Source organism: Pelobates fuscus, chromosome 6, assembly GCF_036172605.1.
Source record: "Pelobates fuscus isolate aPelFus1 chromosome 6, aPelFus1.pri, whole genome shotgun sequence".
In the NCBI taxonomy this organism is placed as follows: Eukaryota; Metazoa; Chordata; class Amphibia; order Anura; family Pelobatidae; genus Pelobates; species Pelobates fuscus.
This window is the reverse complement of record NC_086322.1, coordinates 71744048-71888226: the sequence shown is the minus strand read 5'-3', so window position 1 is coordinate 71888226 and position 144179 is coordinate 71744048. Positions and strand designations below refer to the sequence as shown.

Below are 144179 nucleotides of genomic sequence, written 5' to 3'. Positions count from 1 at the left end.
CCGAAGTGGCGAAATGACCGAATTTCCGAAGTGTAGTAGTGCCGAAGTGCCGAAGTGCCGAAGTTCCGAAGTTGCCGAAGTTCCGAGGTGTCAAAGTGCCAAAGTTCCGAAGTTCTGAAGCACAGTATTGCCTGAGTACGAATATACTTACCCAGTGAAAGAAGAAGAATGTTACACTGTATACAATTTCAAATAAAAAGTATACAAACATAGACAGGATTCAGCTGTAAGCATTTGCAACATTTACAACAATCAAGTAACACACATGTAAGTTACTAAGCCAGTCAGTGTAATGACAGGAATTAATAAGTAGATAACTCCCTAATTCCCACGGTATTAGGGAGCTATCAACTAAAAGGCTGACAGACCTAAATTGGTCTTTCAGCCAAATTTACTAATACTAAGTAAAAATTACTTAGTATTAGTAAATTATGCCCCTACTCGCTATACCGCGAGTAGGGGCAGGTCTATTAAACAGTGAGCAGTCTGTGGCTGCTCACTGTTAAAAAAAAAGAATAAAAAAAAGGGTCCCCCCTCACTGAGCAGGTGGGTGCCCTAAAGTAAAAAAAGGGGGGAAGACCTATTGTCCTCCCCACCGGCCCCCACCCCTGAGCGGCGGGTGGGGGCCCTAAAGTAAAAAAAGGGGGGAGGACCTATTGTCCTTCCCACTGGTCCCCACCCCTGAGTGGTAGGTGGGGGCCCTAAACAAGAATAAGGGGGGGACCTAATGTCCTCCCCCCTGGCCCCCACCCCTGAGCAGTGGGTGGGGGTCCTAAATACAAATTGGGGGGGACCTAATGTCCTCCCCCCTGGCCCCCACCCCTGAGCGGTGGGTGGTGGCCCAAAATACAAATACAAATTGGGGGGGGACCTAATGTCCTTCCCCATGGCCCCCACCCCTGAGCGGTGGGTGGGGGCCCTAAACAAAAGTAAGGGGGGGAGGACCTAATGTCCTCCCCCTGGCCCCCACCCCTGAGCGGTGGGTTGGGGTCCTAAACACAAATTTGGGGGGGGACCTAATGTCCTCCCCCCTGACCCCACCCCTGAGCGGTGGGTGGGGGCCCTAAACAAAAGTAAGGGGGGGGACCTAATGTCCTCCCCCCTGGCCCCTATCCCTGAGCGGTGGGTGGGGGTCCTAAAAACAAATTGGGGGGGACCTAATGTCCTCCCCCCTGGCCCCCACCCCTGAGCGGTGGGTGGGGGCCCTAAACAAAAGTAAGGGGGGAGGACCTAATGTCCTCCCCCCTGGCCCCTACCCCTGAGCGGTGGGTGGGGGTCCTAAAAACAAATTGGGGGGGACCTAATGTCCTCCCCCCTGGCCTCCACCCCTGAGAGGAGGGTGGAGGCCCTAAATACATATTTAACCCCCCTCACCCCAGGTGACTAGGGGTCCCCAAACCCCTAGTCACCCCCTCCCCCCAAAAAAATAAACTCCTACCTACCCCCCTCACCCTAAAAATAATGAGAGGGGACCATTTAACTAAGTACCTTTAAAAATAAAAATACACTTACCATTCGATGTTTTCTTTCTTCTAAAATCTTCTTTTTTCAGCTCCAAAAAAGGGCAAATAAAAATCCATAATAACCGACGCAATAAAAAAAAATAAAAAAATAAGCGCAAAAAAAAATAATCCATCTTCATCCGGCGAGGGCTCCGCGCAGGCTGAGCTCTGCAGGGCGGGGGGAGGCTTATATAGCCTTGCCCCGCCCTGCAATTAGGCTCAGAGCACTCTGATTGGTGGGTTTAAGCCATCCAATCAGAATGCTTTGACAGGTAAATGAAGAGACTGACAGGTAAGTCTCTACATTTACCTGTCACAGCACTCTGATTGGTTGGTTTGAAATCCACCAATCAGAGTGCTCTGTGTCATTTTACACAGCGTGGGAAAGTTCTGTGGAATTTTCCCACGCTGTGTAATTTGACTCATAACACTCTGATTGGTGGATTAAGTAACCAATCAGAGAGTTATGAATCAAATGACACAGCGTGGGAAAATTCCAAAGAACTTTCCCACGCTGTGTAAAATGACACAGAGCACTCTGATTGGTGGATTTCAAACCTACCAATCAGAGTGCTGTGACAGGTAAATGTAGAGACTTACCTTTCAGTCTCTTCATTTACCTGTCAGAGCATTCTGATTGGATGGCTTAAACCCACAAATCAGAGTGCTCTGAGCCTAATTGCAGGGCAGGGCAAGGCTTTATAAGCCTTCCCCCACCCTGCAGAGCTCAGTCTGCGCGGAGCCCTCGCCAGGTGAAGATGGATTATTTTTTATTGCGCTCGGGGTGGGGGCCAGGGGGGAGGACATTAGGTGTCCCCCCCATTTGTATTTGTTTAGGCCCCCACCCACCGCTCAGGGGTAGGGGCCAGGGGGAGGACATTAGGTCCCCCCTTATTCTTGTTCGGGGCCCCCACCCACCGCTCAGGGGTGGGGGCCAGGGGGGAGGACATTAGGTCCCCCCTTATTCTTGTTCGGGGCCCCCACCCACCGCTCAGGGGTGGGGGCCAGGGGGGAGGACATTAGGTCCCCCCCATTTGTATTTAGGGCCCCCACCCGTCGCTCAGGTTGGGGGCCAGGGGGGAGGACATTAGGTGTGTCCCCCCCTTTATTCTTGTTAAGGGCCCCCACCCACCGCTCAGGGGTGGGGCCAGGGGGAGGACATTAGGTCCCCCCTTATTCTTGTTCGGGGCCCCCACCCACCGCTCAGGGGTGGGGGCCAGGGGGGAGGACATTAGGTCCCCCCCATTTGTATTTAGGGCCCCCACCCGTCGCTCAGGTTGGGGGCCAGGGGGGAGGACATTAGGTGTGTCCCCCCCTTTATTCTTGTTAAGGGCCCCCACCCACCGCTCATTAGGTCCCCCCCCCAATTTTTATATAGGGCCCCCATTGACGCTCAGGGGTGGGGGACGGTGGGGAGGACAATAGGTCCTCCCCCTTTTTTTACTTTAGGGCCCCACCCGCTCAGGGAGGGGGGACCCTTTTTTATTTAATTTAATTTATTTTAACAGTGAGCAGCCACAGGCTGCTCACTGTTTAATAGACATGCCCCTACTCGCGGTATTGCGAGTAGGGGCACAATTTACTAATACTAAGTAATTTTTACTTAGTATTAGTAAATTTGGCTGAAAGACCAATTTAGGTCTTTCAGCCTTTTGGTAGATAACTCCGTAATACCATGGGAATTAGGGAGTTATCTACCAAGCGGCTGCAACAAAAGTGCCGAAAAGTCCGGAAATGCGGGAGGGATAATGTATAATAAGCACAGGTTACTGGCTATGGGAGGATAATGTATAATAAACACGGATTACTGGCTATGGGGGGGAGGATAATGTATAATAAGCACAGGTTACTGGCTATGGGAGGATAATGTATAATAAACACAGGTTACTGGCGATGGGAGGGATAATGTATAATAAACACAGGTTACTGGCTATGGGGGGATAATGTATAATAAACACATGTTACTGGCTATGGAGGGATAATGTATAATAAACACAGGTTACTGGCTATGGGAGGATAATGTATAATAAACACAGGTTACTGGCTATGGGAGGATAATGTATAATAAACACAGGTTACTGGCTATGGGGAGGATTATGTATAAAAAACACAAGTTACTGGCTATGGGGGGATAATGTATAATAAACACAGGTTACTGGTTGTGGGGGGATAATGTATAATAAACACAGGTTACTGGCTATGGGAGAGATAATGTATAATAAGCACAAGTTACTGGCTATGGGGGGGATAATGTATAATAAACACAGGTTACTGGCTTTGGGAGGATAATGTATAATAAACACAGGTTACTGGCTATGGGGGGATAATGTATAATAAACACATGTTACTGGCTATGGGGGGCTAATGTATAATAAACACAGGTTACTGGCTATGGAGGATAATGTATAATAAACACACAAAAAAAATACAAAAAAAAAAAATGAATGCAGCTTCAGAATTAATCTAAATTGTATGCTGTCTAGGTGGGAGGGTCTGGGAGGGAGGGTCTGCTGCTGATTGGCTGGAATGTGTCTGCTGACTGTGAGGTACCGGGTCAAAGTTTACTCAATGATGACGAATAGGGGGCAGACCGAACATCGCATATGTTCGCCATCCGTGGCGAACGCGAACACGCTATGTTCGCCAGGAACTATTCGCCAGTGAACCGTTCGGGACATCACTAGTTAATTATTATACAGTCCACAGTCTTTGAATAACTATTAAAGTCTAAGTACCAAAATCTAATCACAAAAATTTTATTTAATTCAAGCTATCTTGTAGCAAAACAATATTTTGCAGAAGTTACAAGCTTTGATGCGCTCAACATCAAGAAATCTAGGAATAAAATATTTTATTGAACTGTGTGCACTATAAAACATGATAAATGCAAAAAAACTATTTGGAGGAAGATTAGATAACTTATTTATCATTAATAGAATTGTGTAGCTAACCTTGACCAGAAATAACATCAATCTTACTTGGTTCTTTTTCTTACGATATCAGTTCATATTTTATGAGTGTCTGTCTATCTAAGAAGCATGATAAATTCCTGAAATAGTTAAAAAAATAAATTCTTAGTAAGAAATTGGTTTATTTCTGCACAGAGGTATCGTACAAAGAATTCAAAGGGTTACACCAATCAAAAAGAGTGTTTTATTAATACTATTTTTAATTACAGTAAATCTTACTGGCATCTCTCACCCCCCTCCCAAAAAAAAAATGATGAAATCCCAGGCCAAATTCTCCATGCAGCCAGTCCAAGGCGAAGTTCTCCTAGGAGATTGATTCTGTTCTGGTGACAACACGTACGGAGGATGGACTGAGTTGATGACTTGGGACAGCACACCCGTACCCCTCTTTGACTATCTGCATAGGCGTGCGCAGCCTATTGCAAGCACAAACACACGCCGCATGTATATGTATGTGTATATATATATATATATATATATATATATATATATATACACATATACATACATACACACACACATACATACACTGCTGTGTGTGTGTGTGTGTGTGTGTGCTGTTAGTGTGCTGTGTGAGGGTGGTGTGTGTAAGGGTGCTGCTGTGTGCGTGTATGTGTGAGGGTGCTGGTAGTGTGCTATGTGGGTGAGGGTGTTTGTGAGGGTGCTGTTTGTGTGTGAGGGTGTTTGTGTGTGTGTTTGTTAGGGTCCTGTTAGTGTGCTGTGTGTGTGAGGGTGCTGTTTGTGTGATGTGTGTGGGTGTCGTGTATTTCTGAGGGTGTTGTTAGTGTGCTGTGTGTGAGGGTGCTGTGTGTTTGTAAAGGTGCTGTGTGTGTTTGTGAGGGTGCGGTTAGTGTACTGTGTGTGTGAGGGTGCTGTATGTGTACTGTATGTGTGTGGGTGCTGTTTTGGTGCTGTGTGTGTGAGGGTGCTGTGTTTGTGCTTTTTGTGTGAGAGTGCTGTATGTCTGTAGGTGCTTTTTGTGTGTGGGTGCTGTATGTGTGTGTGTGTGCTGTATGTTTGGACAGATTGTGGAGGTGGGGGCAGAGTAGTAAATACCCCCCCTCCCTTCTTACCTTATGTAGGGAGGGGGGATCCTTGCTGCCATGTGCCATCCCTGGTGGTCCAGTGGAGAGTGAACTCTAGCATGCGGGGCTAGACTTAACTCTCGTGAGATCTGAGCGTTGCCGCGGCAATGCTCAGATCTCGCGAGAGGAACCTGGCGGAGCTGCTGTCTAGAGCTCCCCGGGTCCTCTCCTGCCTCACTTCATGCTGCTGTGGGCCGGTGAGGTAGATCTTTGATCTCCCCGCCAGCCCATGGAGGCTTAGAGCAGAGCCGACACTCAGCGCCGGTTCTGCGTGAGCCGACAGGGGAGAATAAAGTCCTGGGGAATAAAGTGTGGGAACCAAGATTCCCACCCCCCAAAAAAAAGAATATACACTCCAGTGTGTGTATGTATATGTGTGTGTGTGTGTGTGTATATATATATATATATATATACACACACACACACACACACACACACTGACATGCATACTCAAACACACACACACACACTCAGACACACGCACACTCATACATTCATAGACACACACACATTCACAGACACACATATTCACATACACTGACACACATACACATTCACACATACACAGATACACTCACACACACACAGTCACAGACACATTCACAGATACACACACACATTCACAGACACACACACACATTCACAGACACACATATTCACATACACTGACACACATACACTCACACACACACAGTCACAGACACATTCACAGATACACACACACATTCACAGACACACACACACACATTCACAGACACACATATTCACATACACTGACACACATACACTCACACACACACAGTCACAGACACATTCACAGATACACACACACATTCACAGACACACACACACATTCACAGACACACATTCACATACACAAACACAGTCACAGACACACACACGTTCACAGACACACACACACAGACACACATTCACAAACACAGTCACAGACACACACGCATACACATTCACACACACACACACACATTATTATTATTTTTAATTAAGAAATGTCCACCCAGCCTCCCTACCTGGAGTGCTGGCGTGGACTTGTCCCTGGGGTCCAGTGGGTCGGGCGGCTCTCTCCATACAGCAAGCGGCGAGGGAGCTGTGTGCTCTCTGCTTCCTCTCGCCGCGCGGGCTGTCTGCTGTAGCTGGGAGCCGGAATATGACGTCATATTCCGGCTCCGGCATCAGCGAGCGGCGAGAGGAAGCAGAGAGCACACAGCTCCCTCGCCGCGGCTGATATGGAGAGAGCCGCCCGACCGGGGGGTTGTTGGGGTCCATCACCTCTTGCCCCCCCTCCCCTCCATGACAGGGGGAGGAAGGGGGGCATTTGGGGCGCTGAGTGCCTGCAGGAACGGCGTTCCTGCTCAAAAAAAGTGCAGGAACTCCGTTCCTGCAGGACTCAATCTATAGGCGTGCCACGGGGATTAGGGTGTGCCCAGGCACACCCGGCACACCCCGTGCGCACGCCTATGACTATCTGTCACCAGCATGCTATGTGTACTGATGACAGACACACAATATGCACAGAATTAACTGTCCCACTGCCTAATAACACTAACAGAGGTGGAGTTACACCTCTCTTACCCAACCATATCAGATTGACTCAAAAATTGACAACCTCTACAGAAAAGAGGCCATCTGTATGTCTGTAGGTGCTTTTTGTGTGTGGGTGCTGTATGTGTGTGTGTGTGCTGTATGTTTGGACAGATTGTGGAGGTGGGGGCAGAGTAGTAAATACCCCCCCTCCCTTCTTACCTTATGTAGGGAGGGGGGATCCTTGCTGCCATGTGCCATCCCTGGTGGTCCAGTGGAGAGTGAACTCTAGCATGCGGGGCTAGACTTAACTCTCGTGAGATCTGAGCGTTGCCGCGGCAATGCTCAGATCTCGCGAGAGGAACCTGGCGGAGCTGCTGTCTAGAGCTCCCCGGGTCCTCTCCTGCCTCACTTCATGCTGCTGTGGGCCGGTGAGGTAGATCTTTGATCTCCCCGCCAGCCCATGGAGGCTTAGAGCAGAGCCGACACTCAGCGCCGGTTCTGCGTGAGCCGACAGGGGAGAATAAAGTCCTGGGGAATAAAGTGTGGGAACCAAGATTCCCACCCCCCAAAAAAAAAGAATATACACTCCAGTGTGTGTATGTATATGTGTGTGTGTGTGTGTGTATATATATATATATATATATACACACACACACACACACACACACACACACACACACTGACATGCATACTCAAACACACACACACACACTCAGACACACGCACACTCATACATTCATAGACACACACACATTCACAGACACACATATTCACATACACTGACACACATACACATTCACACATACACAGATACACTCACACACACACAGTCACAGACACATTCACAGATACACACACACATTCACAGACACACACACACATTCACAGACACACATATTCACATACACTGACACACATACACTCACACACACACAGTCACAGACACATTCACAGATACACACACACATTCACAGACACACACACACACATTCACAGACACACATATTCACATACACTGACACACATACACTCACACACACACAGTCACAGACACATTCACAGATACACACACACATTCACAGACACACACACACATTCACAGACACACATTCACATACACAAACACAGTCACAGACACACACACGTTCACAGACACACACACACAGACACACATTCACAAACACAGTCACAGACACACACGCATACACATTCACACACACACACACATTATTATTATTTTTAATTAAGAAATGTCCACCCAGCCTCCCTACCTGGAGTGCTGGCGTGGACTTGTCCCTGGGGTCCAGTGGGTCGGGCGGCTCTCTCCATACAGCAAGCGGCGAGGGAGCTGTGTGCTCTCTGCTTCCTCTCGCCGCGCGGGCTGTCTGCTGTAGCTGGGAGCCGGAATATGACGTCATATTCCGGCTCCGGCATCAGCGAGCGGCGAGAGGAAGCAGAGAGCACACAGCTCCCTCGCCGCGGCTGATATGGAGAGAGCCGCCCGACCGGGGGGGTGTTGGGGTCCATCACCTCTTGCCCCCCCTCCCCTCCATGACAGGGGGAGGAAGGGGGGCATTTGGGGCGCTGAGTGCCTGCAGGAACGGCGTTCCTGCTCAAAAAAAGTGGAGGAACTCCGTTCCTGCAGGACTCAATCCATAGGCGTGCCACGGGGATTAGGGTGTGCCCAGGCACACCCGGCACACCCCGTGCGCACGCCTATGACTATCTGTCACCAGCATGCTATGTGTACTGATGACAGACACACAATATGCACAGAATTAACTGTCCCACTGCCTAATAACACTAACAGAGGTGGAGTTACACCTCTCTTACCCAACCATATCAGATTGACTCAAAAATTGACAACCTCTACAGAAAAGAGGCCATCTAGATGACAATAGTTTCTTCAGCAACAATTTTTTTAATGAAGAAGAAGAATTTTTATCCAGTCATCAATCTTTGCCATATCAATGTTTTTGTAGTGTATTGCTATTTCGAGACAGAAGGTGTTAGGCTTCAATTCTCAACCCAGGGAGATTGTTTCCATCTTTTAAGACACCTTTTACAACCTGGCAATTGGTGCACATGTCTAGACCTCAAGGACACATTATCTGCCAGTCCCAGTGCATCCTGACAGTCATTAGTTTCTCTGTTTTCTAGGGAAAGAGTTTTCTTGGCAATTTACTTTGATTTGGACTCAGCTCAGTTCCTTGGTGTTTCCCCATGCTCCTCAAGCCAAAGATGGCTTATTTATGACCCTGTTGTATTAGCTGCTTTATTTATGTCAACTATATCCTTATTTTTATGCATGGAAGCATCAAGACTGCATTGTCAGAATCTTTCTAAAATCGTTGCTGTGAACGAGGTCAAACATGCCCTTTCTCCAACCCACTCAATTCAGTTACTTTGCTTGGAGATCGATGCTACAGCATGTGTTTTGAGGCTTCCAAATGCGTACATTTCATTGATCCTGAAAAAAATCCTTTACAACAAGAAACAGGGTCAAGATAAATCAAGGACAGGAATAACAGAAATACTCAGAGTCAAGACAAAGCCGGGGTTAGGATACAAGAAATCATGAGTCAAATACAAAGCTGTGGTCAGGATACCAGAAATCAGAAGTCAAATACGAAGCTGGGGTCAGAATACCAGAAATCAGAAGTCAAATACGAAGCCGTGGTCAAACACAGGAAATCACAAGGGAATTACCACTAGCACTAAACGAAGATCCAAACAGAAACCACGATAGGGCAAAGAATGGAGGCTAAAACAAGCCTTAAATAGGGTCAAAAGAGTTCCCATTGGTTCACGTCATCTCTGCGAGCCCAAACAGCATTGGGTCGCCTAGATGAAGTGGTCCCTTTAAGATAATGACATCATGGCTATTTCTTTTATTTTTAGGGGTTGAAGTTCGTTTTGCGAACCAGCAGAGGGAGACGTTTGCGGGACATTCAGGCCTGAGGCAATGCAGCCACGCAATGCGTTCTGCCCGTGTGGCAGGAGGAGAGGAGCGGCGCGGACGCCGGATAAAGGTAAGTTTGTGACAGATGATCACTTATCTTCAACTGGTGGCTTGGACGTGTTCCGGGGTTCGTGGGACGTCGATGGAATATAGCAAATGGCTAATTAAGGATCTTGTACGCGATTCTTGAGCCATGGGAACCAGAAAATGTTGCCGATCTGCATGGAATACCTGGAATCTCTGGTGTGTGAAAAGGAATCTTTATCCCTTTACAGATCCTACACAATCCTTATAAAATTTTCTATCTCAACTTTTCTCTGATGGGCATTCTTATCTTTCCATTAATGCTATGCTTTCTGCGATATAAGCAGATTTTGTGCCGATTTTAGATGTCTCTTTTGGTAAGGATCCCCTTATTTGTTAGTTTCTTGGTTGTCTTTGTTTGTCCTGTCCTTCGGTCCTCGTTCTATATTTTTCTCCAGTTTTATGTTTGTCTAGTTTAGGACATGACTTGGATGTTATGTTTATCTGGACTGTTTATGTTATTTACTCACATCTAAGAAAGAGGAGGTGTTTCAGGTTGCAGTTCATTATATCTCTGCGTCTTCTTTTGGATTGGTGTGCTCGTTGCTGAGTAATATTTTGCTGCTACAGGAGTTGAGTACAGAAAGATTAGAAAAATATTCACCCCCTGTCATTATTAAATTTTAGATTATTAGTAAACTAAAGTTAGCATAATCTACAATTAAACACACTGCGCAATAGGGAAAGTTAACAAATGTATAATCTTTTTCAGGAAATGTGTAGGGCAGCTGTGTGAGTCACAGCCAGGGGAGGTGTGGCAAGGCCTGCATAAACGAAGTGATTTAACTTCTTAATGAGGGAGAATTGAACAATGAGACATGATCTATACACCAAACATACATCATTAAAGGACCACTCTAGTGCCAGGAAAACATACTCGTTTTCCTGGCACTAGAGTGCCCTGAGGGTGCCCCCACCCTCAGGGACCCCCCCCCTGCCCGGCTCTGGAAAGGGGTAAAACTTACCTTTTTCCAGCGGTGGGCGGAGAGCTCTCCTCCTCCGATCCTCCTCTTCTCCTCCCCGTCGGCTGAATGCGCACGCGCGGCAAGAGCTGCGCGCGCATTCAGCCGGTCACATAGGAAAGCATTCATAATGCTTTCCTATGGACGCTTGCGTGCTCTCACTGTGATTTTCACAGTGAGAATCACGCAAGCACCTCTAGCGGCTGTCAGTGAGACAGCCACTAGAGGAAATAGGGGAAGGCTTAACCCATTCACAAACATAGCAGTTTCTCTGAAACTGCTATGTTTCTGAAAAAATGGGTTAACCCTAGAAGGACCTGGCACCCAGACCACTTCATTAAGCTGAAGTGGTCTGGGTGCCTAGAGTGGTCCTTTAAGCTAAAGCTATGTAGGTACTTTTGAGTGTGTGACAGAAGCACAACCATCCACAGTGACATTGTGTGGCACAGCGCCATCTATTGGTTGAACACTGTAATGTAATGGAACCACAATCATCCGCAGGGACATTGACAGGATTATTCACTTGAGTCCAAATAGCTCTGTACCAAATGGGGCACAACCATCTGGCTGCATATGAGGTTATTCAGACAGCAAAATCCGGAGCATACGGGGCAATTTGGACTGTTATATTGTGACATTGTTCACACTATTTAACAACATCCTGATGGCTGAAATTCAGATCTGGATTGTTAAAATCTGGGCCTGGATGCTTCTAATCAGTGCCTAGTTTTTAACAATCCAAATTATTTGTCCAGGCAAATAATTAAAAATCTATCAGCAATGCTGGCAAGTTATAGTGAGGGAGGTTTGTAACCTTTCTTGTGCCCAATTGGGCATATCTATTCAAAGCAGGTTTGTCACTTCCTGTGGAGTTTGCATACTCATTTTGCAGGGGGGAATGGGAGGGAGGGGGGGTGACGACAGTGCCGCTTTAATGTTAAAAACTACTGACTTGGAAGACATTGCTGTGCATTCACTAGACATGGGGGACACCTATTTTTCTCTCCCAGTCCCCACCCATTTGCATCAGGTGGGGCCTATTAATGCATAACGAAGAGGCCAAATGTCCCCAACCTAGCGCACATCCACAGACATTGCTTAGTTCAGTGGTCCATGGTAAGGGAGAAAAAGGAAGTAGGACAAGTCTGGATCGAGGACCAGTCAACCCCTGTTACCATTACAGAGTCTCAATTTAATTAATTATCCTTCCTTCTTCTTCTTCTTGTAGCTCACCTTTTGTAGGGAGTAAGAAATGCAATGTGCTGTGCCTGGTGTGAAGTGCCAAGAAGCAGAAGAGCCAATCAGCAGCTGTTCGTACCCCCCACCCTTCCTTCTCCCACCACCCACAGTACCTCCTTTCTCTAAATAAAAAGATTGGGACTAAACATGCTGTTACTACTTATAAAGAAAACATTTTTTAAAACTTTATTTCTATTTTGTTCTCTATGATTGGAACACTTGCTTTCACACTTCTATGATTGTGGTTGTGGGTGCCAATAAAGCAAAGCTTAAATCTAGATGGCTACACTTAGCAATCATAATGCATAAGACTATTTAATTTTGAAATATATACTATTAATTACAAAATGTACACCTGCCAGCTATCATGGTCTATTAGAAGCATCTGATTAGCAGAATGCTGCAACTGACACACGTGTTTTATAGGTCCCCAATGCTTCATACAAGAAACATTGGATTGGACCGAGATCAAACGTCAAGCTGATCTTATAAGAAGTGGGAGACTGCCTGGTGGAGTCTCTCTGGGCGCTGGATTAAAGGTTAGTTTAAAAACTTTTTTTTTTTTTTTTTTTTAAAAGGGGGAGAGGATAAATCTAAACTATCAAATACAATAAAGTAAAAAAGAATTAAAGGACCACTCTAGTGCCAGGAAAACATACTCGTTTTCCTGGCACTAGAGTGCCCTGAGGGTGCGCCCACCCTCAGGGTCCCCCTCCCGCCCGGCTCTGGAAAGGGGAAAGGGGTAAAAACTTACCTTTTTCCAGCGGTGGGCGGAGAGCTCTCCTCCTCCGATCCTCCTCTTCTCCTCCCCGTCGGCTGAATGCGCACGCGCGGCAAGAGCTGCGTGCGCATTCAGCCGGTCACATAGGAAAGCATTCATAATGCTTTCCTATGGACGCTTGCGTGCTCTCACTGTGATTTTCACAGTGAGAATCACGCAAGCGCCTCTAGCGGCTGTCAATGAGACAGCCACTAGAGGAAATAGGGGAAGGCTTAACCCATTCACAAACATAGCAGTTTCTCTGAAACTGCTATGTTTATGAAAAAATCGGTTAACCCTAGAAGGACCTGGCACCCAGACCACTTCATTAAGCTGAAGTGGTCTGGGTGCCTAGAGTGGTCCTTTAAATATATTTATTTTTTAAACATAAAGTTGTATATGTTTTTAAATCACTTTTACAAGTTTTTACAAGAAATATTGGTTCCTTGGGGTAAATAATAAGAAGGGGGACTAGAAAATGCAAGCACAATGTTACATAGTGTGGAAGATCCCTATTACATGAACACTGCTAATTGTGTCATAAATAAATGCTCCCACTTTTACACCCCCCCTATAACACCCAACCTTGAACCCTGCCCCACAAGAGAGGGCACCCCTTAGTAATAACAATATTGAAAAATACAAACGTGTAAAAACATGGAAAGAAAAAAAAAGTGGGGGTAGGGAAGTTGAACATGGTGCTAATGACAGCTTGATATTAAGTCGAGGGTGATAACCCGAGCAATGTCATTGTAAACCTGCCACATGAAACTCATTCCATGTTAACATGACGTCATATTCCGGCTCCCAGCTACTGTAGACAGCCCGCGCGGCGAGAGGGAGCAGAGAGCACACAGCTCACAGCACACAGCTCCCTCGCTGCGGCTGATATGGAGAGAGGCGCCCGCCCCACTGGACCCCAGGGACAAGTCCACGCCAGCACTCCAGGTAAGGAGGCTGGGTGGACAATTTTATTTTTTTTTATTAAAAAAATAATAATTTGTGAATGTGTGTGTGTCTGTGAGTGTGTGTGTGTGTGTCTGTCTGTGAATGTATATGTGTGTGTCTGTGAGTGTATGTGTGAATGTGTGTCTGGAAGTGTGTGTGTCTGTGAATGTATGTGTGTGTGTCTGTGAATGTATGTGTGTGTGTGTCTGTGAGTGTATGTGTGTGTGTCTGTTAATGTATGTGTCTGTGAATGTATGTGTGTGTGAGTGTATGTAAGTGTGTGTATGTGTCTGTGAATATATGTGTGTGTGAGTGTATGTGTGTACGCGTATATATATATATATAAAAAAATATGTACAGTACCTTGCACTCGAGCTGCCTATGTTTCAAAAAACCGGGTGCAATACCAGGGCCAGATATCCAAAAATACAAAATGATGTGGCTGCACTCACGGAAAGTACTTTAAAATTTAACTTTTATTCCATTCCATAAAATCGATCAACGTTTCAGTCCAGCATGTGGACTTTCATCAGGATCATATGTACAATGCAAAACTTATCATTTATATACGAATGCAATAATTACAATAAAGTGTTTAACTCACCCCAGGTGCTGTGCTTGTGGACACCGGCGTCCTTCCCGGCGGAGTGCGCATGATCACGTCACACTAATGGGCGGAGAGACCGCGGCACATGCGCACTCCGCCGGGAAGGACGCCGGTGTCCACAAGCACAGCACCTGGGGTGAGTTAAACACTTTATTGTAATTATTGCATTCGTATATAAATGATAAGTTTTGCATTGTACATATGATCCTGATGAAAGTCCACATGCTGGACTGAAACGTTGATCGATTTTATGGAATGGAATAAAAGTTAAATGTTAAAGTACTTTCCGTGAGTGCAGCCACATCATTTTGTATTTTTATATATATATTTTTGGGGGTGGGAATCTTGGGAGAGATCCCACACATTATTCACCAGGACTTGACCCCTGCCAGCAGGGGAGATCTCCAGATCTCCCCTGTCGGCTCATGCAGAGCTGGCGCTATCTGAGTGCCGGCTCTGCTCTTAGCCTCCATGGGCCGGCGGGGAGATCAATGATGTACCTCACCAGCCACAGCAGCATGGAGGGAGGAAGGAGAGGACCCGGGGAGCTCTAGACAGAAGCTCCGCCAGGTTCCTCTCGCGAGATCTGAGCGTTGCCGCGGCAATGCTCAGATCTCGCGAGAGTGAACTCCAGCCCCGCAGGCTAGAGTTCACTCTCCCTTGGACAGCAAGGATCCCCCCTCCCTACATAAGGTAAGAAGGGAGGGGGGTTATTTACTAATCTGCCCCCACCTTCACAATCCCTCCAAACATACAGCACACACACACATACAGCACCCACACAGCACCCTCACACACAGAGCATCTTCACACACACACACAGCACACTAAGAGCACCCTCACAAACACACACACACACACAGCACCCTTACAAACACACAACACCCTCACACACAGCACACTAACAGCACCCTCACAAACACAAACAGCACCCTCACACACACAGCACACAAACAGCACCCACACACACATCACCCACACACACAGCACACATACAGCACCCTCACACACAGAGCATTTTCACACACACAGCACACTAAGAGCTCCCTCACAAACACACACACACACACACACACACACAGCACCCTTACAAACACACAACACCCTCACACACAGCACACTAACAGCACCCTCACAAACACATACAGCACCCTCACACAAACAGCACACTCACACACAGCACACTAACAGCGCCCTCACAAATACACGACACAAACAGCACCCTCACACTCACATATCACACACACACAGCACACTAACAGGACCCTAACACACATGCACAAACACCCTCACACACAGCACACTACCAGCACCCTCACACACAGCACACAAATAGCACCCTCACACACAAACCGCACCTTCACCCACATAGCACACTACCAGCACCCTCACCCACATAGCACACTACGAACACCCTCACACACACACACACACACAAACAGCAGTATGTGTGTATATATATATATATATACATGCGGCGTGTGTTTGTGCTTTAGGGTGCACACCCTAATGCAAAAGGCTGCGCACGCCTATGCCTGCAAGCACGGACAAATGGTGGGTCCCCAGCCGGCACAGCATCGTGGGAGCTGTACAACAGACGGGGGTTTACCTTTTGGCCCCCTCTACATTAGTTTATTAATTAGTTCACTAAAGGACCACTATAGTGCCAGGAAAATCATGTTTTCCTGGCACTATAGTGCCCTGAGGGTGCCCCCACCCTCAGGGTCCCCCTCCCGCCTGGCTGGATAGAGAGGAAGGGGTTAAACTTACCTCTTTCTCCAGCGCCGGGCGGGGAGCTCTCCTCCTCCTCTCCACCTCCGATCCTCCCTTTCGGCTGAATGCGCATGCGCGGCAAGAGCTGCGCGCGCATTCAGCCGGTCTCATAGGAAAGCATTTACAATGCTTTCCTATGGACGCTTGCGTGCTCTCACTGTGATTTTCACAGTGAGAATCACGCAAGCGCCTCTAGCAGCTGTCAATGAGACAGCCACTAGAGGATTTGGAGTCTGGATTAACCCTATTATAAACATAGCGTTTATAATAAAAAGGGTTAATCCTAGAGGGACCTGGCACCCAAACCACTTCATTAAGCTGAAGTGGTCTGGGTGCCTAGAGTGGTCCTTTAATTGGATGATTAAATTTAATGTTTTTTTATCCTTTTTTTTTTTTTTGCACATAAAGCCTTTATTCAAAGACAATGTTCCAATTCACAATCTTCTTTTTTTCAAACCTACACTTCGCAATTCTCCAGGGTTCCCTGAAGGCTCAACACGCATATTAAAGTTCAAAGACATGAACACTGCGCTCTGTTACCCTCTATATTATTATTATTATTATTATTATTATACAGCCCGGTGTTCTCGCAGGCCACACTGCCTGAGCGTCTGTTGCCATGGTGACCGGATAAGCTTCCGCTCTATCCAGTTCTCGCCGTCTGATTGGCTGAGCTTTGGCGCCGGGATTTGACGTCAGTAAGATGGCGCCTGGCTGCTGCTGCCTGTTCCTGCAGATGTGCTGGATGTGATCTCCAGCCCCGGGCTCGGTCTCTCCATTAGCTGTCAGACACCAGGTACCCGGATTATAATGGTACTCGGTGTTATATAGTGTGTATGAATTAATTAATTCACCATTCTGTGTTCTTGAATGTATATTAATTAATCATTCTGTGTTCTAGAATGTATATTAATTAATCATTCTGTGTTCTAGAATGTATATTAATTAATCATTCTGTGTTCTAGAATGTATATTAATTAATAAATCATTCTGTGTTATATCATACTCTATGGTCATTCACTGATCATTTAATATTTACTGTAAATAAATATTCTCTCTGCTTTTAATATAATGTAATATGATGTAACATGCTCATGTACACATGTTGTAAGGTGCACATACAAGATGCTGTAACATGTAAATCCAGGATTATGTATGATGTTACCATGTTCTCTCTTCCCCTATTGCCATGGGGGCTTTTTATATTCTCATCTTAATGTTATTAAACTGGTGCAGAGTGAAGTAGTAAATTCATTATTATACCAAATAATAAACTACACACACGCATCTAGCTAAATATATACTCTAAAATACAATGTACTTAAGTTAGAGGGTCTAGCAAATAACCAAATATTGCCTAATGTTGGCTGTTTTGCAACGACTCTATATTCTGTGTGTACTAATTATTATGCGGTCATACTACAGTGAAACAGTACTTAACATTACATTTACCATTTGCATGAAAACTAGCAGGAGATTTGTTCAGGGTGTAGGGTAAAAACACAATTATCGCATCCCTATTGACTGGTGTTACGAAATGTACAACCATATTACAGTCACTGTGTTTATATTTCATGAGGTTTCTAAAAGCAGTTTTCATAGAAATTTGTGTTCTGTGTTTTTTATTTTATTTTATTTTTTTATGAATCTGTATACAATGTTTTTATTATTACACGTTAAATTCCTGACACGTTTATATACTGACCGTAAAAATGTTAAATAATTTACTTGTCAATTTAAAAGAAAACCAATTGTGCCACTACCCCCAAAACATAGTCTGCAATATAACATACTTTACTCATTCCTTGTCAGCTGTTTGACTCAGTGCCATGGTGCTCTTTGTAACACAATTTACTATCAATACATTAAGAGATTAATTAAATTGTTTAGTTGGAGGATGTGCTTTTTGTATTTTCTTTTCTTTTTTTTACTATTTTGTCTTTCTGTTGTTTACAGGCTGCAGTAGTGAACATTGGTTTCACTTTCTGTACATTGACATTAATGTAAGAATTGCACAATGCCACCGTTTCGTCAAGTTGGAGAGAAGCAGCTGCCCCAGGAGATCATCTTTATGTCCTGGTCACCAAAAAGAGATCTTATTGCATTAGTAAACAAAGCTGGAGAGGTAAAATATGCATTGATTAACATGCTTGTAGTTAAATGACCTTCACACTCCTTTACTTGATTTTCGTTTCCCCTTGCCTTCTTCAAATGCTGATCTTGAATTATTATAAAGGGAAGGCTTCTTTACATGTACATTAGGTTCAAAACCAGGAAATGTGCTTGCTTTTAACCCCTTAAGGACACATGTCGTGTGACATGTCATGATTCCCTTTTATTCCAGAAGTTTGGTCCTTAAGGGGTTAAATACAGTTGTTCTTCACATTTCAGTGGTGGTGTTTCTTCTGCCTGTAGGTCTTGCTTCATCGGCTCGCAAATATTCAGAGAGTGTGGAGTTTGCCTCCAAGTGAAAATACCGGAAAAGAAGTGACATCACTCGCATGGAGACCAGATGGCAAAAGTAAAATTTATTCTTTAAAGAAAATATAAAATCACCTGTACTGATGCATCTTTTTGTGCAATATTAATATTCTTCAGATACATTTTTTTTTTCACTCTTTCTAAAACTGTCTGAATATAGAAAACAAATCCTTAATTGCATATCACTAACGAGAATCACTAGGTGTAGCATAAGCACTGTATGTTGGTGGAGGCAAATTTACTGTTTCAGCTGACATTTACATGTATCCCCTTTTATTGACTTTACTTTTTGTCAGTTTTGGCTTTTGGGCTTGCTGATACCAAGCGGGTTGTATTATGTGATGTGGAAAAGCCAGAGAGCCTACATTGTTTTTCTGTGGAAACACCAGTATCCTGCATGCATTGGATGGAGGTGACAGAGGAGAACAGGCAAGTCTACATATCATCATTTTGTTCCAAACCCAGTTACGGTATTTATTTTCTTCAGTGTTTAATATCACTCTGATGTGAAATAAAAAGTACTTCAGTTTATTGAGACTGTTAGGTTAGTTTACATTACTTCTTTTGAGTATATATATTTTTTTCCATGTGGAATAGGAATTTGTTATATTTAATTTATTTTTAATGTTTATATATATATATATATATATATATATATATATATATATATATATATATATATATATATATATATATATATATATAGTGTTGAAGTAGTTATTCATACCCAATTCATATGTGATACAAATATCCATAGAAATGAGGGGGGGGGGAGCTTGGCATCAACTCTGTTGCAGAATTTGCATTTAATGGACATGAAGACTTACTTGCAATTGTTTTATTCCTCTTTCTGGTTTTAAGTATTTTGACATCTTTTTATAATGCTGAGGGTGAAGTGAACATTCTGCTGCCAAATCTGCCTCCACTGCCTAAAAAGTGAGTCCCATTTTTTTTTTTGTCTTATATATGTATACAATTACTCCACTATTACATTAATAGTGAAGCACTTGGTGATAAAGGTATAACTTACTATAAACTTGTGGGGGAAAAAAATTACCAATTTGAGACCATAAAGTGCTAGATGTAAAATAGTGTATGTGCAAAATATCTTACTTTCGCAATTAAAGTGCAATCTAATAAAATGCACAAAGTTATAGGCAGACAGTTACACACACAGTCAGTTACAGGTAGTCACACACAGTCCTAGCCAGACAGTCACGCACACAGTCCTAGCCAGACAGTCACGCACACAGTCCTAGCCAGACAGTCACGCACACAGTCCTAGCCAGACAGTCACGCACACAGTCCTAGCCAGACAGTCACGCACACAGTCCTAGCCAGACAGTCACGCACACAGTCCTAGCCAGACAGTCACGCACACAGTCCTAGCCAGACAGTCACGCACACAGTCCTAGCCAGACAGTCACGCACACAGTCCTAGCCAGACAGTCACGCACACAGTCCTAGCCAGACAGTCACGCACACAGTCCTAGCCAGACAGTCACGCACACAGTCCTAGCCAGACAGTCACGCACACAGTCCTAGCCAGACAGTCACGCACACAGTCCTAGCCAGACAGTCACGCACACAGTCCTAGCCAGACAGTCACGCACACAGTCCTAGCCAGACAGTCACGCACACAGTCCTAGCCAGACAGTCACGCACACAGTCCTAGCCAGACAGTCACGCACACAGTCCTAGCCAGACAGTCACGCACACAGTCCTAGCCAGACAGTCACGCACACAGTCCTAGCCAGACAGTCACGCACACAGTCCTAGCCAGACAGTCACGCACACAGTCCTAGCCAGACAGTCACGCACACAGTCCTAGCCAGACAGTCACGCACACAGTCCTAGCCAGACAGTCACATATACAGTCACTCACACATACAGTCACAGGCAGAGAGTTACACACAGTTACAGGCAGACATACAGTCACACACACATACACACAGTTACAGGAAGACAGTTACATACACACACACACACACACACACAAACACAAAGTTACAGGCAGACCGTTTTACACCCAGACACTCTGTCAGACACACACTCTTACTTACAGACAGTGGGCTGGAGGAGGAGTGGATTCCCTGAAGTCCTTCCCTGGAGCCTGTTAGGTGGATAGGCAGGGATTCCATCTTGCTGCACCTCCATGTGCAGCAGTAACAGCAGCGGGTAAGTGCCGCAGTAAGCTCTGCCCCCGCTGCTGGTTTGGTTTAATTAGCTCCGCCCCCACTTTACCTCCGTGCGGCCAGTTCAGCTGCTCTCTGCGTGTGTGAGCTGTTCTGGCCGCCCGGCACCCTAACTACCATGGGGCACTGTGCGGGCGTACAGCTCACACAGCCCCCAGACCAGGGTCATGGCACCCCCCCACCCTGGTGGCACCTGGGGCGGACTGCCCCCCCCCCCCCCCCTCCCCCTTAGTACGCCACTGCTTGGATACAGGATCAATCTTTTTTAAATATTTGTAATACCTAAAAAATTAGATAAAACAAAACACATAATGAAAGCAATCTAAAGCAAGAAAACCCTTTTATAGCACCCACAGCAATGCTATCTTGCATAGATAGAGCCAATGTTTTGGCTCTAACTTGCATATAGGGGACTCCTTTACTCCAATAAAAATCCTCTTCCTTATATGGTGGCAGTATATGCAAGAAATAGAAAACATATTGTGGTATAACCAAGAAAATAAATATGAGAAGGTAACCACTTGGTTACACTCACATGTACTGGAGCCTTTTCATGCAGGCTTCGCAATATAAGCAAGCGTCTCTCTTAGGGCGACGCTACCCTTTGATGGTTATGTATAAGAGATGTCCTCAATAAGATTCTAGTTGCAAATTTTATTATAAGGGACAATTGTGTAAAAGCAAGTATTTTAAAACAGAATATAAAGCAATAAATATTGATTTATAAAATATTTTACCAGGAAGGATACGTTGAGATTTCTCTCATTTTCAAGTATGTCCTGGGTCCACAAATCATTGCATTCTTACAGTAGGGTACAATAAAATACAAAAAACATATTAATACACAATATATAGAAAATGTAACATAGAACAGGTTTGAAATATATGATCAACCATGACAGGTGCATTCTGTTTTGAGATATGTAGAGAGGGATCTCTTAAAGGACTTTAGGCTTGATGAGGATTTTAAAGTGTGCGGGAGGTCGTTCCATAGTTGTGGTGCTCTCTAGGAAAAGGAGGATCAAGCCGCTTTCTTTTTGTATTGAGTAGTAAGTAACCGTGTCTCTTCTCTCTCTCTGAAACGTGTTTCACCAAATCAGCTTCTTTAGTCCGTATTATTGCCCTGTAGATTGTCAGTATTGTTAACGTACCCCTCGGAATCAGTCTTTCATTACTCATTATTCATCCGTATTGTAAATATACCCCTTGGAATCAATCTTTCATTATTTCCACCTGGTTTCGGCGTATGTTACACGCCTCACGTTGGCCTGGATTTCCTTGCACATACATTATTTTGCGTCTAGCGTTTTAGTCTCATATTGGTGGGGTGTTTTTTTTTCCACAAGTTGTTTGTAAGCTATACCTTGATTAGTTTTCACTAAGCATTTGACTATTAAAAAAGTTATATTTTTTAACGGATATACCTCTAGTGTTTGAGCAGCTAACTCAACTAACATGTAACAAGAGTAAATTCAATCGATTTTTATTTATTTATTTTAAATCGCCTTCACACATATAACCCCATATTAGCTTTGTTACTGCTTACCTAACTCCCTTGTTTAGTGCTACAGATAACTGGACCTGTAAGTGTAGTTTAAATCTATGCAATATAATAATAGCAACTCTCACCTAAAACGATTCCATGTATAGTTGTAGTTGTGTTTTATCGACTTTATGTAACTTTCCTTTCCATGTGTGTTATTCCAGTTACAATGCAACAGCAAAAATCTTCAGGTAAGCTATTTTGTAAATATACATTGTCCCTGTACATGGTATTGAAATATCTCACTGCAGCAAAACTTTTTCTATTTCAGTGAAGAGAAATCAGATGAAATCCTGAAGCTCCTAGGTGACGTTAGGTAAATAATGTTTTGTTAATCTTCAAAGATATATAGTTTTTTTTTTTTAAAAGAAGCAAATAGGGCTTTCTTTTGATACCCTACTATGTATGCATAACATAAGATTAAATAGGAATAAAATATTTTTACAAAGGGGGGGATCAACATTTTTATTTCTCAGTTTAAAATTTTAATAACCACACACCAAGTGCAAATAATGAAAACAAGCTCAAACTAGAATCACTATTTAGTCCTGATTGTTAAAATTCCCAATGTGACTAGAGTTTCAATAAAAGTTTAAAAGTTATTAAGCAAATATTGCAAGGAGTAGATTACGGTTTTGAAGCAAAAAACTTGTAACATTTTGCATGCTTTGACATGAGACAGCTCACTCTCGTGCTGCAGCACACATTGATTGGTGCTGGGCAGCTGGCAGAACCTAGCACTGATCCTTCTGCAGTGGGCTAGCAGGGAGACCTCCCCAGGGTCTGAAAAACACCCTGGAGATCTCCCTTTTAATATGGGGGGACTGGAAGGGGACATTATTATTTTTACATTTCTCACGGTAGCGCAATTGCACTTACACAGCATTTAAAAACATTTACAGGGGATATGAGCAGCTGCTCATAACTCATCACCTGACAGAAGGGATCCCAAGGTATCAAAAGATACTTGCAGGCCCTTTGTACCAGCAGTGATTTTACCTCTGCTGGAACCTTTTCCCGCATGACTGTCTGTGCCGTCACTTGGCATTAAAACTCTGCACTGCATGATGGCATAGACTGTCATGTGATCCTTAAATTGTTAAGGTTTATTGTGATATTGTACTACTAGCTTATTTCTATGCTTGTTGTTCAAATGCAGCTGTTAAATAATATTAGTACTAGCAGCTAGTAAATGATTGCAGCTAACGAAATACAAAGAGGCTTCAATGGTTCACTACCTTTTAAAATCTGCATGGAACTTGTTCCTGTTTCCATAGATACTGACCCCCACTTAGCATTTACCATTTTGAAGATTGGACAGGAAGATGCATTTTCCAATTGACTGCTGTAACCCATGGGTCCTTAAACTCCGGCCCCCCAGATGTTGCTGAACTACAATTCCCATGATTCTCTGGCTATCAATGTAATTCAAAGAATCATGGGAGTTGTAGTTCAGCAACATTTGGGGGGCCGGAGTTTGAGGACCCATGCTGTAACCATTCCATCAGGTGTGCACTTCACCTGTGATCATAAACGTTGTCCTTACTGTTTGCATACACCCGGCTTGCCAAACTTCACAAGTATTTCTTGATTACTACATATACCATACTTCTATTTGGCTTCAGTGGTTAAATGTACATACATATATTTTATTGATTTAGTATATATTGAGAGTTTGCTGTCTCTCATTTGTCTTTTCCCTCTTGAGACCTAGATTAGATACATGAATTTTTTACGATTTTGCACAGAGGTAGGCAACCTTTTACTAGTACTGTGACAAAACAAGATCTTGAAATCCCTTGGCGTGCCGGTCGTAATTTTTTTAATTGAGGTGTGTGTATATTGCCATATTCTAAAAATATGTAAGTAAAGTGTAGGAATAAAGTGCTATAATTGTAATAGGTGTAGCTACTGTCACCAGTGTTAAGTCACTCTAAATTAACACATTGAAACATTAGAACAAATCATAAAATAGGTGAGAGCACAACACAACAGATACTAAAACTTTAAATCATTTTAAGTAATAGATATTTTCACTTGGTCTGTAACAGAGACATAAAACATAGACCATAGTGTAGTTTGTACAGTTACAAATGATTATGGATAAGACCAAATTGGTCAAACTCAGATTGTAGAACTCTTTACAGGTAATCAACCTCTGGATCTCTGCTCCCAACACAGGTTCTCCTTTTCATTGATCAGCCAAATAAATTCGGTACATCCAAGGTCAAAGTATAACAATTTATTGGGGAAAAGATATTCAAAACAAGGTTAAAAAAAAAAGCCACACAAGATGAGGCAACAGGGCTACAATAGTCAGGCCTCCTAATCGGTTACAGAGGAACTCAAGAGCATCACCCAAAGTAAATTTGAACAGAAACTACTAAATGAAGTCAGGATAACTCCTCACACATATGTGGGGGGGGTCCCTCCTCCATAAACGAGAACCTCTAAACGAATTAAGTATCCATAAATATGGTATAAGCCTTTGGTATAAACGAAAAATAAAGTGGCATGGGAAGACCGCCCACTCAAAGTTTGCGGACTCCCACTCCACCAAAAAAAGTACCTTTTAAAAGTAAAAATTCATATAAGTGGGATTAAAAAAAGGTTAAAAAATATATGTGTATTAAAAACAGCAGCACTAAAGCGTTTAAACCTAACCAGGTCTTTCTTAAAGTGCATAACTTTTGTTTGTGCATTTCCGGTTTTATAAGATGATATGCGCAGCTTTTCTTTTAATTTTCGCACATTTTTTTTGCTCTTCTGGGATCGTAGTGTAGTTTTGTGTCATTTCCTATTAGTCTTTTGCTGACGCTCGGCATCACGCAATAGCGTCTGACGTCGTCGCGTGATGACGTGCATCAGTCAGCCGCAATTCCGGATGCCATCTTCTTTGAGGGAAAATCCATCGATTCTGCCCTCAACTCAATGCCTTATTACACAGTCCAAAAGATACCATTTTAAAAGCAGTTTTTAATATACAATACCTGTAAAAATAAGTGTTTGTCAAAGGCATAATTTCAAATGGGTATTATGCTTGGACCTAAAGTTAAAAAGGGAAATTAATCACTCCTATAAAAAAAAGTAAAAGGTAGGAGACAATTATTACACAAAAAATACAATTTTAAAACAAATATAGAAACATTTGTTTTGTACAGGCATAATAGTTAATAAAATATTGTGAATGGACCTAAAAATAAGAGAGGGGATTAATTCTATAAGAGAGATTAGAGAGTGGGAGATAATAGAAGGTAAAAAAAAAAGGAATCTTAATCTCTTTGAGGAACTTCCTAAAGGGGGAACATGCCGTTCTGGCAATAATAGAGAGAGAGAGAGAGAGAGAGAGAGAGAGTGTGTGTGTGTGTGTGTGTGTGTGTGTGTTTTAGAGAATAGGACTAAAATTCAATTTTACACAAAAATTTAAAACGCAATAGCCCCATTTTGCAACTTTGACATGATGATGTCAAATTCCACATTTAATCCGTTTGGGGCTAGGCTGTCAAGATGAAAAATCCATTCCATTTTTTTCCTATTGAGATTAAAACCTATGTCTCCCCCTCTCACCATATTCTGCTTGTTATTTATGGGTACTGCATGTGCTTTGTAGCAATGTATTTGTGCGTACGTGGGCTGTTATATTGTATATGGTCACGAGTAGTTTGTGGTATTGTGTATGATATATGAATGAGGGCTGCTTGTGTAATTCTGGCTGTGGATGATATGTCACATTGTGTCTTTGGTGGTGTGTGTACTGTATGTGTATTTGTGCTGTTAGTATTTGTATAAGGTGAAGGTTTCTTCTGCAGCTCTGTGTATATCTAGCAGTGAGAAGAGTGGCTTTCCTGGGGTCCAGTGGGGACTGTGCTGGTAAAGGTTAGCTGCTCTGGGCTGCTCTACTCAAATTCTATTCCTGTTCTCAAGTGCTAGAAATCCGTAAATTACCAGTTGTTATGTTTTATGGCATGGAGATAGCCGGTAATAACTAATGTGAGCAACAGCCATTTTAATGATTATAGAGTGGTTGGTAAATGATTGCGACAGATGAGCCCAGTGTTGGCATGTAAAGTGTTTCAAGCATTATTTTACAGTTTGCCGTGATATTATTATGTGCTAGTAGATTGACATTCCTCACAATGAATTGCCACAAGCTGAGCCTCTGTAATCTGGTCTGAAATGAAAGAATCCAGGGCAGTGGACAGAGAGTGCTGGCGAGGCCTTTATAAGTTCCATCAGATGTGAGGGAAATAATTTGTATGTGTGCTTGTCGTATTTCTAGTACTATGCATCGGTAAAGTTAATACCAAAAAATGCGATCATGGCATGCATAGTCTGCTGTATAAGACAGATTGTAAGGCTTCTTCTATAACCAGTTTAAATATAAATTGGGATTCCTCAGTAGACATAGTGACACTTATATGCTTGTCTTTTGTTTATTAAGGCTCAATGCTTTAGTCCTTGGAGGAGACTCCGGGCAGATTGAAATCTATGCATATGGAATGTACAAGATTGCAACCATCACAGAGGTAAAGTGCTTTTCCTTTTTAGGGCAATCAATTCCCCTTAAAAATGGGGCTTATTCACAACACACATAACTGTCCACCTTCCCCGCTCTAATTTTTTTTTATGCACAAATCACTTATGCTCATATGCACACTGCACCATGGGAAGAATTGCCCATGAGCTTGAGAATTATAGGATTGCTGTGGAGATGGGTCTTATATGTGCCTCCAATTGACACCATTCTGATAAACCGTGGATTTCAGTGAATTTTATGCGGTCTGAGGTTTTGTTTTGGTGTAACCTGAACATTGTCTTTTATTTCCCAGGTCTTTGGAGCCTGTCAAGGGTTATGTTTATCTAGTGATCTAAAATCCATGTCTGTTATTACCGAGCTGTCAACGAACGCCACCCCTGAGATTACTTACTTTCAGGTGAGATTCAATTTAGTGGTCGAAGGACCTGAAGTCATGCTAAGCTTGCAGTTTGATTTGTGCTTTGTTTTTTTCTTTTCTCAGTTAGATACCAGTTTGTTGTCTGACTACTTACCTGAAGTTACCCGGATGGCCAGGAAGTTTACCCACATTTCTACCCTTCTTCAAGTAATTACTATTTATTTACAGCAATACAAGCTGATATTTAATGTGAAAAGTTGGTTATGTAGTGGAGCTTTGCACCCGTGCGGTATCTTTCATCTTGCTCTGGTAACCCTGTGCAGATCTTCCACCTGATGGCATCAATGGAAGTTTGAACGATTTTTAGCCTTTGTTACTAACCTAGTAGAAGCAGAGAGAGTGAGCATGTGCTTGTTTGTCTCTCTCTCACTATTTCTCTTGTTCTATATGACTTAAAGGAATCCTCCAAAAAACATAATCACTACAGCCCGCTGTAGTGCTTATGGTGCCAGGAGAGACCTGAAACCATTCTCAAAGCATTTTATGGTGTTTGGCAACGTAACTTGGGTGCATCCTCTGTATCGTATATTTTCCAGCATAAGAAGCCAGGTGACTCTGTGGAATAAAGCACAATCTAATTGTTTGGGAAGTTCCTTTAAAAGCCCAGTGTATCAGATTTTGGAAAGATAGTTTTAGCAACGAACAGCATACCCTTATTGTTATGTAACTTGAATGCTAAATGCATCTAGACATATTCTACTTAAACCTGTTACCCCCACTCCCCCCCCCCCAAAAAAAAATGTGCAATTGCTCATAACCACTCTTCCTGTTCCCAGTACTTGAAATTAGCCCTCACGTGTATGTGTGAAGCTTGGGAAGAAATCCTTCTGCAAATGGATTCACGGCTGACAAAATTTGTGCAAGTATGAATCATTTCAATTTACTGGCTTATTTTATTAGGATTGTAGTTGAACCCGTTTTTGTATTTTGAAAAGCAGCAAAGATAAACATTGTTGAACATTGCTAAATTAAAAATATATTCACAGCTACTATAATGAAGAAAAAGATCGTTCATTTAAAACTTTAGGTAGCAGATTCAAAGCTTAAAGCGACTCTACAGAATATTGCTATTTATCAAATTTGGGTGTGCAGTATGTTTTCGTGAAATTATCCATGTAAGCTCTGGTACTGTATGTAAATATTATAATGTTTTTGCAATATTTTGCCAATTTTCAGCATTTTCTTCTTGCGCTATACAGCTATTTAAATTTGTCTAATTGTCAGAAGACTTTTGTCTAATGACCAAGTATTACTGTTGCATTGTCATCTGTTTTACTACATAAAGAATGCAATAAAATATTTAAACTCTTATCTGATTTTCGGCACTGGATCTCTTCAACTGATGTCGGCGTGCGCGTTAGGCTTTCCCCATAGGAAAGTATTGACGTAATGCTTTCCCATGGGGTTTTGCAAGACACCTGGCTTACTCATAAACAGCGTGAGGCTGTCCTGCGCCATTTCACTGAGTTGAACTCCATTATATTGCGAGAAGCGCCCTCTAGTGGCTGTTTGGGAGACGGACAATTTTTGTTTTTATGCCTAGCTTTTTAAGGCAAGCGCCACTATCAGAGGAATGCCTTAAGCACCACCCTCTGTCAAGATTGTCAAGCGTATGAAAAACATAAAACAAAGTAATCTTATAGCGATCTAGACCAGAAAAGAATAGATTCTGAAAATTTGAAGTTAGAGCAACTTTAAAGGTTGAACCTGATTGACTTGAGTTTTTGATTTTTTTTTTCACCCTAGATTACTATGTAACTATGATAAGTAACATAGCAGATTTGTTGTTAGATTATATTTTATTAATGATCATGTACACAGTCTCGTACAAGGGTGCCTTGTCCTGCCCTTCCAGCTGTTGTTTGGATACATTTCCAGTAGAGTTGCTGAATTATTAAAACACAGTTTGATACCTTTTATTTTTGGCATCTATATTTGAATGATTGCAGATCTAAATTGATTACTTCCTTGTTTTAGGAAAAAAATACTACCACTTCAGTACAAGATGAATTCATGCAGCTACTCTTGTGGGGTAAAGCAAGGTACTTTTTATATTCCAGTAACATGATTGCGTTTAAACTAGTTGGCATAAGAGAACCAGTTAAATAGTATATTTAAATGTAACCATTGTCGATCTTTATTCTGTTGATATTGTTAGAAATTTAGGTGATGTATGTGAACCACATACCCAAGCTAGAAGTCTTTCAGTTTGATGGTCTGAAAAACTTTCATCTTTGTGTTCCCTAGCTAGGTTTGACTGTAACTTTACATTAGGAGAAAAATACTACTTTACATATGTTTTTAAAAACTTCTGATTATCGTGATCTGTTGATGACTTTTTATTGGCCGCTGCTATGGTGTTGGAATAAAATAATATATTTTGTAAAGCATTTGCTGATGCAGCAGTACTGATATACCTCCTTCTTAGCGAGATGCAATAACATCCTCTTATGGATTCTGAAGGAAATATTATTATTTTAAGTATTTAATTCATTTGTTTTTTTTATTTTATTATATTTTAGTCCTGAGCTCCAAGCTTTATTGATGACCCAGCTAACTGTTAAAGTAAGTGGTGATCCCAAGTTACTGTCCTGTGTGCTTTGTGGGTGGAGGCCAATGCTTTATATATTAACAGAATGTTTTAAATTGTTAGGGATTGAAGAAACTTGGACAATCTGTTGAGTCATCATATTCCACTATACAGAGACTAGTTATATGTCACTTGCAAAGGTAAATTCACAGTGTGCCTGTTGGATGATTTGTATTCTAAACTAGAGTTGGGGATATGTTCTTATGTAAGGCAAAGTAGTTTTGAAATTTACTAAACACTGAACCTTGTTGAATTGAAAATCTTTTTTTTATTTTTAGATCTGGTCTAATATTTGAGTAACCCCAACAAGTCTCATTTTAGTAAATAACCTGGTCAATATAAAGCGATAGTTGATGAAGGTGATGAGTTAGTAACAGCTAGACCGTGTTGGCTACCTACAATATATTTAAGTAGATGTAATTAAAACTATTAAATTACTAAGAGAGGGGAACAAAAACCTCCCAAGCTGTGTCCAACAATGCTCGGTCAACATGCCAGGGGCACAGTGCTGGCCATTGTTCATTCTGCCTCCCACTAATATTGGCTAATAGCTTTCATTGCCTATTCATTACTAGCCATCTGTAATAGGTATACTTCTCTTGACCCTGTTAAATTCGTATCTTCTTACACTGCACGTCATATTATTAATATAGTGCTGACAGACTGCTTTTCTTCATACATAGTGGAGCTGAAGCTTTGCTGTACCATCTAAGTGAACTGAAAGGTATGGCTTTATGGAGACAGAAGTATGAGCCCCTTGGACTTGATGCCAAAGCAATTGAAGGTTTGTTCAACAGAATTGTAATGATCTGTTTCGGTGTTGTGTTTTTTTATGTATGCGTATGTCTATAAATATCAGTTTAGGAAATATGCAAGCCAAAAAAAATAAATAATAAACACATGTTAGTAGCAAACTTTTGGTTAGTTATTATATTGTACAAATAATAGATTAGTTGTCTGCAAACAGATTAAACAAAGATATATATATATATATATATATATATATATATATATATATAGATATTTTACTATTGTGTAAAGTACTTTGGTAGACTGAAGCTCTTGTCTTATAAATCTTGTTTGGAAATTCTCAGACCTTGTGATCTTTTGTGTGTATGTTTTGTTTGTCTGCTGATTTGTGTCTGTGTAAACTCCCTTTTTTTCCAGGTGCCATAACAGCTGTTGGATCCTTCATTTTGAAAGCAAATGAGCTTCTCCAGTAAGCATGTTTGTGTTGGCTATACATCTGGTAGAGTTTAAAAAACAATGTATTCTGTGAAAATCATGATATTGAGATGTTTATTGATAAGCATGTGCCCTGTTGCACTGCTTTTAGTGTTACGAATACTCAACATTCCAGGTACTTGTATGTAGTGAGTGTTCTTGCCCTGTCTGCTCAGCCTTGCAAGTCTCCCTTCTTCACCTAACAGCAGATTGCTGTGTGCCCACACGCCTAATACTGTACTTTGTCCTGTTCAGTGCACAACAGTCTAAGGTGTGAACAGTGCTCTGTGTGGGTGTGTGTTTTAGCAAAGCTTCAATGTGATGCAAGAGGGAAGGGGGTGGAATCTGAGCTCCACAGATTAAAGGAACAATCCAATCACTATAAAACCCCTGGTGCCATACGACAGTAAGATGTCAAACCATTTTTTATACAGTTTGAAATATTTCCTGGTTTCCATTGGGCACTCACATTTGTCTGCTACAAAGAAACCAGATGTCTCTATTGGAAAATCATAGGAACAGGTGCGCAATGACCCAGTTAAGTTATTAAACCAAATGAAAATGGATTAATCTTACCAGTAGGTAGCACTAGGGCTTTTCTGACATAATAACCACTAACGGGAGCTGTAATGGTTTTGGTGCTTGGGTAGTGTTCATTTAAGATAATGCAGTTACAACTTAATAGTAATATAACCACTGCAATATTCTGTAGTTGTTATGGTGCCAAATTAAACCACACTGAAGACTTTGAAGATCATCGATGGTGACATCACCGCTTGGTGTGCAGTAGCACAGGGGTGCAGTGCAGGAGAGTTATACTTGTCCCCACTATCTTCAATCAGTTGTTGATACTGACAGCTGGTGGAAGTGACAACTTAATTCTGCTAAATAGGCCTTTTGTTAAAAAAAATTCAGGCAAAACTTTTATCATAGGAAAACGTAGTCCATGTGTTGTCTTATGATAACTTTGGCTCAGTTGGAATTCTAGTACAATCTTCATGACCCTTTTTTTTATAAATGTTATATTTATGAAAACATTTTTGGGGGTGTGACAGAGTCCCTTTTAATAAGAAATCTAGGGCCTGTTCTATTAGATGCATTTACTCTATCTCTCCATCGATCATTTTTTCATTTAGTTTAATTTTTTTCATATAATTATTTTTTTCCTTTCATGTTTCCCCTTTATTCCTAAATCTTAAAGGGACACTCCACTGCCCAAATACAAAAAAAATAAAAAAACAACTTGCATGCATTTAATAATGTATTTTTTTTATTGGTGCATATCTAAACACCGCTTGCAAAAACTGTAGTGCTCTTTTTTTGCTGCTTTTCTAAGCCCTCCTCTTCTAACTCCTCCCAGACTTTCTGTGGCTGTCCAATGACAGACTTCCCAATGCAGCTCAGTGAGAAGTATTTGCAAGGCAGGTGCTCTGGGCAATTACTGCCTCTTGAGTTTAGTACAAATAAGTCAACCAAACCAGGAAGTAACATTACCTGTTGTCTGTTTGAAAAGCCAGGGGGGTGTAACCAGGTTAATTTAGAACCGTGTCAATTTCTATCGAAGTCTGCTCGATTTTCAAAAGAAATAAATAAATAGGACACACTTTGTACACATAAAGCTTTTCAGCACACAAAAGTGCTTTAGAGGTCTGGAGTGTCCCTTTAACCCAGTGATAACAAGCCACAGGCATTTTAACTATATTTCTCAAGATGCCCAGGCAACCTTCTATGTATGTGTGATGTAGATGTGTCTTCATTTTATACTTTACTTTTTATGCACAGAGGTGTGTGTTATGGTGTGTACCTTGTATGAATTAAAATAAGCATATATCATGTACACATTCTGTATATTATGTAAGTTCAACATTAGATCACTGACCAGGTGTCACTGTGTAATGTGTGCACTTCATATAAACATTTCTTACATCATTTTTTCACTTTTTGTTATGTTTTTCTTTTTGTTTAGAGTTATAGACAGTGGAATGAAAAACTTTAAGGCTTTCTTCCGATGGCTCTATGTCGGTATGTAAAGCTGTCTCTCCGCAATTAGGAGTATAAAATCAACGATATATAAAATCTAGTTATATGATATACAAAATACTCTCCTCCTCTATTTTAATTAGCATTGTAATTACAGGCCAGTATAGAAGTAGCATTCTATAATTGTGAATTATTTTCTGTTTGCTTTTTGAACTTGTACATCTCATTTGACTAATAAGATAGTCTCAGAAGGCGAATCACAACATCAGAAGGGCTGATTTTAATTGTTGAGCAATATTCAGGCAATGCCTGAAAGGAAAAGTACGAGTCTTGTGTAGCATTAGTGAGCAAGAGTTGATATTGTACGCCACATGTCTTGTATCTGCTCTTGAGGCAACATGTTATTTTATTTTTAAAAATTTTTTTGTTAATTAACGGGCATGGCTCAGAATTTCCACTTGGCCATGGAAAATGTAGCCCTGGTAAATATGCCACGGACTCTCCAGGCTTGCAGCGGCAAGTAACTTTTAAAGCTTGGCTAGCATCTTAGGAATTTAAATTTTAAGTCCTGTTAATGTGCGTTTGGAGTTCAGTGGCACAGTGAACATATAAGAACTGGTATTAAAAAATAAATAGTTTTGCATTGTTTTGTAGCACGTCTACTTGCTTGAAAAGACAATCGCTAGAAAATGTCTGAGGCTGCATGCATTTTATCACAAATGTGTTAAATATTATAATTTTTTTTCAGCTAGTGTATTTTTATTCATATTTTTCAACTCCATAACCTATAATTTTTTTTTAATTTTTTTTTTTAAGCTATGTTACGTATGTCAGAGGATCACGTGCTTCCTGAACTAAACAAGGTAGGTTAACCCATTTTAAGAACTCACTTCTCTAATTTATGTTTTTTTTAAACGTCACTCCAAAACATCAATTTTAATTCTTAGTGAACTATATGAAATAATTTCACTTTTCTTTGCGTCTTTTGTTTAGATGACTCAGAAAGACATTACTTTTGTGGCCGATTTTTTAACGGAGCACTTTAATGAGGTAGGTTTTACTACTTTAAGTATATTGAACTTTTATGTTATTTTCAATTGACTTTAATCTTTTTTAAATACCTTTTTTGCCTATGCCTATGTTACACATTTGCCAAGTTATTTGTGATATCAAGTTTTTTTTTGTTTTTTTTTTTATAAGGGTAAAACAATAATGAAAACCGTATAAAATCTTATACAGCAGTTTTAAAGAATGAAAAATAAAAAAATACAATATACAGAGGTACTGAATCACATTGACAGTGCATCAAGCATATCCATCGTCTAAATTTGAGACCAGGACAGAGAGGCCAGATATTATGAGCAGATAGCCAAGCTCTCAAATATTTGTCTCTGGTTTTCATTTTCCATGGTTCTAAAAGTTTGTGACTCCTTTTCAAGTATTCATATATAGGTAGTGGAACTGCACTAAAATCTTCTCAGGAATCCTTGGGTGCTGACCGGACCGGTCCCAGTACCAAGAAGGACCAAATGTAGAATTTAAATGTAGAAAGTAATCCAGACACTCCAAAAGTCTTCCAAAAATAGGCAAAGACCTGAGGGTCGAAACGTTGTACTTTGGTGCTTGGGTCCAATAAAATTGCCTATTTTTGGAAGACCTTTGGAGTGCCTGGATTACTTTCTACATTTTCATTTTCAAGTATTAACTTCTAGGTTGTGCTGTAAAGGAGAACCATCACAAACAATGATCATTGAAAATGTTGTGTATATGTCATGGTTCAACATTTCCACTAGGCATTGGTGAGTGAAATTTCACCCTTTGTCCAGATGAAACATTAATAGCAAAGTATTTAACCAGGAAAGGTACATTCAAATGATTCTGGATTCCAAGTACGTCCTAGGAATGTTACTTTTTCCTAACATCCAGGGGATATTGCTATTACTCAATTTGATTGTACTCCTACAACTATTTCAGTGGATCCCCAATTGTACGGAGTGCTGTAAGAAAGCAGAAGCTATTGTAACAGTGACCACATGGCTGATATCTGTTGCCGTCACAAGTGGGTTTACATCAAGAAATTGTTTCACTATTTTAGTTACTATAGTGTAATCTTACTTGTAGTGGGTGATACCTGGATCTCCTAGGTGCAGGGATTTTACTCTGGTCACACCTAAACTGAAGGATGTCCCATGCTGTCCCAAAGGAATCCAATATTTCTAGGATGGTATGGAAAGTCCTAATGGGCTTTAACCCCTTAAGGACACATGGCATGTGTGACATGTCATGATGCCCTTTTATTCCAGAAGTTTGGTCCTTAAGGGGTTAAGAAGTCAAACTAAATTGACATGGCCTGGCCATTTTCTTGTTGGTTTCCCTTTAAGCTTTGATTACTGTAAAGGTTTTTTCAGGTAACAGAACTGTCTCATTTGGACTGTCTCATTTGGACTTTGAGTTTTCCATTGTTGGTTTTATGTTTTGTTTTTTTTCATCTTTGTTTAATGTTTTGGTCCTCTGTCATTGGAATTTTCCTCTTGATAAAAGTATTGACGTCTTGCTGGCACACTGCTGAACAGACACCAGCTCTGACCTTCCAGAGACTATAAATGCCACAACATTTAAATGCCAGGACTAGATTACTTTATTCCACTGCAGCTATATCAATTAAAACATCAATTTACCTGCAGTTTAAAGAGATCTTTATCCTAGAATTGGCATACGGTTATGCATTATCAATAGAACTGTCATTATAACTCATTATAACTGTCAGCAAATTTATACATTAAAAAAATCTGTTTACCAAAGTAAGAATTGTCAGGAATTAAAAGTGAATTTCACATTTTAACCAAAAAGCCCAAATAGAAGCGTGGGGGACTTGGATAATTCTTCCAATTCGGCAATTTTGGACTTAAATTTGAAATTCTGATCCAAATAAGTACTCACACCCCCTCACCCCCCCCCCCCCCCCCCCACCCCCCCAGATGTGTTTGCTGTTTTCTGGTGTGGTGGAATTTGGCATATAAGGCTCCATAGTCAAATAACCTTCTACATTTACTAGTTGTCTGGCAAGCACAGTATATTGCACCACAAAAAGGGAATCTGACACTCTTGTCCTTTCAAAGTTCCTTTAAATGCTGCTGAGATTTGTTTATTGAGGGATCACTCTGATTTTCTATATCAAATGCCTTATTACTCACTCTTCAATCACTTCATTAATTTACTAACTTCAGTTTAAATACTTCTTAAAGACCAAGACTATTCATGTGTAATACTGTTTTTGTTGCAGGCACCCGACTTGTATAATCAGAAAGGCAAATACTTCAATGTAGAACGCGTTGGTCAGGTAAAGTATCAATGTTTCTAAACGTAGTCATATACTGTATTTCAGGGAATGTAAATAGTAACCTTAAGGTTATTTCCTTAATGCTCACTTTATTAGAAATCACACGTCTCTTTACTAGAAAGATCAAAATAACCAGACCCATATTAAACCTGAATATATATATATATGTGCCAACGCACATTGTTTAAGGTTTAATCTGCACTTGACTTAACGCGCCATATTCCTCACTTGAGACACAACTGTGGCAAGAGAGGTATGTAGCCTCTGTCTGCAAATAATGGTTGTGTGTAAAAAGTGTTTTATAGTATAATAATGTAATAATGTATAGGGTAGAAGCCACATGTTTCCTCTGCCACAGGACTGTTCTACACTAGCCACAATGGATCATCACTGAAACAGATCAGCATGATTCTTAGTTTTTACATTACTTTAGTTAATAACGCTATTAGCTCCCTGATAACTATGACCACAGTATTCGTATCTCTGTGACTTTAAATCGATTTTAATAATAATAAAACAAACAAACAGATAATGGAAGCTTGGGCTCAGCCACAATATTTGTGTGCTACTTCTAATATAAACAAACAATATGAGAAAACATACAATGAAAATTATCGGTAGATATATATCTATACCAGCAAAAGTCCACAACAATAGTTCTTGGATGGATGGATGATACCCTTTAAGGTAACAGATAAGGTCAAGTGATAAAATTCTAGATGAGGCGGAGCAGTCCTTCAGAAGTATGCAAACTCTTAAAATCCCTTGGTGTATAGCAGAATGTAAAACGCCAAGAAGCAGAAAACACAAAAATGGTGCAATAAAGTAATGTAACCAAGGTGGATAAAATAAGATAACAATTGGTTACGTACAATTTGTAGACTTATGACCAGCTCTAGTGTATTGGGTTTCAGTGGTATAATCCCCACGTATAGGATATGGTAGAGCAGGGCTTGACAAATTTGTTTGGAATCTAGGAGCCAGCTAAAAAAGTTAGGAGCCAGTTTTTTGTTTTTTTAAAGGGACACTATAGTCATCAGAACCACTACAGCTTAATGTAGTGGTTCTGGTGCCTATAGCCTGTCCCTGTAGCCTTTTCAATGTAATCGCTGCATTTTCAGTGAAAAGGCAGTGTTTACATTGCTAGAAATACAAAACAATAGGGTTTGCCAAGGGACTGGGGACAAGAATGATCACAGATAAAACTAATAAAATGAAACGGAATATGCACTGACCTATGGTAGTAAAAGGTTGTGTATCTACCGTATATACTCGAGTATAAGCCGAGGCCCCTAATTTTACCCCAAAAAACTGGGAAAACGTATTGACTCGAGTATAAGACTAGGGTGGGAAATGCAGCAGCTACTGGTAAATTTCTAAATAAAATTAGATCCTCAAAAAATTATATTAATTGAATATTTATTTACAGTGTGTGTATATAATGAGTGCAGTGTGCGGATGAGTGCAGTGCGTGTATGAGTGCAGTGCGTGCAGTGTGTGTGCGTATATATTAATTGAATATTTATTTTCAGTGTGTGTATATAATGAGTGCAGTGTGTATGAGTGCAGTGCGTGAGTGCAGTGTGTGTATGAGTGCAGTGTGTGCGTATATATTAATTGAATATTTATTTCCAGTGTGTGTATATAATGAGTGCAGTGTGTGTGAGTGCAGTGAGTGCAGTGTGTGTATATGAATGAAGTGTGTGTATATGAATGAAGTGTGAGTGTGTGATGCAGTGTGTGTTTGTGTATGTGTTGGTGTTGGTGGGGGTGGGCATTTGATATATTATTAATTATTATTTTTTTTTTATATTATTATTTTTTTATTATTTATTATTTATTATTTAATTATTATTAATTTTTTTTTTTTTTATCTTTTTTTTTTTTTCGTCCCCCCTCCCTGCTTGCTAGCTGGCCAGGGAGGGGGCTCCTTCCCTGGTGGTCCAGTGTCATTGGTAGTTCAGTGGGGGGAGAGGGGTGCTGGCAGAGCTGTACTTACCTTTCCTGCAGCTCCTGTCAGCTCTCTCCTCCTCCGCGCGGTCTGTGCAGCTCCCTCTGTCAGCTCCCAGTGTAAGTCTCGCGAGAGCCGCGGCTCTCGCGAGACTTACACTGGGAGCTGACCGAGGTGCTGAACGGACGGCGCGGAGGAGGAGAGAGCTGACAGGAGCTGCAGGAAAGGTAAGTACAGCTCTGCCAGCACCCCTCTCCCCCCAGTCTGTATTATGGCAATGCAAATTGCCATAATACAGACTCTGACTCGAGTATAAGCCGAGTTGGGGTTTTTCAGCACAAAAAATGTGCTGAAAAACTCGGCTTATACTCGAGTATATACGGTAAAAGGAACAAGCACAAAGTCCAAGACTAAATACAATAATATGGATAAGTCTGTAAGGGTTTGCCTGTATCTATAGGTTAGTGTACCTTCCAGATGTTCAAAATCCAGGAACATAAAAGAGAGAAGAAAATAACTCCAATAATACAATATGTACAGAATAAGGTAAAAACTTGAATAAAAAGAAGTCCAAATGACCTACTCACATGGAATAGAGCTAAAACCAGCTCTAGTGTAAAGCGCTTGCAGTGGATATTATCCCCCACTAAAGGGATATTGATGGAAAATATTAATCAGCGGATGTCTCAACAGCAGGATATATGTGAAAATAAAAAAGCACAACAATCGTGCTCTCTGTATAAAAATGTATAAAACCAGGAGTAAAAATAAATAGGTTATACTCACATTTAACTGAGCAGATAACCCGCTCAGTGTAATCAGCACAGGTGGTATAATCTCCACCTGGGATATTATTATTATTAAAATTATTGCCATTTATATAGCGCCAACAGATTCCGTAGCGCTTTACAATATTATTAGAGGGGGGATTTAACTATAAATAGGACAATTACAAGAAAACTTACAGAAACGATAGGTTAAAGAGGGCCCTGCTCAAACGAGCTTACAGTCTATAGGAGGTGGGGTATAAAACACATTTGGACAGGAAAGGGCAATCAAATTAGGTGGGAGTGAAGCATAGCTGAAGGAGAGAGTAGAGTGCTGCACTTTAGGAGAGAGCAAGAGACAGGTATGTGAGGTAGAGGTTAGTCTGGGAGGCCATAGGCTTTCCGAAAGAAATGGGTTCTAAGGCACTTCTTAAACGATTGAAGACTAGGGGAGAGTCTGGCGGTAGGCAGGCTATTCCATAGGAAGCGAGCTGCCCGCGAGAAGTCCTGCAAGTGCGAGTTGGCCGTACGGGGTACGTGCAGTGGACAGAAGAAGGTCACGGGCAGAGCGGAGAGAACGAGAAGGGGCATACCTATGGATCTGTAATATAACAGGGGCTAATATTATTCGGTGCTTTATAGGTATGGGCTAGCACTTTGAATTGACTCCTATAGTATACAGGAAGCCAATGTAAGGACTGACAGAGGGGTGAGGTGTGAGAGGACTGACTAGAGAGGAAAATCAGTCTGGCGGCAGCATTCATTACAGACTGTAGCGGAGCAATACGGCTATTTGGAAGACCAATTAGGAGAGAGTTACAATAGTCCATGCAAGAGATTACTAGAGCATGGACAGGCTATTTAGTAGCATCTTGTGTAAGAAAGGGGCGGATGCAGGCAATGTTTTTAAGTGGAAGGCTCAAAGGTGAGGCCAGAATCAAAAGTAACACCAAGACAATGTGCTTGTAAGGATGGGCTGATACAGGTACCACCAATCTGAAGGGAGAGCAAGAGAGGAGGATTAATATTAGGAGGAGGAAAGACAAGAAGTTCTGTTTTGGAAAGATTCAGTTTCAGAAAGCATCCAATCAGAGATAGAAGAAAGGCAAGAGGTGACATGTTGCAGGACATCAGGGGAGAGGTCCGGGGAGGAGAGATCTATATGGGTGTCATCAGCGTACAGGTGGTATTGGAATCCAAAAGAGGTAATAAGTTTGCCAAGAGAGGCAGTGTAAAGAGAAAATAGAAGGAGACCAAGGACAGAGCCTTGGGGAACTCCAACTGAGACAGGACGAATGGTGGAGGTATCATTAGAAAAGGAGACAGTGAATGAGAGATAAGAGGACAGAGATCGAGTGATTGAAGAGTTTGGAGAAGGAGAACATGATCAACGATGTCAAAAGCAGCAGAGAGGTCAAGAAGAATTATTATGGAGTAGTGACCTTTGGATTTAGCTGCGATAATGTTGTTAGTGACTTTAATAAGGGCAGTCTCAGTAGAGTGGAGGGGGCGGAAGCCAGACTGAAGAGGGTCAAGGAGAGAGTTGGAATTGAGGAGGCAGGCCAAACGGGTGAAGACTAGTCTTTCAAGAAGCTTTGAGTAAAAAGGGAGCAGGGATATAGGACGATGAGTCGAGACATTTTTTTTTTAAGATGGGTACTACAGTAGCATGTTTAAGGACAGTGTAACGGATCGACGGGCACCCTGACTGGGTACCTCCGTTGAAAGATGCTCCTAGCGCTTCCTGAGGGCTCCAAGCACTCTAGCAGACACCAGAACCACTGAACCGGAGAAGCATACGAATGCTCTCAAGCATATGAATGCTGTAAACAGCTAAACAGGAAAAGCATACAATCAGCTTACACTCCTGGCAATCAGCATACAATCTAATTCCCCCAATAACGAGACGACACTTTGTTTTGAGGTCAAGCAGAACTGACTGTACTGGCACATACAGCCTCTTTTATTCACAATCCACAAACATAGTACTGCCCACAGGGTTTTGAAATACAACCAATCAATCCGGACAATACACACAGACACTCCCTCACAAAATCCTCCCCTCTGCCTGTGATATGATTACTGAACACAATAGTTAATATAATTATCACAGGCAGAGAAATACAGTATTATAAAACATATCACAGGGACCCCAAAACATGCATTAACCCCATAAAATCCCCTCGGAACCGGGGGATCTGGGTGAACCACATATCCAAAATTCACCCAGATCCGTAATTTGGAAGATACGGTTTAATGCAGATTCTGCAGAACATATACTGGCTATATGAAAAATAATTACTGTTAAATGTGTCCCCTGTTCTGTAGTTTAAAACTACTGAACTATGTCTTTGTGCACCAAATACCGGCGAGATGGCACCGTGTAGAAAAGTAAAAATAGTGTCTGTGAGTTAAAATGGCCGCCATCCATTGTTCTCACCATGTGCTTCATCCATTGTTCTCACCATGTGCCTCTGATACATGAAATGGTGGCCACCCAGTAACTCCACAGTATGTCCCCAGATGTTTCCTTAAGGGCCAGCAGCAGCATAATAAAATACAATATGCCCAAATCAGTTCCTAGAAGGGCAATACATCCCAGGGCCATAGTCGCAGTGCAGGAGGCTGGCAAATAGGCCCCTCCAAAAACCAGTGTCGAGGTCACTTTCGCCACAGTGTCCATTTGTCTTTTTTTAATATGTGTATTTCAGTACAATACAACCTCTTTGTAATGAGGAAAGGATACCTCTGCCTGTGATATGATTATTGAACACAATGGGTAATATAATTATCACAGGCAGAGAAATACAGTTTTTACTCCCATCTCCACCTGCCATCTGTGGGTCTCTCCCGGACCAGTCTGGTCCCCTACTTCTGCAGCTGGTAGTGAAGCAGGGGTAACCTCAGCCGCGTTTTCCTAGCGTTCGGCAATTTACCTATAGCAGGCTCCCAGCCTGGGAGGTAAATTGCCTGCACACTTCCAGTTCTGGGTGGTCCGCCTGTGCAGTGAATGGCTCGGTAAGCCCCAATTACTGAACCATAAGGGGAAATGCCATTTAAAAGTTATTTCCAAAGACTGGGGACACAGTCTTAAAGGAGCAGTGTTCCAAACAAGTCTGGGGACACAGTCTTAACGGGCCTTGTCCCAAATAGGTCCGGGGACACAGATTTAAAGGGGCATTGTCCCAAATTTTCTCCATGCCCCAAAATGGTTCTTAAAGGGCTTGCAGCACCATACAAATCCAATATGCCCAAATATTGTACTTAAAGGGCCATATCTTCCCGGGACAATTGGCGGGGCTGGTTCCGCCACATTTCTCCCCTTTACCCACCAGACTAACAGGGTATCTGATCTCCTGCCGGTCAGTTCCCTGGTTAGTCCAGCAACCCACCCACAAAACAGAATCCGCAGTATAACCCACCCACGAAAATTGGTTACTACACCTGGAGTAGTGGGTCTCTTGTCCAGGTCCTGGAGCTCCAACTCGGCTCTGGGGGGTACTAGCACTCTGGATCGGTGGGTTGCTGGGTGGGCAGAGACCAGTGGTACTCTGCCCTGGTGCTAGCGCTACCACAGGAGTAGCTTTGTTGGAGCCCAAGTGAGGGAACGGCGTAGTAGGCTCCTCACTCCGGATCTGGGGCTGCTGCTGGAGGGGAAGCCAGGCTGTCCCCCCTTTGGATGAACAACCCTGCTGCTGGGGGACAGGACCGACCGTTCCTACCCCCTGTGATGCATGTGCAGAGACCACGGTCCCATCTGCACTGGTGGAGAGCGTATTGTCTCCCCTTTGTGTCATAAGCTGCTGCTGAGGAGGGGGAATGAGGCTCTCCCCTCCTAGTATAGGACACTGCCTCTGGGGAGAGGAGGTAACAGGCTCCCCTCCCTGACACTCTCTCTGCTGTTAAAGAGGGAGACCGACTGTCTCCCCTTTCCATAAGTTGTCCTGTCGCTGGGGAGAGAGACCAACTGTCTCTGCTCCCTGTAGGACACTCTGCCGCTGGGGAGGGAGGACGCTGCTCTCCACTCCCAGTAGCTTGGGCGAAGAGACCACGGTCCCATCTGCGCTGGTGGGGGGCTTAATGTCTCCCCTTGGTGGGCTACGCTGCCGCTGGGGAGAGGGGGTAACAAGCTCCTCTCCCTTACACACTTTCAGCCGCTGGGGAGATGGGGTAACCGGCTCCTCTCCTGACACTCTCTCTGCTGGTGGAGAGGGGGACCGACTGTCCCCCCTTCCAAAAATGCGCTCTGCCGCTGGGGAGTGAAACCGGTGGTCTCTCCTCCCTGTAATGTACTCTGCCGCTGGGGATCTGGGCCAACTGCCCAGCATCCCTGTAGGGCCGGTAGAGAGATCTCGGTCCCATCTCCACCTGCCATCTGTGGGTCTCTCCAGGACCAGTCTATGAGGTCCCCTACTTCTGCAGCTGGTAGTGAAGCAGGGGTTACCTCGGCCGCATTTTCCCAGCGTTCGGCAATTTACCTATAGCAGGCTCCCAGCCTGGGAGGTAAATTGTCTGCACACTTCCAGTTCTGGGTGGTCCGCCTGTGCAGTGAATGGCTCGGAAAGCCCCAATTACCGAACCATAAGGGGAAAAGCCATTTAAAAGTTATTTCCAAAGACTGGGGACACAGTCTTAAAGGAGCAGTGTCCCAAACAAGTCTGGGGACACAGTCTTAAAGGGGCCTTGTCCCAAATAGGTCCGGGGACACAGATTTAAAGGGGCATTGTCCCAAATTTTCTCCATGCCCCAAAATGGTTCTTAAAGGACTAGCAGCACCATACAAATCCAATATGCCCAAATATTGTACTTAAAGAGCCATATCTTCCCGGGAACATAATCACTTGGCAAGTGGCTGGCAAGCAGTCCTCTCCAGGCACAAGTGGCGGGGCTGGTTCCGCCACAGACAGCAGGAACCGTGCCAGAAGAAAGAGGGGCGTATTCTCCGCGAGGTGCGTATTTGGAGAGGGGCTGCAGCGTCAAGGGCTGAGGTGAGGGTAGAGTTATATGAGGAGATAGCCAGTGAGGGACATGAATAAGCAGGAATGGATAATAGTTGTTAATCGATATCAGCTGACAGCTGCTGGAGGTTTATAGAACTCAGATTCCTCCTGAGTTGAGGGGGGTTAGGCTGAGGTGACAATTGAGAGCAAATTATAGGAAATGATGATCTGAGAGAGCAGAAACCCTACACCACCACCTTTATTTTCAGAGTTTCTTGGGTTGTGGGAAAATTGAAGACCACCAAAGGATAAAGAGGCAGGGGTAGCAGTGTCAGAGGGAGAGAGCCATGTTTCAGTTAATGCTAGTGATTATAGGGATACTTTGTGAGGTCTTCACTTAGATTTCGAAGTGTACATTTTCTGACCTGTCAAGTGACCAAGTAGTTCAAACCATTAGACTGTATATTCCTTAATAAAAATGCAGATGGGACTTATTTTTATTCAAGTTTTTAGAACCAGGCAACTTACTTCCATTGCTCCCTGGTCCAGTTTTAATGTTCACGTCCACATTGAAGTTGCTTTTAGCGGTTGACAGGGGTCATCATGGGCACTCTGACCGGTCTTCACCTACACAGACCCATTACAATGCGCTGTGTGTTCTGACACCTTACCATCATGATCACCATTAAGCTTTTGATCAATCTGAGCTACAACCACTGCATACTGGGGACACCCCACAAGGCTTGCTGTTTTGGAGATGTTCTCATCCAGTTGTCTAGCCATCACTATTTGGCCCTTTTCAATGGCCTGTTTTTCCTGCGTCCAACACGAAGTCAATAACTGACTGTTCATTTGCTGCCTAATATATTGCACCCCTTGACAGGTGCCATTGCAATAATATAATAAGTTATTCACTTCACCCGGCAGTGGTTTTAATGTTATGGCTGATCAGTCTATATGAGTAGATAGAAACAACTGCTTAGCCAATCGAAAGTTATATTTATTGTTCTTGGCTAGCTGCGGTATCTCTCTCTCCCTGTCCTGAAAAGCAATCAGTTTTGCCAACAATTCAAACTGCACTGACAAAAATAAAGCTTACAGACATCAAAGAAATATTTTATGTGAACACGCTTAATTAACGTAATTGCATAATCCAATATAAGTAATTCCCGCTGCAGTAAAACATTGACCTTAGTCTGAGGTGTATCAGTAGAAAATAAACACTATATAATATGTTTGCCACTTGGACTGAATTATAGCAATATAAAATCTAGTTTCAACGAAATATAGGCCATGAACTTTTATAGCCTTATTCTCTTGTTAACATGCACAAAGGCATAAAATACATAAGTATGCAAAAAATAAATTTAAAAAAGCCTTCTTAATTTCCCACTTAAATTATGTAAACTATTCCTGCCTTTAAAACTCAGCAATATGTTTGTTTTTTTTCAAACTCCAACTATTTCTGTATAAGTAGTTTAGGGTGCATGCGTATGGTAGTTGTAGTAGCTCTAAAATCCGTATATAACAAATGTATACAAGCTTCCATAGGGTTTAGCGTCTAAACCAGGAAATGCATTTGCAACTTACGTTGTCCCAAAAATATTACTTTGTCATTTGGCATAACTTTGTCCTGATGTTAATTAATAAAAGGTTCAGGAAATCACTTTATAGGGAACCACAGAAAGTGCATCGCCATTTGCTATTTACTAAATGGCATTGCGGTTTTACAGGCTGATATATACTGCACCTGGTGACCATAGTCCAGGGGTGCCCAAAAGGAAGATCTCCAGATGTTGTAAAATTACAACTTCCATGATGCTTTGACATTCTAAAGGCATGCTAAGCATCATGGGAGTTGTAGTTTTACAACATCTGGTTATCTACCATTTGGGCACCCCTGCCCTAGTCTAATGACATCCTTCTGTGCAGTATCAGAGAGCAGCACGATGTCCTGCATTTTTTTTTTTTTTTTTTTTTGTGCAACGTAAAGTGAAACTGAAATGATAGATTAAAACATGCTGGAGTCTGTGAGTCTCCTGCATGCAACATTTTAAGAATCAGATCACTTCGATAACAAATAACTTTAAAAAAGCCTGTTATCAGTCAGTCCCCTCTTTGCGTGATGGGTTGGTTCCCGAAGATGGTAATTCTACTCTTTCTTCTGTATGATGGGCTGTTGGGTAGAGGATCATTTTAATAAGAAATGCCCAGTCTCCTGGCCCTTTGGTTACTTTGTTATATGTGCAAAGATCTTTTCAAATATTTTATTGAAAGTTTTAAATACAATAATATCACCAAACGATAATAATAATTTCAAACAAACAAGAAAAGGGGGAAATAAACAAGTGATATTAATTATCCAATACTATTTCAAAAAATGAAATATTATAAATCATTTAAAGAAATTGTACAATAATAAGTATCGCTGTACCATTGGTAGTGCCTTATTTATTAGCCCATGTCGTTCTTATTTTGATGCTGGGGGTGGAGATAAACCTATGCTAGCAAAGGACTATATTTGTGTATGTGCAGTTTTTCAAATCACAGAAGTGGTCATGGTGCTTGGAGTAACCCTTCAATAGCCAATAGATGCGAAGTCTCCTGGACCTGTAGGGCTAAAAGGGTTAAGGAATTCCAAATTTCCAGGCCTTGAAAAGGTTAACTCTCAATGACTGACAGATTCTAACTTGTTTGTTTTTTATTGTTATTTTCTGTATTTATTGCTGCGTACAGCAACACTGTGTCGCTGTTAGCTGTAATTTAAAGCCTTACGTAATTTAATTTTCTGGCATTGTATAATGCTTGCAGTTATGCAGGGAAAATACCCTGAATTAGATAGTAACACCTTTATTTAGCTACAGCAGCTTAACCCACAACTAATAAACAGAGCTGATCATCTGATTAAAGTGGTTATTAGTTGTTGTTTGTTTGTTTGCTTTTTTTATAGTATACGTTCCTGACAGTTTGTATTCTCCTAATTATTCTTGCAAATTACTTAATTTTAAACCATCACCTCTCCACCCGACTACCTATTCTTCTTCTCCCGGTTCTCATGATAAGTTACTGTCATTGGTAATTTCTAAATAATAATGGTATTATAATTTCCCCAGTACAATATGTTTTCTAGTCTTTCCGTGAGTTCATCTTGTGTAATGTATTTTCATGGTATATTGCCTGAGAATGAGAAGTGGGCCAAAGTAGGCTTTTAAATATGTTTATAAGGGGTACATACACTCTGGCAATTACGTCTCCTATTCCCAAGTGCACCCTTCATGATAACAATCTCATTATGGTCTGGTACTTGGTCTCATTTTCCAGTGTTTAATTGTGTAATTACCAGTTGAAATATCCAAGATGAATTCCTGTCTGCTCTCCTTATTCATCGAAAATATTCTCACACTTTTTGTGCCAGAACAAATGTACACAGAGACCATAAAGCTGCCTAGGCACAGACGGTGAGTGTGGTTGTGTAATATGAAAGTAGATTGGAGTAGCCTTCGTCAGTTCTGCAAAAAAAAAACTATAATTGCAGCTGTATAAACTTCATTGCTAAATGATCAGTTTATGAACTACATTGGAGATTAGTCACTGAGAGGCCAATTGTAGAAAACAGAAAAATGCTACATTAAGACTACAATAGTGGGGGGGCGGGGCCAGCCGCCAAACGGATCAGACGCACATAGTCTGAGCTCCAGAGCCTAAACTGATTTTTCGGAGCCAACTCTGTACCAACTGCACCTACTAACCCACAAAGGTGCCCAAACCACCCACAAGCTACAGACGAACACGAGGGTACCAGCATCGACCCAGCACGGTACCGGAGTAACCCGGTCGAGGTTTGAGGCCTATCGGGCTTGAGCTGGGAAGAGACGGCCGCTCTCCCAGGTCTCCGAGCGGTGTTCGGCTGCCCCCCCCCCCTGGACCGGTGGGGGTTATCCCGGTCCACACGGGCGACCACGACCCAAAATCCACCAGGCCCAAACAGCGGGCATCAACCAAGCTGCAAAGTGCGGACGAAAGGGTCCACCACAAGATGGCGGAGCACCCATGGCCATGTGTGAGGGCAAAGACAGAGCCGACACGCAATACGAGCCAGCCAACCACACAGTACCGTCCCGCGAACCGTGATGGCTCCCATGAAGAGCTAACTGATACCCCAGGGCAGAAAAAACTACCAGCAGCAAGAAACAAGCGAGGAGAGGACAGGCGGGAAAAGCGTAAGTCCCCCCTGGGCACTCAAGACACAACATGCACACAGCCTTACCAGATGGGCCCACTCGGGCTGAAGACCTCCTGGGGATTAAACCCCAAGCAGCGCACACCAGGGCCAATGATTCAGCGCCACAACCGGCAACACTCCAGTGGATCCCACGGCAGAACCCGACCAGGGTAGACTGCAGCCTCTTACGGGACATTCCTAGTTCGTGGAACACGGATGCAGGTCTCCAGGTCGGCTTGGGGCTATGGGGAGGACTCGCTGGGACTGCCTCTAATCTATTGCTACCCTCAAGCCTAACACCTAACCAGGGAATCGGCTAGCTTGAGACTCTACACCTATACCTGAAGTGCTCACCTGACACAAATATCACTAGGCCCCTACACTTGCTACACTGGCTAACTGACCCGCCATGGGGAGCAATAAGCTTGAGCCCTCGCCCGATGCCCGTGGCAACCAAAACCTGCAACCCAATCGACACACAAGTACCTTTACACTCACCGCTTGGGCAGACACGCAAGACATACCACTGTTTAGCTAATCAGCCCTGGCATACTTCTGTTTATTTATGACTTTATGGTATTATTTTATCTTACGTTCTGATATTACTAAAAAATTTGATGATACAGCGACAAATGCTAAAGCGACACATGCTAAAGCGACATATGTTAGAGCGACATATGTTAGAGCGACAAATGTTAGAGCGACAAATGTTAGAGCGACAAATGTTAGAGCGACACTTATTAAAGCGACACTTATTAAAGCGACACTTATTAAAGCGACACTTATTAAAGCGACACTTATTAAAGCGACAAATGTTGAAGCGACAAATGTTGAAGCGACAAATGTTGAAGCGACAAATGTTGAAGCGACAAATGTTGAAGCGACAAATGTTGAAGCGACAAATGTTAAAGTTACCCTTTCTGTTCTATACCTTTGAATAGTTAAGACTGCAGCGTGACTAAACACAACTTGAGTTTTCTAGACGTACCTGACTAGCAAGATATACTCAACTAAAACTAAAATGTGTGCATGTCATATGACTACAATAGTCAAACGGTATCTACAGCCATTTGGTTTTCACTTCACTGTAATTTGCATTTACTCTAACTAAATTGATTAATAGAGCTTTAATAAAAATTTATTTGGCTAGGCCCATGTGTGTTGAGGTGAACTGAATTGGGACGTAAAGAGCACAAGCATTCTGAGATGTTTGCTGTTTATTAACCTTGCCAGGTTCTTCCTGTTTCTGCGAGTCCATTTGGCAAACGCTGTGGTTTTTGACAGACTGTGCCCTAACTAGGTTTCCTCTTACTTGGTAGATGTATTGTCCATTGCTACAATCCAGCTTTTTGTTGTAGCAGGTCCCCCTCCTTCTGTTTGATTTGGGCTCTCGCTGGTCCTGTCTGCACTATTAATATGCAATGTGGTTGTTCTATATATAATGCTAGTTTCCAGATACGTACCGATTTTAAGTCTTTAATGATGCCACTTAATGTGGCAACAACCACCAATGTCACGGTCTTCCAGCATATTGGCCACAATGTAGCTTAAGGAAACCATAATAAGGAAACTTTTGGAAAGGTTCATGAAACGTTACTTTACAAATGTAGTTGGTGTATGGACCCTGGCCGATAATGAAGACATTCCGAGAACGGAATCTTTCCCAAGCTAAGAATAGCCAAGAAATGCTTGTAGGGGGATTATTTATAAAAAAAATTGTTCTACAGAAACTGACATTGCATTTGCCAGCTAGTCCGCATGCTTTGTGTTTTATTTTGTTGCTTGTGTTTTTATCGCTCAGTATTTGAAAGATGAAGATGACAGCCTGATGTCACCACCCAGCACAGAAGGGAACCAGTGGTTTAACTTTCTCCATAGCAGCACACACCTGAAAGGTATGATATACATGTCCTGTCACATTTGTTTTAATAGTGTCGCTATGGTCATCAGATTATAGTGGAAAGTAGCCATGGGGTATCTCCTCCTACATTGTAAGATCATCAGAACAGGACCCTCTTCACCTCTTGTATCTGTCAACTTTACTGTATCTGTAAATGACTTGCTGCTATACATCTCCACTATATAACTGTAAGTTCTCCAGAATATGTTGATAACTTTTCTGTAGGACGCCCTTCCCAGTTAGACTTTCACCCAGACTCCATTCCTTCAAAAAATAATTGAAAACTCACTTCTTCAGGAAAGCGTATCAATTAAGCTGTTAACAGCTTTTCCTCCTCGTCTGGTTACAATTGTCTGGTTACAATTGCTTGTCTGCTAGTCCACCCATTGTACTGCGCTATGAAATTTGCTGGCGCTATATAAATAATAAAATAATAATATAAGTGGTAGTGATGGTAACCTTATCTCCATGGAGTTCGAAGCACATGATTGGTTTAAATTACCAGCAGCGAGGTAATCGGAATATAGAACTAGGTAGAAATGTTGTAACACCGTTGGAGGTTTTGTTGGGCAGATCAGGTCTTCAAACGCCTTAATACATGTCCTCTTTGCACTCTTTTTTCATAACAATGGATAATAATATACAGATCACCTCCATGCAGTCTGGGGCCCTAATGTGAGGCACAGCAGGACATATATTTCAAGATTAGTGTGATTTTTACACTCCCGAGTGGTACCTGCCACCATGACATGATTGGAATAGCTGCTGCTTGAATCTGTAACCCCCACTAATCTTGGACAGCACAGGGATAAGTAGGTAACATTTATGCCTATACAATAAAACTTGCTCATTACATTACACGTTAACCCCACACTTCCCTAACACAACACAATATACTAACCCCGGCACTACTCGAACACATTACATTAGCCCGAAACATCAAGCCTTACACTAACACTAAACATTAACTCCTACAGAAGGCTAGCATTAACCCCCACAATACCTTAACCCTCATCTAAAAGTATCACATTCTGGGAACATCTCAACCTTCAGTCACGTGGCTTATTATGATTGATCTATAACTCCTCAATGGCATTCCCTCATAATACATAGTTTAGTGTTGTATATTATTTATTCAAGTCTTATCTGTACATAATAAAATTATCTGAAAATATGCAAATTTTCAAGATTTTTCTGATTTTATTACGATACCCTAAAACTGACCAGGTGCGACAGCAATCTATGTAGGTGTAATTCCATTCGTTCTACAAACAAACACTCCTTTATCTTGTTCTTTTTCTGTAGACAGTCCTCTGCTGTTCCCCTACTATCCTGAGAAATCATTGCACTTTGTTAAAAGGCAAATGGAAGGCATCATCGACCAATGTCTCTCAAAGCCAGCAGTAGGTTCACTTATTTATTTTTAACCATTTTTATTTAACTATCAAGAAAGTGATGTACAAGATGAATACAGTGGAGAACATGACATAACAATGGAAGTAGGTCATAAAACAAATGATATGCGGTTGTTTAACTGATCCTGTGCCATACAGAGGTCTTCACTTTGGGTCCTAGTATGTCACAAAAAATAGGGATTCGGTATATTAAAAATAACGTGTTGGAGTTGATGATATACATTTATGTTAATCACTGCACTTTAATATTTAGTATAAAGATGTCAAAATTGAAACTAAAATAATTTAGCTGGGAACATTCTCTATCTCTGCTATATTTATAGACTGACTATTATAGACCTAGTTTTGCAATTCAGATTTAATTTGCTGAAATTGCAAGTTTAGTGAATAACCCTGTGTATATTAAGTGCATACAATACAGTCAGCCAGCTGTTTGGAACTCTTAACAGTAGTTTGTTTATTTTACACTACAGGATATTATTGGAAAGTCTGTGCGACAGAAGAAATGCATTTCATTATATCAAGCCGCTAAAAGGTGAGCTATTACTCCTGCAATCTGTATGCAACGAACTAACAAGCATGCATATGATCTAATGCGTGCCTTTTCTTGTCCCATTACAGTGAGGAATCATGTCCAAGGCTGATCTCACTACCATATCTGTAAGAAGTGTTCTTAAGTAGGGGGAGGAGGGGGGGCTGTGATTCTTGCCATGACGTTTTACAAGTCTCATCTTCTTATTCATTGTACTCTTTCAGCTGGAATGACAAGACCCAGAATCTACACTATCTTATATTCCACATGCTGGAGAGCTCCCCATCTAAATTCTTCATTTTTAGACAGCCAACAGATGTGACAAAGTAAGAAGCTGAATGAACAAATGACCACAGGGGCCATTCTAACAATTGTTGCCATTTTTACTTTCATTTGTACGCCACAACCACTAACTCTTAATACCCCTAACCTATGTGTACACAACTGTGGCATAACGCCATTTAAAAATGATACAAAAATGATACTACATGAGGAGACCTACTTTTACTTACATGCAGTATGCCAATAATACACCAAAAAAATTTAAAGTAAGCATTTTAAAGATCATGTCACTCCTATTATTTTCAGTGCGGGAGCTATGCTTGTCCCATACAGAGATGTGTGTGTAACAAGGCATTATGGGAAGTGTAGTTCATAAGTAAAAAGTAATATTCATTGTGTTGTCTTGTCTTGTCAGTGGTTTTCTTATGAATGAAACGTTTTTAGTCCACAAATGCAAGGAGGTGCGGCAATGCTATCTTATAGAAGTATAGGCATCTATTAAAAATCCGTTGACGTTTTCGCATGGAAAATTGGTGAACTTACTTTACCGCGAGGGTCGCATAGAGTGGATTTTGGGCATAAATTAGGAAACATTCACTAGGGTGAAAGTGCTGCATTTACTGCACCAAGGATAATTGTGTATTTTTCATCTTTAATTCCCCCTATTCATTGCTATCACCTTTAACGACCTAATCATTCACAGTTTATGGCATAATTCAAGGATAAGTCATTCCATGAGATTGTTTCATTTTAGTCATTGTAACCTCCCACGTGCCTTCTGGATCCCATACCAGTCTGATTACAAAATTACCTCGTACTACACAACATTCACCTTTGACCCTACAACACCTCCCTTCTTGGATTTAAATATATTCTGCTGTTATCAGCTGCTCCACAGAGCACCTATACACTTTCCTGTACCTGATCACCTCCGTGAACACCACATTGTATTTTTTGGGGGGAACAGTATAGATCATAAGGCTTATGCAAATGTTGTCTGAATAATATGTTTCTTTATATTAGATCTACAAGTGATGATCTTTTGGCTATCGAATTTGGAAATTTCCTAAGCTGCAGCACTGCGGATAATGAAGAGTCAAGGTGAATGTTCCTGTAACAAAACAATCTGGAGTGTGCTGCCTCTTTTTTTTATATATATATATATAATCTATATATATATATATATATATATATATATATATATATATATATATATATATATATATATATATATATATATATATTATTATCTAGATTAAATCTATTCATAATATTACCCTATGCTATACCCTAACCTGCAATAGATTGCCTCATTCAAAACTAATTGCAGTTGCAAGTCCAAACAATATAGAAAGGAAGATCTTACACTACACTGTCTTTACCATGAGATGGGATGTCCTACATTAGTTGTCGCTTCAATGGTTATTCCAACCAAACAACGTTTAAAGGGAAAACTCTGTTTTTAGTGAGATTACTATTTCCTCTCCTCCTCCCTCCCTCCCTAAAAAAATAGCTAAAACTCCTCTCCACTAAGGCAATGTTCTGTCCCAGCCCGATCCTCCTCAGCTGACGTCACAACTCGCTGCGCCGCCAATGCTGTGCATGCCGAGAACAGATGCCTAACATGAGCATAACTTACATTAGCCAGCCTGGTACTCTTGTTTTGTGCTGGCTAATGACGCCCCGATGGAAGTACAACTCTGGCATTAGAGGGTTAATCTCTGTGTGTGCCTTGTTTATAGTGAAATGCTGCACACGCAGAACCTAGGCACCAGGAGCACTTCAAATCAGTAAAATGGTTATGATGCTTGAAGTAATAATTTAATAACAGCAGCAGGGGATCGCGCATTCACATGCTCATCTTCTAGAAACAACAACGTGGGTTGCATTCAAATTTTTTAAAACATTTATTCCACATAATTTAATAAAGAAAATTAGATTCAGCAAAAGGATCGAAGATGACAAAAAATAAATGTTTCAAACGTGGACACTCTTAATCATCAGCCGGATTTTAGACAAAAATAGCCAAGAAAAAAAAAAAAAAAACCTGCATCAACTTGGCTATTTTTTTTCTCAATACGCTCGTCTTTTCACTACATTGTCCTGTAAGTAGAAAAAACATTTGTAATCAAGCATAACTTCCATGCAACCTCCTAATATCACTTAGAAATTATTATTATTAATAAGCCACAATGGGTACCGAGACAGGTTGTGCAGGTTTGAGGCTCTTAGTCTTTGTAGTTTTACTTACTGTTCAATTCAGCGTTTTAATTTCTTGGTATTCAAAGAGGGAACGCCGTGTTTCTCCTGTACCAAAAGGGTCAATGCTTTTTACAACCTTGATACAGTATCACTCATAGATTGTTTATGAACATTGATTTGATTGGCCTTCTAGTCCTGCGACGTCTAATCCAGCTTGATCTCTTCACTTTCAGCCGGTACAGTTGTCTAGATGCACGATTTTACGATGAGGACCTGTTGACTGTGGTGCTGAGAGATGACTTGGAACAGGAGGGGAAGGATAGGATATTGGCCCAATTGCCATTGTCTATGATCTATTCTGATGAAGAAACCCAAGACCAGTTTACCAGAGATGCTTGTAAACGGTAACTTTAAATCAACAGTTTGAGATGCTCCCAAGCAGCATGGCAAAGAGAGGATGTTTTCTAGTGGTTTATGCATACATGGAAAAGAGAGGTCCTGGGTAATAGTGGGTGTCTGAGAAAGCCTAGAACAACATAAACAGGAGTGTGAACACTGTCAGGGTTATTTACAAAAGGGAGAATTTCTGTGAATTTTTAATTCAGGAAATTTCAGGAAATTTTACAGCTATTCTACCCTCATGTTTGAAATTCACTTTGCATTAAATTATCACTTAAAATAATAATAATAAAAAACACCTGTTTGTGTGGAAATGTAGCTTAATTCAATAAATAGAAAGTGTTTGTTAGTCTCATATTTGACCACTAGGTGTCCTTGTGGAACTGGACAAAACTCTAGAACAAATATATATTTTGATCTGTAACCTATAGCAGACTGATAAAGATTATCTAAGCTCCAAAATGTTCTGGCCTATGTTCTACCAGTGTCCCAGCTCTCAGTTAGCAAATAAAACAAAAGCTATTGACTCAAAGCTTTGAAGCATTCCGCAAAGTATTAATGGTTTCTAGTTTATTCCACTTGTTCCACATATATTTTCTTGCAATAACTAACACTGTGGCAATAACCCTGAGCTAAACGTTTTTTTAAAATAACTTTTCCGTAGTGCTCTAAAGATTGTAAACTCGTTTAACCCCTTAAGGACACATGACATGTGTGACATGTCATGCTTCCCTTTTATTCCAGAAGTTTGGTCCTTAAGGGGTTAAGCAGAGCCTTCTTCGCCAATTGTCTCCATTAACATGTTGTATATCGAATACTTGTTGTCAGATATCCCCATTCTATAATTGTAAAGTGTTATGTAATATGTTGGTGCTATATACATTTTGATGATGATAATTTGTCCAATAAAATGAAACCTAGTGGCCAGATTTCAGACTGCTAATATTGTACATATAACCCATACACTATAACCTGTTTTTCACACACAGTGTTTACACAGTCACTTTTTGTTGTTGCCTAATTTTTATTTCAATTTAAAAATGATAAAAGTTGCTTTAACGTATTGCTATACAGTCCCACATCCATCTCAGAATGTTTCCTATGTTCTATTAAAGGGACACTTTAGTCACCTGAACAACTTTAGCTTAATGAAGCAGTTTTGGTGTATAGAGCATGCCCCTGCAGCCTCACTGCTCAATCCTCTGCCATTTAGGAGTTAAATCCCTTTGTTTATGACCCCTAGTCAAACCTCCCTGCATGTGACTTGCACAGCCTTCCATAAACACTTCCTGTAAAGAGAGCCCTATTTAGGCTTTCTTTATTGCAAGTTCTGTTTAATTCAGATTTTCTTATCCTCTGCTATGTTAATAGCTTGCTAGACCCTGCAAGAGCCTCCTGTATGTGATTAAAGTTCAATTTAGAGATTAAGATACAATTGTTTAAGGTAAATTACATCTGTTTAAAAGTGAAACCAGTTTTTTTTTTTTTTTTTTTTTTTTTTTTTTTTATGCAGGCTCTGTCAATCATAGCCAGGGGAGGTGTGGCTAGGGCTGCATAAACAGAAACAAATTGATTTAACTCCTAAATGACAGTGAATTGAGCAGTGAAATTGCAGGGGAATGATCTATACACTAAAACTGCTTTATTTAGCTAAAGTAATTTAGGTGACTATAGTGTTCCTTTAAGCCTATGAGTGTAGATCTGGAGGCTGGGCTGTGGGGGAATGTGAGTGGCACAAGATTCATCACTGGGGGGAATCAGAACAAACATAGGATGTTAAGACAGAAACCTACATTTGAGATGGCCTCACAAAACCCAGGGCTTTTTGGGAGGTAAATGCTTTCTTGCAGAAATGTTTGCAAATACATGGGATTGTTTCCATTAGAATTTGCTAATTAAAAAGAAATAATCCAAATAAATAAAATTGTGCATAAGTGCAAGCCAGAATGGCGAACGGACAGATTTCATTCATTCCAAGCATGGCACAAAATAGATATCCACTTGTCTTAAAGATGGCAAAGTAGCATAAGAGCTGTTTCCCCAAACATTGGTGGTCTACATTTTGGCCATCCATCCTTCTTGAAAATTATTCCATGCATATACTGCTACTAGAACTTATCAATCAGTAGATTCTAGTCATATGACTTACGTTTTTCTTTTTACCTGTCAGGCTGGAAGAGCAATGTTCAGACATACCAACACGTACTGTATACTTGGAGAATCAGTGCAGGACACTTGAGAACATGAAGGCACAATACGTCTCTGTAAATGGTATCCGGAAGATAGCATGTGTGGTAAGTGTCTGGATAGCCACAATATTTAAATAGCAATAAAGCCTAGTTTAAAAAAAGATAAAATTAAACATGACATTGACGTGGTCCTGTCAGCGTGTCAGTCCAGTCTGGTTTTGGTACAGCAGATGCTAATTAACCTCTTGCTGCTTGGAATTGCAAGAAGAGGTTTATTTTAGTAAATAGATTGCAGATTGGGAGGTGGAATTTGTATTTCTCTGGTTTGGTAATTATAAGAGGGATAATGGGCATCTCCAAATTCAGCATCATTGCTGCTTGAGTCTGTCGAGTTGTGTATATCAAATTAACTTTTTACTCTCCAGCTCAGTTCCAACTTGCGCCATGTTCGCGTGTTTGAGATGGATGTGGAAGATGACGGAGAAGGTGAGGAGGAGGAAGGGGAATCTCAGTCGCAGGATGTGACGGGAGAAGAAGAAGAGCTTAATCAGTCTGCCGATGATGTGCAGCCAGATTCATTTGAAACTGTAGATGTGACAGAGGAAAGTTTAGACAGCTGAAATCTTTTTCTTCTACCATGGTATCATACCAGAGAATCCATTAATTATTTATATAAACGTTTTATGAAAGTGCTTGAATTTTTGCCTTTAATAAAAAAAATACAAAAAAAAGTTTTAAAAATTGACCTGAATCTGTCCATTGGCTACCTTAATCAAAGTGTATATGCCTCGTAGACTCTGGGATCCATCATATGAGTTTTTCTAGACAATGCTGACACTTGCTCCAATTGGAAAAGAAAAAAAGAAATGGAACAAATAAGGAGTTTGTTGTCCCATGGCGAGAACAAAGCCTCTAACTTAATTTCTACACTTCTGTTGACTTTTCTAACTCAACGTAAACAAATAAAAGTTCAAAGATACTTAAAAGGAATTTGCACACTGTAGGTTAAGAGTATATTTGTGTGCACAAATGTGGATTTATTCCTACAATTCCATACACACGGCCACTCTGTTTCCATTATTGTAGCATATCCTTAGTTTATTCCCCTATGTGGATTTTGTCCATAAAGTTAATCACCTTGTAGATTTCATCCAGACAGTCATCCTCCACCAAGTTCTAGAATTGTTGCCTAAGTTAGTTAGAGTTCCACCTCAGTCGGGAATTGTTCACATTACAGATCAGAATAAGATTTTTCATCATTCCAGTTGTTTCTAGACGAGGAGATACAGCTTCTACTTTGCAGAGATGCAAAGGTCTTGCTATATCCAAAATCCATGTAATATGATGTAATAATGAAGCACCATCAAACTTGGGATGATTAAGTGTGCATCAGAACACAGAAGAGACTAAATTTTCCCTCTAGGAGGTGTTGCCATGATTTCAGGGCATGATAATAGCCAAAGAATAATGGTCATCAACTCTATTTTCCCTATGTCTCAGTTCCTTTCTGTTTGTGTCAATTACCTCGAAACAACCCCACAAGAATGTAGAGGAGACTCTACATCTCATAAAACAAGGAGGATCAAGGAGAACTAGCACAGAAGCAGAGGGAAATGCTTGATTCAAAGACTCAAAAGCTTGGCCTCCTTAGACCATTAGTTGGTATTAACGCTCTTCTTGCTTATGTTGGTGATATGATCTATTATCGTAGAGAATCCCTGAATGAACCTTTCATGATAGTTGGCAAAACCCACAAATCTTTGGATAGCCCTGTTTCCAACTGCAGAGGCCATTCTAACAATGCTTTCAACTTCTTTGGGTCCATTTGAAACCCTTCACCAGAAATAACATAACCTAAGAAGTGTACACTAGTCTGCTCGAATAAACATTTATCAAGTTTGCAATGCAGACTATTCTCAAGGAGGTTCGAAGAACAGTACGTTCCTGAATGTGGTGTGTTTCAAGATCAGGTGACTGTATGATGTAATTGAGATAAACCATAACAAGACTGTTAAGGTACTCTCTTAAGATATCATTGACCATATCTTTGAACACTGCAAGTGCATTACATAACCCAAATCGCATGACCAGGTACTAATAATGACCATTAAGGGTATTAGATGCAGTTTTCCACTCATTACCTTCCTTGATCCTAACCAGATTGTAGTCCCCTCGTAAATCAAGTTTAGTAAACGATAAAGAACACTGAAGACGGTCAAAGAGTTAGTGGAATTGGATACATGTTTTTAACAATGATTTTGTACCATAGTGTATCCTGCTGCCTTCTTTTTCTCAGGTAAACAACACACGCGCCCGGCCGACCACCTAATCTAAAAGAAAAAATTAATCAGATCAGGCAACCTTCTTCCAGTTCTGGTGCTTATGTCCCCATTGCAGGCACTTTCGGCGGAGGACAGAGATCATTCATGGGCACTCGACAGGTGTGAGGCTACGCGGCAAACTTCTAAGCGCTGTATGGTCTGGCACCTTTCTTTTGTGGCCAAACAGGCTAGCCTTTACTCCCCATGTGCATCAATTAACCTAGGGTCACCCATAGCAACGGTTCACTGGCCATCATTCCTCGCACCATTTTTGATAGATACGAACCTCTGCATACCGAGAACAGCCAGTTTTGGAGATGCTCTGACCCAGTAGTCTAGTCATCACTTTCTGGCCCTTGTCAAAGTCACTTAGTTCTTTCCCAAAAAATATATAGAAATGGCGCTTGAGGATATACCGTATTTTTCGCTCCATAAGACGCACAAAAGTGAGGGGAAATGTCTGTGCGTCTTATGGAGCGAATATGAAGCTTTAATTACCTGTCTTGTAGCGTTGGCCGGCAGCACAGGGCGCACCGCGGTACTGGAAAGTCAATTTCAGGTTCCGGTTTCCCACGGGACTGAAAGGAAGTGCGCACTCAGTGTGCACACTTCCTTTCAGTCCCGCCGGAAACCGGAACCTGAAATTGAAGTTCCAGTACCGCGGTGCACGCTGTTAAGCCGGCCAACGCTACAAGACAGGTAAGTAATTATGGCACACTATGGGATAAGGAGAGGGGAGAGAAAGTGCAGTATGGGACAAGAGAAGCTGGGGAGAATACTATGGGAAGGGGGGGAAACACTATGGGATGAGGAGAGGGGGGGGGGTCACTATTGGACAAAGGGAGGGGGGGGAGAACACTTGGATGAGGAGAGGGGGGAATACTATTGGACAAGGAAAGGGAGGTTAAAGAACACTTGGACAAGGGGAGGAGGGGTTAAAAATCACTAAGGGACAGGGGAGGGGGGGTTAAAGAACAATATGGGACAGGGGAGGAGGGGTTAATTATCACTATAGGACAGGGGAGAGGGGGTAAGAAATCACTATGGGACAGGGGAGAGGGGGTAAGAAATCACTATGGGACAGGGGAGAGGGGGTAAGAAATCACTATGGGACAGGTGAGAGGGGGTTAGAAATCACTATGGGACAGGTGAGAGGGGGTTAGAAATCACTATGGGATAGGGGAGAGGGGGTTAGAAATCATCATGGGACAGGAAAGGGGAGTGGGTGGTAAGGAATACTATGGGACAGGGGAGAAAAAAAAAAATATTCTGAACAAACTTTCCAATAGTAAGAAACACTATGGGACAGTTTGTTCAGAATATTTTTTTTTCTAGCTTTCCTCCTCTAAAAACTAGGTGCGTCTTATGGAGCGAAAAATACGGTATACAGTGTGTGGTGCTGCTATACCCAAGTATATCGCCACCACATATACTTAGAAAAGATACAATAAAACACAAAAAGGTAAAAGCGCACACAGAAGAATGGAGGTAGTTACCTGTAGTATAATATAATGGTTGGTAACTGATAATAAATATCCCCTCCTTTTGAGGCCGAGAACAAACGAGACGCCAGGCGCAGCACACACCAAGCACTGCCACAAAGATGCAACCAGGCGATCAGGAGAAATCCCAGGGAAGACATGGCTCTACCAAGCCGAGGTATTGGCTGATCGTGCTACATACCCTCGAGTAAGGTACCCATGTCCCCTAAAGGACTTGCAGTCAAAACCCAGCCTGACGATACCAAACTAGCGGTTCAAAAGCTATCGTAGTATTGCAACACTTTACTTTATTTTCTTAGTATAAACGTCCTAGCTAAGCTCTACTAGTTATAAATGTCTGAACAGATGTCTGTTTTTCACATAATGCTAATCTTATTGTTCACCAGCATGGTTAATCTAATCTAACATTGCTTCATAGCGACTACCTAATTTTAATAACAACATAGTAATGTTGTTGTCCTAGCTTGACAATTGAATGATTATCCGCTAAATATATTACTAAACCTAGAAATGTCATATGCATGTCTAAACTGTAGCAAAACTCGCTGTCATGTAAAAAAAAAAAAAATAAATAAATAAAAAAAAATGTGCTGTATCACAATGCCACTCATTGAAATGCCATGAATATGCCTGCAGTTGCTGTCATGGCCCTGCACGCTAGTCTGTAACCTATATGCACATGCAAAAATAAAGAATTAAAAAAAAATTAAAAAATTAAAAAAAAAAAAAAAACTTTATTTACTTACCTTATCCCAGCTCCGATGTTCCGCGACGAGTGGGGTCTAATGCGCTTGCTGGAGGTCCTCATGCAGTCCGTTACGATTCCGGAAGCGCTCCTAGTGGCTGTCTGGTAAACAGCCACAGAGGGTAGACCTAGTGCTGCAATGTTTAACATTACAGCACTAGGTGCAAAAGGGACACAGCACCCAGACTACTTTAATGAGCTGAAGTGGTCTGGGTGCCTACATTGTCCCTTTAATGTTATGGCTAATCAGTGTATGTGATGCTGCCATGATTAGGCAGGAAAAGAGAAAATGTATTCATAGTTACTGTAATTTACATTTTCTGAATATTTTCCATGGAAGCATCAAAGCACTCACTTTTTGTTTTATATGAATTTTATTATTTTAATAAACTTGGTTTCATTTGAAGCGGTTACATCGTGTTAATTGTTTTATTCTCCACCAGTTTAAGGAGGAGCCAAGTGATATGTGATGCTGCTATGGTAAATAGACAGAAAAAAGAAAAATGTGACAAGTATGAATAGATGTTCTGCTTTGTGTGTCAGAATGCAAGCGATACAGTATAGTATATAAAAAACAAACTACAGTAATAATAGGCCATCAACATATTGTGTGAACTGTGAAGTACAAATAGAAAATATATTCAAAATACAAATGTCACATTTTCCACAAAGTAAGTTTTTACTTTTTTATATTTGTTAATATGTAATTACAGTTTTCTGTCTGCCCACCCATTCTGTCCCTCGCTTTACATATGTCATGTTTTCTTGATTTGCTGAAATGAAATGTCAATGTGCTATCCTTTTCACGATGACCGCTCACACAGCCAAAGCCCAGCTGCATTGCCGTGATAGATTCATTCATCTAAAACCATGAATGAAGCCGCAGAAATTGAAACTTTGCTCCTTAAATTACCGTATGCAGATAGATAACAGTAATTGAAACCAACTGGTCCGTACGACTGTTAGACTATACAAATCCTATGAACCACTGCTGGTATTTTTTTTTTTTTTTTTTTTTGAGGGATTCAAAAAGACTCATTGCAAATGTGATAGACCCACTTTAATGATAAATACATGCAAACAGTTGTGGATTCTTCATTGTGAATTGGAATTTTAAGAAAAACAAAAATTGTTATAAAACGAGATCTTAATTTTTCTCGGGCACGTTAACAGTGAAGTCTGATCTGTATTCGGCAACTGGTATAGAACAGCTAAAATATTACGAGTGGACATGACTAAGTGTGTAAAAGCAGCTTAACAACTAGTTTTTAAAGCTAATCAAGACAGAGGTTTCTTCTTTTTTCTCTTCTTCCTCATCTTCTTATGACCAGCTGCAGCAGGTACAGTGTTTCGTACAGTCCTGCTAAAATACTTTTTGGCTCGAACTTTCTTTCTGCAAATTAAGACCGGCACTGTGATTCACAACGTTCCAATATGTGCTACATGGTTACTATAAGACAGGGGTGCAGTGTACCCTTACTGAGACAGATAACTAATGACATACAGTAAGGAGGTTTAACTGTAGATATGTAAAACCAACTTATTGCCATATCCATAAAGTTACCAACAAAATAAATAGATCACATTTTATTCTTTCATGAGAACAAGAAATCTTTAATTTAAAATGGATTTTAGCAAAATCCGCAGTTATTACTTGTATAGGCAATATGACTCAGGTTTATTTGAATTTCCCCCCACGATGGACGTGTTTTATTACAAAAGGAGAATTATTAGTACTTTGCAATGTGATAATCTAATCTGCAGAGAGACCTGTGTGCACTTTGACAAGCTAAACCGAACTATGGATTTATGAACAGAGAAAGCCAAATGACTCATTGACTGGTATGATGTAATTTACATCCACGTATACAACTGTGTAACTTACAATAACAGTCCACTTTCTACATAATGCATGATCTGAACATAGCACAGTTTCTGGGTCAGATCAAAGAAAAGGCCAGTAAGAATTCATTTAGAGTAGTCAGACAAATTTATTTTTAGTTAATGATGTATAAATAAATTCTTAGTTACTCACTTTTTGTGGGTTCCAGTCTCACGTTGGCGTGGACAGCTACTGCGTTTGTGATCTTCTTCTCCGCACACAAAGCAACCACTTTCTGCACTGCCACAGGAGTGAGTGGGTAGCGCACACCGGCTGCAGGAATTACAATGTATCCAAGCTGTAGAACACAAATTAATAGCAATGTATCCTCTCTTCATTACAAAGAGGTTGTATTGTACTGAAATACACATATTAAAAAAAGACTTAAAAAATACAACCAATGACAAACAATGGGCATGTATGCCCTACAACTAAATTAGCAGGGCTTGCTGACAAATGATATTTTGAGACCCAAATGGCACAATGACAAAGTAACGTTTGGTCCTTAACTGGTAAAAGATTATAGCACGGAACCCAGACTAAAAATACAGCAAAAAATATACAATGTAATGCAATAGAAAGTAAGGCATATACAGGCATACCCCACTTTTAAGTACACAATGGGACCAGAGCATGTATGTAAAACAATGTACTTAAAATGAAGCAATACGTTTTTCACTTCCCAACACATGTACTGCATTGCAATAGTCATTTACAAGCATAACTGATAATGCAACTGCAGATTTCCAGTGATTTATTCAGTGATTTCCAGTGGGCTTTTATTCAGTTAAAACAAACAATAAAATAAAAAAAATAAAAAAAATCTCATTCCAGATTGTACCATTTATCTTTAATGTTTTACTCATCTGACAACCTTAAACTGGGAGGAAAAGTAAAATAAACCTGCCCACTGGGCCATTTTGTATTTGTTAGAAGCTTAGTTGCACACTTTGTTTAGAAACACCTCTTCGTCACTTTAAGCATTTATGGAGTTGTGGCTAATGCAGCTAAGCTGCGAAGTCATAGGTATAGAAAATGGCAAGGTAAACCTTTTCACTGGATGGCAGCCGTTTGCAGAATATGGGCAGACAAAAATATATACGTGTTCAGCTAGGAGTAGACATTATAAATTTGAGATTATTAACCTGTGCCATGTCAGAAGGTGTGAAAAGTTCTTGCCCCAATGACACTGAACTGAGCTGCTCCGGGCGAGAATAGAACCTTCCATTTCCTGTTCACTTGCAAACAGAAGAGGCGCGGGAATGTCTGTACTCACGAGTGTATGTAAAGTGAGTGTATGTAAAGTGAGTGTATGTAAAGTGAGTGTATGTAAAGCGGGGTATGCCTGTATTGTGGAATAGAGTGCTAAGTAACCAAGATACGCAAGAGGTGTTAAAGAATGAGTGATTTGTGTGAATCACAAATTTAACGCCAACTCTTACTACAAATTACACATGTTATTACTGAGGTCAAAAGGTTGGTAATACACATTGAGGAAGATAATTTACAACACCACTAGCTGATATAGAAGCTGTAAGAATAAAAATGCTAAAAAGGTGCATTACCTCTGCGCCTAGGAAATCTGTTATATTGAAACAAAATACCAAAGATACAAGGATACAATGAAAACCAAGGTATTCATAAATTCACATACATAACATGAATATTAACTTATAATATCAGGCCAGTTATGTGGCGGCAGAGAGAACCACCAATGTTCCAGGCCTGGCTCCAAAGAGTGGAGGAGATCAGGCAGGTGGAAGCAGAAATAGCAGCGGTGAGAGGAAGGATGGAGAAACATAAGGAGATCTGGAGGACATGGAGGTACTACCTGTGCACCAGGGATGACCATGGAAACCAACCACTGAGTAAAATGAGGGGAACATCGAGCATGCTCTAAAACGAGGTGGGCAGAGGTGACCCGCAGGACTGGGGCCGCGTTACCCCCCTACCTATTTTCTATACTTTAACCTCCCCCCTTTTTAAAAAAAAAAAATTCCCCTATCCCACCTACTATTCCCTCCCTATCCTCTTTTTCTCTCCGTTGTACGTACAACGGATCTAACATACTAAACTTACCTAATAGTGTTCATCCCCCTTTTCTGTCCCTCAAGCCACGGCTGACACACCTATATTAATAAACAGATAAATGGAACCAGCACTATCTGTCGCTCTTCCTTCGTGCGCCTAGATTACAGGAAGCGTGGGCAATGTACACCTCGGACTCTCGCTAGGGCTATTCTTTAGGGTACACAGATTGGAAGTATCCACACCACACCCATGCAGGATGGATATAATCCCATGTCACCTCTTAGGAGTGTAATTCATATGAAAGACAACATGGGGAGACAACAGGAGAGACTTAGCGGAGAGGGAAAGACTACTCCCATCACCCACACAGCACCGGGACTCCCGGCAAACGAAACAAACACACATGGGAAAATGGGATGGGGAATCCTAAACTGAAGGGAATGGGCACCTTGGCAGCAATATGGAATTATAATACCTGTATACTTCAACTACCTTCCAAAGGCAGCACAGTGGGCCTCAGAGAACAGGATAATGTGTGGTCATGAGAAATAGCTCCTTTCACTGACGTAAGAATGTACACTGTGAGCCAAAAACCAGTGTGTACATTTTGCTAGGTGAAAGCTGCTTGAGGGTTGTACTTATTTGAATTTTTGTACCATACCATTGTTGTTTAAATGCTCATCTATTTCTTATTTCTGTATCTCTAATTACTCTTGGAAAAAAACAAACCAATAAAGAAAAATGTACAAAAACAAACAAATTTATACTATCAGACATTGAGAAACAAAAACATTAAGATCAACCCAGTTGGACATAAGGCATTATTAGCCACCAAACAGATCCCTGTAGTGCAAGACATGGCATTACAATACAATTGTTGTTTTTTGGGGCTGCAGTTTGGGGATTTGTTTTTGGAGGGGGGTAGGGGGGACTGTTTTTAGTTTTTTTTCACCGTTTCAGTGCGGCTTATTCATTGACAGAGGAATGAGCAACTATCCCTTGGACAAATGGTAAATAGGGTCTCTGTGGGTGCTGAGGGGCTCCCTCAAAATGTTTCAGGCAATTTATATTAAACAGCAGCAGTAAAATTGCCTTTTTTCACTGGTTTCTTTTTTGTACATCAAAAATAAAGCTGCAGATCCATACTCACATGGCTTCACACATTTCTTGCACAGATAACAGTGTTTCCATTCCCTGCCGTCCTGTGGGACAAGAATAATGACCATTAGCAGTTTATAAAACCACTGAATAAACATACTAGAATCACAAAAAAAGAAAGCATCTTGGGAGTTATTCCTCACAGCAATTTAAACTACTTGGTGCACACTCTCCGGCTTCTCTGATTACAACGCTACCGTTACTCAACCTTGTAAAGAGGTGAGAATGAGCTGCCCTGTTAGGAACAGAACATATAACACTCAGGTTTGGTCAGGCTCTATAGTGCTTGCATTGAGCAACGGAGACATTTCTCAGACTAAAGCTAAATGGTAGGGATAAAAACCATACTTAAATTATAAAACAGAAAATATTTTTGTGACAAATTTAGTGACAGAGCAGAAGCAGATGCTACAGAAACTAAAACTACACATGTGCAGAAATGAATTTAATCTGAATGTATCAATTGTCTTCTTTCTTGATATCAGTACTGTCAGATTATGTTTTTAGGTGGAAATGACAGGATTTTGCAAAAGACTGGGCATGGGGTGCAAAAGTGTAGCCAGTGTCAAAGATATTAACAAGGCAGCAAATTTAAATGACAGGAGTACATACCATTGCCTACTAGGGTGAGTGCCAGGGGAGAATCGGATTAATAAGGAGGGGAGATAAGAAGCTTATTGGTAGAAAGATTGATTCATAGGAAACAGGAGATGAAAGTGAGGAAGCTGGTGACACGTTTTATGAAGGGCAGGAGAGAAATCGGGGCGAGAGGTAAATCTGGGTGCCATCGGCATATAAGTGGCACTGGAAATCAAAGGAACTCAGAAATTTGCCAACAAAGGCAGTAAAGAGGGAAAACAGAGCCTTGAGGGACCCCAGTTGAGACAGGTTGATGAGTGGAAGTGTAACCAGAAAAGGATACACTGAATGAGCATTGGGAGCGGTGAGACAAGAACCATAAAAGGACAGTGTTAACAATCTTGAGGAAGTATGTTTGTTTAAATTAGATGTCTTTCGTAATTATGTGTAACTTTATAAGACAATATAAAAATGTTCCAAAGAGAAGGAACCGAAAAGCGTTGGATGACCCTTAGGAGTAGGAAACCAAAGAGTAGGAAACTAAAACTAAAAATGATAAATCCCTGAGATCCCTCACTCCCAGTGACTCTTGGTATTTCCCTATCTTTCCTCCCACTGTTACTTTCTTACTATTTTGAGTGTGAAGATCCTTTTGATATAATTCGGATACAATTACTAGTCTCTACAAGTAACATTGAGATAAATTCTGACTTCTTTATACATTATCTTCCTTCAATAGTACTGAACCTACCCCTCTTTTTAAGACATTTAGTAGACATATCACTCTACACTTACCCTAGCATTAATAAAGGATTTTCCCATATAAATCAGCATTGGTTATAAGTAAAGAGGTAAAGGACTCTTAGATTCCCTTTGTATGTGTTGTTCACCAATTTTATTAAGTGTTATTTTGGGATTTCTTAACTTTAATTGTATGCTCCAATTAAGGGTCATCCAACGCTTTTCGGTTCATTCTCTTTGGAACATCTGTGTACTCACTATTAGGGTCAGGCCCTTACAAGTTGGATCATCCCGTTTAAGAGACCTTATGCTCTTTTTTCTCATTTTTATGCAGCAAAAGAATAAAGCTTTTTAAATTAAAAAAAAAAAGATAAAGGAGAATGTTTTTAAAGGATTAGCAACAGTATGAGACTCTGATTTGGGACATTGTATGTATATTCTTACATATCAGTGTCAGGAAGGCCAAGGGTGTTAAGACGATGAGAATGTGATCAACAGTATCAAAAGCACTGCTTGTGGGATAAGCTCTCCTTTTTTAATCTGTTTTTTTCTTAAATCCTTAAAATAAGGATGGGTCAGAGCCAGCCTTGAGTGTCCCTATAAGTTAGGAGCAGACACATAGGGAAAATCATTTTGTAGATCTATATAACTAGATTCAAAAACTCCACTAATCATGTTTTTCTAGGGCTATGCTATAAATCCTCAGTTTATATAGGCAGCTAGGCTAACTAGCAGTAAAACACGGTCCTCTTCTTCATCCGCCTACAGTGAGTGAGGGGGGCAGTAATAACTTGATAAGAGCCATCAAAGGACGACACTTATCCGTTTCATTGGGATAGTTCAAATAATGTCAATCAGGAGATGCCAGGTAGTATCATATATATCAATATGATGGAAAAAGACTAAAGTGGAATGATAGCTCCAATACAGGTGAAAAAATTGGGCATCTATTCCACAGAATGATATCTCTAAAATTTTTATGGGGTATACCCTTTATTAAGCCGCTTACAGACAAAACAAAAACAGTGTAATAATAGTGAAACACTCGTGAAACTACAGGTGAATTAAAAGCTGGGTGGATGCAGTATGGATATTCTACAACAGTAGTAAGGGTGGCAGAAAAATATCTGAGATATAGTATTCAGTGAAAGGTACAATATATAGTACAGTCTATACTTAGTCAGATATCTTATACACCCTAACCCTCCAGACATGAAGGGCTTTGTAGATATCCCGGCTTTAGACGTGGATCCACAGCTCCTTTCTACAGACTCTAGTATATTTTGGTAGATATAAACAATTTGGAACAAATACAAGTTATCCCTGTGTAGTCATATAGTGTTCGTCCAAATTGATATTAGTCGTATAGAGTCTATAATGAGCTAGAGGAGAGTGTGCATTTATAATGCCACTCTACGTTTAAAACAAAATAGTGGTACGTAGGGAACTGCTCAAATAGTAAGGGCAGAAATCAGCACCCATTAATCTATATACATCTCATAATGGATAGTAGATAGGAGCATTTCAATTTAACCAGATATCGCCTTACAGGGTTAAAGTGCCTTAGACGCAGACTTTATATTTATATAGTTAGTATTTAGAGGTAGCGATATGATAGTCTCAATAGATCATTGTAATAGATTAGTAAGAGTGAAATTTTGTAGATGCTGCTAGACAGCTGATAGCGCAGGGTGTACCTGTGAGTCAGTTCATAGATGTCCCAAAGGTAGATGGAAAAAGACACACATAAACAAAAACAGAAATTCTCCCAAGAAGATCAGCCACTACGGCAAATTTAGATCAGTTGAGAGTATGTTAACCAACCAGTCTAGCATCTATGTATAACACATGTAAAGATATCTCAAGATAGATCAATTGAGAGTATGTGAACCAACCAGTCTAGCTTCAATGCATACTTAATCACACTGCTGCTTCAAAGGCAGCCTACCGCTGTATAGTGCAGGCAAATAGTCCAGCTGACTAGAGTGCGATCCCACCCGGTCTGACTCGTAGATATATTTAAATAAACTGCTGCTTCAAGGCAGCCTAACGTTGTATGTTCCACACGGACTGTCTAGCTGACTAGAAAAGTTATTGCTGCCTCCAAATCGTCTATCTCTATATATAAACGTAGACTGTAAAACTCCCTATTCCCTAGTAGTACCAGGACTAGATACTATTGCTGCTATTGGAGAGACAGTCTCATGGTCTCTGATCGAAGCACAGCGAACCAATCTATATCAGTACCAAATTCCCCACGTTATTAAAAATCAGCCAACTGCATCCCCCAGTATTAAAACGAAGTTCGGCAAACGCTCGACGCGCGTTTCGGCGTGCTCACACGCCTTTGTCAAGAGCTCCTGGCACAGCTGAGGGGAGGTGAATATATACCGAGGGGAGTCCCGCCCATCTGTCCTTGCGTTCCAATCGGCACGACTAAAGGTTAGCTGGGGGCGGGGCTGGACCTCGATACACTCGCTCGTCATTCACAGGCTCATTAATTGGAGAGTCACGTGTCTCCGATATGTCGGCTGCATTAGTTGTCACCATGGTGACGTGAACAGCCTCATGGTGTGCGCGCGCAGTATAGAGTAGCTGCACATAGTCCTAGATTTAAAAATCCAGTGTCTCATTCAGTTCCTACTATAGTTGCCCTGACTGAGCGATATAAATGAACTACCTTCAAATAGTTATGGGAAGCTTGCCAAAGGAGATGATCCCCTTTCTTCGTAGGGGAATCCAGGCTGTAGAGGGGAACTATGATTTCCCCGATCTATAAAGAGTTAGATCGCTGTTTTCATTCCCAATGGGATTCATCAGTAACCTCCCACACAGGTAGTCATTATTTATAGTAGGATACTGCTAGGTTCAAATGAACCTTTGAGGTAGCGCTCACCATTGATAGTATGCCATAAGAATTTAGTTGAGTTTAAGATCCAAAGTGTATTTTTATTTCTTTACATATATTGACCAACATGGCAGATAAGTGACAAAATTATATTGTATCGTTTGTCCATAAATGAACACAAGTATATATATATCTATTTATCTACATGTTCAAAGGTCATAATCTCAATAGGTTGGACCTGTGCCAGGTGTAGGGTATATATAGTACGAAATTATTGTAAATAGATCAAAAAATTATAATTGTAAACTGACAATATGTGCAGGTGACGGCTTTTCTTGAAAAGGTGATGCCATTCCTTTATTTATTTGTGTAAACAGAAGTTTAATGTTTAACGCACATATGTGTTTGCATGGTCAAAAAGGTATGGATCGCGGAATTGAGAATGGATCCTATAATGATGGTTATATGTAGGGGGAAAAAGAGAAGCCTTCGTTTAGGCCTTTTGGACTCAGGGTCTTGAGTTTATATATCCACCTACACTCCTTTTGACGTAAAAGTTTGTCAAAATCACCTCGTGCTTCGATCAGAGACCATGAGACTGTCTCTCCAATAGCAGCAATAGTATCTAGTCCTGGTACTACTAGGGAATAGGCAGTTTTACAGTCTACGTTTATATATAGAGATAGACGATTTGGAGGCAGCAATAACTTTTCTAGTCAGCTAGACAGTCCGTGTGGAACATACAACGTTAGGCTGCCTTGAAGCAGCAGTTTATTTAAATATATCTACGAGTCAGACCGGGTGGGATCGCACTCTAGTCAGCTGGACTATTTGCCTGCACTATACAGCGGTAGGCTGCCTTTGAAGCAGCAGTGTGATTAAGTATGCATTGAAGCTAGACTGGTTGGTTCACATACTCTCAATTGATCTAATTTTGCCATAATGGCTGATCTCCTTGGGAGAATTTCTGTTTTTGTTTATGTGTGTCTTTTTCCATCTACCTTTGGGACATCTATGAACTGACTCACAGGTACACCCTGCGCTATCAGCTGTCTAGCAGCATCTACAAAATTTCACTCTTACTAATCTATTACAATGATGTATTGAGACTATCATATCGCTACCTCTAAATACTAACTATATAAATATAAAGTCTGCGTCTAAGGCACTTTAACCCAGTAAGGCGATATCTGGTTAAATTGAAATGCTCCTATCTACTATCCATTATGAGATGTATATAGATTAATGGGTGCTGATTTCTGCCCTTACTATTTGAGAAGTTCCCTACGTACCACTATTTTGTTTTAAACGTAGAGTGGCATTATAAATGCACACTCTCCTCTAGCTCATTATAGACTCTATACGACTAATATCAATTTGGACGAACACTATATGACTACACAGGGATAACTTGTATTTGTTCCAAATGGTTTATATCTACCAAAATATACTAGAGTCTGTAGAAAGGAGCTGTGGATCCACGTCTAAAGCCGGGATATCTACAAAGCCCTTCATGTCTGGAGGGTTAGGGTGTATAAGATATCTGACTAAGTATAGACTGTACTATATATTGTACCTTTCACTGAATACTATATCTCAGATATTTTTCTGCCACCCTTACTACTGTTGTAGAATATCCATACTGCATCCACCCAGCTTTTAATTCACCTGTAGTTTCACGAGTGTTTCACTATTATTACACTATGTTTTTGTTTTGTCCGTAAGCGGCTTAATAAAGGGTATACCCCATAATTATTTTTTTAAAAATTTTTTAGAGATATCATTCTGTGGAATAGATGCCCAATTTTTTCACCTGTATTGGAGCTATCATTCCACTTTAGTCTTTTTCCTTTACTAGTGCATGGGGTTCATGCCCCCTGATATCTCTGTAACCCCTCAGGAATCTTGATGTGGGCTCTGTCCACTTCGTAGTTTTCCTCTCTTGTTTCTATATCAATATGATTTTCAGACTATGGGCAGCCATGACTGTTATCCTGCATATCTTGAGGCACTGAGACATTCTGTGCCATGTACAAAGTGTTTTGAAGACAATGTGGCACTTGTGTTAGTGCCAAATAGAATGGTTTTAAATACACAAGCCATTCATACCTTCCAAATACACCAGAAAGGACAAATGAAGGAATTAGGCTGCTTCTCACTAATCATATAAAAATACAACCACATAAAGACAGATTCTAGTGGAAGCACGTGGCCCACTTTTTTTTTTTTTTTTTTTTTTTTTACCGGATCAGCACATCAGAAAAGAGGTTATAAATATAAAAAACAGATAGAAATACGAAAATGTGGTATTTACTTTGGAGGTACAAGAATTGCAGACATCACAGTGTTTATTGGCAGACGACACAAATCTTTTACACAGAGAGCAAAACCTAGATTGACAAGGAAAAAAAGATTAACAATGATATACAGCTACATTGTAATTAAAAGATAGACACAGACCTATCCGAGATGAATATTAAAATGTCTGTGTTTACAGGGTTTAAAGGGACACTATAGTCACCTAAATGACTTTAGCTAAATAAAGCAGTTTTAGTGTATAGATCATTCCCCTGCAATTGCACTGCTCAATTCACTGTCATTTAGGAGTTAAATCACGTTGTTTCTGTTTATGCAGCCCTAGCCACACCTCCCCTGGCTATGATTGACAGAGCCTGCATGAAAAAAAACTGGTTTCACTTTCAAACAGATGTAATTTACCTTAAATATTTGTATCTCAATCTCTAAATTGAACTTTAATCACATACAGGGGGCTCTTGCAGGGTCTAGCACGCTATTAACATAGCAGAGGATAAGAAAATCTTAATTAAACAGAACTTGCAATAAAGAAAGCCTAAATAGGGCTCTCTTTACAGGAAGTGTTTATGGAAGACTGTGCAAGTCACATGCAGGTAGGTGTGACTAGGGTTCATAAACAAAGGGATTTAACTCCTAAATGGCAGAGGATTGAGCAGTGAGGCTGCAGGGGCATGTTCTATACACCAAAACTGCTTCATTAAGCTCAAGTTGTTCAGGTGACTATAGTGTCCCTTTAACCCCTTAAGGACACAGGACATGTGTGACATGTCATGATTCCCTTTTATTCCAGAAGTTTGGTCCTTAAGGGGTTAAGATTCTACACTTGTATGACCGCGCCATGCTATATAACTTGTTTCAAGCAATATTAGTCTTATCTCTGATGTGATTTAGCCATGACTGGAATATTCATATTGTCTGTGCCTAAGAGCAGAGATCAGCAACAGTATAGGCCAAAGAAGAGATTGTATTAATGATCATACCTATAACCCTCACTTTCCGGGAGCACAATACTCTCTGGTGGAAGATCTGTGAAAATGCGTACAGGCGATTGTTTTCTCCCGGTCTTCCCATGTTTATAAAGAGAATGGTTATCGTAGTCTACCTGAAAGCAATGCAGTCATTATAGACAACTCAAGCATGCACACAGTATGAAACTTTGACATTTTACTTTTGTTATATGTTTGTGCTTTGAGATATTTAAAATTCAGAGTGCAAGATCTATGCTGTTCAGTTTAGCAAGAGGTAATAAGGACAATATATCAAGATGGCCAATAATGGACATGACCAAAACGGAGTACCTGATAATCCAGCATGGTGAACTGTGGGAAACACTGCACAATGCGAGATTCAAAGAAATATGGGAAGATCCAGAAAATGGGCAACTTTTTAAAGCTACCTAAAGACAAGAAGAAGAATATTTGACATAAATACCAGATCGCCAGGGGAAATGTCCGTTAGAAGAGGTCACACAGCCTGTGGATAACAGTACAATTACACAAATTCTGTAAAAAAAAAAAAATGCTAATAAAGCAGGCATGGAGAGGAAATGAATATTACAAATAAACCATCACACGCATTAAAAACACACACTGGGGGGGGGGGGGGGGGGCGTTACTGGACGCTGTGGAAAATGGCCGCATGAGCTGAAGCTCTGCAACACAGGCACAGGTAATTTGGCACTACGTAGTGATAGAAAAAAACAGAACTTGGACAAGATATACGTCTCAAAATAAAGTTAAGAGGCAACAAGAGAAGGCATAAAAGCTGAAATTTCTTCAGCCAGGAAAGGAGGCAAATCACAAAGCAGAACATGCAAGATGGCGGTGACAGATCCGGTAGAAACAGCCCTCGATTTTAAAGAGAAAGCACCGCAGAAGAGGAATCACTTACTAAGGCATTTCTGCAGGCTTCTTTGGAAGCCCTCTCACAAAAATTAATATCAATATGGCCTAACAGGGTGGATGACATCCAGAAAGACTTGCTGGGTTCTCAAACCTAACACATGGCGAACCAGTTAAAAGAATTTGCTGAAGCACACAACAAGGTTGCAGACAAATTACAATAATTAGAGATTCAACTTGAGCTAATCAGAGATTCATGTGTGGCTAGGATAGCAGACCTGGTAGACCGCTCGAGATGGAGCAATCTCAGGCTGCGTGGAATCCCCAAAACTGCAACTGATGCTGTTTTCCCTAACTTTGTACATAGTCTTTAGGGTTTTTTTTTTTTTTTTTTTTTTAGCACTAGCTACAGATATGCTGACTGAAATGCTACTGTTGGACAGACTACGTAGAACTCATAAACTCAAGTACTTACTGATCACCATGCCATGGGATGTAATCCTTAAAGTCCATTACTTTCACATAAAAGAGATTATCATGAAACGTAGCCGTGCAACCAAAGAATTACCGCCGGAATGCACCAATACCTGACTCCTTGCCGGCCTCTCTGCAGCAAGCTTGTAATGCCGAAAAATGTTTCAGCAAGTTACAGAGACTTTCAAGGCGCATAGCATTCCATATCGCTGGAGTTCTCCTCTCTGCCTGGTTATTACAAGACACAGAAAAACCTCTGTGATTCAGAATACAGATGAAGGCCTCCACCTGTTACAAAGATGGGACTTACCATCTGCCACAACACGAAAAGTCTGCAGCTTCTCCCAAAAAGAATGGAAGGCTATAACTAAATGACCGTGTTTACAAGGGCAAGTATAAAGTTGTCACACTTTGCCTTTTACATACAGTTTCTATGTTTGTCTATTTAATATGGTTTCTATTCAAGTATGTTTATAGAATTGATGCCTATATAAAGTTTGAATTGCAACAAAATATGCTCTTATATTAATTGTACTTTGAATGTACGGTGTACTCAGCATATCACTCTCTCGCAAATATTCATATTGCTTTCCTTTGCAAGCTGTCACAAGCATTAATAATGCATTACTACCAACTACATTATGCCAGTCTAAGACCTCACTACACCCACGGATGTAACCGCCATGTTCCACCAGGCATATAACAATTACATCACTAGTGGTCATGTTGTATAAGCTTTGTTTAGCTTTTTTTGTTATATGGTTTTGTTTCCCCCAGCTTTTCTTCCCTATCGGCATTATGCCACCTCAACATCATGATACAACGAACTCTAGTATAGTCTGCTGTCTTCCCTACAACAGGATTACATTTGACACATATTAAAGCGAAGAGGGAGACCTGCTGACGCCTGGTAGTACTGTACTGTGTCTGGGCATGAGCACTTGCCCCTAAGCTACCCAGAAGGAGAACATTGCTATATAAAGAGCGTTCAATTTTACAAAGCCTACTTGGCAGAGGGGTGCCCTGCCATCGAGGGACACCGGAAAGAGAAACTGTCTTATGCCAGTATAGGTTAAACACCAAAAAAATGTAATATGAAAATCTACTCTCATAATGTTACAGGGCTCCATATACCCTATAAAAGACATGTTAAAGATGCACATAGATCATCAGCAGAAATTCTCTGCCTCTAAGAAACACATTGACATAAAGTACCAAGTTTTGGAGTCAAACATTACCCAATTCAACACCACTCTACATATACATCTAAAACAAGAGGAATGTTTATATAAAAGTATACACAAGGGCCTTACTCTCTGTAGAGATTATCCATAAAATCCTATATAAATGGTACATAATAACTACTAGAATGGCAGCTATGTGCCCTACTAAAACGAACAAATGCTGGAGATGCTCACAAGAGAAAAGCACAATGCTGCATTTTTAGTGGGGATGTCCCAAACTCCACTCATATTGGCTGGATATACTTTCCCTAGTTCGCTCAAAATAGGAATTCTTATCCCCAATACCCCTTAATGTCTCCTACTATTCATATTTCAGTTATCATACCCCAAACCAGTTAAATATCAGATTTTTCATATCCTAGTGGGCCACCACAGTGTTCCTTGCTTGCAAGAGATCTCTATTCACCTCTCCCAAACAATGGAATATGAATTCTCAGCTATGAAAACATGCTCCACGATCAGCTACTGCATGGGATATGTGGAGACAATGTTAGACATAATAGATACCTCCCCAATTTGGGCCATGTCGGCCACTTACCAAAGAAGTCAACCAGCTATGCTCGTGGTCGCAAGGCCTTCAATGTATTGTCCAATGAATGCGTTAGTACCTATACATATTGAAATGACGTACTCTCATATGGTGTATGCATTGTCAAGGAGAGGAAACCTATACATAATGTAATAGACCCAACATATCACCTACGTAAACTCTAGGCAAGACTTCTAAATAGTCAATATGATATTTCATAATAATATCAAAGTTCTTCAAAATATAACTTTGATACGTTTGAATGTAACCACATTCTTTACAGCCACCCTCAAATTGTGATCAATTTGTATTCGCCCTCCCCTCAAATTAACTGTTTGATGAAATATGTTCTCTTATCACTAAACATTGGTATTCCTTTTGACACATGTACTAAGACTGAATACTTGCACTGTTTGTATTTTCTAAAATAATGAAACACAAATTGGAAAGGAAAAACACATCTACCTGTGGCAGAAGCTCCATTGTGCATCTCCCTTAACATTTTAAAGCTGAAGGCAAGAGGTTCCACTAAGCCACCAAAAGGAGGGTCCGTCACCATGATGACACCATCACCGTTATCTTCTTGAAGAAATTTTTGACACTTGCTCTGTGATGGCTGAAATACATTGTGGGTATTTTACTGCACCATGATTAAATCACTGAGCAGTTAGTTGTGGGTGGTAACATGTCAAGGAACCAAATATGTCCAAAATAGCCAAACAGCACATAATTTTTTAAAAACATTTTTTAAATGACATTTCCCTTCTGTTGTGCTTATTAACAGTAGTGTACATATGTCACTATTTCTATGATGTGCTCCCCTCTGCACTGGTAACAAAAAGCTTTAATAAACTGTAGACTGAAAAGAACACAAGACGTATTCCTACCTCGCCACCAAAAAAATGATGGTTAAACATGTTGTAATGACAGAATTCCTCCTCACTGTAGAACTGGGAATACCTGCAAAACAGATGGCTTCAGTATTTGGTAACTAAACACTCTACATCAAGGAAATGGAACGCACTGTGAAAGGTACATTAATCCATACGCCAACCTACTGCACCCGTGCCAGTCATTGCTTTAAAGATTCAACTGTTTGAACATGTGTAGACAAGGGAACATCAATACGGATTCAGAATAGGAGATTCAAGCCACACTTGTGATTTACTAACTGGTTCACTAGGTAATCATTAGTTAAAGGAACACTACCTCTATAGTAGTTATGGTGCGGACAAACTGTTTTAGTACAGTCTGAAAAATTTACCAAGGTCCCGCCAGGCACTGCATTTTTAGACGTGCTTCTAGTTCTTCTTTTGGGATAATCTGGTTAGCGCTACAGAGATAAGCAGTGCCATGCAGAATCACATCCACTGGCTGCAAGCACTCTCATCCAATCTGCAAAAAGGCTCTACATTGGCCAGTCTTTACTAAGCAGTGACAGACAACCAGATAGAGCATGGCACCCTGGGGAGTTGCCAAACCACAGCAAAATGATGCAAGTACTTATTGTGGGATAGCACCACGGCACTACTGGCACCATAACCACTACAGCGGGCTGTGGTGGCTATAGTGTTTGGAATGTTCCTTTAATGAGAGAATATACAAACCAAGACAGCTCAGGTATTCACAGTGTCCAAAACTAGTTGTACATGGATTACATTTCTGCACTAGCCAGGGAATGATCCAATTATAAATTGGAATGTGATACAAAATATTAATATTCAGTGTATCTGTTAAAGGCTGAAATTGCCTGGGAAATCTGTTATCAACGGTATTGGTACAAAAAAGTTAAAACTATCAAATGATAAGTATTTGAAAATACAGCACTATTAAACCATGTCCAACAAAGGAAAAGTGGGAGCACTGTATATGTTCTATGCAACAGAAATAAACATCAGCACAGAACACATGTATTTTATTCTTATTGTAGATATGTATTTTACTTTATAATACAAAAGTAACCTATAACGTAACAAAATTTTAGTAAATTATATAATCAGCCCGGATTTATAAGCTTTTTTTTTTTTTTTATTTCTTCTTTTTTTGTTTCAATACAATACTAAGCATCCTCAGTAGTGGCGTTACACTACCAAATATTTATGAACTACCATCACTAGAATCTCAGACAGCCGAAAGGTTGGCCGAGCACCATAGGAAATGTCGCTTGGAAAGATCTGATTAATGCAATACACATACAGACAGAATGTAGCACAACATATTTAGAGGAGTTTTAACTAGTCGCAAACCCTCGGGTGCATAACAGATTATAAAGCTGAGTGATCTGAAAGTAAGAACGCAAACGGTCTTATTAAAAGGGACCTTTCAAGCTAGTTGCAGCAATAGGTATTTGATTTCCTATTAAAATGAAGAATATAAGCATTATAAGGCAGAATTAGCTTTATTCAGCTTTCAACCCCCTCTGTCAGCATGAAATATGACACAGCCGGCTGCCTTTCACACATATGGCACAGATTGTCATTAAAGGTGATACATTCATCAGCTGCTCTCAAAACCTGAGAGACAGTCATTCTGTAACTGTGGCCAGCAGTGCTAATTAGGAGGCGCACATGTGAACTGATGCATAATCATATATTGTAGAGCAACATTTTAACTATCCTTGCATAATTATCCAAGTGGAATTAAATAACAAAAACAATTAAATAAAAAAAATCAGAAATATATAGATAGCAAAATTTGAAAAGCAACACTTGCAGCTATTTATTTCAGACCCTGCAATAATAACAGGGTTAAAGGGACACTCAAGGTACTTTAACTGCTTAGTAAGATTGAAGTGGTTATAGTGACTGGAATCCTATGGTGCTGTCCCTTCGTTCAATGTAAAACTGTTTTTTATTGGTTTAATGCTAAACAGCAGCCCATTCTCTCTATGCTGGCTGGGCTAATGAGGAAGTACTAGCCTGAAATCAATGGGGTACAGTGATTGGCTGAGAGTGTCAGCAGACTGCTCACAACCTATCACAGCGGTCGGTCCATTGCTGGTATGATGTTGTATGGCTAAAGAATAGAGTCTGCCTTTGCTATACCAGTAGTGGAAGACGGGCTGTGGGCAGCCAGGAATCTTAATTCAGTGTTACATCACTGGTTTGTAGAATGTATTAAGTATCTTGCAGCTTCAGTCTGTTAGAACCATGCAGGAAGAGATAAACCCTAAATCAGGCCTTTGTAACCTGTCTACATCTAGATCTACCAATGTTGGCAATAAAGAGTTGATACGTCTTGTTTTAATTTAATTATCTGCAATATGAGCTTAGTACATCTAAGTCTGAATCTTCCACATACCGTGAGGACTGCACTATACAAATGATAACATTTTCAAAACTGTGACAGAGGTTGATTTACCAAGGCAAAGCTATTGATAGTGCAGAGTTCTAAATGTTGAAAGACATTCAATTGATTTTAATGGTGATCGTTCATATTAAGCACTTTGCCCCAGAATTGCACCTGTATTTGCCCAGATCATTTCTCTCTTTATTCTTTACAAGAGTTTGTTCAGTGGCCTGAATCCTTGTTGTAGAGATCTAAAGGACACAAGTTCAAATCCCAAGTGGTTTATTCAGCATTTCCTCATTCTGAGATTGATAAAATGAGAACTAAATCTGTTGGGCAATAGTACTATTACACAACTTTATTCATGCAAAGCTTTAGGATGACCTACATAAAGAGCAAAATATGGTAAATATGCATAAATACTATTTGTTTCATGTGGCTATAGTCCTTTAAATATACGCTCACCTGACATCGATGTCTAGCAAGAGGCTTTTAACTTTAAGTCCTGATTCTTCATGGGTTTGGAGTCTAATCCACTCATGTAGCCTAAAATATCACACAGAGAAAAGGCAGTCACATTAGTAATATTACATTTAAACAGCGGAGGAAATCTGTCGAATTGATAACACTCTAACTTTATTCAAATCATTCTATTCTTATGCAGTGGGTTTCTCAAAGTGACTGCCATCTAATGAGTTGCATATCCTTAAAGGGACAGTAAGCACCACAACCATACAGCTTAACATAATACTCTTGGTGCCTTAATGGAACAATTGTCATTCAAAATGTCTCTAGTGAGTGTCAGTAAGAATGCCTTGGTTTTCTGAAACTTAACATTTTGCTACCTGATGATGCCGAACACTGTTAAAGGAACACTCTAGCGTTAGTAATACATACAAACATATTCCTAACACTAGAGTGCTATTCTAACTTTTTAGTTATACAGGCCCCCCTTAATAAAATAGATGTACTTGACTTATTTCTCCAGGTGCCGGTCTCTCCACGGCCGCCATTTCTCCTCTGTTTAAGGATCATCATTGATCTAAATCAATCCAATGGGGAAGCATTGGGAGGCTAGTGCGCATGAGCAGCAACCACAATGTTGCACCAATCAGAATCTCCTCTTAGAGGTGCACTGAGTCAATGCATCACTATGGCGAGCATTCAGCATCTCCATGCAGTGAACGGAGATGCAGGGCCACATCAAGGAGGCGCCTCTAGTGGCTGTCTGAGTGACAGCTAGAGGCGTTAGGCAGCAGTGTAAACACTGGCTTTTCATAAAAGGCAGTGTTTATACTGCTGTGCCTGCCGGAACAGTATCTGTCGCATAACTACATTAAGCTGCAGTGGTTCTGGTGCCTAGAGTTTACCTTTAAATCCCCCATAAAGAAGCATTATGATTAGATGATCTCAGAAGAAGTCAGAGTGAGACTGGGATGCTGTTGCAGTAATGATTTTCCACGGAAACTGTCGGAAATCTTCATTGCTATATACACAGTCAAAAGAAATGATTTCACAAAACTAAGCACTATGTATGCTGCCACTGAATGTGCTATTCATTTTGCATATGTAGCTTGTCAAATCCTTGCAAGCACTAGATAATTAATACAATCAATGCTGACACGTGAGTTTTAAGGTGAGCATGAAGCTGAAAGCACTGCCCATTAGTGTTAAAGAAATTCAACCAGGCCGTGTCTAATACACTTCTCACATCTTGCGAAATTGATAATTGATCAATCAGTAACAGGAATAACTGCTGACTTCATTGGTGAAAGTTCTCTTTACAGGATTAGCATTATATTTACTGATAATAATATTACAAAACAGTTTTTATATGGAGCTCCCATTCAGGGCACATTACAAGATGTAGCAGTGAATCCTAGTTTAAGGCATACTGTAGCCGCTTTATTTTATTAAAGTGGTTATAAGTATATGGAATCCCCTTGTGCCGTCCTTCCATCCAATGTTAAATTATTGAATACTAAATGAGAGTCCCCAGCACAACATCTGCTCTGTGTTGCCTGGGCTACTGATGAGGCATTGGCCTGAGCAGAAATGGGCAGCATGATTGGTTGGGAGTGTCAGCTGACCGCTTTCATCCTATCACAGCGCCCATTGCTGGTATGAATTGGTATAGCTAGAAGTATGCCGATTTGTGGGTGACCAGGGTCCCTTATTTAGTGTTAAACTGCTTAAACATGGCTTAATAATGAATGGAGGTACATTGCCAGACGACTCTAGGCACTATAATAAATTCAATGAGATGAAATGATTACATTGTCTACAGTGTGCCTTTAAGGTTACAGACGGATATATAATTTTACATATTGATATAAATGATTTATAGAATAGAATTCTACCAGAAGATTTGTAATCTGTCCTAGTTATACAATGTGCTGTGCAAGCTAGCCCATGAGCTTACAATCTAAACGGATCATGTACATCAAGCATGTCAAACTCAAAGTGTAGCATGGGCCACATAAACAAGGTTTAAGTTTATGTGGGCCGCATGCACCTCCAGGTACTCCACTGTCCAGTCGCAGCCAATGCAACACTGACCAACACACACACACAATGACAGACACACATAGACAGAAACACTCCCTGACAGACACTCACTGACACACACACATACTCACTCCTATGGGAGCTGGTGTGGGCCCTCTTCTATCTGGAGCTCAGCCTTCCTGCTCTTCACTGCTCCCTCGCGCGCAGTTTAGTGATGCCAGGTGCCGGAATATGACATCATATTCCGGCATCACTACAGACGGCGCGCGAGAGGGAGCAGTGAGGAGCAGGAAGGCTGAGCTCCCTCGCTGCCACCAGGAACCTCTCCTCCCCGGCCGGGTAACTTTAAGGGTACACTAAGCATGTACTCACGGCTCGCCAGGCCGCAAAGATGTCCATTGTGGGCCGCATGCAAGCCGCGGCCTGTGAGTTTGACATGCTTCATGTACATTGAGACAAAAGGCAGCAAGGGAGAAAATACTGATGAAGGGGCAAATTAAGTTCATTTCATTTAATTCGTTCAAATAAAGAGTACAACACTAACAAGTAGACATCTACATATATTCGGTCCAGGCAACCCAGATTAATGAAATGCCTTTTAATCTATATACCGACAAATCAATCTTAAGACTCCTCATGTAAATCTAAGATGGATCGATTAATCTGTACCCTATATAAATTAAAATGCATTTCATTTGTCCAGGCTGCCCAGAACCAGCATTTGCATGTGTCTACTACCACCAAGTGGTTTATGTGGTTGGAGGTACTTTTGGGCACTTATCACTTGGTGATGTCTGTGTATATAGACATGATCTTTTAAATTTCACTATTCATTTTTTCTGACTCCTTTATCTGTCTTAGCTAGCTTATCAGGGAGACAGGTCTACTGCTATTCCTTTACTAACTACTCTACCTTATTGCTGTTTATTGGTACGCATACTTATCTATTGCTTACCATTCTTTTGATATCCTATCTCCTATTTTGTATTATGTAGGGGATCTAAGCAATACTTGCCAACAGTGCACTGGATAAATTTCAATAACTCTCCTATGCACACAGACAATTTAACCATCTCAACCCTGGTTTCCTTTATAACTAGGTTAGTGGGGTAACTGATCGATAGTATATATGCTTTATACTAATAGGCCTGCACAATAAAGCCTTCTCACTCTAAGCATCATACAGGTCAAGATTTAACCCTTTGTATAGTTATTTATTTGATATTGAAGTAGCCTTATAAGGCTAGTGGGTATATATTTATATGTTCTGTACCCTGCTCTATGTCTTTATATATATTGAGTATTTACTATATTTGATAGGACACGTATCTCATTTATTTATATTTATAAAATATTTTACCAGGAAAGATGCATTGAGATTTCTCTCGTTTTCAAGTATGTCCTGGGTCCACAAATCATTGGCACTTACCTACATTGTGTGGATTAAGTACGTGTTTGTATATTGGTACAGCCCAAGTACAAACTGCCATGCTAGGCAAGCATTGAACACGACTTCACTCAAGAATGCAGATCTCATCATGACTATTTCATTTCTGAGCTACTAACATCATTTGCCTTCTAAACATTCTGTCAAACATTCTAACTGGTACTCTGATGATTTGGTGTTTACTAAAATACATTACACAAAATTGTGCAGTTTGATGACAAGTTGGTACCTGGGAGTGCCAATACAGATCACTCTTGTGAAGCCCAGGGAGCGAATAGTTTCCAGGAGGAATTTGCAGCTTCTATCAGCAAACAAATATTGTGCGTTGGTCTTCTTGTTTTCCAAGGGATGAAGCAGTTGGCTGGGTCTCTTTAACCGGGATACAGACACGTCACCAATCACATGATGTCCAGAGTGACTGTCCCAATCCTCCTGCAGAAGAAGTTGCTGACAGTCTCTGCAAAACTTTCTTTTCGCCAATGGTAATCTGATATATTCCTGGAACCTGATGTGCAATTATAAAAATAATACAAGGAAAATAGTATAACACAATCATGTACTACTCATAACATTGTGTTGGAATAATATTCAATACCATGTACATTTATTCTATAAATCTGCAATTATGGCAAGTTGGGAAAATCATAAAAATTTTTAGGCTAAAGCACATGGGCATCAAAACTAGCTAAGTTGGGGAAAGGCTTACGTTTGTCTCTTTTAGGCAAATATTTATCGTTCAATGGTTATTCTTCACAATATCCAGTTTAATAAATGAACGTCACATGTATTGTATGATTGATTGATTTATGGCTAAGTACTAAATAACTTGTGGTAAGCTCAAAGCATGATAAAAATCACCACAGTTTTATGCAAATTCAAAGTTTACTGCTGTGCATCATCTACAGATCTCCAAGAGGACTTCGGAGGAAAGAAGAAAAGTCTGCCTTGGGCACAGCAATTCTGAGAAAACAGTATTCTAGAATTCCCCCAGAATTCCCAGCTCAATACACAAATAAGCACAGACAGGCATAATGGTTCATACTTTATATTGCATTTCTGCATTTACATAGTTTGTTTTTTTTAAGCCAGAGCATGGGTTGTGAACCTACATGTCAAAACTGTAAAACAGTTCTATACTGCCATGAGTACTGGCTGAAATGCAGCATGACGTTTAAAACATAACTCCTGCCTTTGTTCATTTGCATGTCAAGCTAAGACAATGTCTCAAAATAGTTGTGCCCAAGGTGGATTTTTTCCCAAGGTCCTAATAGAGAGGAAGTGTTTATGGAAGGCTGTGCAAGTCACATGCAGGGAGGTGTGACTAGGGTTCATAAACAAAGGGATTTAACTCCTAAATGGCAGAGGATTGAGCAGTGAGGCTGCAGGGGCATGTTCTATACACCAAAACTGCTTCATTAAGCTAAAGTTGTTCAGGTGACTATAGTGTCCCTTTAATATACCCCCCAAAATTAATCTTAAAACGTGAAATCATTCTTTGCTAATGCAATTTTTTCAAACTGCAGAAGATATATAAATACCTTAACATATACTGTTCATGGGTCAAGGTAGGCTTTCTGCTTTGGTTGTATTCTTCTCGTGCTAGAAGCCTAGCTTGTGAAATCTGCAATAAAATATTCATTATAAAAATATTAAAGGACCACTCTAGTGCCAGGAAAGCATACTCGTTTTCCTGGCACTAGAGTGCCCTGAGGGTGCCCCCACCCTCAGGGACCCCCTCCCGCCCGGCTCTGGAAAGGGGAAAGGGGTAAAAACTTACCTTTTTCCAGCGCTGGGCGGAGAGATCTCCTCCTGCTCTCCTCCTCCGATCCTCCTCTTCTCCTCCCCGTCGGCTGAATGCGCACGCGCGGCAAGAGCTGCGCGCGCATTCAGCCGGTCACATAGGAAAGCATTCACAATGCTTTCCTATGGACGCTAGCGTGCTCTCACTGTGAAAATCACAGTGAGAAGCACGCAAGCGCCTCTAGCGGCTGTCAATGAGACAGCCACTAGAGGACATAGGGGGAAGGCTTAACCCATTCATAAACATAGCAGTTTCTCTGAAACTGCTATGTTTCTGAAAAAATGGGTTAACCCTAGAAGGACCTGGCACCCAGACCACTTCATTAAGCTGAAGTGGTCTGGGTGCCTAGAGTGGTCCTTTAAGTATAAAAATAAATCAAAACAAAAAATTAAAGGACAGACACAATACCCAGGCTTATTTACTAAAGTGTGAATTGTTAAGAATTTAAAGTGAACTGAAGGGGTATTTCTCATCTTAGACCTAAAATAACCAAGCTGCAAGCATATCTAAATTTGAGAATTAATCCAGTTCAGCTATTTTGGCTTTACATTTTAAATTGACAGTGAATTCTCACTAGTGAATAACCCTGTTTGTAAGAAAGCAAAAAATAAAGGTGCGTCAAACGAGTGATGACATCAAAGGTTACAAACCAACTGAGTAAAATAAATACTCAAATATACGGTACTGCAGCAGAGAGAAAGAAATAAGCAGGGTCCCGTAATGAAAGATTGGAGAGATTGTATTTAGGTTTTAAAAAAAGCCTACTCAACATCAAATACTACAAATGGTTAATACCAAGTAAGCATTGAATAATGGGGCATAATAATGCCACTCATGCGCATTAAGTCTCTCCCGCTGGCTGACGTCGGTGATGGAGGAGCGTGGGCAAAGCCTGACCCAGCGCCGAGGGACATTGGCGCTGCATTCAGGTAAGTCACTGAAGGGGCTTTAACCCCTTCAGCAACATGGGATGGGAGGTGGGAGGGAGAGGGCACTGCAGGGTCCTGCCGGATTTGTTTTCCTGGCACTGGAGAGTCCCTCTAAGTGTGAAATTCTAATTCCCTCTAAGTATTTAAATGCTGGCAATGTTAGAGCTAGGATACCAGGATCGCACTTTCACGATCCGTTTCTGACACCTTGTCATACGTTTTTACAATTCTGTCTTGGCAATGTACAGAAATAGGTTAAATAAATACATGTTGCATAAAACAAAAGTTTGGGTCTCCATTTTGTATTATGAAAATATTAGTTAATGCAGCATCTCTATTAAACATGCGTACCGTTTCACCTTCCCACTGGAAAAATCTGCAGTCTTTCCGGTCCCTACAAGCTGAACATGCATAGAACTTTCTGCCGTCTTCTTTGCCCCGAGAAACCTTTACAAACAGCAGGGTTGGTCCTGTAACAACAAGACAAAACACTCATCATTAAGATTTCATTAACCTGGCTTACTTTCCTCATCTCATAAAAATAAGCCATAATCAAATCATACAGATATGTAAACAGATTTAAAAGAATTTCAAGGCTATGGTTTACCCTTAGTCATCCATTCAAACTTCCAGAACCAATTTTTATCAGAGAGAGAATCTCATGGATTTATACATTTTACACTGTGATCTGATACAGGTGTTCAGGCAGCATTACTGGAAGTGCTTGGACCTACAATGCACAGAGTTCACAAAGAATAATTAGAAATGACCAAACACAGACAGTGTCTCACTTATCCTAACAAATTCAATTGAAGATATTTGGAGCGCCCGAATCCTCTTTCTACCGCTGCTACAAACACAGACAGTGTCATTACAGTATAGCATGATATTATGGACATAGAAAAGGCAAAACAGAAATGACTCCCTCAGAATATTATGGTCTCTTCCAAATCACTGAAATTTGGAAGCTTTAACTGCTTGATAGTTCCAGATTAGGGTGCCTACTTTATAAAGAAGTACTGATCTGATGCCATTGAAAGCCAACATTTGTCTGTTAACCATTACATGATATCATGAGACAAACCAAGCATCATGGCGAGCATGTACCACATTTATTTATTACCATCATTTTTAAAGCGCCAACATGTTCCGCAGCACTGTACAATTAGGGGAGAAAGTACAATATACACAGAGAAATACACAAGGTAAAGAAGGCAGTGCCCTTAAACTGAGATCTAGCCTTTGAAGCTATTTTTATACAATGTGCTTAGTTGGCCCATGAGCTTACAATCAGAAAGTGAAGTACCAGTCTAGGCTGGTGTCCTACACTCCCTGTGAAGCACACAATGAAAGCCTATTAAGGTGGTTTCTTATATCATTATAATTCTTAAACTTCAACCTCACTGACAGGTTAGGAGGTAGATGAGACTAATCTGTTTGGGATTTGTACAGTTAATTAAGCTTACCTCCTGGAAATACTTGTTCTCTCTATTAAGCTGTTTTAATAATAAAAAAAAAAAATTTTTATCTTTCACTAGTTTGTTTGTGTGTTTATTAGTTTTCACATTTGATGACCTATCAGACCCCATTCCCTGTATTTTTTTTTTATGCAGTGAAGGCTAGCAGGTTCAGTTTTGGGGTAACCAGCTCTCACCATGGGGGCAGTGAGGGGCCACATCTCTTCCCTCTGTGGATAGGAGAACCTGTATACCGTCAGACAGCTCTTCCTCTGCAGCCTCCATCTGTCTCACTCACAGATTCCTGCATGTGACTGCGCCGCCCTCTTTACTAAGGGCACAGCAACAACCTGTGCTGCATGCGTCGCTTATCCGACATTTTTATTAAGGGCAGCACTTATAGAAGGGCTAAACACACAGTGCCCCTAGTGGCTGGGATGAGCACTCAATATTCATTCTAATACTGTAGTTCTTGAACATTTCAGATTGAAATTCATTTGTTTCACCCTTTTTCACCTTTAAATTTTCATTTGATCTACTGCATGCATATATTAATTACATGGAACATAAAGGTGTACTAAACACTGGCAGGGGTTACAGTATATGAATAGCTATAAATACATGTTATAATAATGGGTGTTTGTAATTCATCAATCCCTCCAGATAACACTATTGCAATCTGCTAAAAAATATATAAAAATTGCAATGCCACTACACCATTTCACCCAACATTTCAAGCCGACAAAGAGGGACACTTTAATATCAGGGGTGTGAGTGGGGGTATGGCCAGTGTAATGGTTATTTTGAGAATTGTAGATGAATTTCTAAAAAAAAATGTATGCAACTAAAATGTAATTTAGAACAAGAACAATGCATCTTAGTTACACAGACTGATTTCTAAACACATTTATTGTAGTTTAAAGACAGATTACTGTGACAATTTGGTCCCCACTGAATGCACGTTCAGCAGTAGACAAGGGTCACCATGGGCACTCCAACCAGTCTGTGGTTACAACGTCCCATACGCAGCAAATTGCACTGCACTGTGTTCTAGCATCTTCCTATCATGGTCAGATTTAGGTTTTTCAGTAATTTGAGCTACAGATGGGCTAACTTTCACTCCTCACATGCATCAATGAGCCTCGGGCGCTCATGACCTTAAGGCTGGTTCACCAACTGAACTTCCTAGCACTACTTTTAGAGGTTCTAACCACTGTCTACCAGGAACACCCAACAAGACTTGCCATTTTAGAGATGCTTTGACCCAATTATATAGCCATCACTATCTGGTCCTTATCAAAGTCACCGGATGTTTTCACTTGCCCATTTTTCCCCACTTTTTTTTCCTTTGAAGGGAATTTAAAACATAGAAAAAATATTTTTCGGGATTATAGGTTCCCTTCTGTGCACTCCCCTTTGGATTCACAAAATTTAAGTTAAATAATTATTACTCACCTCTTTTCCAGGGCCAGGTCTCCTAAACTGCAGCCTCCAGCTCCACCTCTGGTAATGTCAGCATTAAAGCCACAATCTCCACCAATCCATTGCTTATTTTTACTCAGTGTGAAGTAAGCACCTCTATTGGCTGTCAAGAAGAGGTGAATTTTACTCTGCAATGTAAGAATTTAGTGTCTTACATTGCAGGGTTGAAATGTCCACCTCTACGTACACTTTATAATGGGAATGGTTGCTATCAAAGCCCTAATATTTTTTTTATTTTATTTTTTTTTCGAAAGAGATCTCTATACTGTGCATGCAGAACATTTCATGTTTAACACTTAATTTTTATTATTTTTTTTTTATTTTTTTAAGCGGGGGAGAAATTAAGTTAAACTTTTACCTCAATTTCAGGTTGAATATCTCTGGTGTGGAACCAGAGAGAATCCTGAAATGTTCACATAAGTCCTCTATGGTCGCTTTCTGCAGTGTAAAACAAATGGTCATTCCACTTGTTACAGATCATGGGCTAGTAGAAATCTGGAGAACAAGTCCATTTACTTCACGTGTTTTTAGAGGAACAGAAGTAACATACACATTCTGCCATCAACTTTTGTCATTCCCACAGCCATTGATGGCTGTAGGACAGATCATCTCATACATTGTGCGAATTACGCTATGGAGGATCGTGGGGTATTGCAGGATTGCCCATTGTCTTCTGTTTCACGCTCATGAACTGACAGTTTGCTCTGTGTTGTACTTCTTGTGAAAGAACGGCTGCTTTAAACAGGTCTTTCAGTTACATATGAATAAAAGCACAGATTCATGTTATTTCAGGATGCAAACATAATTAAATGTGAAAACATACACATCCTTGAACATGTATTGAAACACACAACAGTCCTACCTTAAAGTGACACTATAGTCACCAAAACTACAGCTTAAATGGACACTATAGTCATCTGAACAACTTTAGCTAAATGAAGCAGTTTTTGTGTATAGAACATGCCCCTGCCACCTCACTGCTCAATCCTCTGCCATTTAGGAGTTAAATCATTTGTTTATGAACCCTAGTCACACCTCCCTGTATGTGACTTGCACAGCCTTCCATAAACACTTCCTGTAAAGAGAGCCCTATTAACCCCTTAAGGACCAAACTTCTGGAATAAAAGGAAATCATGACATGTCACACATGTCATGTGTCTTTAAGGCTTTCTTTATTGCAAGTTCTGTTTAATTAAGATTTTCTTATCCCCTGCTATGTTAAAGGACCACTCTAGGCACCCAGACCACTTCAGCTTAATGAAGTGGTCTGGGTGCCAGGTCCAGCTAGGGTTAACTAATTGTTTTATAAACATAGCAGTTTCAGAGAAACTGCTATGTTTATCAATTAGTTAAGCCTTCCCCCTAATCCTCTAGTGGCTGTCTCACTGACAGCCGCTAGAGGCGCTTGCGTGATTCTCACTGTGAAAATCACAGTGAGAGCACGCAAGCGTCCATAGGAAAGCATTATGAATGCTTTCCTATGTGACCGGCTGAATGCGCGCGCAGCTCTTGCCGCGCGTGCGCATTCAGCCGACGGGGAGGAACGGAGGCGGAGAGGAGGAGGAGGAGAGCTCCCCGCCCAGCGCTGGAAAAAGGTAAGTTTTTACCCCTTTCCCCTTTCCAGAGCCGGGCGGGAGTGGGTCCCTGAGGGTGGGGGCACCCTCAGGGCACTCTAGTGCCAGGAAAACGAGTATGCTTTCCTGGCACTAGAGTGGTCCTTTAATGGCTTGCTAGACCTTGCAAGAGCCTCCTGTATGTGATTAAACTTCCATTTAGAGATTGGAATACAATTATTTAAGGTAAATTACATCTGTTTGAAAGTGAAGCCAGTTTTTTTTTTCATGCAGGCTCTGTCAATCATAGCCAGGGGAGGTGTGGCTAGGGCTGCATAAACACAAACAAAGTGATTTAACTACTAAATGGTAGTGAAATTGCAGGGGAATGATCTATACACTAAAACTGCTTTATTTAGCTAAAGTAATTTAGGCGACTATAGTGTCCCTTTAATGTAGTACCCTGCAGGCATTAAAGGACCACTCTAGGCATCCAGACCACTTCAGCTTAATGAAGTGGTCAGGGTGCCAGGTCCAGCTAGGGTTACCCATTTTTTTTTTTTTTATAAACATAGCAGTTTCAGAGAAACTGCTATGTTTATAAATGGGTTAATCCAGCCCTCAAAGCCTCTAATTGGCTGTCTCATTGACAGCCGCTAGAGGCGCTTGCGTGATTCTCACTGTGAAAATCACAGTGAGAGCATGCAAGCGCCCATAGGAAAGCATTGATAATGCTTTCCTATGAGACCAGCTGAATGCGCGCAGCTCTTACCGCGCGTGCGCATTCAGCCGAATGGGAGGAGAGGAGGAGGATCGAAGGAGAAGAGCTCCCCGCCCGGCGCTGGAGAAAGGTACGTTTTAACCCTTTCCTCTCCCCAGAGCCCGGCGGGAGGGGGTCCCTGAGGGTGGGGGCACCCTCAGGGCAATATAGTGCCAGGAAAACGAGTATGTTTTCCTGGCAATATAGTGGTCCTTTAAGCTCTAAACACTGCATTTTCTGGAAAAAAAAGCAAAAGAATTTACATTGTCCCCTAGGAACACCTCCAATGGCCACTCTTCAGACTACCAGTGGAGGTGCTTCCTTTGGCAGTACTGACATACACCATCTCCACGCAGAGTGTAGAAACTGCAGGTCAGCACTGCCCCAGGAAGCTGAACTTTCCCCATAGAGATGCACTGATTCAATTCATCTCTATGAGGAGATTATGAGTGGCCAGGGTGGCGTTTGGCTCCGTCCCCAGCCTGCTTCCTTGGCCTATAATCAGAATTTACTATCTTAACCAATCCAATGTTTTCCTTTGTGGACAAGGAGGGGCTAACATGCTTAACACTATAGGATCAGGATTATTGCGGGCAGGGTAAGAGATCTGCCCCTCCTGTTGCTAAAGACCACGCTTCTGGCTGCATGATATAGCAAAACTGGCTGAAAGTGAAGAGGGCATGACGGTCTTAACCTGGTCTGCACTGATTAATTTAGCCCTAGATTTAAAAGGAATCCCCCCTGCCCCCCTACTCACTCCCATCAAAAGATGTAGGCATGGGTGAGCCAAAAGTGCACAATTTCAGTGACGTGTATGAATGTAGCCAAATTGTGCTCTTTTCACATTCTCCCTTGCTATGCCTACTCTTTTTATATGCCCACCCATTTCCTACTACAGCACATAATAGGAAACTTAGTCAGGAAAGTGATGATCGATCACTTGACAGGATGAGTGAATATAAAAAGAGAAAGTATGACAAATCAGGTGGCTCTAAGTGACTGCATGCGGATATGGGACAAGGCGCATGACAGAAATGGAACTAAATGGAGAATGGGGCGAGGCACGGTGAGTGAAAATTTAGCAAGAGTAGCAATTTACGTCAGGTGTGCATACTATGTCTTGCAGCCGCAAGTAAATTTAAAAAGGCCTGACTAGTAGCATAGGACTACAAATCAGCCCTTAGTTGACCTAGCCTCCATGAGATGGAGAGAATAAATCCACTTTGAAATGCAAGGCTTCTGGAAGCATTCCACTTTGCTTATCCCTAGATAGATGATAGATAAATTATAAATAAGTTAGCAATTTGTGCTTGAGGGGATGCATTTTGGTTGATCACGTCGCAATAAACCCACGTCAGAATAAATGCTATATTTGCTTTCTATTTGGAGCAATGTGGCAAATCTCAAGATCAAAAATATTAGAAACAATAATTCCAGACATAATTTCAAAGTATTCAGTGAGTTTTTTTTGTTTTTGTTTTTTTAATTTATATTCTATGAACAACATTTTTATAGTACATAGTTTTAACCATTGACAAGAGATTTCATTTCTTCAGATACATTCGTTATGTAAGAAAACCTTGTGAAATTTAGCTAATGTACACTACTAGTAGAGGTTGGCACTGGAGACATTTGAAATTTTGGACCAGTGCAGTAATAAGACAGTATCACTTCTTTGTGCCCCTGGACATTTGGAGCAAGAAGTGTGGCACATGCAGGGGCTCAAATTAAGTTAACATTACAAAAATGTATCTTTTGTGGCTTAAAATATATGGTTCAGAAACAACTTGCTTGTAGTTTGTAAACCCTGAGAGTGGAAAGGCATGTGTCAGTCCTACATTTACAGCAGTTGTAAACAAGATTTTGTAATTCTGTTTTCTTTCCAGGAACTCCACTTTGAGAACAGCGAGTAACATTCATCTGGTTGACCCCCCCTCCCACTGTATTCTATAAGGCAGGCGAATACAGCACCACATTTTAAGGACATTACAAAATAACTGGACATATTCACCACTCCAATTAGCGTTTTAGTAGTACACACAGCAAGGATCTTGTATGTGGACTTGCTGAAAGTCTCAAGTCTCAAAATTTTGGTTCAAATAAAATTTTCACATAAAAAGGAAAGGAAGGGAAGGGGTGAAAACAATACATTTTTGGTCCCAAAAGTAAATAAAGCATATAATGTGAATTTGTTTTCTTATGGTCATTAGCCTTCAGGTCATAAATTTGAAAGAGGTGAGGGAGGAGGGACAGAAAGTGCATTTTAACCATCGATTCTTCATTTCATGTGGCATATACAACTCTTTCACATCATGAAAAGAAATTAAACCTGTAAATTGTATACACAAATTATTATATCCAGCATTTGTAAACTCTTTCAACTGTACATCAACCTAAAAAGAAAGATATATAAACACTGTACAGTCAATGCAGTTCCTTATGGATTGTACAATAGCAGACAACTGTAAACAAGGCTACATTTAAAAACCCAACTTCCATGAAACAGATCAGAGGCTTTGGCAGCTGGTATGATTCAACAGTAGATTTCACCTTTTGCAGTACTATGTGCAAAACAGCAGCTTCAGGTATTCAAGACAATGTAGTTTCCCATTACCACGAGGAGAAAAAAGGCTTTCTACAATGGAAAGTCTGTGTAAAAGCATTACTCAAGTGAACAATTCTACCCTGGCTTCCACTGCGGCTCCGTTCCACAACAACTCGCGGCATCTGTACAAGTTGAATAGGACTTTTTTCATCCTTTAATGCCTGAGTCAGATTTAGAATCTGATATAGGGAGGGAAAAAAAAAAAAAAGATTAACATTATATATATAGTAAAGACCATTTAAGTCTTCTTGGTTAATACAGTGTTTAAGTAGATTGAGTGTTCTTTAATTCAATAACAGCAATATGGTTTGTCTTGCAAATATAGGGGGTGCACTATACAGCTGACTATAGTTTTACAGAATGGAATTGTGGCAAATTTTAGACCGCTAAAAAACACAATAGGGGAATGATCACAGCAAATGAAAGGGAGGGCAAAAAAAAAAGCCCACAACACACACCTGACCCCTCATCACAGACATTTGCTTCTCAAATATTGCCTTGTCAAATCCTTTATCATTCTGAAATGTAAAGTGAAAAACGAGGTGTTAATATCCAGGTAATAATTCTGTTTATTTTGCATTAAAAAAAAAAAAAAAAAAAAAGTCGCAAACTTACAACCCCTGTCACTAAGATGAGTGAAGCTATTTAGAAAGCCAACAGAAGTCACCCCTTGGCTACTATTATTAATTCATTCACACCACATTCTGGTTTCTTATTGGTACGGTGTCCGATTTGTGCTGGTGTATGTAGTGCATGTTATGAGAGTGTATAGTTTGTTGTTCATGGTATGGTTTGTTGAGAGATTTGCTTGTAGCGTGGTGTTAATGTGTGCCATTTGTGGGCTACCTGTTGTGTTATGCATGTGTGTAAGTTGCCTGGATTGTTGGGAATATGTGGGTGGCTTGTAGTACTTGTGTGTATTGTGACTGCATGTGTGCAGAGGTATGGTGGGGCACTTTATTATTATAGATGTCCCCCTTTTCACCCACCTTTAGCAAGGGGAAGTGAATAAATTGAACCATGGTTGTTTAGTGGCTGGTGCCTGCCATATGCATACTCTGAACGCAAGGGAGTGTTACAAACCATAGGTTTCCTTTCACTCTCAAAGGTGCACTTTTGATCGTCTTGTAATTCTAACTGTCCCATTTAGGTCCGAAAGCCTTGTATGAAACAGGCTGCCAACCCATGACAGAGGATTTAACATTAAACTGGAGGACAGTGCCAGTGCGTTTCCCCTTTAGTAAGGATTTCCCATAAAGATTTAATCACCTTAAATAGCTCATACAGATCTTCACAAAGGTCCTGTACAAAGTTCATATCAGAGATGCGAGGAAGGATCAAGTCTCTCGTTTCCTGGCTAAAAGAAACTTTAGCTTGCGGAAGCCAAGCCCAAAGGAATGGATCTATTGTTGGCGAAGAAGAGGGGGAGAGGAATATAAAAAAAATAAAAGTTATTCATACACTGTTTATACAAAACTGTACTCCTAATATTACAGTGACCCTCTGCACCTGCAGTGGGCTCCCCCTAACAAAAAAAAAAAAAAACAAAAAAAAAAAAAGTGTTCATAGCCCTTTTTCAGCTTACTGGATTCAAGCAGGTGCAGCGTAAAAGCATTACATAAATGAAATACCAGCATGTACTCACATGCCCTCCACTCATCTGGATGCTTAAATGGGAATGCCAAGCCATTGTCAATTGCAGCAATTTTGATAACTGGTTCTTTAGCTGCCCACTCCTAAGAACATAAAACAAGTTGACAGTTTCAGTATTTAAAAAAAAAAAAAAAAAAAGAAAAAAAAAAAAAAAAGACTGAGACCAAGGTTTTTATAAAAAAACTAATAAAAAAAAAAAAAAACATTTATTATACAGTGGTGTAAACATAAGTCAGGTTACCTACGATCACATTAAATTCTAGGAATTTTGACATTCTGGATTTACAAAAGGAGAATGATCGTCATGCATGCACACACTGTAGTTGCCTGTAGATTGCAACTTTGATCAAGCAAAACTAAAATGCACACTTAACATTCACAGTAAATAAAAATGGAGAGTATAAATCAAGAGGGGAGGGTTTTTTGGTAATAATAAAATAGAAAAGAAAAGCACCCTACAAAAAAAACAACTTTTTTATAAACACCCGCACTCTACCAAGACCGTAATAATACTGCTTTACTATGTTACAAGACTAAAAACATTTGGCAATGGCAGCCCTGTTATAAACACAATAAGTCTAACAATGCAGGAAATCATTTCCTCCAGATAATACAGGTTTGTAGGAGTCTCACCTTTGAGACAGGAGAGTCTTTGAATGTCTCTGAAATGTTAGCATTTTCTTCTGGGCTTTCATATCTGATTAACCAATTGTCATTACCACGATCTGCAGAAACAAAAACCATCAAGATTACCAAGATGAAATGGTCTGAGTGAAACTCTTCACCAGGCATATTTAGTAGGAGCACTCAGTGTTTTATCAATAATGCAGCAAATACATTAGTTATGTCATTACGGAAAAATAATACACCCTCCACCTCTTCAGGAGTAGGTAAATATACCAAAGTAAATAAAGCCACCTGAGGAATTTGTGATATGTTCAAGTGAGGGAGGAGCAAAACATGGGCTGACTGATAACTTGTCACCTGAATATTTTGTAAAGAAGCTACATAGACGTCAATACTTAAGTGCCTAACAGACTTCAAAAAAAAGAAAAACGAAATTATATATATATATATTTATTTTTATAATTTTTATTACACACACGTATATAATTTTATTACAAACTGATTGTGAATTATGGATCATGGGAAAATAACCTTTGAAGGGTTCACTAGACTTTTTTACCTTAATAAACATGCCACGGTTATGTATCTTTAACATTACCTTATATTTTGATGCTAGGGCCAGGAGTTTAATCTCAGAGTTACTCTGGACATAAGATTTTGTACATTATTATAGAGAATTACACTCCTGGGCGACGACTGTGCTAAAATGGTGGTAGAGTCCCCTCTAACTGACAACAAAAGGCAAATGTGTCCATATAAAAAAAAAAAAAAAAAAAAAAAGGTATGTGCCCTCTGAAAGACTCACCGGTGTTACGAATGACATAGTCCAATATGACCAATCTCTCAAACTGTGACTGGAGCTGTTTTCTGGTATTCTCTGGCAAAGAGTCTGTTTCAAATTTTCTGAGCCAATAATCAGCTTCCTTATAGCCATCAACAAACAACTGGAAAGAGCCAACCTATTAAACAAAACACAAAATCAGTACAACTGTAGACTTGCAACTACATACAAGACATCACAGGGATTACACTACTTTTTGACTGATTTTATTGAAGACAAGGAGGCTCCTATTATGCTGCACTCTCTATTTCCATCAGCAGCAAAGAAATATGAGCTCATCCCACGATGCCTCAAAAATCGGGTGTTATGGTGCTAGTGGCTCCCCTTTGGCAGTCGCAACGGTAGTTCCGACATCTTCTCGAGCTAGAGATCGACCTTCCACGCCTTCTTTCAATCTCTCCTGTGAGATCTGGAAGGGATATTCCACCCGTAGATTCTTCAAGGCCTCCTCCGAATCATGGTCTGGTTGCTTGCTCATTTTCCCCTGAAAGGGTTGCCTTTGATAGATCTTGTATAATAAAATCTTCTTCCAGTTTGGTCTTGTACCCGGCTTTTCCCATTAATCCACAACTGCGTCCGGTTGTGCGTCTTGGCATTTTCAAATCATGTACTGCTCCTCTGCAGAAAAGTTTTCATCCTCAACTTTTCATTTTTATTTTGCTTTCTTTTATTTCAGACAATACCAAAAGATTTTTCAGATACATCATTGTTTAAGGCTTTGGTAAGAAGTCATCATCAATAGTATATTCCCTCCTCCTATCTCTCTTTTGACTTAATCCTAATTTAACCTTTTCGTTCCCTTTTCTTTTCTCTTCCCCTTCTTTTCTCTCTCCCTTTCCTCTACCCTTTTCTTTAAATTATCACCTGTTTCTTAAAGTTCTTTAATTCAATCTTGTAAGAGACTATATCTAAATTGATAGATTAAATAATGGGGGGTAGTTAACATCTACCATCAATTAATCACTCATACATTTTCTTGGTACAGTAGTGGTGTCTCATTAGTCTTATCTCTAATTTTACAGTCTGGAAGTATATGATGGATATCTTATATTATTTCTTGTGTTAAATCTTTTTCCTCTTGTTCCAGCAATTTTAACCAATTAATCAAAATATCATTATCTCTATAATTACTTCTAATTCTATTTACTCCTATTTCCATTCGTATCTGAAATTTTACTTGTTGTATGAACATCACTTTAGAAAATTCCTGTGCCTTTTTCCAATTTCTGGCTATAATTATTTTTGACGCTATCAAGCAGTGTATTGCCAATATTTGTTTTCTTTTATTTAAGGTAGGCCATCTTAACTGTAACCGCATCATATCTAGACTAGTCTCTATTTTAATGTTATCTAATTTGAGTAACAAAATTCTCACCCAACTCCACAAGGGGGTCACTTTTTTACAATTCCACCATATGTGAAGATAATCCCCTCTTGATTCTCCACATCTCCAACATAGGTGATCATTATCTACTTATATTCTAGAAGGTACTAAGTACCATTAATTTATTACCTTATAATGGATTTCTATTAAGTGTATACTGTGCACGTATTTATTCACCTTAATTAATGTCTCATACCATGTTTTTATATCTATATTAATATACAAGAGTTTCTCCCAGCTTTTTATTGCTGTTGGATAATTTTCTGTTACCCTAGTGTCTAGTAATTTAATACTTTTTGAAAATAGTTTTTTTGTTTCATTATTATCAAATATAGTTTTAATTGCATTATACATATCTCCTTGATTCATACAATTATACTTTTTTAGATAACTGTTTACTCTTAAAGGAACACTATAGTCACCTAAATTACTTTAGCTAAATTAAGCAGTTTTAGTGTATAGATCATTCCCCTGCAATTTCACTGCTCAATTCACTGTCATTTAGGAGTTAAATCACGGTTTCTTTTTATGCAGCCCTAGCCACACCTCCCCTGGCTATGATTGACAGAACCTGCATGAAAAAAAACCTGGTTTCACTTTCAAACAGATGTAATTTACCTTAAATAAGTGTATCTCAATCTCTAAATTGAACTTTAATCACATACAGGAGGCTCTTGCAGGGTCTAGCAAGCTATTAATATAGCTGGGGATAAGAAAATCTTAGAGGTGTAAAAAAATGTGTGTGTTTCCATTAGTCTATTTATATGTTTATTTATTCTAATCCCCAAGTATACAAATTCTTCTGGAGAGAAGCTATATTTGGTTTGATATTCAATCATTTTACTTGTTTCTACATTTTTGTACATGGCAATCGATTTTGTCATATTTAATTTATAGTTTGATATTACTGTATAACTCGATTTCGGCCATTAATTGAGGAAGAGAATTTTCTAAAACGTTAACATATAGAAGGGTATCATCTGCGTATAATGATATTTTTACGTCTCCATTAGATGTATTAAGGCCCTTTATTAACTGATTTTGTCTTATTTTTAAAGCACAAATTTCTACTGTAATGATGTATAGGATTGGAGACAGGGAACATCCCTGCCTCGTTCCGTTTTCTAATCCAAACCAGGAAGAGCAAATATTTTGGCCTACAGATCTTGCTAATGGATTAGCATACAAAGCTCCTATTGCATCCAACATCCATCCTGAGATATTGAATGCTTCCAAGGCCTTAAACATGAACCCCCAGCTGACCCGGTCAAACGCTTTCTCTGCGTCTAAAGACAGGATCAGCAGGGGATCATTACCTTTATCAGCCTCCTCACATTATTTCCCGAGTTTCTCCCAGGGATAAATCCGCTTTGATCTGGGTTAATAATTTCAGACAGTATTGTTTTTAATCTCTTGGCTATAAATGATGCAAACAGCTTGACATCAACATTTATTAACCCCTTAAGGACACATGATGGAAATATTCCGTCATGATTCCCTTTTATTCCAGAAGTTGTGTCCTTAAGAGGTTAAGGAGATTGGTCTGCAATTTTTCACTTCCGTTCATATTTTCCCAGGTTTTAATATTGGCAAGATGTTTGCCTTCAACATTTCTTGTGGAAACGCCCCCTTTTTTTATAGCATCATTAAGAGTCCTAGTTAATGGATCTGCTACTATGTCCTTCATTACTTTATAGAACCATTTGCTAAAGACATCTGGTCCTGGGGTTTTAAAGTATACTAATTTGTTTATTTGTTCCAATACTTCCTCCTTTGTAATGTCTTTGTTTAATTTTTCTCTTTGTTCTGTGGATATTTTTGGTATTTTCACGTCTTTAATATAATTATCTATTCTCTCATCTGAATTATTTTTAGGTAGATTATACATTTAAGATTTATAGAATTGGTTGAAGGCTTCTCCTATTTCCTTTGGTGCTCTACTTGTTTTTCCTTCATATATAAATTTGATCAATTCTATTATCTGTTGTTTTTTTTTTTTAACCTGATTTGTTAGAATTTTATCCGCCCTATTTTGTCAATAATAATACTTAGTTTTTAATTTAAAACATTTTTTTTCTATATTTTCTAATATTTTATTTTTGATGGTCTGTTTAGTTTTTCCTATTTTTATTTGGCCTTCTTTATTTGAATTTGTCTTATATTCTTTGATAGTTTGATATAGTTGAATATATAACATAGCTAACCCCAATCCTTCTGTTTTTGAGGTTTTTTTTTTTATCTTTATACAATGCCCTCTAATAGTTGCCTTATATGCACACCATATTGTTATATCTGACGACTCTAAGGAACTATTTTCTGTAAAAAAATATTCTGAGACTTCTCAAAAGTTCTTGATTTTCTTTATTGTAAAGAATTGACTCGTCTAATTTCCAGGTTGTCCTGGAATGATTGATTTTCCCTTCTTTTAGTTTCAGTATAATACTGTTGTGATCGGACCAGATCATTGTTTTAATCTCTATCTGTTCTACTATTTCTATTGTTCTTGAGTCTCCTAGAAAAAAAAAATCTATCCTTGAATAAGAATTGTGGGGCCATGAGTAAAAGGTGTATTCTTTAGTTGTGGGATTTCTTATTCTCCAAATATCATACAAGTTATTTTTTTTAATAATATTGGAAAAGGTTTTAGTGTTCCTTAAGCCTGTTTTATCTATATTTGTATTATTTTTCCTGTGTTTATCCATTGCTATGTCTAAAACACAATTAAAATCCCGCCCACCCCCCAAATACTATAGAGCCCATGGCAATTTCATCTACTCGTTCTAGAACTTTAAAGAATAATTTCATCGGATTGATATTGGGCAGATATACATTTACTAATGTATAAAGATCACCGTTAATTGTACAAACTAATATTAAAAACCTTCCTTCTACATCGCTATCTTTTCATTTCTTTACTCACTCCTCAGTATCTCCTACCTTGCCTTGTTGGATCAAAATGTCCTCGGCAAGTGTTGATACTTAGATTTTTTTTTTTTTCCTCCACATTTGGTTGCTTTGGCATCTAAGGCCTCAGTGGTTGGTGGTTGTTGTTTGGAGAATAAGGTAACAGATTGGTCTTCAGAGTGTACTTTCCGTGACTTTTACTTCAGACCTATTTTGTGGAAGCAGTGATCTCACAACTTTAAACATAATAGGAGCCTCTGTGACCTTAATAAATTCACAGATTTTACTATTAACATGACGTAAGGTCATGATTTTATTAATGACACGGAAGCAAGTATTATCCCACCCATCTTTACGTTATGGTAAGTTTGTCCACCTTCCATTCTCTTCTCCGTTTGCCTGTTGCGGTTTTATTATGCAAGTTAATAATTCTTCTGGTACAACAGTAGATTGTACTTTAAGATGGCTATATATTTCTGCTTGTATATAATATTGCATGGTCACGCAATATTTCTAAAAATGACCCTTTGGATCTTGTTCCTTACTCTGGTTTCTATTGGGTTTCCAGTTAGTTATCCCAAGCCTCCTTCAGGATTGCAAGAAAGAGGACGTGCGTACCCAAGTACCACCTATTATGGTTTAACCCCTTAAGGACACATGACGTGTGTGACACGTCATGATTCCCTTTTATTCCAAAAGTTTGGTCCTTAAGGGGTTAAGGAAGTTGCTGATTGGCTGTTCATGTTGCTAGCTGCATATTGTGGTTGTAATGGTTATACCGTTTTCCTATTTTTTTGCATTATAAGAGCCTCCGTGTCATTAATAAAATCATGACTTCACGTCATGTTTATAATAAAATCTGGGAATGGTCTTCATATGGTAGAGCACAGTGACCACCACAAAAAAAAAAAAGAAGAAAAAAAAAGGAATTCTCCTGCAGCCCCTCCTGTCCCAGAACAAAAGTCACTAGTGTGTTTGATCTTGACTAAAGAGCTAGAATCAGAGCGAAAATTACTCAACAGTATTGCCATCTATACAAAAAAATAAATAAACAAAATTTGGAAAACAGCATGGAACAGAGGTGAAGCACTGAAAAGCAGGTAAAATAAGAGTGACTTTAACCCATTTTTGCAATCAGTTTGATTTCCTAGTGCAGCTCACAGCAAAAGCTTCTGGTGAGAGCTGCACACAAACTGAAGAAGCAGAGCTAACCTAGATATAACATTTTGGAAGCCAGTTGTTGCAGACTTAGCACTTCTTTAAGTCCAGTACCATTTAAGACAGAGCAGTGATCCTTTATTTCTATTACATCTACTTTTCATCTCTTTCAGAATTCTGGTACTTGACTGCAATGCATCTTTGCAAACCTAATATAGCATAAGAGCCACATTTTAATATGTTCATCTATATTCTCAAATACAGATGCTGGTATTTAAACCTATCCTTCAAGAAGCAAACCTAGTATACTAGGGATCGACTGATATTGATTTTTTAGAGCCGATACCGATACCCTGTGAACTTTCAGGCCGATAGCCGATATAATTTGCCGATATTCTGTACATTTACCATTTTGGAAAATAAAAAACTATTTCTAAAGGTAAATGCACAAAATATACATGCCACGTGTAGTGGATGCAGTGTGTTTAGACAGGGGAGCTGTGTATGTGTGTGTAGTGGATGCAGTGTGTGTGTGTGTGTGTATGTATATAATGCAGTGTGTGTATATAATTCAGTGTGTTGGTATAGTGTGTATATAATGCATTATATATACACACACACACTATACAAACACACTGAATTATATATACACACACTATACAAACACACTGAATTATATACACAGTGTGTTTGTGTAGTGTATGTGTATAATAATAGTGTGTGTGTGAGGGGGCATTTTTTATTAAAAACATTTTTTTTATTTTTATATTAAATTATTATTTTTTATATATTTAATTATGATTTTTTGTTGTCCCCCCTCCCTGCTTGTTGTCTTGCCAGGGAGGGGGGATATGTTAATCCCTGGTGGTCCAGTGGCATTGGCTTAGCTGGAGGAGGGGAGGGGAGGGAAGTGGGGTGGGCAGCAAGCGTTTACTCACCTCCCAGCAGCTCCTCCAGCTCCCCAGTGTAAATCTTGCGAGACCCGCGGCCGTCAGAGCTGGCCGCGGGTCTCGCGAGATTTACACTGGGGAGCTGGAGGATCCAGCTGGGAGGTGAGTAAACGCTTGCTGCCCGCCCCCACCCCCAGGACCGCCGGGCTTGTAATGAGCCTGGCGGTCCTGGGAGGTATTATCGGCAATATCGGTATGCCTATTGGCCGATACCGATATTGCCGAAAATACCGAATATCGGCCGATTATACCCTATAGTATACAACCGTTAAATTGCAATACTATACAAGAACAACTTGCCAGTCTACAGCAAATATACAAAAAAATGTGTCTACACATACTATAATGTACATATGTAGCTGCTTTTAATGAGAGCTTAGTTTTATCTACTTTCAAAGTCACCATAAAACTCTGGTTCAGAGGTTTTATTTTTAAAGGGTGCTCAGTAGCAAACATGTTACTTGAATGGAATGTAAGTGGAGAAATAAATTCTTAAAAAAAAAAAAAAGAAAAAAAAGGGGAAACATAAAATTTGATTGTTTTGGTTTTATGTCTCGAGTAAAAGCATAATGTCACCCTGCTATTTAACACATGAGCCGACCGGAGTAAAGGTAAGATTTCGTACCTTGGGAGGTAATCCAATGCGGTGGAATTTTCTTCCTACAGTTGGCACTTTTTCCAAAGCATACTTTTTGCCTCTAGATTTTGCACGATCAATGGCACTATAGTTGAAGGTTTCACTGACAAGCCAAACTACCTTAAATAAAACACAGTGAATATTAATATTTTTGTTTCCCCCCACAAACTACAGATTAAATACACTGTACATTCATGAAGCGAGTTGTTGAAAAACGCAAGTAAGATTTTATTAAGATTAGAAGATATAAGTTTAAAAAAAAAAAAATTCAAATAAGGTTAAAAAAAAAAAAAAGTTCTTAAAGGGATACTATAGTTTCAGGAATACAAAGTTGTATTCCTGGCACTATAGCTCCGTCTACCTCCCACATCCCTCTCGCTACCCCTCCTAGGGTATATAAAGGGTAAAAAAAACCTTTACTTGCTTACCTTTTGCAAGCGCCGATGTGCTTTGGCACTGGGTCCTGGTTCCCCCATTGACTGCCGTGACGAGCGGGCGCTAATGTGCATGCGCATTAAATCTCCCAATAGGAAAGCATTGATTTAAAAAAAAAAAAAAAAAAAAAAAAAAAAAAAAAAAAAAAACTTTCATTGACGCTGGAGGTCCTCATGCAGAGCGTGAGGACATCCAGCGTCATTTACCAGACTAAAGGTCCATTACGATTCAGGAAGCCATCTAGTGGCTGCATGGAAGACAGCCACTGAGGGCAAACTTCTCTAGAACTGAGAACATTGCAGCACTAAGTGCAAAACGGTTTATGAAGTGGTCTGGGTGCCTACAGGGTATCTTTAACTGACATTTCTATATCTATGAAGAAAACTCAACCAATCCAGGAAGGGTTTTAGCAAATCATGATGCTCTAAAAAAAGGTTTTTGGGAGTGCTCAGTATATGGTAAAACATTCTGGATAGCTGAAAGCTTAAAAAATAAAATAACCACATTTTATTAAACAATGGGCCTGCATATGCAGCTCACATTATAGAATGTATAATCCATATAAGCATTTTGTACACTCCAGACCCCTAAAACACTTTAGCTTGTGAAAAGCTTGGTGTGCCCTATCACAAATAAATAAATAGCAGATTTCTATAAAAATGTACACTTTTATAAAAATAACCTGGTTACACCCCCTGGGTTTCAAGCAGACAACAGGTCCTGTTACTTCCTGGGTTTGGTTACCTCAGAGTAGCTAAACTCAAGAGGTCAATGCCAGCCTTACAAAGACTTCTCATTGAGCTACATTGGAAAGTCTGATTGAACAGCCACATGAAGCCTGGGATGAGGAAGAATAGGAAAATTTGCAAAAGGCAGCAGACAATAGAATTGCAAGTTTTGTTATACCCCTCCATATAAATAAAAAAAATAAAAATAAACACACACCACAACATGCATAATTAAATCCATGCAGATTTTCATTATGTCTTTTAAACAATTATTTTTGTTTATTCTGTATTTGGGCAGTGGGGTTTCCCTTTAATCTACATACAAGCCATATATAAAACAGCTGATATTTTACTAGTGTTGAATAATGCCAGAGTCTCCTATTACTCTCATATTTCATGTACTGGGACTGTAGCTAGAGTAATTATAAAAAAAAATAAAAAAAATAAAAAATAAAAGGGGGGGAGCCACAGTGCCAAGAAAACAGTTTTGTATTCCTGCCACCTATAGTAGCCCTTTAAGCTATAGGCTGTTTGGGGGCCTATAGTGTCCCTTTAAGAATCAATTTAAAATGCTAAATATGTACTAAAGGAAAGAGGAAGAAGAATAACCCTTGATTTACATAAATTGCATAACGTAAAGGCAAAACCCTTATTAAAGGGATCAAAATAAGTTTCCTTACCTTGGTTTTTGGTACAACACCCAATCCCAACTTCTGATCCACTAGATAGGCACCTGCCTCAGAGAGATATCCCTGGTTAGGCACAAGGCAGCCACGACCAAAGCAGCACGGACAACAAATCTTGTGAAAATATTTAGTCCACTTTGGATTAAGGTGACCATAAGGTTCTTCGGATTTTGGTTTGAACACCCCAATGATTTTCTAGAAAGAGAAAATAGAGGGTGAAAAAAAAGTTAGTAGTCTTTATTAATGTAAATCCTGAAAAGGTCTTAATTTAGAGTGACCATAAATCACACAGAGTGTTGTAATTGGTTATATGCACAGTAGAAAGCGGTTAGAGAATCTGATTGGCTACCAACATTACATGCTCTTACAAGCCTCTACATTATTAAATGTAACCAAGTGTTTGACTCTTGATGCAATTCCATAGTGGCCACTTACACATGAAAGAGGGGAGAACAAAAAAAAAAAATATAAGACACCTCAACCACCACCTAGTAAAATCGGGTTCAAAGTCGCCATACAATTATTTGATGGGATTTTGTGGTCATTCTGAAGGATAAAAAAATAAAAAAAAATATTCGGTCTTCAATTTAGTCACCTTACTCTACTTCCTGGATACACTTTCCAAAGCCTAATAAAGTACCATGTCTCAAGCCTAATTACCCTTTGTAAACAGAAGGAAAAAATAAAATAAAAACACAAAACAGATATTAAAATGACAAACAGTTGAGGTTGATGTTGCTAGACAGAAAACTATAGGCTAGGGTAGACGACCTTTGGCACTCCAGATGTTGTGGACTACATCTCCCATAATGCTCTTACAACTACAATACTGGCAAAGCCTGGGCTTTGTAGGGTCTAATAGCCAAGTTTGTGTTACCAAGTAAGAATCGAATACAGCACGGTGTGTTACAAAAATAAAATAATCAAGACAGCACAGCACGAGCAATGCAATTGGTAAAGTGTAATATAGTGCAAAACACTAGTAATTTTGCTTTGTTACTAGTCACAGTATTACACTGCACCCACCTCTTTTGGATCCTTAACAAAGTAGCTTCCACTGGAGCCCTGAGAAATCCTGTCCGGGAGAACCCCACTGTCAATGGCTAGTTCTGCCCTGTGGATTATATCCGCAAATTCTACATCATCGATGAAGACATTCAACTCGCCAGTCCCACTGTGGCCTGAATGGAAAGATAAGGGATAATTGAAAATATAGAAGGTTACATATTTAAAAGTTACAAAATGTGTTAACACATAAACCCAACCAGAAATGCAATCAAAACCAAACATATTGTTAGAATATTTAGATGGAATTGGGCAAGCAAGGATGCATTCACAAAGTGATACTTATTCATATGCGCTACATCATTTATGAAGGATCTTTTATACAACATATTCCCTCTATTTCCAGTTTTATTGATGGTTTACATTATTCAGGGGGCAGAGCAATAAACAAACATTACAAAGTATTTGCTCTGAGCTGCTTTGTATGCCTGGGAAATAAGGTCAGAGAAGAAACTATGCTCACAGCCTCATAAACTGCATAAAACAACTAGTGCAGGAAACCAAGAAAGTAAAAAGAAGAATGCCGGATACATCCAAGAGTCAAGTTGGTAGTCTTACAGCTGCAGCTTGTGTTTGCAAATATCTGCAATCAACCACACTCCGCAGAGTAACAGTGTCTTACTGCACCTTACACAACCATGCAGAGTTGTTACGGTGAATAATGCAAATTATATTTAGAGGACAAAGCATTGTTGCTCAGAAAAGGGGAAGAAAAAAATATATAAAAGTCAAAATGCACAAAAGCTGCATAATTGGTGCACTTAAACACCTCTTGTTTATAGCTCTATGGCCCAGAATGGGGTTGTAGTAAATCAATTATGCAGAGGAGAAATAACTTAGGGGAACACTATAGGGTCAAGAATTACAAACAAAGGAAATAGTTGGATTGGCTGAAATGGTCAATTCAGATAATCTCTGCCAAGGAGGCAGGACAGGAGTAGATCCAGACACCACCCTGACCAATCAGAGATTAATTGAATCAATGTATCTCGAGGGGGGGCGGGAGTTTAGCGTCTCCATACAGAATGTGGAGATGCTGAATGTCATGTTATGCAGCAGTGACCCAGGAAGCACCTCCGTTGGCCGTCTGAGTGACTGCCACTGGAGGTATCCCTAGGCAGTAATGCAAACAAAAGGCCGTAATGTAAACACTGCCTTTACTCTGAAAAGGCAGTGTTTACAGCAAACATTGCAGAACAAAATGTATAGTCTGGTGACTTTAGTGGCCCTTAACCCCTTAAGGACCAAACTTCTGAAATAAAAGGGAATCATGACATGTCACACATGTCATGTGTCCTTAAGGGGTTAAAGAAGTGCCCTTAACAATACAAAATCTAACTGTATCTCAGTTGTAGATTCACAGCTTTAATTCTGACTATCTACAAACAATGGGCACATGTCAGATACAACATACAAGTACAACATCCAGAATAAGGTAGGAGCACTAGTTTCCAGTCAACACCCATAGCCTTAGATACAACAAGTATTTTAAGTGTTAACAGTAAGGAGTTTTTAGAGACTTCAGGATAAAACACATATTACAAAATGAAGTGGAGTGCAATAATCTATAATTATTTCTCTCTTAGTTTACATATCTCTTAGAAATATTTTCCATGCGGCCGCCTTAGGGCGCGCAAAATTCCAGTGACCGGCAGGAGGGAAGTGCTCCCTCCTGCCTGGTCACCTCCTGGATCCCCGGAGCGGAGCGGCTGAACTGAATTAGGAGGAGGCGAGGGAGCTCTGATCTCTCTGACCGGCTCCCTCGCGCGCCTTTTGCTGATGCCGTGGGAGCCGGAATATGACGTCATATTCCGGCTCCCGCGGCATCAGAAAACAGCCTGCGAGGGAGCCGCCTCCTAATCCACTTCAGCCGCACGCCTCCCAGCAGCCCCACTGGACCACCAATGAGAGACCCACGCCAGCTCTCCAGGTAGGGAGGCTGGGTGGGACATTTAAATTTAATTTATTATTAATTACTGTGTGTGTGTATGTGCATGTGAGTGTGTATGTGAGTGTGTATGTGAGTATGTGTGCATGTCAGTGTGTGTGTAAGTGTGTCTATGAGTTTGTGTGTCTGTCGGTGTGTGCGAGTGTGTATGTCAGTGTGTGTGTGCGCATGTGAGTATGTGCGTCTGTCAGTGTGTGTATTTTTATGTATGTATGTATGTATGTATGTATGTATGTATGTATGTATGTATGTATGTATGTATGTGTATGCCTGTATGTCTTGTACGTATGTCTCTGTATGCATGTATGTAACTGGATGTATGTCTCTGAATGTCTGTATATATGTCTCTGTATGCATGTATGTAACTGGATGTATGTTTGTCTCTGTATGTACGTATGTAACTGTATGCCTTTATGTCTCTGTATGTACGTATGTGTGTGTCTGTGTGTCTCTGTATGCCTGTATGTCTTTGTATGCATGTATGCATGTATGTATGTATGTATATGACGGTATGCCTCTGTATGTATGTATGTATGTATGTATGTATGTATGTATGTATGTGTCTGTATGACGTTATGTCTCTGTATGCATGCCTGTATGTCTCTGTATGTATGTTTCTTTATGCCTGTATGTATGTGCCTGAATGTCTTTGGATGTATGTGTCTGTATGCCTGTCTATATGTATGTGTCTGTATGACGTTATGTCTCTGTATGCATGCATGTATCTGTATGTGTGTATGTCTTTGTATGCCTGTATGTATGTATGTATCTGCATGTATGTTTCTTTATGCCTGTATGTCTGTGCCTGAATGTCTTTGGATGTATGTGTCTGTATGCCTGTCTATATGTATGTGTCTTTATGACGTTATGTCTCTGTATGCATGCATCTGTATGTGTGTATGTCTTTGTATGCCTGTATGTATGTGTCTGCATGCCTGTATGTCTCTGTATGTATGTTTCTTTATGCCTGTATGTCTGTGCCTGAATGTCTTTGTATGTATGTTTCTGTATGCCTGTCTGTCTGTATGACGGTATGCCTCTGTATGCATGTATGTCTTTATATGCCTGCATGTCTCTGTATGCATGTATATCTCTGTATGATTATTGCTGTCTTTGTATGACAGTGTACCTGTATGACTTTGACTGTGTGACTGAAAATGATGCCTGTGTGCCTGTGGCTTGGGAGGAAAGACACACAGGTGAAGATGCATTTTTTTTTTTAATGAGGGTTGGGGGCGCCAAAATGCATCTTTGCCTGTGTAACTAAAAATCCTAGCACCGGCCCTGCCGGCAACACATCTGTCACAATTACAGCCAGCACCAAGGGGTTTTGTAATACAGTCATATCTGGGTTACACATCATCTGTTTTGGTTGCATGTGCGGATTTATTTTCATTAAAAAAGGTACACCAAACACCATAACCACTAAAGACTGTCATAGCGATTGTGGTTCAATAAGTCTTTGGGCACTATACCAACCCACCCTCAGTAGACTACAGAGAGTCTTCAGATTTTAAGAAGGCCATGATAGACTGGACTTTTGGGCCAGTTAGCTTTGTGATATTAGCCTTTAAAATTACCCAGGGTGGGAGACTTTGTCAAATCACTCAAAACCTGTCTGACGCAAACAGGGTGGGACAGCCCAAAGACTTGTTACAGCAGAACGTCTACAACGAGCTGTAAAGGATGTAGAGCCAAGACTGCACATGTAAATATTTCCTTTTCTAGATGAAAGCTTGCAGACGATTTTAAAGTGACATTTTAGCCACCATAACCAATACAGTGGGTGGTATGCGCCAGGAATCAAAGTGCGCAGTCTAATGATAAATTGACGAATAGTTTGAGCTGAAGTAGCAGGGGAGAGGCAACCAAGACTCGAGCACAAAAACAGATGTGTTTGGTGCTGGGACTACTGTGCAAACGAAAGTTTGAGGTTGGTGAGAAGCACTTGCCTTTATCCACCACTATACTATAACTCATCAACTTCAATCATTAATTCACTGCAGCAGATGCATCAGACACCAACACTGTACAATAAAACAAACATGTCCCAAATCAAAAAAAATCATTGTACACACCACCATTCTCCCCCCCATTATTATTCACGTGGGTATGTGCACATCTATGTTTACTTAGTCATTCAGGTCTTTCTAGAACTGCTTATCTACTATGTAAATATGTTCCCATTCACAGGGTTTACCATTCACTGCTGTAGACTGAAAGGTGTGACCTGTGGAATGTGCTATATATCAACATAAAAATGAAATATTCTCATAAGATGGCTGCAGGTGAGAAGCAGAAATGTTTCACGTTAAAATTACAGAAACAATATGCTTCTTTTTTTACAGTTATTATTAGTAGTATTTAAAGTGGCTCTGTTGCAAGCTCACTTTTCTCTTAGCATTTCCTCTTCGAGAACCGGTTCTTCATTTCTGATCTATTTCTCTTTAAAACATATTTTGTCAGCAAGAGCTCCCATGCCTGGGGGAAATAAACGGGGTATTGTGCCCAGCCAAACACACATACAGACCGCCGACCACCAAACCCACAACGGGGAGCGGCTGCAGCATCGAATAGTACATTCCACGAGCATCAGCACAGCCAATCTGCCATACCGAGGCTTGCGGCCTACGCAAGGCTGAGTCAGGAGGGACGTCCGCTCACCGGACGCAGAAGCAGGACACTCTGCTAATGGCGGGCAGCAGATACCGCACAAATCTGAATGAGGACACTGACGCCCAAAATGGCGGATGTACCTTACCCACGAGGCAAGAGGCAGCCGAACAAGACGGGTGCGCAACAATACCGCATGATACAACATCTCGACGAGATATTTACCCGTTTCTGGCGGCAACTAAAGGTACGAGCACAAGCAGCAGCTGGGGGAAAGATGAGCAAACAGAAGAGAACAAGCGAGGAGGTGTACAGGGCCCCATCAGGCACAACCACCCACCAAACACCCCAGCCGCAAGTACCTAGCCCACCAAGGCTGAGAGCAGGCAAGGCCTCACACCACAGACGCCCCATACAGAGGCAGAAACACAGACCAACCAGAAGACAGACGTCCACCCAGAACCGCAGACGCCCCTCAGGGAAGAAGGACTTACACCCACTCCAAAGACCCAGGGAGCAGCGATGCTAACCTTCAGGGAGGCCATGGACGAGAGACAAGCCAGGCGCAACCCACACCTTAAACTGCCATGGAAAAGCATTCAGGCGAACCCAAGAGCTTCCAGGGATGGTATGGCTCTGCCGAGCCGAGGCATTGGCTGACAGTGCCACATGTCCCCGAGCAATGTACCCATGTCCCCCTAAGGACTTGCTGCCATATTCCAGCCTGCCGGTACCAAGACAGACCATACTGTCACATAGTTAAATTTATCTTTGACCGATTCTCTGTTGCCTGCATTTATTTACTTGTATTCATTTATTTACTTTACTTATGTTTAATTACACTCCAGGCGCTCCAGGGATTAGACCCACCACTAGCCTGTTAATACACACATAGCCAGGTACTTAGACACAGCAAATACGACAAGCAAGTTTCGTTATCAGAAGCCCAGCAGGGTCTCCCCCTCTGGAAACATTTCTTGTTAAAAGCTCACATACCCTACGAACTTAAAGCGACACAGGGGTAAAACCCGCTACACCACTCATAGGCATAGTCCCCTTGACCTTACAGGGTATGTGCAACCAGTACCTAGGCCTCTACTCGAGCATGTAACCCTATATTACCAGGAGCACCTATAGCCTGAATAACCAACACTGTACCTACCAAGCTCCATGTCACTAGCTTGTTTAACATATAAAATTGTTCTTGCAACACATTTCTTCGTCAAGCATTATAATCCCAAAAATTGTGCAAGTTTTAACTGAATGCCATCTCAAATGTAAGCTATGTATTAAGATGTTTGTGTCAACTGCTGTTGTGGCATGACATAACTGTTTGTACACACCTGCACTGCAAAAATAAAGAATTAAAAAAAAAAAAAAAAAACATTTTGTCTTAGGTATTTTTCCTATGCTTGACAATTGTGACAATAAAGGGGGGATCTTACAGAAAGCTCCACCTCCTTTGTGAAGATTGACAAATGTAGGAAAAATACATAAGATAAAGTAGTCCCTACCTGGTCTTATGTTAAAAAAAAAAAAAAGCAGCAATTGGAGAAAAGCAAGCTTGAGGGAACAGATCCACTTTAATTTTGTATGTATTGTAAAGTAAAATCAACCACTAGGAGCTGGGACTGGAGGGGTTAATGGGTTTTAAGAAACCACAAAAATAACATTCCTGACATAAAAAGGGTCTAATTGTTTCCAATGTTAAAGGCAACATTTCAACCTTAAAGCTTGATACACTGCTTTTGTCAATAACATGCAGTCTTTTGGGCATTCTGTAATGTAAACTATAACTTATTTTTTAGTTTACATCACATGCAAGGCTGTACTGGCACACGTTGCAATATGTTGGAAATGACCACACCATGCCTTGTGCATGTGTACACATACCGCATCATGAAAGTTATGAACCTTCATTCCTTCCCAATACAGGCACTGTGGAATATGGTGGTACCTGCTCCAAGAAGCACAAAAGAGGTGTGCTTTAAATTTGAGGCAGATACTGGGCTAGCCATGCACTTAAAAGAAGCTGACTCTTTAGGTAACACCTCCAGCTCATTATTGTGAGGAATTTGTTACTGGCCAGTAGACTTGTGTTCTGTGACAAAGTTGGTACCTGCTAGGATATTTTTTTGCCCCTTTTCCCCCACCCCCGCCCCATTTAAAGGGCACTTGGCGGATTGTCATCTGGTGATGCAAAATTACTTACAACATCCAGATGACAAGAAATAACAAAGATTTCACAATGCTATATGCTGATAATTTCATAGCAAGCACCTACTTCATGATTTGATGGGCTAAACAGCTAGTTTGTCCAGCTATGGTTACTATTACAACCCCAATAAAACTAACAAAATTGTTCAGCACTAAAATAACTGTTTAGTAGATAAGCGAGTGCGCAGGATTTTCATTTTTACTGTACTTATTGGCCCCCAGCAGCACCCCATTTAAGTATGTTTAGGTGAGTGCAGCCAAACCCTTGTTTTCTCCTATATGTATATATTTAGGAGTCTAGCCAGCTCCTTGGTTTTGCACCCCTCCATGTTACAGTTGCCCCAACACCTCAGCTGGTGTAAATATCATGGTAAGAGTTGTCAGAGAGGTAGCACCTTTTTGAAGAACACTTTTTTACACCAGTGATAAACCTACAGTAGAACTACATTTTCTAATGACAGACATCAGAATAGATTCAGTTCATAACAGGTGGAGTGACAGCTACAAACCAGTAGTTAATACATAGAGACCATAAGCTACACATACAGGAGAATCCCTAGGCAATGCTAAATATAGTTATGAGCATACTCTATGCCAGGGGTAGGCAACCTTTTAGCAGCACTGTGCCGATATAGGAATGTGATGTCCCGTAGCGTGCCGGTCTTATTTTTTTTTTTTTATTGTGGTGTGTATGCTGCCGTATTCTGCTTATGTTATTTTTACTGTAATTGCTTTGTATCGTTGTATTTGTGCGTATATGCAGGGCCGTCTTTAATAGTAACTGGACCCTGGGCAAAGCATTTGCTTGGGGCCCCCTGGACCCTGTACCCCTTCCCCAGGCATGCAATCACGTCCTCCACCTCAACGCAGTGGCGGACCTAAAGTAGAGAGGTGCAAGAATTTTGGGGGGTCTCCCTGTTGCCTGGGTGATTAAAAAGGTAGATCCCCATCTGTCGTGCAACTCCAGAAATGCATTGACAGCTGGGGCTCTATCATTTACCCATGTTTGCAGGTCTGTATTTAGCACTAAGCAGTTTGTGTGTGTTTTAATGTAAACAGGTTTTTGTATGGAATATGTTTGTATGTGGTGCTGGCGTGATTGCAAGCATGTATTTGTGTAGTGTTGGTTTTTGAATGCAGGGGTGTATTTACATATAATTTTGGTGTGTAACACAGACATGTGTTTGTATGTAGTGTTATTATTTGAATGCAGGGGTGTATTTGTGTGTAGTGTTAGTGTGTGAATGCTGAGATGTATGCACATATACACACACACAGAGATATATACACACTGAAATGTGCCCACACACAGATACACACACACACACACAGACATACTGACACACACAGAGACATGCTGACATGCACAAAGATATACTGACACACACAAAGACATACTGACACATACTGACACACACACATGCGGACACACACACACAGATATACTGACACACAGACATACTGACACATACTGACACACAAACATACTGACACACACAGATGACACACACAGATGACACACACACACTGACAGACATACTGACACAGACATAAACTTTAAAACCCACCCTCCAGTTTCCTACCTTTCCTGCTGGTGGCTGAAGGTGTTGGGAGTTGGGGTCTAGCGCTCTTGGCCAGCCCCCCTCCAATCTGCCTACTCTTCTTTCCTGCGCGCTCCTCTCTTTGTGGGAGGAAGTGATGCGTGGCCGTCACTTCCTCCCAGCCTGCTGCCGAAAAGCAAAGGGCCTGCTTGCGCTGTTAAAGTGCCTCAGCGTGCAACCGGGCCCCTGCTGACAGAAGCCCACCGGGTGGTCCTTTGTGCATGAGCCACCCGGTGGGCCTCCTTAGTGTGCGGATTACCGGCCAGAGGGTTAGAAATAGTTGAGGCCAGCAGAGCTCACGGAGCAGCTGGCCAGTTTGCCCCGCGTTAAAGACGGCCCTGCGTATATGAGCTATTATATTGTATATGTTCATGAGTAGTTTATGGTATTGTGCATGATACATATAAATGTGGGCTGTGTATGGGGGCTGCTTGTGGAATTGTGTGAGTGGGGATGGATATGTCACAGTGTGTGTTTGGTAGTGTGTGGGGGCTGTTTGGGGTATTGCATGTGGGATTGTGTGCATGTATGTGGATTGTTAGTGGTGTTTCGTTTGTGCGGATTGTGTGTATGTTTGTGTGTGGGCTGTACGTATTATTTGTATGAGGGGAGGGTTATTCTGCATTTCTGTGTATATCTAGCAGTGTGGGTGGCTTCCAGTGGAGACTAGGCCGGCCAGGTACATGTCAAGGACAGGAGCTGCAACAGCAACTGCGAGCTGCTCTACTACAGTGTGGATTCCCATTCACAAGTGCTGGGAGGAGGTGATCTGAGGTCACTTCCTCTATGTGCTGCAATGCATAAACTGAGGATTGACCTTCACCACCTTTTCGGATTAGCAGATATCTGAAGTTTTACTGGGACTCCTGATAGGCCAGAGCCTGTTTGGCTCTGGCAGCCTTGAGTGCCGTGCAAAGACACCTCGAGTGCCGTGCACGGCACTAGTGCCGTAGGTTGCCTACCCCTGCTCTATGCTATACAGATCCCTAGGAACAACAAATACTAACAAGGCTGAGCATGCTGGGAGTTACACCATGCTACACAGAACCCTGTAAAAGTCAGATCTGAACATGGCTGGCTGAGCATGCTGAGAGTTACACCTTGATACACAGATCCCTGTAAAAGGCAGGTCTGACCATGGCTTAGCATGCTGAGAGTTACACCATGCTACACAGAGCCCTGTAAAATGTAGGTCTGACCATGGCTGGCTGAGCATGCTGGGAGTTACACTACGATACATGGATTCCTGTAAAAGGCTGGTCTGACCATGGCTGGCTGAGCATGCTGGGAGTTACACTACGATACATGGCTTCCTGTAAAAGGCTGGTCTGACCATGGCTGGCTGAGCATGCTAGGAGTTACACTACGATACATAGATTCCTGTAAAAGGCTGGTCTGACCATGGCTGGCTGAGCATGCTGGGAGTCCACACAGGACACTCAGATACCGGACAGGCCGTTATTGCAAACACTACCGGGGCAGTGCGTGCAGGAGGCGGTGGCAGTGAGCTGAGCGTGCTGTGAGTGGGAGTCCAGGGTTACCCGTACAGGTGAGGCTGTCCCGCTCGGATGACGAGCTCAGTCTCGGTCTCCCTGTCCGGGCTGCCTTGGGGGAAGTGACCGAGCTCCTCTTCAGCAGCGGCTCCTCCTCCCCGGCCTCGTCCTCCTCCCGGTCCGAGAAAAAGCGGACTGCCCCGCCGGGGAGCACCTTGTCCTGCGGAGCCATCACGGAGAGCGGGGCGGAGGCCCCTTCCAGCTCGGCAGCAGGCTCCAGGAAAACCAGGAGCGGCGGCGGGCTGGGCTCCGACTTATCCTCCGCCATGTCCAATGGGAGTGGGAGTTCGCTCAATCAGTGCATACCGGAACCATGGCAGCCAGCCGCCATCAGAGCGGAGTCAGCTGCCCGCTGCACACCGACACCAACGCTCTCTTCCCATTGGCTGCTCAGTATACGCAGGCAGACTGCTATTGGTCCGTGCCTGACAAACGTCACCAGTACCAGCTCGCTCGCTCCAACGCGCAAGCGCGAGCCCTAATAGTTTACTTTACCTGGCAATAATATGGCGGCCATTTTGCTGAAGCCCATGGCTTAGATCAGAAAGCAATACATAGTGGACTCCGTGCAAATGGCGGCCTTTCACAAACTTTTTGTTTTGTTTAGGCAAGCACAGTGCTGACCTCTGGTGTTGGGAAAACCATCCTACTTGGACATAGACCTGCATTCAGGTATATGTTAAAGTAGACACTGTGAGCCACCAAAGGTATCTGAAATGCAGGAAGTTTGTGAATTTCTCACTCACTCATACCTGCAAAGTGTCCCCTATGTAGGAGGCACAGTCCCTATTTTTAACCCAATTTCGCTCTGTCCCACTTTTCTGTCACTCTTTTGTAGGAGCTCCATATTGTTATTGTTTCCGAGAGTATAACAGAGCTCCACGGCTATAATACCCACCGTAATCCGTCTTTAAACTATAATAAGTGTGTTTAGAAATCAGTCTGTATGAATAAGATACATTGTTCTTGTTTGAAAATTACATTTCAGGGGGCGGAGCCTGCTAGCACACGGCACCAGACGCCATTTTTCATCTCTCCCGAACCTACAACTTAATCCAGGCAAAATCCACGAAACGGGCACCCATCCAGCCCTACAACCCACATAATCAGAACCAGCAAGGCAAGAGGCACCGGCAGATGCCTTTTTTGCAGCCCCACAAACTCCCCAAGCGGAAACGCAAAACCGGGGCCTACACCTCGCCAGTGATCCGGGACCTGGAGGAATTTCTGTTCCGGCCGCGAGCAGAGAGGGTAGGACCTCCACCACCCCCCTCACCCACTGAAACGCCGGCGCTCATACCTGCAATGGGACGCAGATCCCAAAAACCAGCGCCTGATGGAGGGGATATCGGCGCGCTGCTGCAACGCCCGGCGCCGCCGCGCCCCGCTCCCATGCCCGCGGGCGGAGAACAGGAGCCAGCTCACGCTTCCCACCAGGAGCGGAGGGGACAGGAGACCCCCCAGGCTACACGGCCAGCGCAGGTACAGCAGCCTGACTCCCCTGAAGATGCAGCACCAGCCACTAAGGGAGACCTCAAACTCCTGCTTGCTGACATCCACAAGCTTTTAGCAGCTGACACTGCCCTCCTCAAGACAGAGGTACAACTGGTTACGGATAGGGTAACTACTACAGAGCAACAGGTTCTAACTATACAGCATCACCAAAAACTTATGGCACTTAAAATGGCGACCATAGAAGACAGACAAAGGAGAATGCACATCAAAATCAGGGGAATTCCAAATGCAATCACTGCAGAAGAACTGCCTCATTACGTAAGGCGTCTTCTAGCCAGCATACTCCCCCACGCAGCTGCAAAGAAAATCTTCATAGACGGCATCTACCGGCTCCCGACCTACACTCATCTGAAAACACCGGCAGCACGAGACGTCATCTTAAGGTGCGTCACAGTTCAGGACAAGCTTCATATTATGGCAGCGCTTAAAGACCGAACGCCACTGCCCTTCGAAGGCACAGAGCTAACCTTCTATCAGGACTTATCTAGGGCCACACTACTGTGGCACAAATCATACGGTCCAACAGCAACACAGCTACGTGCCGCAGGCATAGCCTACAAGTGGGGAGCAGGAGGGTCTATGGAAGTCACCCGCGCAGGGACAACACACGTCCTCTCATCGCCTGAGGAAGCCTCCAAATTTTTGAAAACCCTCGGCTTGCAGCACCAGACCCCGACACACCAAGGAGAACGCATGGAACGCATGACCGCCTCTCCTGATACCCCGGGAACAAGTGAAGTGGGGGCACTGGGCACATGAACACTAACCGGTTGATAAAACACAAGATTTAATTAAGATGGACTAATATTTCCCTCCATCCCCGTCCCAATGGAGGAAAAGCCTCCAATATTACGCTACTACCACTGTCTCATGTTTTATTATATTTATTATGTTTTATTATGTTTATTATGCCTTTTATTTTAAGTTGCTATATCGTTACCTGTAGGACTCCGCTGACGCTACTTGAGTCATACTACCACTAAGACTGGTTGCCTTAAAAACACCCAACTGGACACATAGTCCACACAAGCATAAACCCCCTTGTTTGAAAACCTACGCACAACAAAATAAAGAATTTAAAAAAAAGAAAATTACATTTTAGTTGCATTAATTGTTATTAGTAAGTTACACAAAATTTCTCAGAACAGGGCATGCCCGCACCCCTAAAATGAAGGCGTCCTTCTTTGTCCGTTTGAAAAACTGTCACCTCAACACTATTTTTTTTTATATAATATTCATTTCAAGAAGTTCTCAATAGAAATAGATTCTCTGTTAAATGTAGTATATCTAGAATAATGAGAAATATTGTTACCTACCTTTAGTATATATAACATGATCCTTCAGCCATATACCGTATGGGACAAACTCCCCTTTTCAAGGGAGTTTGCCATGAGTTTTTGGAGGGGCCTGTTTGCCAGCAGACTATGGGCCCTGTAACTTATTGGGTTTTAAGGCACTTGTGACAGAACCCTCTGTCCATGGATTGCATCTTTCTCCTTCATTGCTTGGATTTTGTATTCTACCTTGTGTATTCGTTGAGTGGTTCGGTGAATTAAGCTTCTATTACAACCAGGATAATGCTATTCAAGTAGCCAAACAAAATGCAGAATGACTAACCACCCTGTATGTGGAGTGTGCTGCTTGTTAACCTCCCATAAGCTGTGGTAAACCGCAGCTTAACTGACGAACGGCTGGGTGGTCGTCATTCATATGAACGAACACGTGGCGGAGGCCATCTTGTTTAGTCGAACGCAGTCAGCTGTGTTTTACCGTCAAACGCCTGCAACCAAAATCGGACACTCAAAGGCACGAGCACCGCTGGGACTTCCACCTCCCAGTGCGTTCGGCTAAATCCCCACGAACAGAGCGCTATTCAGTAAAAACAATCTACCGAACTAGATACATCCAATAAAGTTATACACGAACGGATCCGTTCGTGCAATTTAAAAACATTATTTGACTGAGAAGATAGACCGTCCGCACAGCCTAATTCTCTGGAACTCTTTTGGGCATGAAATCAAGCGTGCGGTTGGTCAAATGTGACTTTCACAGACTTTGTGTACCCCTGCTCTGCTCTGATCTGGGTGATTTTTGGATATGTTGTTCTTCCAGATCAGAGATATCCAGGGATATGTTGGGAGTTTTGGGGTGTTTCTGTACTTTGGGTAAAAATGTGTGCTTTCTGCCTGTGAGTAATTGAGTTAGTCCATTATCTACCTTATTTATATCACAGGCAGAGGGGAGGGATTGCTGACTGGATGTGGGAGTGTTACATTGCTAATTATTGTTCCCATTGGTTTATGTTCCTTGTGTCCCTGTTTTCCATCAGGTCCAGGGTGTGTGCCCCTGGCCTGAAAAACTGTATATATTCCAGGCTGTGGCAATAAACCTTCAGTTCTACTTCACCCTCAATCTAGAGTCCTGTCTCTTATTGGGGAAACTGCTACAAGGGATTGCTATGCTCTTCATACTCCCTTGAATAATCACTAGCTCTTGTAAGAGCTCTTCCTGTTTCGCTCTCTTGAGGAAGAGAGGTTCACCCACTGGAACCTGGAGCCTTGTCTTAGGTCCAGGGTGGGTAGGAGACGGCGAGACCCCAACCAAGCTGCGGCGGTTCGTGGGGACTGCAGTACTTATGGTATCTGGAGAAGTGCTTGGAGCCCTCGGTAAGCACTAGGAGCATCCGTCAATAGAGGTACCCAGTCGGGGAGCCAGGCGATCCGTTACACCGTACATACACAATTAGAGGGATCACTACACCAAGTTGTGGCTGGGTGTGTGCTAACAGAGTCTCCTTGCTATGGCCTCCAACATCATGAAAATAGAATAAAAAAAAGACACCAGTCTCTCTGACCTTGCCTGCTCCACTCCCTGCACAGAAGCATGAAAAACCATAGAGACTGTCTGTTTTCAAACACTGTCTGACCCAAGGTGCATGTATATGGCTGAAGGATCCTGTCATATACTAAAGGTAGGGATGAGTTATTCATATTTTTTTTTACATTTACTTAATTTAACGAAAAAAATCGAATTCCTTTCAAAAATTGATAAATGGGTTATATTAAACAGTATTTTAATAATATACACAGAGCACAGAGATATGACATAATATATTATATGTCATGTGTGCTCCACTACCATTTAGGCACAAGGAAGCAGTATGAAACACCGGAGAGTGCTGGGGACACATATCAGTTCATCTAGGTTAATTTATGTTATTCCCAACACACAAGTTACCCAACCAATCCATAGGTAATTGAAGGAACACTATATTGCCAGACACTATAGTGTTAAAAAAACAATTTTACCAGGCTTCCTACAACTTAAAAAGAATGAAAACTTACCTTATTTCCTGCACCGCGCGGGACTGCCATGGCTGGCTCCACCCCTGCTCTGCCTCCATGGCTGAAATAATCAAAATTGACGATCTCAGCCAATCCAATGCTCTGCCATAGAAAAGTATTGAGGGACTAATGCACACACGCAGCAAAACGCGGTGGTGCACCAATCATCATCTCCTCATAGAGATGCATTGAATCAAGGCATCTCTATGGTGAGTCTGAATGACTCTGTAGTTGTTCTGATGACTATAGTGTCCCTTCAAATGCTTTCCCAGACCATATATCTCACTGTTTTGATTGTAATGATGAGACTGCAAGTGCACTCTTGCAGCCCTCATACAATTCCTATGAAAAATATACATACTTCCATGCTTAACACATTGCTTGTTCACATGCGCTTCATCAGACACATCGAGAACCCAACCCATCAAACACATTCATCTCCAATCCCCATACAGTCAATTCCACCACATAAGACATATAGAAATCACCATTAATTATACAGCATACACTTATGTAACCCTTTACTTACCCAGGTTCGGTGAAGGTGGCGCAGGCTGGATAGTTGCACATGCAGCTTTGCAGGAATGATCCAAGTCTCCGCTGGAGCAGGGAGTCTCTGACATCTTGATTAAATTAATGTACAGTGTCTCCACTCAGTGATTTTATACTTCTCGGGGAAACCACACGCTGGAACAATAAATAGACAGCCAACATATACTCAAATGTGAATAAAATGCAATACAATAAAATAACAATATCCTCAATAACCTTCTAATGCACCATTAATAAGAGTGAAAAAAAAAATAGTTATAAAATTAACATAATAAATAAGAAAATTGACATCTCCTCCCCCCACTTTGCAGGACACAATTTTTCCAACTGAACTGCAAAACTGTACGTTTTGTTCAGTTTTCTTGTTGATGGTTAAGGTTGGGTCCCTCGTGAGCTGAATTCCCCTGTATAATGATCTGTACAAGTCCTGGTCCCATGACCTCTATTCATCCACTACACAATCACTGCTCACAGAGCAGGGTAGATGATACTGACACACTGGATGCAGGATCCTAAATAAAAACACAGAAACACTGTAATCCATCCAAACATACAGTCCAGAGGGCATCAAATTAGGTCACATTTCAAAGGGTACCGGTCACGGTATCTACAACCTATGCTCTTTTAAAGAGCATAACTTGTCATCTATACATTGAGTTAATAAATGTATAGAAAGGAGGAAAAAAATATTTAAAAATAGATCTTTCTTCCACCCGTCGGTCAATTCTTCAACATAGACTGTATGCTGAAGAATTGACTGACAAGGGAGAGCTGATAAGAACTCCAACAGGAGGCTCTTCTGCTCTCCACACATAGCAACCATGCCCCCCCACCCGACTGCCCTTCATCATGCCGTGCTATTCCTTGTGCTCTCCAATTTAATCTCAATCCTGGCCCTACAGCCGCCATTAGTTTTTTTTTTTTTTTTACACCTAATAAAATCTATGGATGTCACTACAGAGGGGATTAGTCCTTGCCCGCAACATGTGCTCCCCTTCCAGCTCGGAAGGCAAGTTGTTGGGTGTAAGCAGGAGCAACAATTACACTGTTCTCCCGTGCACCCGGTATACAGGCACATACTGAACCACATTAACAGGGCAGCGCAGTGGCGCAGCATCCACGAGCTTCCGTTCCCCTGCCCTGTGCGACATGACAAGAAGCAAAAGGAATGAAAGCATGGCAGCAGGTGCCACGTTGATTGAAATGGCCTGCTTTCAAGGAACGAGAGAGGGATATTTGCTGTGTGTGTTTATATGTATTTATCAGTTTATGTGTGTGTGTATTTAGCAGTCTGTCCGTGTATATTTATCAGTATGTGTGTGTGTGTATTTAGCAGTCTGTCCGTGTATATTTATCAGTATGTGTGTGTGTGTATTTAGCAGTCTGTGTGTGTGTGTGTGTAAATAGCAATCTGTGCATGTATATTTATCAATCTGTGTGTGTGTGTATTTAGCAGTTTGTGCATGTATATTTATCAATCTCTGTGTGTGTGTATTTAGCAGTCTGTGAGTGTATATTTATCAATGTGTGTGTGTGTGTGTGTGTATTTAGCAGGCTGTGCGTGTATATTTAGCAACCTGTGTGTGTATGTGTATTTAGCTGCGTGTATGTATTTAGTAGTGTGTGTGTTTGGCAGTGTGTGCATTGGTGCATGTATCAGGCAGTTTGTGTGTCTGTGTATGTATTAGGTAGTGTGTATGTATCAGGCAATTTGTGTGTTTGTGTATGTATTAGGTAGTGTGTATGTATCAGGCAGTTTCTGTGTCTGTGTATGTATTAGGTAGTGTGTATGTATCCGGCAGTTTCTGTGTCTGTGTATGTATTAGGTAGTGTGTATGTATCCGGCAGTTTGTGTGTCTGTGTATGTATTAGGTAGTGTGTATGTATCAGGCAGTTTGTGTGTCTGTGTATTTATTATTATTATCGCCAACAGATTCCATAGCGCTTCACAATATTATGAGAGGGGGATTTAACTATAAATAGAAATGACAAGAAAACGTACAGGAACGATAGGTTGAAGAGGACCCTGCTATAGGAGGTGGGGTGTAAAACACTAAAGGGCAGGAAATAGCAGTCAAATAAGGTGGGAGTGAAGCAGAACTGGAGGAGAGAGTAGAGTGCTGCCCTTTAGGAGAGAGCAAGAGATAGGTATGTGAGGTAGAGGTTAGTCTTAGAGGCCATAAGCTTTCCTAAAGAGATGGGTTTAAAGGCACTTCTTAAATGATTGGAGACTAGGGGAGAGTCTGATGGCGGTAGGCAGGCTATTCCAGGGAGGCGCCCGCAAGAAGTCCTGCAAGAGTGAGTTGGCCATACGGGTGCGGACAACGGACAGGAGAAGGTCACGGGCAGAGCGGAGAGACCGAAAAGGGGCATACCTATGGATCTGTGAGAAAATATAAGAGGGGCTAGAGTTGTTCAGTGCTTTATAGGTGTGAATTAGTACCTTGAATTGCCTCCTATAGGATACAGGAAGCCAATGTAAGGCCTGACAGAGGGGTGAGGTATGAGAGAACCGACTACAGAGAAAAATCAGTCTGGCGGCAGCATTCATTAACGACTGAAGCGTAGCAATACGGCTTTTGGGAAAACCAATCTGGAGAGGGTTACAATAATCCATGCGGGAAATTACTAGAGCACGGACAAGCTCCTTGGTAGCATCTTGCCTAAGAAAGGGGCGGGTGCGGGCTGTTTTTAAGATTGAATCTACAGGATTTGGCAACATACTGGATGTGAGGCTCAAAGGTGAGGCCAGAATCAAGTATGATGCCAAGACAGCGAGCTTGCAAGGATGGACTTATGTGGATACCACTAACTTGAAGGGAGAGTGAAAGAGGAGGATCGGTATTAGGAGGAGGAAAGACAAGAAGCTCAGTTTTAGAGAGATTGAGTTTCAGAAAGCGGGAGGACATCCAGTCAGAGATGGAAGAAAGGCATGCAGTAACACGTTGCAGGACGGCAGGAGAGAGGTCCAGGAAGGAGAGATATATCTGGGTGTCATCAGCATACAGGTGTTATTGGAATCCAAAAGAGGTAATAAGTATATGTGTTAGGTAGTGTGTACGTATCAGGCAGTTTGTGTGTCTGTGTATGTATTAGGTAGTGTGTATGTATCAGGCAGTTTGTGTGTCTGTGTATTAGGTAGTGTGTATGTATCAGGCAGTTTGTGTGTCTGTGTATGTATTGGATACTGTGTATGTGTCAGGCAGTTTGTGTGTCTTTGTATTAGATCGAGTATATGTATCGGGCAGTTTGTGTGTCTGTGTATGTATTAGGTAGTGTGTATATATCAGGAAGTTTGTGTGTCTGTGTATGTATTAGTGTGTATGTATCAGGCAGTTTGCGTGTCTGTAGGTAGTGTGTATATATCAGGCAGTTTGTGTGTCAGTGTATGTATTAGTGTGTATGTATCAGGCAGTTTGCGTGTCTGTAGGTAGTGTGTATATATCAGGCAGTTTGTGTGTCTGTGTATGTATTAGTGTGTATGTATCAGGCAGTTTGCGTGTCTGTAGGTAGTGTGTATATATCAGGCAGTTTGTGTGTCTGTGTATGTATTAGGTAGTGTGTATATATCAGGCAGTTTGTGTGTCTCTGTATGTATTAGGTAGTGTGTATGTATCGGGCAGTTTGTGTGTATGTAGGTAGTGTGTATGTATCAGGCGGTTTGTGTGTCTGTATGTATTAGGTAATGGGTATGTATAAGGCAGTTTGTGTGTCTGTGTATATATTAGGTAGTGTGTATGTATCAGGCAGTTTGGGGTCTGTAGGTAGTGTGTATGTATCAAGCAGTTTGTGTGTCTGTGTATGTTTTAGATAGTGTGTATGTATCAGGCAGTTTGTGTGTCTGTGTATGTATTAGGTAGTGTGTATGTATCAGGCAGTTTGTGTGTCTGTGTATGTATTAGGTAGTGTGTATATATCAGACAGTTTGTGTGTCTGTGTATGTATTAGGTAGTGTTCATGTATCAGGCAGTGTGTGTGTCTGTAGGTAGTGTGTATATATCAGGCAGTTTGTGTGTCTGTGTATGTATTAGGTAGTGTGTATATATCAGACAGTTTGTGTGTCTGTGTATGTATTAGGTAGTGTTCATGTATCAGGCAGTTTGTGTGTCTGTAGGTAGTGTGTATGTATCAGGCAGTTTGTGTGTCTGTGTATGTATCAGGTAGTGTGTATGTATCAGGCAGTTTGTGTGTCTGTGTATTTATTAGGTAGTGTGTATATATAAGGCAGTTTGTGTATCTGTGTATGTATTAGGTAGTGTGTATGTATCAGACAGTTTGTGTGTCTGTGTATGTATTAGGTAGTGTGTATGTATCAGGCAGTATGTGTGTCTGTGAATGTATTAGGTAATGTGTATGTATGAGGCAGTTTGTGTGTCTGTGTATGTATTAGGTAGTGTGTATATATAAGGCAGTTTGTGTATCTGTGTATGTATTAGGTAGTGTGTATGTATCAGACAGTTTGTGTGTCTGTGTATGTATTAGATAGTGTGTATATATAAGGCAGTTTGTGTATCTGTGTATGTATTAGGTAGTGTGTATGTATCAGACAGTTTGTGTGTCTGTGTATGTATTAGGTAGTGTGTATGTATCAGGCAGTTTGTGTGTCTGTGTATGTATCAGGTAGTGTGTATGTATCAGGCAGTTTGTGTGTCTGTGTATTTATTAGGTAGTGTGTATATATAAGGCAGTTTGTGTATCTGTGTATGTATTAGGTAGTGTGTATGTATCAGACAGTTTGTGTGTCTGTGTATGTATTAGGTAGTGTGTATGTATCAGGCAGTATGTGTGTCTGTGAATGTATTAGGTAATGTGTATGTATGAGGCAGTTTGTGTGTCTGTGTATGTATTAGGTAGTGTGTATATATAAGGCAGTTTGTGTATCTGTGTATGTATTAGGTAGTGTGTATGTATCAGACAGTTTGTGTGTCTGTGTATGTATTAGATAGTGTGTATATATAAGGCAGTTTGTGTATCTGTGTATGTATTAGGTAGTGTGTATGTATCAGACAGTTTGTGTGTCTGTGTATGTATTAGGTAGTGTGTATGTATCAGGCAGTATGTGTGTCTGTGAATGTATTAGGTAGTGTGTATGTATCAGGCAGTATGTGTGTCTGTGTATGTATTAGGTAGTGTGTATGTATCTGGCAGTTTGTGTGTCTGTGTATGTATTAGGTAGTGTGTATGTATTAGGCAGTATGTGTGTCTGTGTATGTATTAGGTAATGTGTATGTATCAGGCAGTTTGTGTGTCTGTGTATGTATTAGGTAGTGTGTATGTATCAGGCAGTTTGTGTGTCTGTGTATTTATTATTATTATCGCCAACAGATTCCATAGCGCTTCACAATATTATGAGAGGGGGATTTAACTATAAATAGAAATGACAAGAAAACGTACAGGAACGATAGGTTGAAGAGGACCCTGCTATAGGAGGTGGGGTGTAAAACACTAAAGGGCAGGAAATAGCAGTCAAATAAGGTGGGAGTGAAGCAGAACTGGAGGAGAGAGTAGAGTGCTGCCCTTTAGGAGAGAGCAAGAGATAGGTATGTGAGGTAGAGGTTAGACTTAGAGGCCATAAGCTTTCCTAAAGAGATGGGTTTAAAGGCACTTCTTAAATGATTGGAGACTAGGGGAGAGTCTGATGGCGGTAGGCAGGCTATTCCAGGGAGGCGCCCGCAAGAAGTCCTGCAAGAGTGAATTGGCCATACGGGTGCGGACAACGGACAGGAGAAGGTCACGGGCAGAGCGGAGAGACCGAAAAGGGGCATACCTATGGATCTGTGAGAAAATATAAGAGGGGCTAGAGTTGTTCAGTGCTTTATAGGTGTGAATTAGTACCTTGAATTGCCTCCTATAGGATACAGGAAGCCAATGTAAGGCCTGACAGAGGGGTGAGGTATGAGAGAACCGACTACAGAGAAAAATCAGTCTGGCGGCAGCATTCATTAACGACTGAAGCGTAGCAATACGGCTTTTGGGAAAACCAATCAGGAGAGGGTTACAATAATCCATGCGGGAAATTACTAGAGCACGGACAAGCTCCTTGGTAGCATCTTGCCTAAGAAAGGGGCGGGTGCGGGCTGTTTTTAAGATTGAATCTACAGGATTTGGCAACATACTGGATGTGAGGCTCAAAGGTGAGGCCAGAATCAAGTATGACGCCAAGACAGCGAGCTTGCAAGGATGGACTTATGTGGATACCACTAACTTGAAGGGAGAGTGAAAGAGGAGGATCGGTATTAGGAGGAGGAAAGACAAGAAGCTCAGTTTTAGAGAGATTGAGTTTCAGAAAGCGGGAGGACATCCAGTCAGAGATGGAAGAAAGGCATGCAGTAACACATTGCAGGACGGCAGGAGAGAGGTCCAGGAAGGAGAGATATATCTGGGTGTCATCAGCATACAGATGTTATTGGAATCCAAAAGAGGTAATAAGTATATGTGTTAGGTAGTGTGTACGTATCAGGCAGTTTGTGTGTCTGTGTATGTATGAGGTAGTGTGTATGTATCAGGCAGTTTGTGTGTCTGTGTATTAGGTAGTGTGTATGTATCAGGCAGTTTGTGTGTCTGTGTATGTATTGGATACTGTGTATGTGTCAGGCAGTTTGTGTGTCTTTGTATTAGATCGAGTATATGTATCGGGCAGTTTGTGTGTCTGTGTATGTATTAGGTAGTGTGTATATATCAGGAAGTTAGTGTGTCTGTGTATGTATTAGTGTGTATGTATCAGGCAGTTTGCGTGTCTGTAGGTAGTGTGTATATATCAGGCAGTTTGTGTGTCTGTGTATGTATTAGTGTGTATGTATCAGGCAGTTTGCGTGTCTGTAGGTAGTGTGTATATATCAGGCAGTTTGTGTGTCTGTGTATGTATTAGTGTGTATGTATCAGGCAGTTTGCGTGTCTGTAGGTAGTGTGTATATATCAGGCAGTTTGTGTGTCTGTGTATGTATTAGGTAGTGTGTATATATCAGGCAGTTTGTGTGTCTGTGTATGTATTAGGTAGTGTGTATGTATCGGGCAGTTTGTGTGTATGTAGGTAGTGTGTATGTATCAGGCGGTTTGTGTGTCTGTATGTATTAGGTAATGGGTATGTATAAGGCAGTTTGTGTGTCTGTGTATATATTAGGTAGTGTGTATGTATCAGGCAGTTTGGGGTCTGTAGGTAGTGTGTATGTATCAGGCAGTTTGTGTGTCTGTGTATGTTTTAGATAGTGTGTATGTATCAGGCAGTTTGTGTGTCTGTGTATGTATTAGGTAGTGTGTATATATCAGACAGTTTGTGTGTCTGTGTATGTATTAGGTAGTGTTCATGTATCAGGCAGTGTGTGTGTCTGTAGGTAGTGTGTATATATCAGGCAGTTTGTGTGTCTGTGTATGTATTAGGTAGTGTGTATATATCAGACAGTTTGTGTGTCTGTGTATGTATTAGGTAGTGTTCATGTATCAGGCAGTTTGTGTGTCTGTAGGTAGTGTGTATGTATCAGGCAGTTTGTGTGTCTGTGTATGTATCAGGAAGTGTGTATGTATCAGGCAGTTTGTGTGTCTGTGTATTTATTAGGTAGTGTGTATATATAAGGCAGTTTGTGTATCTGTGTATGTATTAGGTAGTGTGTATGTATCAGACAGTTTGTGTGTCTGTGTATATATTAGGTAGTGTGTATGTATCAGGCAGTATGTGTGTCTGTGAATGTATTAGGTAATGTGTATGTATGAGGCAGTTTGTGTGTCTGTGTATGTATTAGGTAGTGTGTATATATAAGGCAGTTTGTGTATCTGTGTATGTATTAGGTAGTGTGTATGTATCAGACAGTTTGTGTGTCTGTGTATGTATTAGATAGTGTGTATATATAAGGCAGTTTGTGTATCTGTGTATGTATTAGGTAGTGTGTATGTATCAGACAGTTTGTGTGTCTGTGTATGTATTCGGTAGTGTGTATGTATCAGGCAGTATGTGTGTCTGTGAATGTATTAGGTAGTGTGTATGTATCAGGCAGTATGTGTGTCTGTGTATGTATTAGGTAGTGTGTATGTATCTGGCAGTTTGTGTGTCTGTGTATGTATTAGGTAGTGTGTATGTATTAGGCAGTATGTGTGTCTGTGTATGTATTAGGTAATGTGTATGTATCAGGCAGTTTGTGTGTCTGTGTATGTATTAGGTAGTGTGTATATATAAGGCAGTTTGTGTGTCTGTGTATGTATCAGGCAGTTTGGTGTCTGTAGGTAGTGTGTATGTATCAGGCAGTTTGTGTATCTGTGTATGTATTAGGTAGTGTGTATGTATCAGACAGTTTGTGTGTCTGTGTATGTATTAGGTAGTGTTTATGTATCAGGCAGTTTGTGTGTCTAGTAGATATTGGTGCGGTGTAAGTGACAAGGACCTACACCTATAAGTGGAGCGCTCAAACACAGATAAATCTTACCAAAACGTAGTCTCATTCAATGGTAAAATATGGGGTACATGTCAAACTAAAATACAGAAAATACAATATAGTGTAGATGGTACTGAAAAATGGCTTCACAGTGATTATAATGATATCGTGCTGAATATTACACTCACATTTCAAGGAGCCTGTATGTAGAAAACACTGGCTCCGTATAAAGGCTTGTGTGCTGTTATGGTAGCACCACCCTCCTACTTCGGCTTGAATAATTTCTCGGGAACACGAAAAAGAAGGGAAGAAAGCAGACCAATGTGTAGACTTATGGTGATAAATGACACAGATATGTGTTCAATAAATGGGGTGCTCACCTGGTCCTGAGCCTACGAATCCCGGCTCTAGGTGTGTAGGTTTTATGCCAATTTGAATGGGGATGGCACTTCCCCTGTGAGGATTCCTTGGAGGCTCCAAAAAGGACTTGGATGAGGTTTTGAATAAAAATGGTGAATGTATTAGTTTAAAATAAACATAAAAACAAAGATGATAAAAGTCCTCAAATAAAAGTCCTTTAAAAATGGCCAATACGCGTTCCACTCTCAAATAGAGCTTCTTCAGTCAGCGAGTCTGTCTGAGTATGTATCAGTTCAGTTTGTGTGTCTGTCTGAGTATGTATCAGGCAGTTTGTGTGTCTGTGTATGTATTAGGTTGTTTGTATGTATCAGGCAGTATGTGTGTCTGTGAATGTATTAGGTAGTGTGTATGTATCAGGCAGTATGTGTGTCTGTGTATGTATTAGATAGTGTGTATGTATCAGGCAGTTTGTGTGCCTGTGCATGTATTAGGTTGTTTGTATGTATCAGGCAGTATGTGTGTCTGTGAATGTATTAGGTAGTGTGTATGTATCAGGCAGTATGTGTGTCTGTGAATGTATTAGGCAGTGTGTATGTATCAGGCAGTATGTGTGTCTGTGTATGTATTAGGCAGTGTGTATGTATCAGGCAGTATGTGTGTCTGTGTATGTATTAGGTAGTGTGTATGTATCAGGCAGTTTGTGTATCTGTGTATGTATTAGATAGTGTGTATGTATCAGACTGTTTATGTGTGTGTATTCAGAGGCAAAGAAAAGAGGCGATAGAGGGAGACAAATGTGTACTAGCAGCACTTTTTGGCAAGTGTCTGCTCTGCAAATATGCTGCGTAGCTGGCGCCGAGGGATCTCTCTGCACAGCTTCGTCACATACCATTTATTAATGCCAGGAGGTGGGATGTGATCTCATCCCAGAATCAGCATGGAGATGCACGAGGCTGTGCATTTAGTGCACAACAAAATCCCAGTTGTTATAGTGCATAACAAATCATCTGAACTTGACACAATTGGGTTTTACCGGTGCAACGGCTACAAACTTTCACAAAAGGGAAATCCAAGCAGCGGATGAAGCTACACTGATGAAGATTCTCCTGCCATCATTCAAATTTCTCTTTTGGAAACATTTGTTGGTGTTGCAACAGCAGATATTTCCTCCGTTGTTTGCAACTAAAGCAAACACAGTGCTCTTTGATTAGCTCCCATGTTTTTGCTCTGATTTGTAAACTAAAGATATGGCACTTACCTTCTCTGAATACATATGTGTGCACATTTAATATATTTGCTTAGTTGTTTTAGTTGTATAATTTTGTGGTGGTAATTAGCAGTGCCTCCGTCCCACCCAGTTTTGACTGTGGTATTTTATGTGCCCCCTTTATATATTATTCCGAAAGTCGCTACTGCTTAAATGATGATAGTTCTTCAACAGCAGCTTACCAAAGCACAAATGTAGCTGCTTCTTGCGGTGGTACTTAGCTGGGGTTTCGCAGACTGTCAGGTCCTGAATGCAGCACTTGTCTCCAGCACAGTCATGCACCCAGCTCTCACGGGTTCCTGGGCAGCACTGACCTTTGCTATCTCACACAGGAACGTCTAATAAATGAAAGTATTAGCCTGATTGGCTCTCACATCCATGTGATGCAGGGTTGAAGCAAAAGATAGAGTTCATTTAACCCTGCAACAGAATGACATACATTTATATACTGTATATAATCAATACAGAAGGAGAGGACTCAAAGTGACTGGACTCTTCTCAAATGTATTCAGATGATTTTATTTCAACAGCATAGCACAGATTTTAACGTAAGGTGAAATCAACATTTCAGTCCCATAATGGGACTTTTTTTTATTTTTTTATAAAATTCTTTATTTTTATTGTGCATAGTGTTACATACATGCTTGTTCCGCCCCAAAAGCAGGTAACAAGCCAGAGAGTTTACAAAGCATACAGACATTTTTAGGACATTGGTATAACGTGCACATTTTTTTGAAGGTTAGTAAACAGGCATCAACTATTGTAAGAGTAATTTGTGTTATCGTTGGTTCATAGCTTGGTAGTTAAATCATGTTATGTCAAACTGCAGAAACATTCTAAAGGCGCACAATCTGTTAACTGTGAGTTATGCTGAGTATCATGCTTATAATGGGAAACAACCTGACCTTTCCTGAATAGCTATACTACAATGCTGGGTTACACTTAGAGTACAAAGAGTTAAAGGTATGAGCTAAGCAATGCGTTATACATCTGTTACCTAGCGCTCTTAGCTTAAATGTGAGAGGTCTAATCAAAGCAAAATCAAATAATAATAATCAAGTGTATCTACTAGCAGGTAGGCGCAACACAAGGTATGGTATGTTGGTCACAGTTCAGCAGGGGCACATGTGGCCAGGTAGGTATCTGGGCTGTAGGTCGTCGTCAGCAGTAATAATGTCCCTGAGGGTGCCAGGCATGTAAGCAGGGGCCTTGCACTACAAGCCGTTTAAACTCATCCCCCTCAGCCTATGCCCACCGGGTGTACAGACCTGTCCATCTTGAGGGTGACCTGCCCGGGGGCGTCGTTGGTCTGAGTGTGGAGCTTCGTGTGAGCTTGGTCATGAGGCTTCCATGGTGCCCCTAGAGGTAAGTTCTGTCGCGGGTGTGAGGCATGGGAGTGTGGATGACCCCTCTTGAGCTGTGGCACCGATCGCTCCCGGTTTCCAGCTGGGTCCAGTCTTCGAGAGAAGTGTGGCTGGGGAGACTCCCGCTTTTGCTGTGAGGCTGGGTTGGGCTTTGGCACTCGGAGAGGTGTTCCTGAGTGTCGTGGGGTCGGGCTCCGGTTAGCCGGGGGCTTCTCTGGGCTTGAGGGCGTCGGGCTGGCTTCCGCGTGGTGCAGGCCTTGCGCCTGTATGGCAGTGCCGCAGCTGTCTTTGCCGTCGGTTGTTCGGGTTTCGCATGAGTGGGTAGCCGGTGTGCCCGGAGTTTCGGGCGAAGCCAGAATGCTTGCCAGAATTTTTCAAAGGATGCCTCGATGGGCTCAATCCCCCGATCACTCCTTGGGTTTGTATGTGCTCGTGAGGGGAGCTTGACATCCGCCATCTTTGGAGGCCATGCGGTTCCAGGGTTTTTGCTCCAACTTGTTGACCCTGCTGAGGTAAGGTCGCACTCTGTAGGGACCGGGATATCCCCCGCCGGTCCAAGGGCGGGGGAACAGGGCTGTGCAGATTCCTGTGGCTGCTTGGAGCCCGGGGTCAGGAGCATGGCCGCCTCCCCCAACACCCAGGTCGTCGACCGTAGTAGGCCGCAAGCTGTAACGCTGTGTGTTGCCATCGGGTCACCCAGGTTCAAGCTTAGGGAGTAGTCGAGGGTGTTTAGGGTAATCCTCTGGCTGCCAAGGGTCGTTTTTTCTCCAGGTTTGCCTCAGTTTTCCAGATGGTTTAGGTTAGTTTAGCAGGAGCTTGTAACAAACACGTCTAGCCATCTTGGCTGTCAGGCCCCCCCCCCCCCATAATGGGACTTTTATCAAAATATAACTTCCATTATGGAACTGAAACATTGATTTCACCTTATGTGAAACTCTGTGCAATGCCATGCCTCCCAATAGTCCAGCTTTCAGTGGCACAGTCCCGATTTTGGGGTGCTGTCTCGCTGCTTCGCTTCAGTTCCTTGGTTTCCTGCATTTAGGGAACTGTCCCCGGGCAGCACAGCACAAGCACATCATTAGACACGGTCGAGTTGTGCAGCGGGCACTTGGACAATGCAGGGAGCACTTCAGCAGCACCCCTTGCATGGTCCTGGTACCTGAGCATCCTCTGCATATATGTGGTATACCAGATACCTGGAAACTAAAATATGCCATAAGGCTGCGAGGCAAATAAAAAGTGAAGAGGGCCAAAGAACAATCTTTGTGGAACTCCAAGGACAAGTGGAAATAATGAAGGCAAAGAAAGGACAATTTATTTTTCAATACAGCAGAGGAATTCACCAGCAGTGTCATATTAGATGGGGAATAAATATCCCATCTAATACTGGTCAGCACACACTCCAAAAGTCAATTTTCTCTGTAATCTATACTAACTATATCCTATACGTATTTGTATAGTACATGAGGAGCCATGCTGCATAAGGCTTGTTATTGAGAAATCCCCTCTGCCTTTAGTCATCAGATAATCATTAAGTGCATATTCCAGAGCATGTTCTTTTGCAAATAATAAAAACAATTCACCATATTAACCTCTTAAGGCCAAATGTACACGTTTTGATCAAAATAAAACGTAAACAAAACTTGGAATGTGACTATATGTCTGTCCAACCGTAATTCACCTCTTTCATATTAAGTGCACCCACACTTATTATATATCATTTTATTCAGGAGAAAAGGGGGCTTTCATTTAACATCAAATATTTAGCTATGAAAAATAATTTAATATGAATAAAATATAAAGAAATTAAGAAGTTTTGTTATTTGTTTTAGTACTGCATGACATTTTAACTGTGAATGTCACAATACTGTTTGCATTTACTGCAATAAAATACACATATTTGTATTCAGCGATGTCTCACGTGTAAAACAGTACCCCCTATGTACAGGTTTTATGGTGTTTGGGGAAGTTACAGAGACAAATATGGCATGTTTGCAATTCTTCAGTTTTTTTCACATTGAAATTAACCAGCTTGGTTACGTTGCCTTTGACACCGTATGGTAGCCCAGGAATGAGAATTACCCCTATGATGGCATACCATTTGCAATAGCAGACAATCCAAGGTATTGCAAATGGGGTATGTCCAGTCTTTTTTAATAGCCACTTAGTCACAAACACTGACCAAAGTTAGTGTTAATTTTTGTTTGTGTGTGTAAAATGCAAAAAACGAATTTGAATGCCAATTTTGGCCAGTGTCTGTGGCTATTAAAAAAGACTCTATGAAACTGCTATGTTTACATGTGAAGGGTTAAAACCTGAGGGACCTGGCACCCAGACCACTTCATTGAGCTGAAGTGGTATGTGTGACTTTAGTGTCCCTTTAACCCCTTAAGGACCAAACTTCTGGAATAAAATGGAATCATGACGTGTCACACACGTCATATGTCCTTAAGGGGTTAAGGAAATAGTTTTAGATACAGTTGCAGGTCCGTTTGACGAAGTTCCGTTTGAATATTATCGCATTTCACCTTTGTGTTTGGTACCGAAGAAGGAGAGTGGTGAATTCAGGCTTATACACCATTTGTCTTTCCCCAAGGGGGATTCGCTTCATGACGAGATAGACATGGAACACTTTCCGGTCCGTTATGCGTCTTTTGACAACACTATTGAATGGGCTTTGGCTTGTGGAAAAAATGCCTTAATGGCTAAAGTTGACATTGAGTCAGCATTTAGGCTATTACAAATGCATCCTGAAAGTTTTAACTCTCTAGGCTTTCGATGTGATGGGAAATTCTTCTTTGATAAATGTTTACCGATGGGCTGCTCCGTATCTTGCTTTTATTTTGAATTGTTTGTATCTTTCTTGGAGTGGGTTATTAAATGTAAAACAGGTTTAGGATCAGTTGCCCACTATTTAGATGATTTTATCTTTATTGGTATAGAAGGCACAGATCAATGTTCAATGCTATTGCAGGCTTTTTGTTCAATAGCAGAGGAGTTTGGCATACCACTAGCAAAGAATAAAACTGTGTTTCCTACAATTTTGTTACAATTTTTAGGAATTGTGATATACTCAAGTAAAATGGAATGCAGTTTACCAGTTGACAAAGCGCACAAAATGTCCATTTTATTACGGCAGGTTTACGGGGCTAATAAAGTTTCGATTAAAACTTTTCAAAAACTTACAGGCCTACTGGCTTTTGCTGCCAGCGTTATACCAATGGGCAGAATATTCACGAGAAAAATGTCATTGGTCATAGCGGGTAAGAATTTGCTATATCTGCATATTAGGTTAACCAAAGAAATAAAAGAAGATATTGAGGTCTGGTTGGAATTCTTAAGCAGTTTTAACGGTAACACTCTATGGCGGATAATTTGGATTTAGACTTTTACAATGATGCAGTTGATATCACCAAAGTGCCAAGGCTCGTGGTTATGTTGGTGTGGTTTTTGAGCTAAAAAACAGGCAGATCCCCTTAATGCGAGTGTAGATCTCGCAGTTTAATTTTTTCTTAAAATGTTTAGAGCTAATACACCCATATATTCGATACAGAGAACATCATGTGGGATTATGTTTTTCTTAAAGTTGCTGAGAGGGGTTTAAATTGTTATGAATTTTTTAGTTTCAAAAGGCTTTTATTCATGTCATTGGATACGTATAACAATGCGGTAAGATAGTAAAATAGGAGACACGCAGGTCTCGCAACAGTGGGAGCAGCCATATAAATATAAAGTGATGAACACCAAAACAATATTAACAAGTAGAAGGTAGTACAGTAGCAACATTGTTAGCTTCGTTACGGTACATGTAGTAAATATGCAAACATCTGTATCCTATAATCGGTTGCAAAAGGGTAGGTTTATCAATTCTGTGTGAGCCAGATAGTGACTGTGTAGTGTATGGACAAGATACGCCAGTCATCATAATGGCCGTGTACAGCCGAGGAGTATCTTTGAAGCGGATAGGGGCTATTATAACATCTGTGGTGTTATGAATTTTTTAATTCAGCAGTTATTAAAAGGTTGCTTAAGAAGGCTACAAGCAGGGCCGGCGCGTCCATAAGGCGGCACAGGCGGCCGCCTTAGGGCGCACCGGCTCTGGGGGCGCAAAATTCCAGTGACCGGCAGGAGGGAAGTGCTCCCTCCTGCCTGGTCACCTCCTGGATCCCCGGAGCGGCGCTGAAGTGGATTAGGAGGCAGCAAGGGAGCTCTGATCTCTCTGACCGGCTCCCTCGCGCGCCTTTTGCTGATGCCGCGGGAGCCGGAATATGACGTCATATTCCGGCTCCCGCGGCATCAGAAAACAGCCTGCGAGGGAGCCGGTCAGAGAGATCAGAGTTCCCTCGCCGCCTCCTAATTCAGTTCAGCCGCACACCTCCCAGCAGCCCCACTGGACCACCAATGAGAGACCCACGCCAGCTCTCCAGGTAGGGAGGCTGGGTGGGACATTTAAATTTAATTTAGATTATTAATTACGGTGTGTGTATGTGTGTGTGCATGTGAGTGTGAGTGTGTATATCAGTGTGTATGTGTGTTTGTGTGTGTCTGTGTGTGAGTGAGTGTGTGTGTCTGTCAGTGTGTGTGTGTGTGAGTGTGTGTGTCTGTCAGTGTGTGTGTGCATGTGAGTATGTGTGTCTGTCAGTGTGTGTATGTGTTCGAGTATGTGTCTGTGAGTTTGTGTGTGTGTGTGTGTGAGTATGTATTTTTCTGTATGCCTGTCTGTATGTATGTATCTATATGACGGTATGCCTCTGTATGTATGTATGTATGTATGTGTCTGTATGTCTTGTACGTATGTTTCTGTATGTCTCTGTATGCATGTATGTAACTGGATGTATGTTTGTCCCTGAATGTCTGTATATATGTCTCTGTATGCATGTATGTAACTGTATGCTTTTATGTCTCTGTATGTACGTATGTGTGTGTCTCTGTATGCCTGTATGTCTTTGTTTGCATGTTTCTGTATGTATGTATGTGTCTGTATGACGGTATGCCTCTGTATGTATGTATGTGTCTGTATGACGGTATGCCTCTGTATGTATGTGTCTGTATGACGTTATGTCTCTGTATGCATGCATGTATCTGTATGTGTGTATGTCTTTGTATGCCTGTATGTATGTGTCTGCATGCCTGTATGTCTCTGTATGTCTGTATGTATGTGCCTGAATGTCTTTGTATGTATGTTTCTGTATGCCTGTCTGTATGTATGTGTCTGTATGACTGTGATGTAATTCCAGTAAAATACAAGTTTAGCAGGCTAAGATTGCCACAAGGCATATGTATGTATATGTGTTTGTAGTATCAGTTAGTTAATTACACGTAGCTAAGATACTGTCATCACTGTACTGACCAGGTGCAGGAATGTAAGAACTGGAATTACGCGTCCCTCTCCTTTGTATCAGATGAGCCACGTGGTTAGACCGGATGGATGAGTTTAGACTCTATTCATTAAATAGGTTAAGGGTATGTGTGGGTGTAGTTAATTGTGGGAGGAGCTACAGTGCTATATAAGGAATGTACTCTATGTATTCAGTACTCAGACTTTGCTGTATTTTGGTGACGCTAGTCCCTCTGAGTCCCGATCGGTGATCCAATAAAGAATCTCTTCCTTCCTGAAGAAACCTGTGTCCATCTCTCTGTGCTTGGCTTCCGTCAGTTTCTCCGGTATCATTTGGTGCATTGGCCGGGAAGCTCATCGTTCAACGGTAGCTGAGAGGCAGAGGCGTGAGACGGTCTATCTTTGCCCACGTTCTCTACGGCTGCACCCCTGAACTTCTGCGTGGACCTCCCTTCGTCTCGGCGCCACTGGTCTGTTGTCCAGGAGATCATCGGCCTCTACGTGAGAAGTGCTGGGGTGTCCCCGTCGATGAGTGTGAACTCAGGTTCAGGAACGAGGAGGTAAGACAACTGCTGTTTTAGACGGCAGGACCCACTAGGGGTATACCGATTGTGCGGTAGGCCCAAAGGGGTTTTGAATCTGTGTATCTGCCCCCTCTGTCGGAGGGAAGGAGCGAAGGCGCACCGCTCGATCGAACGCTCTTTAGTCAGACCGTTTGATTTGGTTAGTCAGGCGGGGTCCTGGTGTAAATAGCCCTAGCCGGACACCGGTGTCTTGTCTAGACTAGCGTTCTAGGGTGTATATTACGTTCGCTAGGTCGGAGGGACCGGGAGACTAAGCGGCGCCTGTGTAAATTCGGTTCGCTAGTTCTCATCCTATCTGGGCTAAGTGGGAAGGCGTGTAAATTTGGAACCCACTAGACTTTTGATAGTGCGACTAAGAGGCGCCTGTGTAAATTCGGTTCTCTAGCTCGCTATATATGTGGTGATTGGGCAGTGTGGCTAACCAAAACGGGTGTATATAGTTTTAGGTAGTCCATTCAAGGTACTGGCCAATAGTTTAGTTGGGAATTGTAAATGTGTTAACGATTGTTTTAGTAAAGTGTATATCTTGTTAGATAGCGCGAGCTCAGCCGTCTAGCGAGAGTGTTAATAGTGTGTTGCTGTATTATAGTGCACGGTACCATAACCCTGTATATTTACTGACATTATATAATAAGTACTAATCATTGTCGTCCATTGCATGTTTAACACCATAACCACTAATAAATTGTATTGTGACCTTAACTTGTGCTTTGACCTATGCTAACCGTACTGTAACCGCTATTTGTAAAAGACGATGTTACTGGGGTGTGTTATAGACGGGTAATTCGTATATAGAGAATTATAGCGTGGGTGACTGTGTAGTTACGCCAAAGGGCATAATATTGATTATATAGTGACTGGTGTAGCAGCTGTGTGTGTACGGGAATTCCCTGAGTGTTTATTGTTATTGTGTACGTTTCACTTGGTAACCGTACCACGTGGTGCTGTTGCCAGAGGAAACGGGTGTGACTGTTGAATAGTACGCGTGTATAGTAATCGTTGTCGACGACGTTCCACTGTTAAATATGGGTGCGTCGCAGTCAACGATTCCGGATCCCTTAGGATGTATGGTTAAGAATTTTAAAAAGGGATTCAAAGTTTGTGATTTTGGGGTTAAGATGTCCCCTGTACGTTTGGTCACTTTGTGCACTAGGGAGTGGCCTACTTTGGTTGCGGCATGGCCGCCACGTGGCAGTTTGGATCCAACTCTGGTACAGCGCTTACACGTGGCTGTATCAGGTAGGCCTGAACTTTACGGCCAGTTTCCTTATATTGATTGTTGGAGACAGGCCGTAAATGACTCGCCAAAATGGCTCCGGACATGCCACGAGGAACAGTGTCGCCTCATGGTAGCTAGGACTTGTTCGTCCACTAGGGCTGGTGTTAGGCCCATTTTGGACACGCCCCCTGAGTCCGAGATCCCTTTGCCGCCCCCTTACTTTCCGGTAAGAGGAAGTGACGCAAATACAGGAAGTCCTGTAACCCTTCCCTCATTACCCTCATCCACTTCCGCTTCCTCCTCCAGTACAGGATCCACCCCCCCTCGTACTAAATCTCCCCTTCCGGAACCAGAATCCACCCCCATTAGAAACGAATATCCTGATTTGGCGCCACTTCAGACTTCCGGTCAAGCTTCATCTAGCTCGGCTCGAAGTGTTTTATTTACGACCTTTTCCCAAAACCGACCTCCCACATCCCCATACCCTATCTCTCCCCGACCGGAACCCATGACTGACGCCTCTCTACGTAGCCCCATCCAAACCCGACAGTTGACTGGTGCCCAACAATTAAAGCACTATCAGATGCCTCTTCGTCTGAATCCCGGGTCAGCTTATATCGATGCCGCAGGTCAAATGGCACACGCTGACCCAGTCTTCGTATATGTCCCATTTACCACAACCGATCTTTTAAACTGGAAGACCCATAATTCCTCGTATACTGAGAAACCACAAGCTATGACTGATCTGTTCACCTCAATAGTACAGACGCATAATCCGACATGGGCTGATTGCCAGCAGTTATTAATGACTTTATTTAACAATGAGGAAAGGACAAGAATAAATCAAGCAGCCATTAAAGCATTAGAGGATAGAGCACGTGCTTTGAACCAAGCTAATCCAGCAGCATGGGCCGCAACACATTATCCCAACACTGATCCCGATTGGAACGTAAATGGTGCTGATATGGTTCAACTCAGAGCCTATAGAGACGCTATAATTGCTGGCATGAAAGCCGGAGGAAAGAAAGCCCATAACATGTCGAAGACAGTTGAGGTGATCCAGAAAAGCGATGAAGCGCCCAGTGTCTTTTATGACCGATTATTGGAGGCGTACCGTTTGTACACCCCCTTTAATCCGGAAGACGCAGACAATTCCCGAATGGTTAACTCCGCCTTTGTCAGCCAAGCATACGGAGATATTAAGCGCAAGCTACAAAAGTTAGAAGGGTTTGCAGGTATGTCCATCACCCAACTAATGGAGGTAGCAAATAAGGTCTATATGAACAGGGATACAGAAAGTAAGAAAGAGGAAGAGCGCAAGATGCGTAAAAAGGCTGATATGCTAGCGGTAGCGATCGCAGGCGTAGATAAACGGGGCCCAGATAGAGGCAATAATAGATGGAGTAGGGAGCCTTTGAGTAGGGATCAATGCGCGTATTGCAAGGAAGAAGGGCATTGGAGGAACGAATGTCCGCAAAGAGAGCAGTACGAGAGAGACCAACCCAGGGCAGGCTACGGAAACTTTAGAGGTAGAGCGAGAGGTAGAGGAGGCCCCGGAGGGAGTAATGGTTATAGAGGGAGTAATGGGAACAGAGGAAGTGTTAGGGAAGACAGGTATATTCCAGCAGCGCAAAGGTCCCGCGATAGAGAAGGTAGGGACTTTGTAGGATTGGCTGACACTGTCATGGA

The 144179-nt window shown here is 41.1% G+C and overlaps 3 protein-coding genes across 6 annotated transcripts; 1 reads left to right on the top strand and 2 right to left on the bottom strand.

Annotated features, from left to right (window-relative positions):
* Positions 1-17138: 17138 nt before the first annotated feature.
* Positions 17139-58256, top strand: ANAPC4 (anaphase promoting complex subunit 4). Its single transcript, XM_063457843.1, has 29 exons — positions 17139-17232; positions 18393-18561; positions 18852-18957; positions 19214-19346; positions 19779-19853; positions 22820-22846; positions 22927-22971; positions 27097-27181; positions 27485-27589; positions 27674-27757; positions 28387-28473; positions 29588-29652; positions 30133-30175; positions 30264-30340; positions 30884-30984; positions 31368-31419; positions 33391-33446; positions 34221-34267; positions 34398-34454; positions 36688-36744; positions 50426-50519; positions 51830-51927; positions 52413-52474; positions 52561-52599; positions 52696-52797; positions 53777-53854; positions 55189-55359; positions 57525-57648; positions 57969-58256. Exons 2-29 carry the CDS (start codon positions 18454-18456, stop codon positions 58161-58163), a joined length of 2373 nt encoding a protein of 790 aa, XP_063313913.1. The 5' UTR covers positions 17139-17232; positions 18393-18453; the 3' UTR covers positions 58164-58256.
* Positions 58257-63156: 4900 nt separating this feature from the next.
* On the bottom strand, positions 63157-89517 carry ZCCHC4 (zinc finger CCHC-type containing 4). Of its 2 annotated transcripts, XM_063457850.1 has the most exons (13): positions 89382-89517; positions 88079-88197; positions 86536-86618; positions 85227-85502; positions 81508-81588; positions 78642-78714; positions 78220-78370; positions 74965-75062; positions 74647-74768; positions 73665-73740; positions 67175-67226; positions 64147-64291; positions 63157-63504 (listed from the first exon to the last, which is right to left on the bottom strand). In XM_063457850.1, exons 1-13 carry the CDS (start codon positions 89467-89469, stop codon positions 63390-63392), a joined length of 1479 nt encoding a protein of 492 aa, XP_063313920.1. In that variant the 5' UTR covers positions 89470-89517; the 3' UTR covers positions 63157-63389. The 2 variants fall into 2 exon arrangements, with proteins under 2 accessions (XP_063313920.1, XP_063313921.1); XM_063457851.1 differs by lacking the exon at positions 63157-63504 and having other exon boundaries at positions 74647-74764.
* Positions 89518-94450: 4933 nt separating this feature from the next.
* On the bottom strand, positions 94451-134302 carry PI4K2B (phosphatidylinositol 4-kinase type 2 beta). 3 transcript variants are annotated; one of them, XM_063457842.1, is made up of 11 exons: positions 134168-134302; positions 123973-124130; positions 108614-108768; positions 107582-107782; positions 105727-105858; positions 98670-98823; positions 97871-97962; positions 97230-97320; positions 96854-96987; positions 96043-96102; positions 94452-95763 (listed from the first exon to the last, which is right to left on the bottom strand). In XM_063457842.1, the coding sequence occupies exons 2-11, from the start codon at positions 124064-124066 to the stop codon at positions 95590-95592; spliced, it is 1287 nt and encodes a 428-aa protein (XP_063313912.1). In that variant the 5' UTR covers positions 124067-124130; positions 134168-134302; the 3' UTR covers positions 94452-95589. The 3 variants fall into 3 exon arrangements, with proteins under 3 accessions (XP_063313910.1, XP_063313911.1, XP_063313912.1); XM_063457840.1 differs by lacking the exons at positions 123973-124130; positions 134168-134302 and adding an exon at positions 118573-118968 and having other exon boundaries at positions 94451-95763; XM_063457841.1 differs by lacking the exons at positions 123973-124130; positions 134168-134302 and adding an exon at positions 118579-118968 and having other exon boundaries at positions 94451-95763.
* Positions 134303-144179: the final 9877 nt, after the last annotated feature.

Coding starts and splice junctions, on each gene's coding strand:
- ZCCHC4 (XM_063457850.1), bottom strand. CDS start 89,469: ATGGAGGCTGCAGAGGAAGAGCTGTCTGACGGTATACAGGTTCTCCTA. Junction 86,619..88,078: donor TCCAGTGGGAAGGTGAAACG/GTACGCATGTTT, acceptor ATTTTATTGCAG/ATTTCACAAGCTAGGCTTCT. Junction 74,769..74,964: donor TCACCATGCTGGATTATCAG/GTACTCCGTTTT, acceptor CATTGCTTTCAG/GTAGACTACGATAACCATTC.
- ANAPC4 (XM_063457843.1), top strand. CDS start 18,454: ATGCCACCGTTTCGTCAAGTTGGAGAGAAGCAGCTGCCCCAGGAGATC. Junction 34,455..36,687: donor TAACGGAGCACTTTAATGAG/GTAGGTTTTACT, acceptor TTTTTGTTGCAG/GCACCCGACTTGTATAATCA. Junction 52,475..52,560: donor TTATATCAAGCCGCTAAAAG/GTGAGCTATTAC, acceptor GTCCCATTACAG/TGAGGAATCATGTCCAAGGC.
- PI4K2B (XM_063457840.1), bottom strand. CDS start 118,852: ATGGCGGAGGATAAGTCGGAGCCCAGCCCGCCGCCGCTCCTGGTTTTC. Junction 108,769..118,572: donor GGACAGCCTCACCTGTACGG/GTAACCCTGGAC, acceptor CTTTCCATTCAG/GCCACAGTGGGACTGGCGAG. Junction 96,103..96,853: donor ATCTGTATGAGCTATTTAAG/GTGATTAAATCT, acceptor TTTACATTTCAG/AATGATAAAGGATTTGACAA.